Raw genomic sequence first — 121,896 nt, 5'->3', positions numbered from 1 at the left:
AAGCTGGACCATCCTGACTTTTTATGGTTGGTCCCCTGCCCAGTCGTAAGACAAAATGAAACGTGACTTTGTCTCTCATCACCAGCAGCGACCACCACCGCCACGACTCCGGCAGCTGCAGGGCAGCACACGCTCCCAAGCGGCGCCCTGCAGGGCCTCGCACGCGCCACCCCAGCGGTGGCACGCCCTTGCTGCTCCGGCGCTCCGCCCGCTCCCGTCCGGTCGCTTCTGTGGGTGACGCTGCCATCAACACCCAGGAGAGGCGGTTCAAATAATAAGAGCGAGAGCGAGATCCCCCGCGGCTCCCAGGCCCAGCTCATGGCTTCCAGCGGCCTGCAGGGGTGATTTGGTTATAAACCGTAAGGGGTCAGCACAGGGGAGGCCACAGCTCAGCCCCCGGCCAAGCCGGCCTCCTCTGCCGAGGGACTGGGGAGTGGAAGGAGTTCCCGTCCCCAGGCTGGCGGCCACAGCGAAGTCGAACCGGCCAACAGCTCGCCGACGGCCGTTGGGAGGGAATGACCCGCGCCCCTCCACAGCGCACCCCCCAGGGGCGGGGCTTGTTGCCGGGCGCGCTCGCGAGGCCGCGCGAGGCCCCCCAGGCCAAGCCGCCGCCATTTTGGCTGCTGTGCGGAGCAGCTTCCGCCGTCGTGAAATAAACAAGGGGGCGGAGGGAGCGAAAGGACGGAGCCGGAGTCGCCGCCGCGGGAAGCTTGTTTGGCTAGCCGGGGGCGGGACGCTGCTTGCCAGAGCTGCTGATGCGGCGGGAGCGGAGGCGCCAGTGTGGCCTGGGCCCGGGTTAGCGTGAAGCGCAGCAGGGAGCCGCCGCCAGGTGAGGGGCTGGGGCCTTGAGGGGAGAGGCTGACGGGCCGGCGATGGGAGGAGGGGTGATGGAGCTGTCTTTTCTCTCAACTGCCTAGACGCTGCCCGGCGCCGGGCAACGTGAGTCCGCACAGAGCGGAGACCCAGTGCGTGGCGCGGCGCAGCTCGGGCGGCCCGGCCCCCCGGGGCTCGCTGTCAGTCCGTCCGTGCTGCCTGCAGCCGGGGGGTTATCCGAGCCGGGGGGCGCTTGGCTGTACCTAACACGCGCATCCCGGTGATGCACACGGGCACCTGGGGGGCGGCCAGCCGGCTAGAAGCGCCGTTGGGGCGGTGGAGTATTTTCCAAGTAATAATTGTGGCGCCAGGTTAATTGTTGTAAGCGAGCTGGGGCAAGGCTGCTTATTTGCAAAGCATCCCGTGCACTGATGTTGCTTCCTCTTGAAGAACAGCAGTAAACTTCCCTAGCTGTAGTTGTAGGTGCTCTAATGACTGCTTGTCGCGGCCCCAGACGTTTCCACACCAGCCCTTGTTCTGTTTCTCTTCCACGCACTCTTAATGCTTCATCCCAAACGCAGGCACAACAAGCCCGCTCAGCATCTGTTCGGTTTGTTCATGTGAAGGAAGTAGGCTTGCATTAAAACGTTGACTATCATTGGTCGGCTTGTATTGTGTCTGTGCCTTTCTCAACACTCAAAACTTGAACGTTAAACAACATCTGCTTTATTTCTCATCTGAATTAATGACTGAACTGTCTAATTGCTTTCGAGTGTGATTTGCATTGCAAGCAAGTTATTGTAGCATATGCCCAGACTTGGCGTTTGGGAAAATCGTAGGTACCAAATAAACTAATCTGTATTGAGAAATCTCTTGAGAAAATATCTTGATGAATCAGATAAGCAGAAAAGTATTAAGTGAAGCTAAATCTCTTCTATAGTGGCACTTTGTTATGACTGGTTTTACACTGTATATCTTTTTCAGCCAAGTTCATTACAGGCTATGATTTGGAAAGAACTTGTCAGTAACATATTGTGTCCTAGGCAAGCTGGAGAGTATTATTAGTAGGGTTTGTTTGGTACTTTAAGCATATGGAAAATGTTCATCTGTTAATGTCTGATCAAATGATGACACCCATGTTGTGATTTTTTTTTTTCATCGTGAAAATGTTGTCTGCTGTGTCCAGTGTTGCCTTTCCCTGTTTGCTGTTGTTTGTAATTGTTTCAGGATTCAGTATGGTGAAATGTTTGGTATTTCAGAAACACAAGGCCAAGTTTGGTTAATTACCTGACTGAATTTATTTTTTTCTTAAATTTGGTCTGCAGGACGAATGGCCTTGTTTTCCTTAATGGCATCCACTTTGGATCTTTTCTGTGGACAAATGACACTTAAAAAAAACTTTTTTTTTTAAATTTATTGGTGGAACTGGTCTCAGTATTGCAGCCTACACTTTAAAAAAAAAAATCCTGATATCTTAATCATGTGTAAAATAAAAATTATATCTGTTCCTATGTTCTGTTGCAAAAAATATGCTTTTAATGAACTGTGTGCTCAAGTGCAAAAAATTCCATAATATAGTACTTTTGAAGTCTAATTAGGATTACTGTCTATGTTCAGTTCTGTGTGCACCATAGATTTCGGTAATTGAGGGTTTTCAGAATTTAATTTTGTTTCTTTTCGCCACTCCTGTCTGTGGCAAATAGATTCATAGATATTAAGGTCAGAAGGGATCATTATGATCATCTAGTCCGACCTCCTGCACAACGCAGGCCACGGAATCTCACCCAACCACTCCTGCGATAAACCTCTCACCTATGTCTGAGCTATTGAAGTTCTCAAATCGTGGTTTAAAGACTTCAAGGAGCAGAGAATCTTCCAGCAAGTGACCCATGCCCCATGCTTCAGGGGAAGGCGAAAAACCTCCAGGGCCTCTTCCAGTCTGCCCTGGAGGAAAATTCCTTCCCGACCCCAAATATGGCGATCAGCTAAACCCTGAGCATATGGGCAAGATTCACCTGCCAGATACTACAGAAAATTCTTTCCTGGGTAACTCAGATCCCACCCCATCTAACATCCCATCACAGGCCATTGGGCCTATTTACCATGAATATTTAAAGATCAATTAATTACCAACATCATGTTATCCCATCATAGCATCTCCTCCATAAACTTATCGAGTTTAATCTTAAAGCCAGATAGGTCTTTTGCCCCCACTGCTTCCCTTGGAAGGCTATTCCAAAACTTCAGTCCTCTGATGGTTAGAAACCTTTGTCTAATTTCAAGTCTAAACTTCCCAATGACCAGTTTATATCCATTTGTTTTTGTGTCTACATTGGTACTGAGCTTAAATAATTCCTCTCCCTCTCCGGTATTTATCCCTCTGATATATTTATAGAGAGCAATCATATCTCCCTGCAACCTTCTTTTAGTTAGGCTAAACAAGCCAAGCTCTTTGAGTCTCCTTTCATAAGACAGATTTTCCATTCCTCGGATCATCCTAGTAGCCCTTCTCTGTACCTGTTCCAGTTTGAATTCATCCTTCTTAAACATGGGAGACCAGAACTGCACACAGTATTCCAGGTGAGGTCTCACCAGTGCCTTGTATAACGGTACTAAAACCTCCTTATCCCTACTGGAAATACCTCGCCTGATGCATCCGAAGACCGCATTAGCTTTTTCACAGCCATATCACATTGGCAGCTCATAGTCATCCTATGATCAACCAATACTCCCAAGGCCCTTCTCCTCCTCCGTTACTTCTAATTGATGTGTCCCCAGCTTATAACTAAAATTCTTGTTATTAATCCCTAAATGCATGACCTCACACTTCTCACTATTAAATTTCATCCTATTCCTATTACTCCAGTTTACAAGGTCATCCAGATCCTCCTGTAGGGTATCCCTGTCCTTCTCTAAATTGGCAATACCTCCCAGCTTTGTACCATCAGCAAACTTTATTAGCACACTCCCACTTTTTGTGCCGAGGTCAGTAATAAAAAGATTAAATAAGATTGGACCCAAAACTAATCCCTGAGGAACTCCACTGGTAACCTCCCTCCAGCCTGAGAGTTCACCTTTCAGTAGGACCCACTGTAGTCTCCCTGTTAACCAATTCCTTATCCACCTTTCAATTTTCATATTGATCCCCATCTTTTCCAATTTAGCTAATAATTCCCCATGTGGCACGGTATCAAATGCCTTACTGAAATCTAGGTAAATTAGATCCACTGCGTTTCCTTTGTCTAAAAAATCTGTTACTTTCTCAAAGAAGGAGATCAGGTTGGTTTGGCACGATCTACCTTTTGTAAAACCATGTTGTATTTTGTCCCATTTACCATTGACTTCAATGTCCTTAACTACTTTCTCCTTCAAAATTTTTTCCAAGACTTCGCATACTACAGATGTCAAACTAACAGGCCTGTAGTTACCCGGATCTCTTTTTGTTTCCCTTTCTTAAAAATAGGAACTATGTTAGCAATTCTCCAATCATACGGTACAACCCCTGAGTTTACAGATTCATTAAAAATTCTTGCTAATGGGCTTGCAATTTCGGGTGCCAATTCCTTTAATATTCTTGGATGAAGATTTAGTCCCATGAAGCTGTTTGAGTTTCTCTTCTACCTCAGATATGGTAATATCTACCTCCATATCCTCATTCCCATTTGTCATGCTACCATTATCCCTAAGATCCTCTTTAGCCTTATTAAAGACTGAGGCAAAGTATTTGTTTAGATATTGGGCCATGCCTAGATTATCCTTGACCTCCACTCCATCCTCAGTGTTTAGCGGTCCTTCTTCTTATTTATATGGCTATAGAACCTTTTACTATTGGTTTTAATTCCCTTTGCAAGGTCCAACTCTACTTGACTTTTAGCCTGTCTCACTTTATCTCTACATGTTCTGACCTCAATAACGTAGCTTTTCTTGCTGATCTCTCCCATCTTCCACTCCCTGTATGCTTTCTGCTTTTTCTTAATCACCTGTCTGAGATGCTTGCTCATCCAGCTTGGTCTAAAACTCCTGCCTATGAATTTTTTCCCCTTTCTTGGGATGCAGGCTTCCAGTAGCTTCTGCAGCTTTGATTTAAAGTAATCCCAGGCTTCCTCTGCCTTTTAGATCCATAAGTTCTTCAGTCCAATCCACTTCCTTAACTAATTTCCTTAATTTTTGAAAGTCAGCCCTTTTGACATCAAAAACCGTAGTTGCAGATTTATATTTGTTAATCCTTCTGTTCAGTTTGAACTGAATTAGCTCATGATCACTCGAACCAAGATTGTCCCCTACAACCATTTCTTCTATGAGGTCCTCACTACTCACCAAAACCAAATCTAAAATGGCATCCCCTCTAGTCGGTTCAGCAACTACTTTGATGAAGGAATCCATCAGCTATCGCATCTAGGAAAATCTGAGCCCTATTATTACTAGCACTCGTCTTCCAGTCTGTATCTGGGAAGTTAAAGTCTCCCATGATCACACAGTTTCCATTAGTATTTACTTTATTAAAAAGATTAAAAAGGGCTCTATCTATATCCAAATTAGATCCCGGCGGTCTATAGCACACCCCAAGCACTATCCCAGTGGAGGCTCTAGTAGTTTTCTTCCCCATTGTAATTTTTGCCCAGACAGACTCTGTTTTATCCATTTCATCGCTTCTTATTTCTTTACATTCTACCTCATCATTGATATGCAATGCTACTCCACCTTTACCTTTATTTCGGTCTTTCCTAAACAGCACATACCCTTCAATACCTGTAGTCCAGTCATGACGACTATTCCACATGTTTCTGTTATCCTTATAAAATCTGGTTTCACTTCCTGCACCAGTAGCTCTAGTTCCTCCATTTTGTTACCTAGGCTCCTCGCATCGGTGTACAAACATCTTAATTTTTGCTGTTTTGGCCTCGCTCACATTCTGTACCCTATTGGCACGGTCATTCTACAGCCAGTATAACCTATTAGACTGGTATCCACACTGCCCTTCCTCCTTATAGGTTTCAGAGTAACAGCCGTGTTAGTGAGCTGTAGCTCACGAAAGCTTATGCTCAAATAAATTGGTTAGTCTCTAAGGTGCCACAAGTACTCCTTTTCTTCCTCCTTATATACATTCTCCTACCCACAGTTGTATCCTTTCTTAATTCATTTTCTTCCCTCTCTATGCTAAAATCCGGTGTGGAGATTACCTGGACATCTCCCAACCATCTCCCCCAGATTCCTAGTTTAAAGCTCTCTTAATCAGTTGTGCCAGCCTCTATCCTAGAAGTCTATTTCCTTCCCTACTCAGATGAAGTCCATCCGAGAGAACTGTCCTCTGTCCATGAATGCCTCCCAGTGGCCATACATCCCAAAGCCCTCCTTATAGCACCACTGCCTAAGCCATTTGTTGATAGTCATAATCTTGTCACACCTTTTGTTGCCCTTCTCTAGGAACAGGCAGAATCCCACTAAAGATCACCGTATAGATTCAAGGGTACACTTGTGACTGGAAAATAGAGAACCAAAGCACTATCGGCCCCTCTACTGAGCAGATTGGTAATCCATCACATTCTCTATATAGACACACTTCAGGCAATCTAGTAGAAATGCCCTGTTGACTGTGTGATGCTTCTGTGGCAGTTAATCTAACCTTGATTGGACCTGAATTTTAATTAACCTGCCTATACAGTTGCAGAATGCACCCAATCCATAGAGGAGCAAAAACTGGCAAATACATTATTCATTACTATGCTGGGCCCTTTGCTTCCTCTATACAAATAGAAAGCCATCTGCAGCTTGGTCAGAAGTTTCAGATGAATAGCCTATTGCAGCACAGTAGTAATGACTTTCTGCACGCTTATGTTCATGAGTTTATGGATCATTGTGGATAAATTAAATAAGTGTAAACACATTCTCATGCAGCAGTGCTTTATCAAAATAAGCTTGTGTTGTGAATGCTGCCAATTCTGGGATAGAACAGGGATATTGAAAGGATAAGGACATGGAAACGCAACTTGTCAGTATATGTTCAAATAGAGCGTCTGACCATGCTTTCTCTCTGTTACTTTGACTCATGCTCAAAAATAACTTTGTGAACAATACAGTTGTGATGGGGAGGGGAGAATAGCTAGGAAATGTAGTTAAGGGAGCAATGACTATTCCTTACCATATTTTACTTTATGCATCCTTTTGTGCTATCTAGCAACTATATCTGTGATAAATGTTTCACTTTTTTGTCAGCTATAATGCTTTTTTTATAATGCAGTTAGCTGAAACATTTAGCAAATGAAAGCTTGTTGGGAATTGCACAAGTAACTTTCCAAGCTTCAAACTGACAATATATTATTGACCTTAAATTAACCATAGTACCTGAATATTCATTTTCTGAATGAAGATGATATCTGTCTTTTTACAGAAAGTTTGGGGGTTTTTAGTTTATAAATACCAAGTTCTTCCTGTAGGACTGCCCCAGTATTTGGAGGACTGGGAATGAGATATTATACAGGCCATGTCAATTTATTGTGATCTCATGTTCCGAGTCTTTGAAAAACTGCTGAAGTCAGGACTTGACGTTTGTGACAAATTCTTGGTTTTTTCTTTCTTTTTTAATTTCATTATGCTATCTTAATACATCAGAGCACTAAAGTAAAAGTAAAGGATTAATGGGCACAAACTGTTTTAATTTTGGTTTCGAAGCTGACATCTGTAACTCATAAAAACATCCTAAATATTATTTTCATTTTAAAATGGGTTTACAAAATCTGACCCTAAATTTTATCCCTGTCCATAACTTATTTTCTTAATTTATTATTTTTCCCCATAATAGGCAAAGCAAGGTAGAACTTGCAGAACACCATGTTTTAAAAGAAATGCATACTGTTGAGAATTGGGTACCTGTTTGCCATATCACATCTATTCAACTTAATAGAATAACATTTTGAATATCTAATTAGAATGTAAACTGTGGTGCTCATCCAGATGTTTAGCCCAAGAATTAAACTTCACTAATATTCATGAAATGTAGCTGTTTAGAAGTTAGCACTAATTGGCACCTTCGGAGTCTCAGCAAAGAAGGTGCCAATTGAATGGACCTGGAACCAAAACTTTTTTTCACCCTAAAATGTGATGGTCAAGTCAGGATTGAGACTCATTGATGTGGGAGGGGATGTGCAATAGCAAGAGCAATAGCTCTTGCTGATAAAGTGTCTCTTATAGGGTCTGAGGAAGAGTGCACACATAATGTCTTCGTGCTAATAGTGAGACAGGAAGTGCAACTGGCTATTCACAAAATAGTGAAATTGGCTATCAAACCCAGAATTAAACAATCTGAAAAGAGTTTTTTCTCTAATCTTTTGGTTACATTAATCTTAAATTTTACTTGTAACAGTGGAAGGTACAATGCTTTCATATGTTAAGATAATATCCAAGATGACTTCTCTTCCAGACTTACGAAAGAAACACCGTTAGGTAGCATAGAAATAAGCTGTCACAGGGTTGATAGCTCCTATTTTGAAAAAAATTCAGTTTCACCTTAGCATTTTCCACATTTTTCAGTTTTGACTTGACGTTGATGTAGCAAGAGGAAACTTCTCTTGTGAAAATTCTATCCTGTGATGTGTATTTTCATGGTGCCTGGGACCAGGACCCCTTTGTGCTGTAAGTACTTAGTGTCTCTCTATTCTGTGGATGTATGGAGAGTAATACATTTTTTTTATTTTGATAGAATGAAACGAGGAAGGAAAAATAGTGAGGCCAACAATAGTTCATCTGAGGAGGAGATTGAAGGAGAATCTAAGAAACAGAAGATTACAGATGAAGAATCCACTGAGATCTCTCTGAGTCCTGATTGGGGTAACCTCCTTCCAGACATTATTCTGCAGGTGTTTCAGTACTTGCCTCTTCTTGATCGTGCTCATGCATCCCAAGTCTGCCGAAGATGGAATCAGGTGTTTCATATGCCTGATCTCTGGAGATGTTTTGAGTTTGAACTGAATCAACCAGCTACATCTTATTTGAGGGCTACGCATCCTGAGCTTATCAATCAAATTATTAAAAAGCATTCCAATCATCTACAGTATGTTAGCTTCAAGGTAACATCTTTTACATTCTTATGTTTGAAAATGAGTAATTTTAAAAATTGATTTGCATTTCAAATAAGGTTTGAAATTGAACAAGTTTACTGCAGTTCTATTAAATTTAAACAATTCTTAAAACTCTTTTTTATTTGTATATGACATGGCTGAAGATAACGAAATAGTATTTCTTGAATACTCCAAGATAGCTTTCACAGTCTTGATAGCTCTCCTAGTTATCTGGATAAATTTCATAGTATGAGTTGTAAGAGATTTCACTTATCCAAGGAGCAATAATTGAAAAAAAGTAGCATTATTGATTAAGTGAACAATGACTATACATAATGACATGTTTCCTAATTCACTTAGAAAAACAACTTCCATTTTAAAAGCCTGTAAGTGCAAAGTTAAAAGACCATCCTAATCATGAGTATTGTCAGTATAAAGTGATATGAGTAGTTGTGATTTTTATGTATCTCCTTTCTTCAGAATGTTTCCTTGTAGAACAAAGGAACTGAATGAGTGGAAAGGGATTAATAACAAAGTACATACTGACTTTTCAAATGAAAGGTGTAGTGGTATTACAGGGAGGAGGTTATTTGGTGTGGAGAATTGGCAAGGTGTGGTTAGTGGATTTTTCAGAATATGTATCTTTTTCTCATTTTCCCCCTTATTGTTTGGCCTGCAGCCACAGAAAATCCACACTTGGGTTCCTGCACATAGTGTTTCTTCTGGGACCTATCCGAAGCAGGAAGTGCTGTGAACAGTAGCAGAGATATTGACCTGTTGAGGTGGATGACTAGATGAACAGGGAAAGGAAGAAGCGTATGACAGAGCGTGAAAAGGAGGGTGGCTGAAACAGAAAGAAAAATGTATACAGAAGGGAAAATGAGAATGGAAAAAGGAAGAGACTGAAATAGGTGATGTGGTGGTAAAATGCAAAAATGAGTGGGAAAGACTGGCAGAAAAGGTGTCAAGAATGAAATATAAAAAGAAGGGGAAGATCTAGAAATGGGAGAGGTGAATCAAAAACAGAGGAATTACTTAGAGCTAGTTGACACTGAAACCTTATATTATCATGGCTAAGTCTGAGAGGTGTGCAAAGTCCACCTCCCTGAGCCATAGCAATGCTGACCAAAACTCCACTGGGTCAATGGAAGAACTCTTCCATCAGACTAGCTTCCGTTCTCGGGGAGGTGGATTAACTACAGCTATGGGAGAATCCCCTGCTGTTGCTGTAGTCAGTGTATACGCGGCAGCATTACAGCAGTGCCACTGTAGGTTATGTCTACACTATGACTTTTGTTGGTGTAACTTATGTTTTTCAGGGTGTGAAAAAACACCCTGGTGAGCACCATAAGTTACACCAACAGAAGTGCTGGTGTGAACAGTGCTATGTTGACGGGAGAGCTTCTCCCGCCAACATACCTCCCTGAGCAGCGTTAGCTGTTTTTATTATGTCGATGGGAGAGCTCTCTCCTGTTGGCATAGAGCAGCTAAATGAGCGATCTGACAGTGGCGCAGCTGCAGCAGTACAGCTGTGCTGCTGTAAGCTTGCTAGTGGAGATGTGGCCTAAGAGTGCAGCCTTTAGTCTTAGGATGGACATACTATCTACCCAGAAGACTAGCTGGATTGGTAGCCACAAGAAACTCAAATCTTTTGCCTAAAATTTTGGCATATTTCTCTTCCCCAATCCTATTCAAAAGGACATCTGGATGTGTTTGTGTGTAGTTTGCTCCCCCTCCTTTCCTTCTGTCCACACAAATTAAATTAAAAACTTGGCACTGAGTAAATTTTGATTTAGGTTGGGGTAGTAACCAAAACATCCAAACACCCAACTCGGCTCAGTTCAATATTTACAGTTTCTGCTGTGGTATATGAATTGCAACGTAGCACAGTTCCAAGTCAAAATTGTGATGTATTGGCAGAGTACCAGGAGGAAACTTGCTCATTCTTTGGCTATGTATCCCTGTTCTAGCCTGTATAACAAATTTATCACTACATATTTGCTCTGTAGTTCATCACCAAAATGGCAATTAATAGCCACTTGAATTTGAGTTTAATGTAAATGTGGAAAAGCAAAGGCCAGTGTTTTAACTTGCGCCACTAATGTATTCCCAGATTATAATGATTTTACCTCTTGAGAGCCCAAGCTCTGAATCCTTGGGAGATGCTGTTTTTCTTGCCTGCCTGCATTCCTTCTAAATAAGGCTAAGGAGACTTAAGGAAGACTAGTTAGCCACACACACTGTACCTGTTGGACTGTGTGTGTGGCTGTGCCTGAGGTAAAAACCACTAATAGTCAAACAGTGAATGCAGAAGGGTCATCTAAGTGATATTCCAAAAAACAAAAATGTGAGATTAGTTGGAAAACTAGACAACTGGTGATTGGAGTAGTTGCATTTTCAACAGACTTAAGAAAAAAAATTAATAATAATTAAAAAAGTAGGCAATTCCTGCTTAATTTTCTGTTGTGTATCAATCTTGTCTGGCAAGCCCTGGCTATATCTATTCTAGGCGTTTCCGATTTAGAGGTCGCCAAGCAGTCATTCTGAGTTAAAGGGACATTGGCTCAAATTTCTTGAAACTGACTAATTTTTAAAAAGTACTGTATGTGATATACAACCTTTAAATAGCACATGCTCATTTTATTAAAATATTCCGATAAAAATCTAATAGGAGCTTTTTTTGCTTCTCTAGCTATTTTTACAAGGTTATTGTATTGAACTGAATAACACTACCAAAAAATATTCAGGTCTCTCTCTTCTTCCCCCTTCCCTCTGTTTACATGCTGCTGTGCTATCTGGTTTTATGGTTACTTTCCCAGACCGTATACAGGAGTTCTTCTGAGAGTTGTGTATTGGGCATTAGCATCCTCCCAGGAAGTGCAGTTAACTATCAGCAAAAATAAAGTAGTTATTTTTCTCTCTAACTTTAACTTTAGAAGGTACAAAATCTTCAGACAAAAACGTGGGGTTTCAAATGGACTGTATCCATTTAAGCTAAACGGTGGAGATGGTTGTTAATGTTTAGAAATACAGATTAAGATCTCAACTCTTTTTCACTACTGTCTTAAACCAGATTTGCTGTTAGTATTCTTTTCACCTTCAAATATCTGAACTAATAGTGAACTAATCTGCATTCAACTCACTTGGGTTTCCAATTTTGTTTTGATGAACTACTGAATGTATTATAAAAATACCCATAAATTTAACAAGAAATGATCACCTAGTTGGACCTGTCAACCCGTATCCCTGCCTTCACTTCATAAGTCTATTTTAAGGGTAATTTAAACAGGGGAACCGGGAAAAGCACAACATGGCCTGGAGTCCCTTCACTTTCCCCCTTCTAAATTGATTTCTTTCTGCTTAGAACCCTTCTACCAACTAATTTTTTTTTTTTTTAATCTAAACTTCTACTGTGGCAATTGGCAGGTGATTTGTGTCCAGCTGTATGGCTGGAAGCTACCTGGGCCAGTGAGAAGTACCTGCTTCTCTTTATCCAAGACCATAGTCTCTGTGTAGAAGTACCTTATTCCATTTCCCTCTCACTCTGCCTTTTGGATGCACCATGTCTCACATCACTCTTCATGGAGCAGCTGCGTCCCATACAGGACAGACTTGCAATAACCAGTACATCCCCATGTCGATATGCAAGCAAGTTACATACAGTAACTTTAAGTGTAGTGCTAGTCCAAAAAGTGACATGATAAAAATAGTACCTTCTTCTCAACAGAACTGCTTCTGTGTGTACTTGCTCATTTTTCGTTGACTAAAAATGGGTTGGGCAATAATTTAGTCAATTGGTCAATCAAACATTCTGATCAGATATTTTAAAGCACTACCTTATCTGAACAGTAACAAAAAGGAGTAAGATTTTGTGGTCTCCAATGGATGTAGCCTTAAATATTTAAGCCTAATTACCAAAAAAAAGTTACTTAATTGAGTTATTTTAAATCAGAAAAATGCAAAACAGTGAAATCAAGCTCTAAAAAAATTCAAGAATAATTACCTGTTGCAATATTGCATTAGCATTTTCCTGTGAATATTAGTCTTACTGAACAGTTACAAAAGAGGAAAAATGAAATGAAACAAATAAAACAAAGACAGCAACTATAAAATTTTTTAAATGTACTTATGCTAGGTAAGGAGCAGGCCAACTCTTCAAGCATCTTGCTTCTATTTTCTTTATTGGCTCCCACTGCTTCATCTGTATTCCTGTCGTCATTATCAAATTCATCAGTCTCCTTCCTCTTCATCTGATGAATATTGAGTTGAGTCCACATGTGCCATTTTCTTCTTGTGATACAGTCACCAGTTTCCCCGCAGTGGAGGACTTTTGTCTGCTTCTGGGTTTTGAATGGATGATTCTCCAAACTAACCGCTCTTGTTGTTATGCACATGCAGTAGTACGTGGAAGTGTTAAAATTTTCTCCCATTGTAGCTAGAGTACAGGGAGGACTCAGCCCTTTCTACTATGATGAGGCAAATTGTTTTGATTCAACTGCTGGGATTGTACTCCATATTGTTCTACAACTGAATAGGCTTCTTGTTTTATAACTTTCTAGATCCATCAAAGTTATTTGTTTGTATGTTTAAAATTTGCAACAGCCACTCTGAGGTTACAAGCTGGATCAGATTCATCATCAGAAAGGTCTTGGCCCTGGAAGCATCAAGAAGGTAGGCAGCAACATATGCAGGACTGATCACTTGATTTCCCCCTCCCCCATGATATTATTTTGTCTGTCTATTTTTCTTCCACTTTTGTAAGCGGACAGCATTCAGAATTTTTGCAGATATATTTTTTTTTTTAACGTTCAGGAACTTGTTCTTGGTATCAAAACAGAGTACAACTATCATTTTCCATATTCTGAAACGACTGAGCTACAGGTTCAAGCAGTGAAATGAATTTTGTTTTCAAAAAACATTTGTCATGAAGAATGTCAGTGCAAATTACTTTTGGACAACACTGAGCCGCTCCTTCAACAGCAACTGCGTGAAGAGCCTTCTTGAATATTTGGAGGCCTTTGAAACATTTAATTAAGATGTCCATTGAGTCGGCCAGGCTTACTTAGTGTGGACAAAAATGAGTGCAGTATTAAATGATGCTGAAAAATGGCTGCTGATACCAGTTTTTGAAAAACTTGAAAATGCCGTTCACTTTTACACAAGTGATAAGAAACTTGTTACATCTCAACAATCGCCTGTGAAGAGCTGCATTGTATGGGCAGCACATCCGTAACACAAGTAGATATTGAGTTATCAAAAATGCTCAAGCACATTTCTTAGCCATGTTGTCTGTCACAACCAAAATAACTTTCCATTGACTCAGTTAATTGGTTATATTTTTAAACTGGTCAGCAATACGCTGGGCTGAGTCATGTGGTGATGCTCAGTTGTGCACTGGAATCAGGTTGTGGAGTTGTTACCAGGAAGTTAGTGACACCTTTTATCATGAATATTTCTCCATCCAGTAAACAATAGACACATGAGGAATTTGTGCAATAACAACACCAACTCTTTTTTTCATTTCATCCACTTCAGCATTCAGAAGACTTCCTTGTTTCCAACGTGATACTTCGTAAATTGGATGCAACTTATGAAAAAATGCAAGCATTTAATGGTGAATGAAATGGTGTATTGTTGGCATAAATACCTCTAACAAACTTAGCTGTGTTTGGTTTTTTTCCTAGGCCTGGGACATTCAATCGAAAAACCTCTTAAATTAATACCTTAAATTAATACCAATTTAATGTGCATCTGAAGACTTTTCAGGAGTAGGAGTTTTCAGTGCTGAAGCAGCAAGGGTAGCTATCTACTAGCTATAAACTCTTGTTAGAAGATGAAGAAATAGAATTAGTTTCACTTTCATTAGAGATACAAAGTGGGTGAGGCAATATTGTTTATTGGACCAACTTCTGTTGGTGAAAGATACAAGCTTTCAAGTTTACACAGAGCTCTTCTTCAGGTCAGGGAAACATACTCAGGCCTGGTCTACACTACACCACTAGGTCAACATAAGGCAACTTATGTCAACTCAGTTATGTCAGTGTACACATTATAGCCTTGTCCCACTGATGTAAGTGCCTCACTACATTGATGTAATAACTCCACCTCCATGAGAGGCATAGGGCTTGTGTCGGTGTAGTGAAGGCGCAGTGTCTGTCTGTGTAGACACTGCATTACTTACATTAGCTGTAAGCTATCTTGCTCCATGCTGGAGCTGTGGAAATTGACCAGAAAGCTGGATAACTAGAGCCCGGGTGTCCCCTCCCTCTCCAGGCAGCTGCCCACCGCTCCTGGACTCTCAGCCCCCGCCGCCCCTCTTTAGTCGGTGGAAGCACTCCTAGTGAGGATGCGCATCACCAGCAGAAGGAGGGTAGTGTGGCCATCAGCCACCAACGTAATTACTGTATTGGCTGTAAGTCGACCTAACATAAGTCGTCGACTTAAGTTAGTAGTGTAGACATGCCCTCAGAGTGTCACAGCTAAATACTGTACAAGGTGGAACAGACAGGCCTGCCAACAGGGGTGGGGGGCAAAAGGGGCAATTTAAAAGGGCCCGGGGGCTCCCAGCAGCGCAGCAGAGCTAAGGCAGCTTTCCTGCCTGCCCTCACTCCGCGCCGCTCCTAGAAGCGGCCGGAACGGCCCTACGGCCCCAGGGGAGCAGGGGGTCTCTGAGCGCTGCCCCCACCCTGAGTGCTGACTCCGCAGCTCCCATTAGCCGGGAACTGCGGCCAATGGGAGCTGCAGGGGCGGTGCCTGCGGGCAGTGGCTCACGGAGACCCCCTGCGGCTGCTGCCAGAGGGGTGTGCTGGTCTCTTTTTTGGGAGCCACCCGAGGTAAGCATTGACCCTATAACCCCCTCATTCACCCCTTCCCACACACCCCTCCTAGAGTCTTCACCCGGCACCCTCTCCTGCATCTCAACCTCCAGCCTGGTGAAAGTGAGTGAAGGTATGGAAGACCAAGTGATGGAGGGAGGGGGGATGGAGTGAGAAGGGGCTCGAGGAAGGGGTGGGACAGGGGCGTGGTCTCAGGGAAAGGGCAGGGCAAGGGACTCTGGATTTGCGCAATTAGACAGTTGGCAACCCTAGCAGGCAGGCACGTGGAAGCCCTGGCCGTGCTGGAAGAGCGAGCCCAGCAGCTCAGCTGGCAGCTCATTAGGCACCAGCCAGCGCAAGCACAGCACTGCCCAAATGTCAGGCAGACTGCATCAGCTCTGGTGCAGCTTGTCCGTGTGTGGGGGCCCATTGAGTGTTCTGCCCTGGGGCCTGGAATTGCTAGGGCCTGGGAACAGATCGTTTAGCATAAGTAGTTAGCACACATTTCAAGGGACCATTTGACGTGAAGTGGCCTGTTAACACTCCTCCAGTCATAGGGAGGGGAAGGAAGACAGGTTAGGGGTTATTTAGTAGTTTATAGATGGGATTTATCGCTTACTACAACAATGCTAGACACTAAAGAATCAAGGACTGAATAGAGACAAAGTTATGAATTTAAGCTCCCAGGCTTGTCTTTTGAAGGTGTTGTGTAGCCTTTCTTTGAGAATGAGGACTAAGAGGTCAGATATAGAATGGTCTATGGGCATGTCTACACTACAGTTTTGTCAACAAAACTGAAGGTGTACTGCACTGCTTTTCCTGCCGAGTTAACTCTCCTGCTATGCTGACATTAAAAAAAACACCTGGATGCTTGTTCCCTGATTGTGCTGCAGGTGGAACACATCTTTGCTTGCCCCTCCCCCTGCATCCCATGTGGAACTGCCTTCCATGTCCTCCCCAAACTCACCACACACATTCCTTGCATGTTTCAGAGCTCTTGAAGTACCCCATGCATTCCACCGTTAGGGACACTTTTCAGAATTACAACTGGACACATATCCAGCTGTGAGAGCCTCATTTCAAAAAGTGCTCTTCATTTTCATGTCCCTTTTAGAAAATAAAAATATTTGTATATCTAGTTAATAAAAATGTAACCTATAAAAATAAAATGAATCTTTGTCTCTTACATATGTTGGTTGCTACTGAAATTCATATACAGTGGCAATTGGTGCATTTGCAGGTAAAATTAACGTACACATAGCAGTCACTACAAGGGTCATACTATAGTGCAAGAAAGCAATGCCTGGATTAATGCATTACAGAAAGACACATTACTGGGGCTCATTATCAACATGCTCCTTCAAAGCTTTCCTGACGTGAATAGCCCCCTGTTGAGGCCCACTAACAGCCCTGGTATCTGGCTGCTCAAAAGCAGCCAGATAGCTGATCCACCTTGACACTCCACCCCGTGAAACTTTTCCCCCTTAGCTTCACAAATGTTATGTAACAGGCTGCTGTGACCATAGGAATATGTTCCTCATTGAGATCTAACCTGTCAAAAAGGCAGCACCAGCAACCCTTTAATCTGCCAAAGGCCCATTCAATGGTCATTCTGTACCTGCTGAGCCTGTTGTTGAAGCACTGCTTGTTGCAGTCAAGGTTTCTGATGTAAGGCTTCCTGAGCCATGGTAGCAAGGGGTAGGCTGGGTCTCCCAGCATCACAGTTGGCATTTCCACTTTCCCAATTGGAATCTTCTGGTCTGGAAAGAAAGTTCCTGCTTGCAGCTTTCTATACGGGCTAGTGTTCCCTGACCGCTCCGCATTGATGGTTAAACGACCATGGTAATCCACCAGCGTTTGCAATATCATAGAAAACTAGCCCTTTCTGTTGATGTACTCTGTAGCACGGTGGTCTGGGGCCAAAATAGGGATTTGTGTGCCATCTATTGCACTCCTGCAGTTAGGGAATCCCATTGCCACAGAGCCATCCACTATTTCCTGTACATTGCTCAGAGTCACAGTCCTTCATAGCAGGAGGCAATTAATGGTCCTGACACTTGCATCACTGCAACCTCCACGGTGGACTTCATGCATGATCAGTAACAGTCTGGAGTTGGCAGCCTCCACACTGCGATCACTGCTTGCTTCTGCACAGTGAGGGCAGCTCTCATTTTGGTGTCCTTGTGCCAGAGGGCAGGGGTGAGCTCTGTACACAGTTCCAGGAAGGTAGTTTTGTGCATCTGAAAGTTCTGCAGCCACTGCTCGTCATCCCATACTTGTATTACAATGCAGTCCCACCACTCGGTGCTTATTTTCCAAGCTCCGTACCAATGGTCCACCATGTGCATCTGCTCCTTGAATGCCAACAGCAATCTTGAATTGTTTCTTTCCGTTGCTCGCAGCAAGGCAGACACCACTGTGTCGTCATCATCAGATTTGCAGCTCCTGAAATAATGCAGAATCAGTTGTGTTGTGTTCATGACGCTCATCACAAGATAGGAGAGCTGTGCAGGATCCATGCTTTCAGATAGCAGCATGCAATTTACTGGGGCTGTTGAAAAACAGTGCAAAACATAGTCGGAAACCCATGGAATGATGGGATGGAGAAAACTGCGTCATGGGATGGTGAGCCTGCCCCTATGAGACACTGTGATCCCGTCCCAGAGCACCCAGCGGCAGATGGTGGTGAATTGTACAATGAGATAGCTACCAACAGTGCGCTGCTCTCTCGATGCAAGAGCACCAATGGTGGATGCTCTCTGCCATCACAAGGAGCATTGTGTGGACATACAAAAGCTGTTTAATTACAGTGGTGGATGATCGTCAAGTTTAATTAAGTCGACTGAACTATGTAATGTAGACATAGCCTGTATCTGAAATCTTTGTTTATTAAGGGAGAGGGTTAATGGTTATGCATCTCTTCTCTTTGTATTGGTGGAGAGGCTTAATGAGTGGGAACCCTCCTCTTCTTTCTGTGTTTTTGTATGTTTTTCTAGTCAGTTTAAATTGCAAGCTCTTTAGGGCAAGGACTGTGTCTTTTAACTTGTTTTCATGCACTTTGTAAACTGCCATGTAGGTTGATGGCCCAGTATGCAAATAAAGATAGACATATGTGTTACATTTGTTGACCATCTTTGCTCAAAAATAAAACCTAATAAAGTGATAGGGAATAGCCAACATGGATTTGTCAAGAACAAATCATGCCAAAAAAACTAGTTTAATTCTGAGATGTATTAACAGGTGTTGTATGTAAGAGACAGGAGGCAATTGTTCCCACTCTGTTTGGCACTAGTGAGGATTCAGATGGAGTACTATGTCCAGTTTTCAATATCACACTGTAAGAAAAGTGAACAAACTGAAGAGTCCAAAAATAAGAAGTTAAGAAAACATCTGAAGACAAGTTGAGAGACCTGGACATTTTAAGGCAAGAGAAGGCTTAGGGTGGGAACATGGAAACAATCCTCAAATAATAAAAGGTAATTACATAAAGAGGGTGGTAATCAATTGTTTTCCCTATCCTCCAGGGGTAGAACAAGGAGTAATCAGTTTAGGGTGCAGTAAGGGAGGTTTAGGCTGGGTGTTAGGAAAAGCTTTCCAACTATAAGAATAGTAAAGCATTGCAACTGGTGACATGGGGTGAAATCTCTGGAGGTTTTTAAGAACAGTTTAGACAAACGTTTGTCTGGAACGATCTAGGTATATTTGATTCTGCCTCAGCTGAGGCGGGTAGACTAAATGAATTGTCCTTTCCAGCTGTATATTTCCATGATTCTCTATTCTCCTTGCTATAATGAACATATGTCTGCTGATGTAATTACTTCTTTGATAATGTTGCTTGGTGAGTGGAGTTGACTTAGCTCAGGCAACATACTGGGATGGATAGGTCAGCGCTTGTTTGGCTTGGTTCCTTCATGGCTGAGAGGTCCCAGGTAGCTGTCTTGGGTAAATGTATGAGGGTTGTCATAAATATAAAGGGAAGGGTAAACACCTTTTAAAATCCCTCTTGGCCAGAGGAAAAATCCTTTCACCTGTAAAGGGTTAAGAAGCTAGGATAACCTCTCTGGCACCTGATCAAAATGACCAATGAGGAGACAAGATGCTTTCAAAAGCTGGGAGGAGGGAGGAAAAACAAAGGGTCTGTGTCTGTCTGTGTGATGCTTTTGCCGGGGACAGAACAGGAATGGTGTCTTAGAACTTAGTAAGTAATCTAGCTAGGTATGCGTTAGATTATGATTTCTTTAAATGGCTGAGAAAATAAGCTGTGCTGAATAGAATGGATATTCCTGTCTGTGTGTCTTTTTGTAACTTAAGGTTTTGCCTAGAGGCATTCTCTATGTTTTGAATTTAACTACCCTGTAAGGTATTTACCATCCTGATTTTACAGAGGTGATTCTTTTTTACTTTTTACTTCTATTAAAATCCTTCTTTTCAGAAACTGAATGCTTTTTCATTGTTCTTAAGATCCAAGGGTTTGGGTCTGTGGTCACCTATGCAAATTGGTGAGGATTTTTACCAAACCTTCCCCAGGAAGTGGGGTGCAAGGGTTGGGAGGATTTTGGGGGGAAAGACGTTTCCAAACAATGCTTTCCTAATAAAAATAAACCCAGATAAACGTTTCGTGGTGGCAGTGGAAGTCCAAGGGCAAAGGGTAAAAATAGTTTGTACCTTGGGGAAGTTTTAACCTAAGCTGGTAAAAGTAAGCTTAGGAGGTTTTCATGCAGGTCCCCACATCTGTACCCTAGAGTTCAGAGTGGGGAAGGAACCTTGACAAGGGTCCTCTCACGAGAGGTGCCACAGTTTTATCTTGTTACCCCTTTTTTTAAATGGGGGGGGGCTGTTCAGAGGCTGAGGTATGGGTTAGTGTTTATACTCAACTTTGTCTCTATCTTGCTTGATCTCAGATGAAGGGGACTGAGTCCGATGGCGTACATAAGAACAAAATGGGACTAATCCAGACAAGATACTGATGTGGATAGGTTGGGGGAGAAAAATGGAACCTATAGCTAAAGTCTTATCAGCTTGCTTAATTTGAGGATGTGTGCCCATTGTTTTTTTTTTCAAGTTCTTAATTTAATAATTTGGTGAGAACAGCAGCTGCATTTAGATGATCAAGTAGCAGTTTTGGCCAGGAGAGCTTTTTTCCATCTACACTTGACCAGAGGAGCCACTCTTCTTTCACATGCTGTTCTTGATATTATGTCTGTCACTTGGAAGTAAGATTACTGTAGTGTTCTCTAGGTTGGTCTTACAATATAACAGCTTTTTTTTTTTTTTTTCAAAGTTCAGGTCGCGATCCAGTACTGGGTCGTGGCACGTAAGGCACTGAGTCACTCTGGTCAGCAATGCTAACCAGGATGTTAAAAGTCCCGTTGGCGGTGCTGCCCAGCTAAGGCAGGATAGTGCCTCCCTGTTCAGACACCGTGCTGTGCCACAGAAGCAGCTAGCAGCAGGTCTGGCTTCTAAGCAGGAGGACCACGGGGCTCCACATACTGCCCCCACCCCAAGCACACTCCCATTGGCCAGTGGTGCCTGTGGGCGAGAGCCGCATGGAGCCGCTTGCACGCCTCCACCTAGGAGCCAGACCTGCTGCTGGCCACTTCTGGCGCAGCGTGGTCCGAGGTGTCAGGACAGGCGGGAAGCCCCCTTCTGCGCTGCTGACTGGGAGCCGCCGGAGGTAAGTCTGCACCCCAACCCTGCACCTCAATCCACTGCACCCCAAACCCCTCATCCTCAGCCCAGAGCCCTGACCTCCTCCCGCACCCCAACCCCTCTGCCCCAGCTCCGTTGGGTCACAGGCATCGACAATTTTCTTCAACTGGGTCCCCAGAAAAAAAAATTTGAAACCACTGCAATATAAGCCACTTACTGAATGGTGGTGTTGGCAGGAGGATTTGACCCCACTGTTATCCACACTGCTTGCTAGCTGACTTTCAAGTAGAAATTTGGGTGTTTGGATTTCATCCTGCAAGGTCCTAACTGACCCTGATATCTGCCCAGTTGAAAGGAAGCCTTTCTCCCAAAGCAGCATTCCCACAGATGAGATCAGGAGAGGTGCTCAGACTGACTCTTCCCTTTTGTAATCATGGGAGAGAGCTACCATTGGGATATTCACAATGAGGCGCACCTTCAGATTTGTAATTCTTTTCCCTTTTTTGTGGCTCTGATCCCTGGATCTGAAATAGCCCAGATCTATTGGACTTTGTGACATGCTGTCAGGCACATCTGTTTTCTAGGACTTTCAGTGAGGAGGAGAATATAAAGGAAATGGGATAGGATTTGAGGCTGTATGGGTATTGGCTTGTTTATAACTTGATGCAGGTTGGATTTTTGTAAGAGGAATAGACTGGCTGAGGTGCTTTATTGTATTGACTAACTTCATATGTAATTTTTAAGTGATGATCAGTGGTTCACAGTCATGCTGGAAGGGCATAATGAGTGGGGTCCCACAGGGATCAGTTCTGAGCCCAGTTCTGTTCAATATCTTCATCAATGATTTAGATAATGGCATAGAGAATACACTTTTTTTATAAAGTTTGCAGATGCAACCCCTTCCAGCTTGGTATCAAGTGCTTCGGAGCATAGGATTATAATTCAAATTGATCTGGACAAACTGGAGGAATGATCTGAAGTAAATAGGATGAAATTCAATATGGACAAATGCAAAGTACTCCACTTAGGAAGGAACCATCAGTTGCGCGCACACACAAAATGGGAAGTGACTACCTGGGAAAGGGATCTGGGGGTCATAGTGGACCACAAACTAAATGAGTCAACAGTGTAACACTGTTACAAAAAAATAGAACATCATTCTGGGATGTATTAGCAGGAGTGTTGTAAGCAAGACACAAGAAGTAGTTCTTCCGCTCTACTCCATGCTGATTAGACCTCAGCTGGAGTATTGTGTCCAGTTCTGGGTGCCACATTTCAGGAAAGATGTGGACAAATTGGAGAAAGTCCAGAGAAGAGCAGCAAAAATGATTAAAAGTCTAGAAAACATGATCTCTGAGGGAAGATTGAAAAAAAAATTGGGGGTTTTTTTAGTTTGAAAAAGAGAAGACTGAGAGGGGACATAAGTTTTCAAGTACAAGTAACAAAAGGTTGTTACAAGGAGGAGGGCAAAAAATTGTTCCTCTTAACCTCTGAGGATAGGACAAGAAGCAATGGGTTTAACTTGCAGCAAGGGAGGCTTAGGTTGGGCATTAGGGAAAACTTACTAACTGTCAGGGTGGTTAAGCACTGGAATAAATTGCCTAGGGAGGTTGTGGAATCTCCATCATTGGAGATTTTTAAGAGCAGGTTAGACAAACACCTGTCAGGGATGGTCTAGATAATACTTAGTCCTGCAATGAGTGCAGGGGACTGGACTAGATGACCTCTCGAGGTCCCTTCCAGTCCTATGATTGTGACTGAACTTTTGATAAGCACCTTTTTTAAGAAATTGAGAAAGTTCAGTGTAGAATTAGTAAGACACACATGGGACCCTACGCTGAGATTTTTACACTTTTCAAAGTAGAACTGCAGTTAAAGGAAAGCTGTTCTTTTTGAACTCTTTATTGCAAAGTTCGTTGGCTTGATGTGTTGTTTTCCTGGACTAATAAATGGTTTGTTTCCATTTAAGGTGGACAGCAGCAAGGAATCAGCAGAAGCAGCTTGTGATATTTTATCACAACTTGTGAATTGCTCTTTAAAAACACTTGGACTAATTTCAACCGCTCGACCAAGCTTCATGGATTTACCTAAGGTAGCTTGTGCATGTTTTAATTTATTTATTGAAAGACTGTAGTGGTAAGTATGATACTGATATAACTTAAAGTATATAGATTTTAAAGCAGTAGGTTCTCTGTGGCTTCATCTGCTCCTGGGAGCTCCTAAAATGCAAGCACTGAGACTCAGTACTTAAATTTGACTAGAACTTTATTGATTGTATCTGCATCAAGTGGGTGTTTACAGTACTTGCTTAACTTCCCAAATATTTCCCCAACATACGTTGGCTTCAGTGTAAAAATCTGTGAAATATTCTCTAGTAACATAGTCCAAGTCAAGAATCTGGAGGGACTATGCTTAGGATATTGCATACGTGTGTGTGTGTGTGCGCACGCGAGAGAGAGCATGCACAGTCTGTATATAAAATAAATCTCTAAGACCAGCAAAGAGCATTCTGATCATCTAGTCTGACCACCTGCATAATACAGGACATAAAATTTCACCCAGTAATTCCTGCATCAAGCCAATAACTTTTCTGGTTGAGCTAGAACATAATTTTTAGAAATGTATCTGATTTTCATGTCATAACTTGAAGCAATGGAGAGTCCATTGCATCCCTAAGTAAGCTGTTCCAATGATTAATAGCCATCACTGTTAAAATTTTGCCTCTTATTTCTAGTGGGACTTGGTCTAGCTTCACTTTCCAGCTATTGGATTTTGTTGTGCCTCTGCTAGATTAAAGAGCTTCCACTACCGGAAATCTCCCCATCCATAAGGATGCTTATAGACCAGGGGAGGGCAAAGTACGGCCCGCAGGCCGGATCCAGCCCGTGGGATTGCCAGCCTTATGGTGCAGCGGGCCTAAGGCAAGCTCCCTGCCTGCTCTGGCCTCACGCCACTCCTGGAAGCAACTAGCACCACATACCTGCAGGCCCTGGGGGTGGGGAGGGCAGAGAGCTCTGTGCGCTGCCCTCGCTTCCAGGCACTGCCTGCCGCAGCTCCCATTGACCAGGAACGGGGAACCGCAGCCAATGGGAGCTTCGGGGGTGGTACTTACAGGCGAGGGCAACGTGTGGCGGAGCCGGCTGCCCCACCCCGCCCCCAGAAGCCACTGCTGGACATGCTGGCCACTAAGGGAGTCTGCCTTAGCCGCACTGCGCGCCGCTGCCACCCCAGAGCCACTCAAGGTAAGCTGCACTGGGCCAGAGTCCACCTCCCTATCCTTCCTCAGTGTCTGGTAGGTCTTCCTCTTCAGTGAACAGCATTACTGTCTGGTTGTGGTGTTGCAGCAGCATACTAAAAGTGATCTGAATCTTGTTTTTCTTCACAGCTGCTCACAGGGTTCTCAATAGCAGCAGTGAAAACTGAGAAGACTAGTCAGTTTTCATTCTCCTGCTTGAGAAGCAAAGGTACTGGAGCTGTCTGTCTGCAGATTTAGGAATACAGCACTCTTTGAATTATACTTCGTTCTTCAAGTGATTGCACTTGTCCATTACACTTCAAGTCTGTGTGCATATGGTGCACTGGAGCTAGAGATGTTTTTCACATAGCTGTACCTGTCAGAGCAGCATATGTGCCCTCAACACTATTGTGCTACCAGCTGCAGTATAATGGCGTGTAGCCACCCCAAACTCCCTCAGTTCCTTTTAACTGCCCGTGATCGTTAATTGGACTGCCTGTGCTTGTGTGCACCAGTTTCTCTTTGAGAATAGCTAATTTATATTTGTTAGTATAGTAGTACTCATAGCTTATTGTATAGTTTTTGTTTCCTGTCTTTGGACTTAGTGTCAGATCTCTTCTTACGAGATAAGGTGCAAACACTTGGTACTGGGGTATGCCTCAGTCCCCAGGTTTTAAGCCCTGTGCTGAAAGCAGGAAGTCCAAAGTTGGTTAGTGATACTCATTCTCTGTGCCTGAAGTGTCTGGGTGAGGGCCATGTTCGTGATCGGTGCCAACTTTGTAGAGATTTCAAGCCCCATACTAAAAAGGACAGAGGTAAGCCTTTACCACATCCTAATGGAGGCTGTCTTGCATCTTTCCTCTGAGCCCCGCCATTGATACACTCACTACCCCATCTACGAGTGCTCCTGAAGATCATGCCCTCTCTTCTCCTAGAAAAATTTCTGAGAGGGAGACACTGTTCCCATTCTTTGGTGCCCATAAGAAATTAGATGACCGCTGATCTTTAAAAGCTGGAAGGTCTCCTCCTCTTAGGAGCTCTAGGGTCTCAGGTGGCATCCTTGAGCAGGAGGGAGGGTACTGGGGGTACAGTTCCAGCCTTGGCTTGGCACTCCCCAACACCACATACCACTGCCTTCTGTCAGCCATAGTCGCTGACTCCAGCAACTACCTTGGTGCCATCAAGATTGGCTCCTATGAATGTTCATGCTTCTTCAGTACAGGGGTATCAAACCAAGGATGCCTCTCAATACCACAACTCCAGAGACTCTCTGCCTCGCAATACTGGACTCTGATTGTCCAGGTTGTAAATTTATCGGTACTAGTCACCTCACAAGCTTTGGTCCAGCCTGTGTCAATTGGGGCATCCCATTCCACTCTGGCTATTGAGCGTTTGCCCTCAGGACTGATAGCAGTCAAGGCTTTAACAGACATCCCCTGGCCATGCAGTGCCATCACAAATTAAACAGTGTATTGACTACATCAAATCAGAGATCCTAATTACCAGCACTAAGCAGTATCGCACAGCCTTGGCCATCAGACTACTCCATGTTTTCCTGGGAGTACCTAAGTCTGCAACAAGAGGCCTTACATTCCTTTGCCCTCATCAGGAAAATCGAGGTTTCAGTACCCATATGGGTATGGAAGCAGATCTAGAGAGAAGGAACCATGGAACAGTCTTAATTGGGATCCTATGCCATATAAGTGGCCTTTCTGTAACCCATGAGTGATGCCACCCACATCGTGTTCTATGCCAGTTTCCTCAGCTGACAGCTTATGTCAGTGGCAACACTGGAGGTCACCAGACAAGATGAACCCTGGTCCTGGTACCAATCTCAATACCAGTTGAGATTCAGAGGTCCCTCACGAGGATTTTGTCCCATCAGCTTCGCATTCATATCCAAGAGGTCCAGATTCAGTCTTCCATGAACATGTCCTCCCTGCCTCCATATGAGGTGACAGTGTTGGAGGCATCCTCTTGTCCAAGATGATTATAAATCTTAAGACTTGTTAGAGTAGCTAGCTCTCTTGATATTCAAATCAAAATGATTCAGGGGAGTTTGCCTAGATCAGTGGACATCTTGAATACGGCAGGGCCATCTAAAGAGGCTCTTCTAATAAATGAGGAAATTCCACCCCTAATTGGGGCCAACTCTGCAGCTAGAGTTATGGCATTTGTGTTTCCTCCAGAGATGCAGCACAGAATTCAGGCCCTAAGTTGTTTTCAGGGAAAATGGCCACGGCTGTGCATCTATCTTAACCTGTTGGGAATCCCACTTCTTAGATGCTCAGACCCATATTACAACTGATCGCTGGATTCTAAGCACCGTGGAATTGGGATACACCCTGCAGTTTTTCTTTCCCTCCCTCCTACTTACCTTCCCCATCTCTCTTCAGGGTCCATTTTTATGAGGCTACTCTTATACAAGAGGTACAATCTCTTAAACAACTGGGAGTCACAGAAGAGTTTCCTCCTCCTTAAAGGGGGGAGGGTTTTTATTCCAATTATCTTCTGGTTCGAAGTCAAAGGCAGACTCAGACCTATTCTGGACCTGCAAAACCTAAACGAATACTTTAAAGAACAGAAAATATTTGTATGGTCATTCTGGCCTCCATCATTCCTTCCCTAGATCCTGGCAATTCGTACACTGCCCTCAACTGGAAAGCTGTTTACTTCCACATGGCTATCCATCAGAACCACAGGTAGTTTAAGACTTGTGGCCATAGACCCTTATCCATTTGCAGTCCTCCATTTGACCTGTCTGAACCCCAAGAAGTCTTCATAAAGTGCATGGTGGTAGTACATTTTTCTCAGAAAAGCAGATGTAGAAGTGTTCCTGTATCTGGATGACTGGTGGATCCATGGTCACTCCAAAAATGAGTGGAGATCAGTTTGGTCAGGGTTCAGTCTCTTTCATTCCTTGGGCCTGTTAATCAACAAGGACAAGTCAGTTCTTGATCCTGTTCAGAAAATAGAATTCCTAGGAGTTGTGCTCACTGTACAGTGTCAAGGGCACCTGTCTCAGCTCAGATTCCAAAAAAATTCTGGATCTCTGCATGGACCTCAAGGCCTATCCTTGCACAAAGGTAAGAAATTGATGAAGACTTTTAGGACACCTAGCATCGTGCATGTCCATGACTTAGCATGCCAGACTTCACCTCAGGAAGCTGCAGTGGTGGCTGAAGTTTGTTTATACTCTCTCATCATCCACTGCACATCCTGACTCATGTACCTGCAAGAATTTTATATGCTCCCCAGACTGGAGGATGGATCCTGCCAATGTATATACAGGAGTCCCCTTCTCCCCATCTCTACCCTCAGTGACTTTATTTACGGTTGCTTTATCTTGGTTGGGAAGCACATATGGAGGACCTCCACAGACTCAGGATCTGTGAGCAGACCAAAATCTTTCTCTACACATAAATGTCTGGGAATTGTGGGTAATTCACCTGGTGTTAGGCTTTCCTCTAGCACATCAAAAGAAGTGCAGTTTAAGTCCTCACAGACAATACAGCTGCAATATTCTGTTTGAACAGACAGCGTGGCGCCAGGTCAGATTGCCTTTGCCAAGAAGCTGTGGATCTGTGGGACTTTTGTATTGGCTATGCATTAACATTCAAAGCCTCCTACCTCCCAGGTGTTCAGATTTGCCAGACAATTCTCAGCTGATCTTTCTTTCAGCAAAAATCCCAAATGGCCTCAGACCGGATATCGTCAAATTCATCTTTCATACTGTTGGGATGAGGTTACCAGAGTTAGATCTCTTCACCACTTGACTGACCAGAAAGTGCCACCTGTTTGTGTCCCACTCTCAAACAAGTGTTAGCTCCATGACAGATGCTTTCCTTTTGTCTTGGAGGAGCAAGCTACTGTATGCCTACCCCCTGATTCCAAAGGTGCTATAGAAGCTCAGACAGGATCATGTCCACATGAGCTTCATAGTGCCAGGCTGCCTTTGTCAACATTAGTTCTCAGACGTATTGAACCCTTCTGTCAAGAAAATGATAATACCTCAGGAATCTGAATTAATATCTCAAAGTCAAAGTTGGATGTTGCATCCCAATCCATCCATTCCATACCTGAGAGCATGGATGCTCAGTGGTTAATATCTCAAGAAGCAGAGTTCTGTCTGGGTTCAAAACATCCTTTAAATAGCAGAAAACAGTCCACTAGATACTTAACTGATGAAGTGGAAGCATTTTTCAGTGTGGTCTCAGCATTTATTTAACTTTTGAATTCTTCCATCCAGGGTATTCTGGTCTGTTTACCTAAAAGGAGATGGCCTCTCTGTTCGTTGAAAGTTCACCTGGCAGCCATGCTTTCTGTCCTCTGGAGGAGGATGGTCTGGTCTGTTTTGTTTTGTTTTTTTCTAACTCTGTGATTATCTTTTTTTTTTTTTTAGGTTTGGAAAGGCTAATTCTCATGTCACAGAGCTCTTGCTTCTCTGGGATTTAATTTGATGCTGGCAACTCTAATGGGAGCCAGTGTTGTTGGTAGCTGTTTCCTCAGCTGGGAGGATAAAGGAGTTGAACGTGTTGGTTGCTGCCACCACCCCCAAATGCAGTATTTTTTATAAGGACAAGGACTATTTACACCCTCACTGTAAATTCCTGACTATACTTAGCTTAATTAAGGGGAAAGTCAGTTATCTATTTGCCTTCCTTTTTTCCAAAGCCACATTCCCATAAGGAGGAAGAGACACGGCATACTTTGGATGTTAAAGTGTTAGCTTTCTGTTTAGACAAAACCTACCTCTTTAGGAGACCTCCTTAGCTGTTTCCTTTGCTGACAGGATGAAGGGCCTTCCTTTAGGATTTCATCTTCTATTTGCATATGCTATGACATTGCCAAAGTCCCTATGCTGAGCAGCTTTAGTGCACTCTACAAGAGCTCAAGAGGCTTCAGCTGCATTTCTGAGTCATATCAATAGGGTAAATCTGTAAAGCTGCAACCTGGTGATGTATACATGCTCTCACAAAACATTATGCTGTCATCATTAAAGGGATGATGCCAAATTCAGACGTGTAGTCTCACAGTCGTTGTTCAGGTAGACTCTGAAACCCTTTTCTGGGCTGAATTGTTTAACTCAGTGGAAAATCCCTTTAAGAATCAAAAACAGTTACTAACCTGTTCTGTAACTATTGTACTTCAAGATGTGTTGCACACGTCCATTCCATGACCCACCCTCCTTTCCCTCTCTGTCAGTCTCTTATCCAATAAGAAGGAACTGACAAGGACCAAATCCACCCCTTTAGACCATTGGCTGGCAGCATAAGTGTGTCAAGGGTGCATGTGCCGCCTCAGTGGATACCTCTATGGGAAGAACATATCTGGCTCCAGTACACTGGGTGCACACACACCTGAAGTGGAATGGATTTGTGAAACACATTTCAAAGAACAGTTACAAAACAGGTTTACTCTTTTTTTACACATTTGGAAGACTGCCTTCACAATTATACGGGTGACCTGTGATGCACAGGAGGTCAGACTATATGACCTGGTGTTCCCTTCTGGTCTTAAACTCTGGTATCTTCTTCTTTTAATAATTCTGATTAAATTTCAGACTTGCATTTTTGCTAAACTTAGTCTTTGTATGTAAATAAAGTGTTTAGAACAGATTTTATATATTGCAGTTTTCCTTCATGTCTGAGTCTGGAGGATGTTGCCTTGGAAGTGCACTTTGCAAGTAATCTTCAGAGCTTACTTTTAGGTTTGTGCACTTGTGTAGGATATTTTGAATTTTACAGCACTGCATTTTTTGGTCCCAGTTCCTGTTAATGTTGAATATTATCAAGGACCATTCATAGTCAAGGATTTATAACAAAAAACTAAATACTTGATTTAAAAAAAAAAAAAAGCACACTTGGTCAAATGTTTTACTGTCTAGTTGAAATAAAATGGATGCAGTAATGTTAAATATTGCTATAGATGTTAGTCTACACCTTCCTTTAGGCTATCTATATGTGAAGATGTAAGGAAACATTGGTTTTGAAAATATATTTGGAATGTTTCACATCCCTGTTTTACTGTTTTTTTTCCCTTCTGCAGTCACATTTTATCTCTGCACTGACAGTGGTGTTTGTAAACTCCAAATCCCTCTCTTCACTTAAAATAGATGATACACCAGTAGATGATCCATCCCTCAAAGTACTAGTGGCTAACAACAGTGATACGCTTAAGCTGTTAAAAATGAGCAGTTGTCCTCATGTTTCTCCTGCAGGTGAGCTACTGTGTGTGTGTGTGTTAAAAACATTTTTTTTCTTTTCTTTTTCTTTTATTTTCTTTCTTTTTTTTGCGCAGTGTGAACTATCCAGAAATCTTCTGAAAAATTGGGGTTTTTAGCTAGTATTTACAGCCTCTGACATTTTAATACTTGTTCCACTGTCTTTGTTTCATAAGAACATCAAAACTGTATGCCTATGAAACATAGTATTTGACCATCATGGACAAATAACTTTGAGCTTTGGGCCGGGGGGGCAAGACGAATGAAAATTGATTTAAATTTTTTTAAAAAAAATAAGCAGTATCTGTTTGCTGCTAAAGTTTTAAAGAGTGTGTTGAAGTGCTAAACCAGCTTTTGACAGCAGTATCCTCTTCCACAAGTGCAGAACAAATATTTTGTTTACTCCAGTTTGTTCAGTTCAGTGACTAGTTCATTCAAAGTTAATAACCCTATTAGGAGCTGAAAAAACAAGAAAACTTCTTTTTCCAGTCTAAGAATAAAAATAAGGTGTGAGAAAATGAGATTGACTAATTCTAAAATCTTAAAGGACATGGTGACCAGAAACAATCAGTTCAGTTCATTCACTACAGATGATGCATCCTTTGTTTAATAAATGTTTATCAAAAATATTTTGCATTTAACTTTTTTCTTTGTGTATCAGTCACATAAAAAGTAGTTTCATTTAACCAATACAAATTTAAAATGCTGTTTTAGTGCATTTTTTAAATAAAATTCCAATTTCTATCCAAATAGAGCATGATACAAATAAAAAGTTAATCCTCTAGTAAGTGGATCATTCACCATTTTCTAACATAAGTAAAAAATTAAGAATCTATATATGCCATATAATTGCTGAAATAAATGTGCATAGCTATAGTGATCCTCCTGATTACAATAAATTTGGTACTTTTTTTATTAAGTTTTTTATATAGTTGCAAATCAGCATGTTTTAATGGCTACCAACTAATGAGAATAAACTTTTATTTAGGAAAATAACAAGTATAAATACACAATAAAATTAAAACCAGTGATTTAAATCAAGGTTTTCTACTTGTTGATTTAAATCAGCTCCACTCTGGAGGGTGATTGATGTGGGGGGGACATGGAGGAATCTTTTAGAAGTCTGAATCCAATTTGATGACTTAAAATGGGTTGACAACTCTCTTGTGCTTCACCGGAAGTAGAATACATTCTCAGGTATTTCAGAATGTGAGTTTCTCCAGAGCAGTTCATTATGACTATGACTTGAATTATGGAGTGCCATGGATAATGGAGTGTCTGATTTCCTTGTTCTGAAAGAGCAATTTTATCCTTTACAGTAACTCTTCACTTAAAGTCGTCCTGGTTAACGTTGTTTTGTTGTTACATTGCTGATCAATTGGAGAACATGCTTGTTTAAAGTTGCGTAATGCTCCCTTATAATGTTGTTTGGCAGCCGCCTGCTTTGTCCGCTGCTTGCAGAAAGAGCAGCCTGTTGGAGCTAGCTGGTCGGGGCTTGGAACTAGGGTGGACCGGCAGCCCCCCTATCCATAGGCACTGACTCTGTGGGTGCTCCAGGGCTGGAGCATCCACGGGGAAAAATTAGTGGGTGCTCTGCACCCACCGGCAGCCAAGCTCCTCTCACCCCCACTTCACCTCCCAGCACTTCCGGCCACCAAACAGCTGTTTGGCGGTGCTTAGGACTTTCCAGGAGGGACGGGGGAGGGGCGGGGACGTGGTGTGCTCAGGGGAGGAAGTGAAGAAGGGGCGGGGACTTGAGGGAAGGGGTGGAATGGTGGTGGGGCAAGGGCAGAGCCAGGGGTGAGGATGGGGTTGAGCACCTACTGGGAACAGTGGAATTTGGTGCCTATGCCCCTAAGTTCCCTGGGTGGCAGCTGCCCAGCAGGCTGTCAATTGCCGGGCAGCTCACCTGTCCCTCCCCCCACTGCTGTGTGCTGCTCCTGCCCTCTGCCTTGGAGCTGCTCCCTGGAGCCTCCTGCTTGCTGTGCAGAGGCGATGGGAACAGGGATGCTAATGTCAAGGTGTCCTGCTCCTGTACCCCATCTCCTGACCCTTATCTCCACAGGGGGGATGACACTACAGGGCTAAGGACTGAGGAAACTTGCTGGCAGCAGTTGCTGTCTCAACTTGCTAATCTACTTAAAAAGGCAGTGTACCTTTTGAGTGGAGTCAGCTTAATCAAAGGGGCAATGCACGTCTCTCTCACAGGGTGTATGTCTCTGTCTCTCTCTCTCTGCCATGCTGTCTCCCCTCCCTCCATTCGTGCTGCCTTGTAGAGTGTGAGGCTACATTAACAACAATGGGATAACCCTTGAGGGCTCAGCCGAGTGCTAGTTCATCATTTTGCAGTAAGGCATTCCCTGGGAAATATCCCACCCTCTGACTTCACCACCTCAACCAAGCTTCACAATCACTGTTGCTGAGTACAGTATTAAATTGACTGTTTTAAAACTTATTGTGTGTGTGTGTGTGTGTGTGTGTGTATGTATGTGTGTATGTATGTGTGTGTGTGTGTGTATGTATGTATGTATGGTCTTCTGTCTGGTGAAAAACATTTCCCTGGAACCTATTTACATTGATTCTTATGGGGAAATTGGATTCACTTAACATTGGTTCGCTTAAAGTAGCATTTTTCAGGAACATAACTACAACGTTAAACGAGGAGTTACTGTACTTGAATTGAAAACAAGAAAATAGACACCCAACATCAAAGGGGTGAAGGACCTGGGCTGTACAACACATCTTCTGTCACTGACAGTTCTACTTCTCTAACACAGAAGGGTCTGCTGCAAGGGTGAAGCTAGTTTGTGTAGTAGAGCATTCTCAAGCTGCTTCAAGACCGTAGAACTTTCTCCTGCAGGAACTAAGAACTACGTTAAATTTCACTACTTTCTGTTCCAAAAACAATGCATGATTTGAGCTTGCTTTCACAAATAACAGCACATCTGCTTAAAAATGACAGATACATTTTCCCAGAGGAAAAGAAAATAGCAGGAACCAAACATGACATGCTGTTCATTTTCTTTAATTTATCTTTGGACGGTAGTTGGACACTAGGGTGATACATGTAATGTAAAAGCCTGAATAAAACAGTAATTTTAATAATTACATATAAAATTTAGCAGCACAATGCTGACTAAAGATGTAAGGAAAACAGGATAGTCCACCCAGAATGACCAGAAGTCACAATCTAATAAATTTACTTGGTGGTATTTGGATGTGTAGCTTTGCACAAATAAGGGTATATATTGTTTTACATGGAGAAATCTGTGGAGTGCTAGTATCTTTAAAATTTTTTAATCACAATTACTTTCAAGAAGACCTTGACTTGTACACTATATCATAGCACTAAAATAACTCAGTTTTTCTTCCCTTTCCTCCCCTCCCCCTGGTTTACTGCTTAAGCATGGTAAAGTTTGTAATAGTTGGTATTTGACAATACTTTTCTTTCATGAACATAGAAAATCATCTTCTGTTTGTTTATATTCTAATGGCCTGGTTTAAATGTAAAGATTTTTAGGTGGAAAATGGCATTTTTAAGAAATAGAGCAAAACTACTGTTGCCCTTTTGTGAGGTGGTAGAATGGAGCAGAATGAAATAGTGACAAAACAATGGACTATGCTAAGCAACTGGGAAAAGCACTCAGCTGAGGTCTGGTGTGCCTGGCTAGAGAGAACAGAGAGTGGAACAGACTGGAAATAAGCTAGCATGTAAACAGTTGGCTTCATGTTATGTTTGAGCTCCTAAGCAAGGAAACTACAATAGAAGAAAGAGTATCTGGAAGAAAATAAGGACATTTTGAGTACTCCAGCTTACCACTTTTTTGTGTGATTGGTTGGGGTGTTTGGGGGTTTTTTGGTTTTTTTGCCTGGAAGTGTTCCACTTACCAGATTGCTATAAACTGTTGAAAAACTTGAATTCATAGAATCATAGAATATCAGGATTGGAAGGGACCTCAGGAGGTCATCTAGTCCAACCCCCTGCTCAAAGCAGGACCAATCCCCAACTAAATCATCCCAGCCAGGGCTTTGTCAAGCCTGACCTTAAAAACCTCTAAGGAAGGAGAATCCACCACCTCCCTAGGTAACCCCTTCCAGTGCTTCACCACCTCCTAGTGAAAAAGCTTTTCCTAATATCCAACCTAAACCTCCCCCACTGCAATTTGAGACCATTACTCCTTGTTCTGTCATCTGCTACCACTGAGAACAGTCTAGATTCATCCTCTTTGGACCCTCTTTCAGGTAGTTGAAAGCAGCTATCAAATCCCCCCTCATTCTTCTCTTCCGCAGACTAAACAATCCTAGTTCCCTCAGGCTCTCCTCATAAGTCATGTGCTGTTGCCCTCTGCTGGACTCTTTCCAATTTTTCCACAGCCTTCTTATAGTGTGGGGCCCAAAACTGGACACTGTACTCCAAATGAGGCCTCACCAATGCTGAATAGAGGGGAATGATCACGTCCCTCGATCTGCTGGCAATGATCCTACTTGTACAGCCCCAAATGCCGTTATTCTTTTTGGCAACAAGAGCGTTGTTCACAATTCACAGTGCCTAAATCCTTTTGAGCATTCAATCCTAAGTGACTTGCCTAGAGTCATATAGGATGTTTGTGGAGGAATAGGAATCTCCTACATTGCAGGCTAGTGCTCTAGCCACTGGACATTCCTTCCTCTCTGATTTATTATGGAGGCACCAGTCACAGCTCTTTGGTTGAGTTCTGCAGTTTATATTGTTTGAATTACAGTGAGTCACCTGACCATCATAGTTACCAGTCATCTGAGTTTTTATTATGATCTTCATATTTTCCTTTCAAAAATAATACTTCAGAAAGGATTACATTTCACTGAGTGCTGTTTTAGGAAACAGTTTCCTTTTTAACAAAAATATGAACATTTGTAATGTTACTATGAACAATTCTTACTCCCAAGTCTTGCAGTATCTCTGTATCACTTTACATGTATCACTTTAGTTTTTCCATAGGGTTACTGGGGAAGAGGGCATCTCTGACCCCTCTATTTCAGTGTGTAAATTACTGAATCCAAGATTATGATGTAATTTAAGCTTTTGGGTTTCTTTACTTTGTACTCCAGTCCTTATGAAGTTGAAGAATTTCACTCAAGTTTAATCTTAAAATTAATTTTGAGAATAAAGACAATGTTCATATTTGCATTATTTTTTACAAGAAATTAAATAGAAAAAACACTTTAGTTATGCAACAAAGAATTCAATGGTAAGACATTGAAATGACTTTAACGGGTATACACTAAATGCAGCATTAAAGTGACAGATTAGAGAATATTATTGATATAATGAAAACTGGTTTACATTTAATATTTCTGATCCTGAGGTAGAAAACACTTAAGTGTTTGTAGTTTTGTTGAAGAAATCATTACATTTTTAAGATCAATGTTTTGAGTAAGTAGAGCTTAAGTGAAAATTCTTTAGAGGTTTGACAGAGATATATATATATATATTTTCAATTATTTCAAAGTTGTAGCTTAATTTTTCAGCTAAAATTTTCAGTTCTGAATCAAATGTTTGTTTTCTGTAGATAAACAAAATTGGACCATACCCAGCCTAAATTTTAGGCTGAATTCTGCAGCATGCAAAACCCAGAAGGCTGTATATAGTAGGAGTTTAAAAAAACCCAACCCTTTCCAACTGTAGTAGTTTTAAATTTACCATAGAATGGGACTGCAAATACAAAATATAGGGAATATCTCATATATCATGGGGTGGTGGTAAAGATGTTGTGTGTTTTTTGTTTGGTTTTTTTATTGGCACTGTCTGCATGCTACTTAACCACTAGGCAACGTGGCTGCTTTACAGGAAGAAGTGAGCACTCTGCAGGGCCAAAAAAACCCCACCAAAAAACTCCACAGTAAAACAGCCACTCTGGAAGTTGCTGGCTCCAATTTTCAGTTCCCTCCTTTCTACACTGCTACACTTATTCAGGCTTGGAAGGGCTGTAGTAATGTCCTTAGTGGACAGAGTGTGAAACAGGTTGTTAGGTGATTTTTTTTTTTTTTTTTCCCTTCCAGTGTAAGACACCTAACTCTTCACTAGGAACTTGATACTCTCACCCCAAATCTTGCAGAAAGCAGACTTCGTGTCTCCCAATTGTTTTTCTAAAGCTGGTTGTGAGCTCCATATTTCCATTGTTTTTGTTTAGGAAACTATCCCAAAACACTCCGGTGATTGCTGGAGGTGAAAGGAAAGCCCTGGCTGGGATGATTTAATTGGGGATCGGTCCTGCTTTGAGCAAGGGGTTAGACTAGATGACCTCCTGAGGTCCCTTCCAACCCTGATATTCTACGATTCTATGATTCTTCAGCTAACAAGCTCCCGTTACCTGGCTGACAACTGTAAACTAATAGGGAGAATTGTTTTTCTACTGTCATGTTGATGTCTTTAAAATTCTTTCCTGGTTAACATCTGTCTACCTGGAAAGATTCTTTCTTTTCCCCCCACCTCCACTGAGGGCATTAGGGGCGAGTACATTGACCTCAGTGCTTCCTCCACCCTCCTTCCCACTAACAACATACAGCAATTTGGCAGGACAAAGTCAAACTCCATGTAGAAATGTGTTACTACTTGAAATGTCAGAGGCCAGGGAGAAGTGCAGTAGTCACTTCAGAGCACATGTTATGCAGCCGTGGATGACCTTTATTCTTGATAATCCATCTGTTCTCACTGTACCTTTTTCTTATACTTGAAATTTTGACACTTCATAGAACAAACATCAGTGCATAATATGAATACTTTGGACACTGAAATTGCATGCTACAACAAAACATACAGCTTGGTGTAGTAAAGAATGCTTTGCAAGTGTAAAAGAAAACAAATGTTCAGTCATTAGTGCGTATATGCCTTACTGTGTATGTACAGAGAATACATTATAGTACATTCATGAAAAGGTCTTAAGGCAGGAGTTTGAGATTAATGAATTATTGACAAGGATGCTTATCAGCATCCTATCGAAGATAATTTTATTTCAGTGTCTGTAACTCATAATATAGATATTCTAGGTTACTCTGGATTTTGCACTTCAGAACTCCTTCTTCTGTTTGACATGCAAAAGCTAATTTTTGTTTGAGATTCAATTCAAGAAAACTCGCTTTGATTTATAAGATATTTTCCATGAAAACAAATTAACACTTCAATGTTCTTTTCAAGGTATCCTTTGTGTGGCTGACCACTGTCATGGTTTACGTGAGTTGGCATTGAACTACCATCTCTTGAGTGATGAGCTTCTGCTTGCTTTGTCTTCTGAGAAACACGTCAGATTAGAACATTTGCGCATTGATGTAGTCAGTGAGAATCCTGGACAGACTCACTTCCACACAATTCAGAAGAGCAGCTGGGATGCTTTCATCAAGCATTCTCCCAAAGTAAACTTAGTCATGTACTTTTTCTTATATGAAGAGGAGTTTGACCCATTCTTTCGTTATGAAACCCCTGTCACCCACCTTTACTTTGGGAGGTCAGTAAGCAAAGATGTACTTGGTCGTGTTGGAATGACATGTCCTCGATTAGTTGAACTGGTTGTGTGTGCCAATGGATTACGGCCACTAGATGAAGAGCTCATTTGTATTGCAGAACACTGTAAGAATCTGTCAGCTATTGGCCTAGGGGAATGCGAAGTCTCGTGCAGTGCCTTTGTGGAGTTCGTGAAGATGTGTGGTGGCCGCCTCTCTCAGCTGTCTATAATGGAGGAAGTCTTGATTCCTGATCAGAAGTACAGCTTGGAGCAGATTCATTGGGAAGTGTCAAAGCATCTTGGAAGAGTCTGGTTCCCAGACATGATGCCCACATGGTAAAGTCCTTAAAGACTTCAGGGCATGTGAAATAGCACCTTAAATTTGAGAATACCATATTGCAACTTATCACAGGCTTATTTAATATTATTTTTATTGTAATGTCACTACTTTGATTAGTAAATGGATGTCATATTTAGCACTAATTTCTGAAATCCACATTTTCTATGCTTAAATCTGGATATTCCAGAAACCTTTCTTCCTAATAAAATTAGTCTGTTTTAGGTTTTCTCACTTTGCCATTGACAGTGACCCTAAATTTATGTAAATAATAAAATTTGAAAAGATAGACATATTTAAAAGTTGTGGTTGCAAAATATTAGCTATGAATTACAATATTTTATCCCCGTTACTTTGATATAAATATTAATAGTGAACATGACTGATTTGTATTGACTTACAAAGGGAGATGAGATTGAATGCTTTTACTGCAGACTATAGCAGTTACCTAGTGTTTAAATGAAATGAACTGCCTGAACTACAGAATTTTAAGATTACATGGAGCATTTAGTAGGCTATGAAACTCATACATTACATAGTAGTAAATTAAGAGGTAAGACAACAGAAATGTTGTTTAGACACTTTATTAAATTTGCTACTCATTTAATTTCTGATTAGTAATTTGCACAGGATATATTTTATAGATTTAATAATGAGGGTTACCAAAAGCTTTTTTTCCTCTATGCATTTTTTTAATGTAAACTTGACATTTTAGGGTCTTCAGGGTCATTTCTAAACTTGTTTTAAAATATTAATTATAGCTCAGAAAGCTGAAGCATTCTGGAAGAAATTGTAGATATACTATATTTTGACTGGTTGGAATTGACAGGCTTTTCTCAAAAGTTAATCAAATGCTGCAAGACTGGTTTTATCTGGAATACTGCATGTATTTCTAGGTAAGTGGAAGCTAAAAATATGCAGAGAAATGTTGAATGTAATCATGGCTGTTTAAGTAAAGATAATAGAGCAGAGTGAACACTGAATTTTAAAAGGAGTCTAACGAGCCATTTGACCAAAAAAACCATCTTGGAAGACCCATTAACTGCTTACAAATTTAAGAGAAAAATGGCTTTGTAACTAAACTGCCTAAACTATATAAATTGCTATTCAGAAATGTTTATCTATGAAGTGATGTTTGATAGCTATCCATTTTTTGTATTCCTTTATTTCAGCTAGTTTCAGATCATTTCATATTTAAAACTCAGAGAATCAAACCTGTGTGAAATAGAGCAATATGCAGAAATTAGATGTACAATTTCACAAAAGTATGGTTTATAAATTGTTTTGATCAAAGAAAATGTTAGCCTACAGTGAACTTTGCTGGTGGCATGCTTTCCATTTTTGGGTTCTACAGTTCTTGTAATAAATTAAGTAGATTTTGTTTACTTCTAATGTTCATTGTGCTCCAAATGTATAGTTTGAGGATAAACTGTAAAATTTATAATATGGGCATATTTAACTTTATAATGTTTTTGAGCAAGCATTACTCAGTGGACTGACATCTTAACAGTAAAGCTATATGTTTTTGTAGAGGTTTGTCATTAAGAATCATACTATTGAGTAGGCTATTTTTTTTGTATTAGAATTTGTTAAAATATAGCACTAAAATTGCTTTTATCTGTACAAAAGTGTCAATATACTTGGTCTTTGTAAAAGAAAAATGTTAAGTTTGGTGTTTTAATACATGATATTTCTTTGCCTTTATTTTTTTAAATGGTCTTTGACACTGGTACTTCAAATGGTCACAGGCTGAGTGGTGATACTATAATGCCATTACAAGATTTTTCTAGGGAATAATTACTAGTGATTACTTCAAGCATGCATGTGGCAGAATCTCTTCTAGTAATGTGACTAAAGCCTTGTTTGGAGAGGTGAGCAATGCAGGAGTAGGGCCAAATCCTGCTGATATTGTATGACTATGGTAAGCAGTATTGGCCACTACTTATTGCATTGGCTGAGAATACCTGTGTGCGGGAAAATTGGCTGAGAATACCTGTGTGCGGAAAGTAAAGCAGTTAACTTACACCCCCGTCACCTCAAATTGTTGCTCATCACTAGGAATTTCATCCATTTGAGTGCCATCATTCTGCTTCATATATGCTGTTGACTATTGGATCCCGAGGAGAAAAGATGCAAGTAAAGGGAGGCGCCATAAGTATAATTAAAAGTTAATTGCCCCCAAGCTGAGCTAATTTTTCATCCTATGCAATTATAAAGAGAAGTGTGAAATACAGGTGGTTTTTGTTTTTTTGTTTTTTTGTTTTTAAATGAAAATGGGTAAAACAATACATACAAAAACTACTCCAGGTGGTGTCCATCTCAATCAAAATCAAACAGTATTGATTAAAAATGATGAATAGTATTGTAATAGTATCAACCTTTAAAGCAATGTTGGTCAGAAAAGGGAAACATTTTGAAGTAGACAAGGCCTTCCACCTTCGATGGAAAATGTTCAGCCCCCAGTCAAAGTGGTGACAAAGCATTCTCAGTTTCAGGGAGCCAGATGTGGCTCAGATGTTTAGAGAGGATCAGGCACATCAGTCTGGTTGTCTTCACTAAAACTTTCATTTTCAAAATGGTCTCTCCCCCATCCCCCTTAAGAATGAAACTCACATATTTACCTACACTTCTACCCCAAAAACACACCCAGCCAAAACAAACCTGAAACATCCACTCATTTAAAAACAAAAAACACCCTCCCTCAAAGAGAATAGGGCTTGTCTCCCATGAAGTCCACTGGGAATGTCACTTGATTTTATATAGAAGATGTTTATAATCTGGTTTAAGCAATATTGAGGCTCATTTTCTGCTACTCTCAAAGAGTATGTGAATACTTTTACATTTTATAGGAGTTGACTTAAATGCTTCAAACATTTGTTAAATTTACAAACAAGTTGAATATAACTTCAAACTGAACTTTCAGCATATACTCAAATGCTAGCATATTAAGTAATCTAGGTTAATTTGTAGTAACACTAAAATGTCTCTTTAAATTGTCATATCAATATTATCTGTAACTCCTGCTGAGAAAACGGCATACTTGAATGTTTTGGACATGTTAGCTAAATCCATCAACTCCATTTACTTCACTGGAATTAACAGCATTAAATTTGCCCTCTTTGTATTTTCGATAGGTCTAGTTAATGAAGCAAAGTTTTGGTCATTTTTGGACTGTATCTCAGTAAACCAATCCGAGTCTCTCAATGCTCTAGATGACCAAGAGTGTTACTAATGCTACTGTCTTCTAAAATTAGAGTGCTTTTGCTAACAAAAGTTTTTGGAAAACCTGAAGTAGTTCAAGCAGTAATTTAGGTAAACTAGTAAATAGAACAGACTAACTTTCATTCTCATAGTATAGCAAAAATTCTAATATGCTGTTTGTCTACTGCAGAAGCTGATGATGCTTGCCTCTTGATTACTGGGGACAGGAAGTCAAAGACTTTTGTATCTCCTTTTCCTGTACCCTTGTTATATTCTAGGATCCTTTGATGGAATTTCGTTTGACAAGCTCCATTTTCTTTCCTTGTGGCTTTTAGTAGAAAAACAATTACTTTTCACTTCTGCTTGACTCTGCTTTATGGGGGAGGAATAGTGGACAGCAACACTGTCTCTATCATGTAATGGAAGCAGCTAGGCTTCTACGTGACGCTACCAACTAGCCTGAGGAGAATTTGTGGTCTAAAATCTTCAATTTGTGAGCAGGCTGATACTGTACTTTGTCTGTCTTATTTTTTTTGTCCCCTTCCATTCAGAGGCAAATCAGATGTCAGTCTTTGGCAATCTCTGAGAGTTCTGAGTAAGTCACAGGATAGTTCCTTATTTAATGAGGTTCATTGGGTTCCTGCTTTACATAGCTTTGGAGATAGACCACACATGTGAGTCCATGACAGGGGAGGTGTAGTCTACTTCCATGCTCCAGGAATGCAGGTCAACTCATAGTCATGGAGTGCAGCATGGGGGAGAAGGCTGTGAAGAAAGAGGTAGACAAACTGTCTTGCACCTGCCTACTGGATGAGTACCTGTTTTGTGAGAGGCCTAGCCTCAGATCCTGCTGGCTGATGTGGAGCAGGGCTTTGAACCCACATCACCACCCCCCTAACTTCTAGGCTATGAAACCATTCTACTTCTATATAAATAGTCATTAGGCCAGAAAGAGCTCAAGGGTTAGGGTTCTGATGTGGGAGACATATGCTAGAATTTCCCATAGTCCAGGGCTTGGGGCACTTCCCTGAGAAGTGGGAGATGCAGGTTCAAATTCCTGCTCCATGTCTTCCAGAGGGGGATTTGAACCACATTAGGTAGGTGCTCTCACTGCTGACCTAAAGGCTATAAGGGAGCAGCGCTTTTTTGTGAGAAGAAAGGCCTTTGGTGCTTAGAGAGGGTTTACAGCTGTGCATCCTGAGCAGAGCTAGCACTGAAGTGTGCCTTTTGAGGGAGTGTGGGTTGGCCAGTGTTCTCAATGACTGGCCTGAGGAACAGAGCTGGTCCCTGAGATTTCCCTGATGCAGTTTAGGAAGGTAGGAAGCTGGTCCCTGGTATCAAAAAGGTTGAGAAATACTGGGTTAGGCCACACACCTCTCCTTAACATTTCCAGGCTAGTTTAGGTGAATATATTTACTGCATAGCATGGAAAGATCAAAGCGTTCATCATCTGGTATTGAACAGAGAAGCCTTCGAGCTTCCATTTGTAGTAGTTATCTCAGAGATATACAAGTCAAAAAACACACTTCCATCTTTCAGAGTAAGAGCTCACCCGCTCAGTTATTGTAATGTCATGGGCAGAAAAAACTCTCTCATACAAAGTAGTCACCTGCTCAGCCAATCATTTTCTAATGCTGCCTTTGGTAGATGGGTGCTCCCCAGTACAGCGTCCTGCTAACTACCCTATTTCACCATTGTACATAGCAGTGTCCCCCTTGGGGAACATACTAGTATGAAAATCCCAATGGCATGGAATTCTGGCCCTCATGAAAATTTTATATATTTCTTATTAAAAATTTAGGTTCTTGAAATACAGATCTACAGATCCACCCTATGCTGAATAGGCTATTCTGTGGGGGAAAGATATGAGATGAGTTACTGGCACTCAAAGTTTGTTCATTATATTCCATGCTCTTTAGTCTTAATGTTCACTTTCATTACTGAGGCTTGGTTTACACAACAAAGTAGGTCAATGTAAGTCACCTTGTGTAGCCCTATTGGTACATGTTTCGAGACATAAATTTGTCTCCTGCTGACATAAGGCTCCTGTTACGGCGATGCAGTAACACCACCTTTCTGAACAGCATGCTGCTGTGGTTGACCTATGCAAGTCAACACACTGTGAATGTATATACTGCACAACCTGTATTGACTCTAACAGTAGTTGATGCACACTGGCCCATTCCCTGTAACACTGCTTGCTCACATCGCGGTTGTAAACTCCATGGGTCACAGAGACCCAAAATGACCCCATTGCCCCTCTTTTAAAACCCAGTATTTTTGAAGTGCCTTTTCCTGATTGCCCGCTTTGGCAAGTACACCCATCAGTTCTCCCTTTAGTGCAACTCTCTCACCAACCACACCAGCTTGACACATTCCTGCCTGGAGTAGACAGGCGCTATCAGCTTTCCTGGACCTGTAGGGAGAAAAGTCTGCCAGGCCAGCCATAGAAATGTGGACATCTGCAAAAAGATTGCATAGGGGATGCAGGAAAAGGCGTACTAGAGAGCAGCAGCAGTGCCACATGAAAACAAAGGAACTGTGGCAGGCATGTGGCAAGGGCAGGAAGTCCACCAAGCACTCTGGTGCTGAGCTGCAGACTTTGTGTCTACAAAGAGCTGCACACTAGAGACCCTAAAAGCACCCCACAAAACACTATGGACATCTTGCAGGAGCCCAAGCCAGAGATCCTTGCCATGGTCAGTGAGCGGGAAACACACCTGGGCGAGGGGGGGTGGTCCAGCCATATTAGGAGCCATGATCAGTTCAAGTCCCACGGCAGTCTAGCTCGTCTGACTAGCTGAACACCGCTGAGCCTGCTGAAGGGGAAGTGTGTACATATATTTTCCCATACAATGTTTAAATTTAAAGATGGTGCCCAGCTCATCCCCAAGCTGCCATGACACACAAATTGACTTTTCAGTGTTTTACTTGTTCAACAAACAGGGGTAGAGTTATCTGCGTTTCACTTCCCCTGTCACATTTGGTGAGGGTGGCCATGTGAAGTACTTTATTTATGCACAGCGGGACAAGTATTCTCCTGAGAGCTCTTGATGAAACTTTCACAGAGCTACTTTGCAATTCTTTCTCAAAAATGTATAGGGATGGCTTCCTTGTTTCTTCCTCCATGGTAGGCCATGCCCCTATGTGAAAAGTTTGAGTGGAACCATTGCAGTAAACCTATTTTTTGCAATTTGTTTTTATCAAATCGATACATTTGTAGTTTTTAAAAATAAAATATCCGTTCACAACACATTGTATAATGCATAGTACTAGTCAAAGCACCCACTACTTGTAACGGCAGAGCACCACAGAGCCCATAGGTTAAAAAAAAAACATATTTATAAATGTACAGCAAGCCCTACACAATTCCTAGCAGTAGCAAAAGCTTCAGACACAGAGAACAATTCCGCACAGAACACTACTGTGGCTGCCCACTGAAGTGTTCTTTCAAAGCTTTCCTCAACTACTTTGTTGAGCTCTTGTAATGACCCTTGTGTCTGGCGGCTCAAACTCAGTGGACAGTCACTGTGTGTCTGCTGCCCACACCAGTGGCAGCTTCTGTCCCTTTGGGGCTACACAGCAGCAACACACCTGGGGCTGGCCTGCGCTAGCCAACTCAGGCTCACAGGGCTCAGGCTGTGGAGCTGTTTCTGTGCTGCGTAGAGTTCGGCAGCTGAGCTGGGGCCCAGACTACGACCCTACAGCAATGAAACAGCCCTGCAGTCCCAATGCGAGTCGGCTGGCACAGGCCAGCCACGGTTTTTCTTTGCTGCTTAGTCATACCCTTTGTCTCACAGCTATTATGCAAGCAACAAGAGGCAGCTCTAACCATTGGGATATTTTTCTCACTGAGATCCAATCTAGTGAGTAAACACTGCCAGGGTCCCTTCAGTCTACCAAAAGCCCAGTCAGACTGCACCCACTGAGGCAGTAGTTGACTCTTTCTTTGGTGCTGTCATGGTGGCCGTGAGCCAGGAGCGCAAAGGGTAGGGTGGGGCTCCCAGAGTTATTGGCATTTCATTATCACCAACAGTAATCTGCCAGTTGGGAAAGAATGTCTGAACAGTTCTGTGTTCTTAAAGATGTGAGCATCATGCACCTTCCATGACCAGTCCACATTGATATCACTGAAGCATCCCCCGTGATCCATAAATGTTTGCATAACCACAGAAAAGTAGTCCTTTCTGTTGATGTACTCTGTTGCAAGAAGGGTTGGAGCCAAAATAGGGTTGTCCACGCCATCTATCAACCCACTGCAGTTCAGGAACCACCTTGCTGTGTAACAGGAGATGATTGATGGCCCTACAGATGTGCATTGGATTTTCCAATTCAAAATGATAGCCCCACTCATGGGTAGCAAGCCAGTGTTAAAAGCTTCCAGAGTGCGATCGCCCTGCACCTCTCAACTACCAGAGTGCAGTTCTGATTTGAATGTCCCTTCGCTGCAGGACTTGGGATTGCTCAGGCCACAGCGGCAGGAACATCTGCAGCCACTGCTCATTGTCCCAAACCTGCATTATGATACAATCCCACAAGTCAGTGCTCATTTCTTGGGTCCAGATGCAGTGCTCCATCATCCACAACTACTACATCTATGCCAACAACCACCTTGAATTGTTTTTCACTATGTCCCTTAGCAATCTTTCCTTGAAGAAATTGTTATATCCCCGTTATGGTCCTTTCTGCAGGTCTGCCAGTACAGGAGGGTTGTGCAGCCTGTATTTGCAACACACTTGCGACTAGTGCAGAGCTCTGGGGCGTGCTGTTGTGGATGGCTGCCAGAAAGGTGCTCCTCAGGTTTGTGGAATTTTTTAAAATGGCATGAAAATTATGGGTTATGGATAACATTATGGGATGCTGAAAGCTGCATTCTGGAAACTTGACCACCAGCTCCCAGAGATCTAACCCCACCAGATGTGAAAATTTCCCACAAGGCATTTTGCCAAATGGTGGCATGTGACACACAGGGCTACCTACCCATGGTGCATCACACTTTGCATCAACACAAGCATTCCTGGTAAGTACATGCTGTGCTGACCCAAGCATGCACACCAACAAGCGCTATACTAACTTTGGCAGCTGTACACCAATGTAACTTGTATCAATCAAGTTTGTAGTGCAGACATGGCCTGATACAGAGTGGTTAGATATTGTCTAGGCTGTGGAAACGTCTCAGCTGGCAGATTTTGCCCTGCCAGTGACTGAACGGTAAAATGTTCCTCCAAAGCTGCATAAAGCAGAGATCCTCAACATCATGGATCTGTGGCCCTCATTACTCCAAGGGAAATTTTCAGGTAAGGCACTGCAATTTTCATGTTGCCAGCCTAACCTGCTCAAACCATACTTAATGAAAGGCAGGAAGGCAAGAGTAGAGTTTCAAACTGGTGAATTCTTGGCGTTTGTCTACAAAAAAAAGAAAGTATTCTCTAAAGATTCACTTCACTAAACATTAGTAAGGTCTTATCTAGCCCTAATTTCAATAACTGGTGTTGCTACTACTCCTTACTAGAACAAACCCGTGATCTTCACTGGCAGAGTTTACCCCACATTTCAAGCTTTCCTTGGCCAAGTATATTGTTGGCTTTTGTTTAATTGATGTGCAGGGGAGGAACACTTTGCTTAGTCTGGCTGAAAACCATATTTGTTGTTTAGAAGCCTATGTTTAGGCTCCCAATTTTTTTTAAATCTTAGCCTTTATCCACAATAGGGTTTTGCATTGATGCAACACTGCTTGTTGGACACAGGATTTCAGTGAGCCCAAGAGCCTCAGTGGATCAAAGGGTCAGGATTTATGTGGCTCACAGGAATATGCAGAGTAGTTAGTTGCAGTAAATGCAACTGTTTTGTCAAGGATATTAAACCCTCACGATTTAGGCCTCTCAGGGGTGAGAACGAATTTTCCAGGAAGCTGCTTATTCTATAGGTGCCTGCTGCAGGGTGTCTCTGAAGCATTTGGGACTAGCCTTTAAAGTGACAGAATACTGGATGAGGTGGACCACTAGTCTGACAACTATATTGTTATACTCTGTTCCTATATTGCTGAAATTAGTGCTAATCACCCCTAAGGCCTAAACAAAGGAGACAAATTTAAAGTGAGACTGAAAGATCAAAGGAGACGAAAGGCAGGGGTGGATAACGTGGGATTCATCTATAACTGGTTGTTGGTTCTCAATCTCTCCCGGGAAGCTCCATACAGAAGGAAGCCATCCTTTGCTAGAAGCTCCCTTAAGCTCAGGCAGGGCCAGTCAAGCTGTCCTCCTTGAGGCTCTATAGGCTGGTAAGCAATGCAGCAGCCAGAGCTGCTGCTCCAGGGGAAGTGAGGAGAGATGTCCACTGTTCCTCCCCATGGTAACAGTCCCTGCTCCCCGGACCCCCCCGCCAACTGCCCCCCCATCCAATCCCCCCCTCATTCCTGACTGCCCCCCTGCGACCTCTGCCCCATCCAACCCCCCTGTTCCCTGCCCTCTGACCACCCCAACCCCTATCCACACCCCCAACCACACCCCTGAACTCCCCTGCCATCTATCCAACCCGCCCTGTCCCCTGACCGCGCTGCCTGGGGTGCCGGTGGCTGGCGGCACTACAGCCACACCGCCCAGAGTACCGGGTCAGGCTGCAGCTCTGCAACTGCACTGCCTGGCCGCCCAGAGCATTGCGCCCACGGCTTGGGGCATGGCTGCGGGGGAGGGGGAACAGTATGAGAGGGACCGGGCCTAGCCTCCCGGGCCAGGAGCTCAGGGGCTGGGCTGGAGGGTCCCACGGGCTGGATGTGGCCCGAAGGACATAGTTTGCCCACTTCTGCTTTAGACAATAGCTCTAAAATGAAATTGCTCCTATCCATGCTAGAATCTATTGAACATAATTGGCAACACTAATTTTTATTTGCTAGTCTTTAGAGCAGAATCATCAAGATAACTGTACTATTGTTGGAGGCAGTGGCAGATACTGAGTGAAGCAGCTACTTTGGAATCAACATGCCCAAAAATAAGAAGAAAAGATGCAGGGCTTCCATGTACCAAACATCAACTACCTGAGGCTTGCAACCTCCTCCTTTGGCCAAAAGTTCTAGCTATTAATCTCTAGTTTGTATTTGGCAAGTTTGGTAATGCATTTCACTGATTGATGCCTTAAATTTGCTAGGTCTTCTACAGTGTAAACTATACTGAATGTTAGGGGAAAGTGTAGTAATTGTAGCAGACAGAGAGGGGAGCTGTCAGAGGGAGAAGGGGCTGTATAAAACAGGTCTAACATGGGCCCTTATAATCGTACCCTGGCAGCTCTACCACCATTGCTATGTTAGCATATTCCAGAGTAGAGTGTTCATTTACATGAAAGGAATAATGCTCCCCACTGTTATTAGACCAAATATTTTAATATTTATTAACAAATTTACAAGTTTTGATGTTGCTTCTGTAACCAGTCACTAGTTCCAAATGTCATGCTTATAAGAAACACACAGGATCTTTTTCAGGGGAAAATGCAATATGCCACGCTTATTGGCGATACAACAATTAGCATATGCATTCAATCACACGCACAAGTCGACATTATAGTTACCAGTTCAGAGTCCGGAGCAACCTAGTGGCCAGCTAGGCTGATCACAGGTACAGAGGAGCCGGGTTCTGTTGGTCGCAACACGATCCTCCGGGGAAGTCTTGGCAGGACGAACCCAAAGTTTCATGGCAAAGCACCCTGTTTATATAGTGATCTTTCTTCATTGGGACCAATGAATTTTGCACTGTCATGCTGTAATCAATCGCCATTTGACGAGTGCTTGTTTTCTTAAATTGTTCTTCTCATCCTTTATCTTGTTCCTTCATCAGTCTCTCAGGAAGTTACCCCATGCTGATTTTGATCACAGCTATCTTGTCCTGATTGATAGGTGCCTGCTTCATCTTTAGAGTCGTCAATCTGCTCTCCTCTGACATCTCAATAGGGACATGTTGCAATCTCCTGGCGCCTTTACCTCTGTTCTTGGTTCTTCCCTATAACATCTGGTCTGATGATGGCCTTCATACTTATCTTCTAAAACACACATTCCTCATTCACACACAAAACCGGAATGATTTACACAGAACATTTGAACAGGAACATCAAATTGCAATGCAGCAGAAAACAATCATTGCATTATTTTACTTATTTCAAAATGCTAATTTTAAACCTACAACAAAGTGGTGACCCTAAAGGTCTATTACTGCCTTGAAATCAGCTTCAGACACAAGATTGTGGCTGATGCATCTTTACCAATGGCACACGAGGCCATTCCTTTCTGCTTTCAGAAAGGGTGGCTGGCAGAATATGGTCAAATCATATCAGACATCAATACATTTAATACACACTTTATCCTTCATTCTAAATTATACAAAATACAACCATAAAATCCTACACATAAAGTACTACACAAACAGACTGCAAGCTCAAATTAGATGTGATTATTCCTCTTTCATCAATACCCATCACCTCAGCAGGTTACCAACAGCAAAGTGTTCAGACGCTAACTCCCTAGAACCAGAGTCAGATTTTGCACATCACCACCACCACCTTCTAACAAAGGAGTCACCAGCATGACAGCTGTAATCTACTAACAGCTCTCAACCCATTTCCATGTCTGCTGACTTCATCATGTTCCAGGACAACTGGTCCCAGTTCCATCCTTTCAAATATGAAATATACACTGTTCCAATGGGTATAAGGTACATTTTTGATGGAGTCAAGCTAGCAAGCCCCTGTGTCTGCTGGTAACCAGCTCCTGCAGATTCCCCTCCTTAAGAAGAAGCAGATGATTGGCAATCATGTGGCCAATGACAGGTCCAAACCCCTTGAGAATTCCGGGGCTGTAATGCAGCTAGCAAGCAGGGGTCTCTTTCTTCACCCAAGGAAGGGCAGAACAGTCAATGAATATACGTAGAACCTACATTCAAAAAAGCCTTCTCACTGCAGATACAGTATAAGGAGCTGCCATCTCTGCAGTAATTGTACCAATATAACATCAACATCCTTAGGAACACCTTGGAGAAAGGGCATTTTTCGTACTAATGAAATAATTACAAACCAACCTACATATAGTCTTCATTAGGTAAAGGGATCTCTTCATAAGTTATTTTGATGTAAGGGGACTTCATAGGTAAAAGCCAGTATTCTAAGTTGTAAAAGAGGTAAAACTTGTGGTTCAAGACAACCTGATCTACTATTTTTAAGACATTCAAGAAGAACTCTTCAACAGACTGATGAGGTTTGAATAGATAGTAGAAATCTCTTATGGCTGCAGCCACCGTCTTGTTTCCTAGAGGTCCAAAAATAGATGTTTCATTCCCCAAATAAATGGGTTCTCCAGTAAACAAAGTAATGCTGGTGTAATTTGTTTGTATCTTATTAAATACAGCCCCTAAATCGGCCAACTTCTGGTATGCTCTTAATATAAATTTCGAGCATTCATAAGATTCAAACCACACTACCGCATGCTTGTCAGGACTTGCTCGAACTGTCCAGGTCTCATAGTATATGCCAGTTTCGTTGTCACATTGTACCCATTTTGCCATTTGGTTAAACATTGTTCCTGTAAAAAATAAAAAACAGGATATGTCCATAAGCATTATGGAAAACAATACTGACAAATCCATACAATTAATAGATTACAAAGCTAGAAGGGACCATTATGAACTTCCCCAAAATTCTTCACAATGAGCATGCCTTTTAGAAAAACATCCAAACGTCATTTAAAAATGGTCAGTGCTGGAGAATCCACCACAACCCTTTGTAAATTGTTCCAATGGTTAATTATTAAGGCTATGATTTCGTCATGGAGGTCGCAGAATTCACGGAATCCGTGACTTCCAAAGACCTCTGTGACTTCAGCCCCGGCAGCTGGGAGCTGAAGGGTCCTGCCACCTCCCCCAGCGGCGGGGAGCCGTGAGGTACCCCTGCCGCCTGAGGCAGCGGGTCCCCAAGCTTTGAGCCGCCATGGGCGGTGGGGGTACCCCGCAGCTCCTGGCCGCCGCAGACTGGGGCGGTACCTCGCAGGTCCCAGCTGCTGAGGGTGACAGGGGGACCCCGCAGTTCCCCGCTGCTGGGGAGGGGGCAGGGAGACCCTGTAGCTCTCTGCCCCACAGGTGGTGGGGTCCCAGAGCTCCCAGCCACCCTGCAGCTGCCCAGCCTGTGCCCATTTTATCATGGAATATTTTTAGTAACAGTCAGGGACAGATCATGGGCTTCCGTGAATTTTAATTTATTGCCCCCGACCGGTCTGTGAGTTTTACTAAAAATATCCGTAACAAAATCTTAGCCTAATTAATTACTCTCACTGTTAAAAATTTACACCTTATTTCCAGTCTGAATTTGTCTAGCTTAAACTTCCAGCCATTGGATTATGTTATACCTTTCTCTGCTAGACTGAAGAGCCCTTTATTAAATATTTATTCCCTCTGTAGATATTAATAGGCTGTACTCGAGTCATCCCTTAACCTTCTCTTTGTTAAGCTAAATGATTGACCTTTTTGAGTCTATTACTATCAGGCATGTGTTCTAATCCTTTAATCATTCTCATGTCTCTTCTCTGAACTCTCCAATTTGCTGACATCCTTGAATTGTGGGTGCCAGACCTGGATACAATATTCCAATAGTGATCACACCAGTGCCAAATACAGAGATAGAATACAGGGCTATTGACAGAGGTAAAATATAGGGTTATAAACCAGAGGTTCCACTGTTTATGCATTTCAGGATTGCATTAGCTCTTTTGGCTACAGCATCACAATGAGAGCTCACATTCAGCCGTTTATCCACCATGACCCCAAAAGCTTTTTCAGTGTCACCGCTTCCTAGGGTATAGTCCCCCATCATGTACATATGGCCTACATTCTTTGTTCCTAGATGTATACATTTACATTTAGCCATTTTAAAACACTTTGCTTGCACACACTTTACTAAGCAATTCAGATCAGTCTGAATCAGTGACCTGTCTTCATTATTTATCACTCCCACTATTTCTGTGTCATCTACAAACTTTATCAGTGATGATTTTATGTTTTCTTCCAGGTCATTGACAAAAATATTAAATAGTGTAGGGCCATGAATCGATCCCTGTGGGATCCCACTGGAAACACACCCACTCAATGACAATTTTCTATTTACAATTACATTTTGAGACCTATCAACTAGACAGTTTTTAACCAATTTAATGTGTGCCACGTTAATTTTAGATCATTCTAGTTTTTAATCAAAATGTCATGTGGTACAAAGCCACATGCCTTGCACAACTCTAAGGGCTTGTCTTCACTACTGTGCTAAATCGGCTGCCGCTGCAGTCTTGCCCTTCTCATATCCATTCAGAATGCTCTTGCAAATACCCTTTTCCTAGCCTGTTGCTTTGACCACATCACCTCTCTCTTCCATCCCTCCACTGCATCCCCTTTTGCTATTGCATCAAATCTAAGCTGCCTATCTTCACTTGTAAAGCCTTTAACTGTCTATCCCTACTCTGCCTGTCCATCTCTCATTCACTAGCCTCCGACTGGCCCATGATGCCAGCATCCATCACTCACTTGTTAAATTTTCAAATAAGCACCTGTGCTTTCTCCCATGCTGCCCCTCACTGCTTCAGAGGGGCTCCCCATACACATCCGAAAAGCCACTTCATTGTTCTCCTTCAAATCTCTCCTTTAAAAAAAACCACTTTTGCCCCAAAGCCGACAAAACACTTGGCAACTGTTTGCTGAGACCACTGCCTAATATACTGACCAATTTTGTCTCATTGTTTCCTTGTACTCCCCTGTCTGTCTGTCTCCACCTGTTTTGTACTTAGATTGGAAGCTCTTTGGGGCAGGAACTGTCTTTTTTTCCTGTGTTTGTACAGCACCTAGCGCAAGGGGGTCCTGGGCCATAACTGCAATACAAACAACAATAGCAACAACAATCCTATTCTTTTATCACTGTTGGTTGAATTTTTGGAACTTCCTATGATTCAGGTTCATAATACAGCAAGTCATAAATCCTGTATTAACAGCCACCCTGCCGCTGTATGCCGCACAGAGAAGAATTTTAATTACACTTCGCATTCTTGGGGTGTACCGCAGTGTATATCGTGGGATGGCGTTTCCCTCTCTTCACAAGACTGGGATTTTTATTGTTAAATAAAAAGCGCTGGCCACAAACAAACAAAAGATTATTCACGAACTGGGCATGCAATTTAAATTATAAAATTATCTTCTTTACTTTTTTAATGTTTCAAAACATATGCCCTTACTAACAACTCTGTGATCCTTTAAAGTGATTTTCAATTATTACAAAATGTAAATCACCAAAACTGGCACAAGCTACCCAAAAAACGTTCAAACCTACCCACTGAAGAAATTCAACCCACACACATTTCTTACGAAGTTAAGGTCTGAGGGAGTAAAAGTGCCATGCCGTATTTTCTGAAGGTCAACACACTCCATCTTCAGAGCAATGAAGAAAGTGATTTCCAGAGCATTCTCCTATCACAGTGAGAATGCCAGTAAACCACAATTGCACAAGAAATGCTGTGGTATTAGGAGCCCAAAACTGCAGACTCTTAGTAGTGCTGATTTGCTTAGTTTTTCCAGCATTGGGTCCCAAGGTAGTAGGTCCAAAACCTATAAAGGGGTCCTACAAGGGTCTGTCCTGGGTCTGAAACTGTTCAATATTTTCATTAATGATTTGGATGATGGACTGGAGATTATGCTTATAAAAAATTGTGGCTGGCATCAAGGGGAAGGGGTTGCAAACACTTTGGAGGACTGGATTAGAATTCAAAAACAATACTGATAAATTGCAGAATTGGTCCAAAATCAGTAAGATGGAATTATCTAAAAGACAAGTGCAAAGTACTAAACTTCACAACTCAAATTAACAAATACAAAAATGGGGAATAACTGGGTAGGCAACAATATGGCAGATAAGGATCTGGAGATTATACTATATCATAATTGAATATAAATCAGCAATGGAGCAATTGCAAAAAAGGTTATGTCATTTTGGGACACATTAACAAGGGTGTCATATATAAGATCCGGAAGGTAATTGTTCCAATCTACTCAGCTCTGGTGGGGCCTCAGCTGGAGTACTGCTTCCAGCTTTGCACAGCACACTTTAGACAGATATGTACAAACTGGAGAAAGTCCAAAGAGACAACAAAAACAATAAAAGGTTTAGAAAACCTGATCTGTGAGGAAAGGTTGAAAGAACTGGTACTCCAGGGGAAGTTCTGTGCGACTGCAGCGCAGCAGAAAAATCCCCACAGATTCCCTTTGCTTCCTTGCAGAAAATGGTTTCTGAGGGGAAGTAAAGAGAAGCTGCATCAGTACTCACTCACCCTTCCTGGCAGCTTGACAGCTCAGATGCTTCTGTTCGGGCAGCCAGAGAGAGAGGTAAATCACTGGGGGAAGCGGGATCTGGTGATACGCTGGCCGCCCAGGGATGTTACCTAGGCCAGGGAGATGGTGGAATCTCTATCCTTAAAAACCTCTAAGGCCTGGCTTGACAAAGCCCTGGCTGGGATGATTTAGTTGGTGTTGGTCCTGCTTTGAGCAGGGGATTGGACTAGATGACCTCCTGAGATCTCTTCCAACCCTAATATTCTAGTCTCAGCTGGGCGGGGTGGGGGAGGAAGAGGAGGATGGAGACGGAGATCCCCCTTCCCTGCACAGAGCAGCCGGGGCTGGGTCAGATCAAGCCCCAGAAACTTCCCCTGGCTATAGGAAGTTCTGCACCATGGGGGTGCGTGGGGGTGTCTCTGTGCAGGGGTGTGTGTGTGGGGGGGTCATCTAGATGCACGGGGATTGGGCAGACAGGGAGCACAGCTCCCTGTACAGTGACACCCCCACCACCACCAAGCCCCCTCTGCATCAGGAACCCCCTGCACCCGGAACCCCCGACTGAGACCCTCAAATCCCTAGCCGGCCAAGCCTTACTCCCTGCATCAGGATCCCCCACACCCGGACCCCCATCCCACTGAACAGCTGCACCCTGACCCCCACACATCCTCCCCCCCGCGCACACACACACACTGAGCCCTAATCACCTTCATCTGGACTCCCCTGCAGAGTCCCATTCCCCTGCATTCAGAACCCCACACCGAGCTGCCTGCACCCAGACTGCGCCACACAGACCCCTAGTGCTCCAGGGAATTCTGCACCAAAAATTTAAAAATCTGCAAAGTTCTGCATATTTTAATTGTCAAAATAACACAGAAACGCAACAACAATATATCCACATCATTTTCAATTATTTGCCCACAAGTATTTTAAAATAAATTACCAAAATAATTGAAAATGGTGTGATTATATTGTTGTTGTGTTTCTGTGTTATTTTGACAATTAAAATATACTCCCAGAAGTGGCCAGCATGTCCAGCAGTGGCTCCTGGGGGTGGGGTGGGGCAGCCAGCTCCGCCACACGCTGCCCTCGCCTGTAGGTACTACCCCCGAAGCTCCCATTGGCCACAGTTCCCCATTCCTGGCCAATGAGAGCTGCAGGGCTGCATGGGGGGCAGTGCCTGCAGACGAGGGCAGAGCACAGAGCCCTCTGCTCCACTAGGGGTCACAGGGACGTGATGTCGGCTGCTTCCGGGAGCGGCAAGGGAGCCTGCCTTAGCCGTGGTGCAGCGAGGGGCTGGCAATCCCACAGGCCAGATTTAAAGCCTGACGAGCTGGATCCGTCCCATGGGCCGTAGTTTGCCCTCCCCTGCACTAAGTAGTAATGACCACAAGACAATTAGATTCAACATCCTATGGGGAAGTGAGGTACCAAAAAACAACATAAATTACACTAAACTTTAGAAAGGAATGTTTCAATAAAAAGGAGACTAGTCAAAAGTAAAGGCAGTTAAATCCTTAGATGTGGCATAAGGAAATAATAGTAGAGTCTCAGAAGGCACGTATACCTCTGAACAAAAAGGAATAAGGAAAGCAAAAAGGCAACCAGTCTGGCTAAATGGCCAGGTTAGAGAGGTTATTTGAACCAAACAGATCTTTCCAGATTTGGAAATATAATCCCAATGAAACCAATAAACACACATAAATTACAGCAAGCAATATGTAAAATGGAAATTAGGGAGGGTAACATGGATTTTGAAAAGCAAACAGCTAAAAAGGTATAAAAACAAACTATGAAATGTTGTAAGTCTATTAGAAATCAGAAGCCTGCAAAAGAACTAGTGGTCTGTTGCATCAGAGGAGTGAAAGGGAGCAATTAAGGAGGATAATAAGGATACTGCTGAGAGAACAAATGATTCCTTTGCCTCAGTCATCACCACAGAGGATGTCAGAGAGATAGTTACCTCAGATCTGCTCTCTTCTGGTAATACACATGAGGTACCACCAGACATTGAGGTGTCAGAACACAAGTTGATGGAGCAAACTGATAATTTAAAAAGCATCTAGTCACCAGGCCTAGTGTACGTCCAAGAGTGCTGAAGAAACTTAAGTATGAAGTGGCACACTGGCTACCAAAAACACACAATCATTAAAAACAGCCGGTATACTTTGGACAGAAAGGTGATATCTATGTTATAAGAAGGCTACAAGGCTGATCCAGGGAATTACACACCAGTAAACCTAACAGCTGTACTTGACTGAAACGATAATTAAAACCCAAATAATAAAATACCTGGAAGATCATGATATGATGAGGCCTAACCACAAGGTTTCTGCAGAGGGAAGTTGTCTCAATAATCTCTTAAAATTCTTTGAATAGGTCAATAAAGTACGGGCAACAGAGAAACAACCTTCAACAAGGTCCCTAACAAGAAGCTACTAAAGAAGCTAAGTAGCCCTGTGGTGAGAAACAAATTAGTGTCATGGATCAAAACTGGTTAGCATACAGAAACAAGAAGTACAAATGGTCAATTTTCATCATGGCACAAGGTTAACAGTGGGGTGCCTCAAGATTCTGTGCTAGGTCCAGTGATGTTTAATACATTAACAATCTGGAAAGGATGTGAGGTAGCAAAATTTGGAGATATTATAGAGTTATTTAGGATAGTCACATCCAGAGATGACTGTGATGGACCAAGCTAAATAAATGGACAGCACATCTGCAGATGAAGTTCAGTGTTGGTATATCCAAAGTAATGCATGTTGGAGGGGGGGGGAAATTGAACTGCCTGTACACTTTATATGATTCTAAGTTAACTGTGTCAACTCAGGAAAGAAACCTTGGCATCAACGTAGACAGATTAATGAAAAACCACTGCTCAATATACAGCCAAATTCACAACTGATGAAAGGAGATATTTTTTCATACAATGAATAATTAGACTGTGGAACTCATTGCCACAGGATGTCACCAAGAGGGAGCATTTAACAAGAATTAAAAGAGGGATTAGGTATTTACAAGAATAACAAGAATATCCAGTGTTATAACAATCAACGTTAAACATTTTTGGAACGGATATAAAACCTCATGCTTCGGGGCTTAAGCCAATCTCTAATTAAGAAGTAGGAGGCCATTGCGGGGGGGGGGGGGGGAGGGTGGAGGAGGAAGAGATTATCCCACATCTGCCTACTGTAGGTTTTTTGCACCTGCGTCTGAAGCACCTGTTGCTGACCATTGTTAGAGATAGGAAACTGGAGTAGATGGACCATGGACCTGATCCTGATCCTGTCTGGCAATTCCTATGTACACATGATTATACAAGACACATAGGAATAGAGATTCAGGTAAAAGATGTACAAGTGTCATCAACGTGCTGCAGCACTACAACCCAAACCATCTGACTTTCTCCCCAAGCAGATTCACGTATGTGCCAGAGAACAGGGAAAATGGAATGGAGTCAAGGATTACCCTTCACAAAAGTCCCTTGGAAAAATGAGCAACCTGCCGAAACTACACATAGCGTCTCCCCAAAAGGAAAGTACCTCACAAGTAATATTCTAACCACTCCCGCTAGGACCCACAGGAAAGCTCAAAAATACATTATGATCAACAGTACCAGAGGCTACCAACAAATCTGAAAGAACCGGTGTGGATGTATGAATAATATGGAGGAGACCCATGTAGTTAGTTAGTTAAGGCTCTGTCACTTTATATGGGCTGCTTTTTATTTCTTAGCAGCATCAGTCAAATGGAATCTGCAGACTCAAAGGTTGAGATGCCAAGCTGATGAAAATGGAAGGGAACTTAGGTAAATAATACATTACGTTAGCATTTGAAGCATATAAGTCCATAGTTTTAATCGGATTTTTGCTGCTTAGAAAGAAAAGCAGCCTGTAGAGCAGGGGCGGGCAAACATTTTGGCCTGAGGACCGCATCGGGTTTCAGAAATTGTATGGAGGGCCGGTTTGGGGAGGCTGTGCCTCCCCAAACAGCCAGGCGTGGCCTGGCTCCAGCCCCCTATCTGACGCCCCCCGCTTCTCGCCCCCTGATGGCCCCCCAAGAATCCTGCCCCATCCAACCCCCGCATTCCCTGACAACCCCTGCCCCATCCACCCACCCTGCTCTCTGTCCCCTGACCGCCCCCAGACCCCCCGCCCCTAACTGCCCCCCCCCACCCCATCCAATCCCCCCTCCTTCCTGACTGCTCCCCCCAGGACCCCTGCCCCATCCAACCACCCCTTCTCCCTGACTGCCCCCGGAACCTCTGCCCCCATTCTAACCCCGTTCCCTGCCCTCTGACAGCCCCGACCCCTATCCACACCCCTGGCCCCTGACCTCCCCTGCCCTCTATTCAAACCCCCCGCCGCCTCCTTACCGCGCTGCCTGGAGCACCACTGGCTGGCGGTTGAGCTGCACCAGGACAGGCAGCCACGCCGCTCAGCTGGAGCAAGCCACGCACCGCGCAGCACAGAGCACAGGGTCTGGACGGGCTCTGCAGCCCTGCTGCCCAGAACATTGTGCTGGCAGTGCAGTGAGCCGAGGCTGCAGGGGAGGGGGGACAGCGGAAGATGGGCCGGGGGCGAGCCTCCCGGGCCAGGAGCTCAGGGGCTGGGCAGAATGGTCCTGTGGCCGGATGTGGCCCGCGGGCTTTAGTTTGCCCACCTCTGCTGTAGAGTGTGCCAGAGGCTTAGCAGGCTAGGTGAACATACGGAACACTTCTATACATTTTATTTAAAAGGCAGCAGATTCTTGTATGAGCTTTTCATGCAATTTGTTCAGTATCTGTTAAGGAGAGTATTATTTTATTCTAGCATTTCAGTTTCACATTAAGGGGCCATGATGAGCCCATAATGTAGACTGAACCAAGAAGCTATTTTGATAAGCTATACAAAAAGACTAAGTATAATAAATACACCACTTGTCCTGCAATATGTGATAGATAATCAAAGTAGCAGGAATAGGCCTATTTGCAGCTTTATGATACAGCAGTTGGAAAAAAGAGACGAGTGACTGTAGCTGTTCTTGAGAGCATTTCCTGTTGTGCTCTCGAACCGATAAATAGTACACAACACAATTCTCTCAATTTTTCCCTTTTAAAATTCATCTGCCACTTGACAGCAGGAGGTTGTGTTCCAACACAAGTGTATGAAAAGAGGCCAGAATGGTTCCGCTGTTTTGCTATTTTTACACTCAAAAGACTGCATTATTCTTGCAGAGGTGCTCATGTGACATAGCAAGTAATTCTCAATTAACAGCATCTTTTTAGCATGGGTTGTTCAAAGGACAGTATTACCATATCACTTCCTATATTCAGAAAATTAGAAAACTAATATTTCAATTTCAAATTAACAACTTCAGTCACTCTGCATTGCAAATGACTCACAAAAAGTGAGTGGAAAGATATTGTCTGACATGATATTATGATATTAGTGTCACCACAGGATTCCAAAATCTACCTGATATAGTAGTCACCAGAACCAAGGTCCCATTTTCCTTCCAGTGTACATCATCTATTCCTTCATAAAAGCAAGCAGCTCCCTGATTACACCAGAATGGTGCATCCCTGTCAGGCCGGAGATGCGGAAAAGTGCAATTTCCAAGCTGGAAGAGTTCATACCATTCCATTGTGTAGTTTTTGCCAGTTAGAGAGCTCTTGAAGCCAACAGCATCATGCATAATATTCTGAGGAAAGATCATGAACACAAAGAAAAATGGTCTTGTAGTGCCAACTTCACTTTGCATTACTTACCTACTGTACAGTAGTTTAGAAAACAGGGTTCTGTAATGGGATGTACCACACTAAATTACACAAACATTGATTCACATCATACTTGTCTGTATCCTGCACCTACTTCCATTTGCAGCCTGTAGTAGTGGTAATTATGAGTTAGATATTCAATCGTAGTTAGGCATCAAACTCCCTCTTACCTTTGCATATCCCCTCTCCTCTCCCCCCCCATATTGTGGGCCAAGGATCAACAAACGAAGCTCCTTTTGTGGACCCAATCCTGTACAAAGTAATGTAAAGCATTTGAAAACCTCAGTGTTGCCAACTACAAGCATTCAAAAATCATGAGTCAGGCCCCCAAAATCATGGAATTACCTTAAAATTCATGCTGTTAACAATAAGTGTTGGATTCAGTTTATTTGCCTTCTCATTTTTTACTCTCTAGAGTGCGCCTATTTAAGCATCCCTCTGCAACCATGAGGGCTAGAAACTTATTTTTAAAAAAAGCAGCTGAGATTCTGTTGCATTCACATGATTCCAGGAGCTGTGTCTTTAAGAGAAACACCATATATTGTAAGAGTTGTTATAAAAGTCAAAAGAGTTGGCAACACTGTCAGTGAGTGATCCACAGGGAAGACTGCAGTCTGGTTTTCCAGATCAGACAGATATCCGTGTTCATACAAAATTTAATTCAAATCAGACTTTGTTTACTGTGAGATCTTACTTCTTCATTTAAAAAAAAACAAAACAAAGCTGTAGATGTATAAGATTAACAAGATCTTTCCTACACACTAGCCAGACATTTTGTCATAAAGGACCAATTCAAAGGTGTTCTTTGTAAGTGATGTTAAAGTCAATGTAAAAATGCAAATAAATACAAGTTAATGCACACACAATACATTTCCAATGCTTGATATGTAAGGGCAAAAGTACCACATCATGTTCTTTTCCTAATCTCTCTTGAATTACTCCCATAACTCGTTTCAAGGTTAGTGGCTTTCTAGCCCATAGCCTCCAATACTCCACACAACTGTGCTGATAGTATAATGAATGAAGTCCTATTGTTGACATTTGCTGCTGAATTTAACTGATTTGCAACTAATAATTTTTGTTAAATGAAAACATCTCCTTACCAAATGTCCAAGCAGATCCCCATATTTGAATTCCCACACTGGAGCCTGTAATCGATAGACTTCAATGACATCCTCATCCTTCATTACTGGAATGGGACAGCCAGTAGGACAGAAAGTGTAACGAGCTTGACAATAGGGATCTGTTTTCGGACGGTAATCAAAACGCCTATGTTTAAAAACAAAAGCATGGAAAACTCTCAGTGTAGCTTCAGAGGAAAGGTAGGATGCCATAAAGACACTTATTTTAAGAGCCACTTTCCAGAACAGCCTCTAATGGCCTAATTTTTAGAAGTTCTGAGTACCTGGGGCTCCTCTTAAAGTCAATGGGAGCTATGGGTGTGCAGCACCTTTAAAAGTCATAATACCTCAATCCTGAAAACACGTACACAAATGAGTTCATAGGATTACTCAGGTGCATGTTTGTAGGACTGAGGCTTAAAATAGCATCTTCAATATGTGCAAATAATAAAATTTAGATGTCTAATGTGGGAAACAATGTTAATTGCACTGTAATGTACTTGCACTTGCAAGTAACTTGCACACACTACACTGTGGTCACAAGATTAGATGTTGGTTTAAGATGTGTCTCAAAATTTGGTCCTAAGGGCTTTTCTACACAGGAAATAGCTATTCTGGAATAGGTATTCCAGAATAGCACCCCGTAGACACTATTCTGGAATAAAAATTAACTTTACTCCAAAATAATTATTCTCCTCACAACGTGGAGTAATTATTCAGAAATGAGACCAGTTTTTTATTCTGAAACAGTGTCGACAAAAGAGAGTTATTTGGGAACAGCTAAATTATACCACAACAGCTATTCTGGAATACTGATACCAGTTAATTTCCCCCATATAAAGAAGGCCTAAGAATATGAAATCCACTCATATCCTCAGCTCTCCCATTAAACCTCATTCTAGGTAATCATACCTTGTTTTCACGATAACTGAAAAACAGACTCTACTTGTATAGTACTATCAATATAGAACATAAAACCATGATTTCTCCACTGCAAAAGTTCTCCAATAAAGATATGAGATGATCAGGCTCCTATATGCTTTATAAGGGTTGGTTTTGTTTCAACAAGTTTGAAGTCATAGGGCCTAATTCTGCGCCCATGGAAGTCAATGGCAACCCCACCACGGACTTCAGTGGATGGAGGAACAATCCCTCAGGTACTATGTGTTTTGTTTCCTTTCTAGCATTCAGTAATCAGTCTTTGATACTGGGCAGCGAGTTCTATGGGCCAGTGCACCAGGAATTAGAGAGAGAGAGAGAGAGAGTGCATGTGTGTGAAAATATTTAACATATTTGGTTCACCAAAAAGGGCTGCAGATGCTCAAAGGCCTACCTAGGAAAAACAAAAAGTGGCTATGCAAAAATATCACCTTCAACAGATCAGCTCCCTGTGTGTATTCAGGATCTTATCTTCTCACTTTATAACACTGAATATTTAATTTTAATTTAAATTAAAGAAAAAAATCCTATGGCACAATTAACTTCTGTTAGCACTGAAGATTCCATACAGCCATAGAACAGTGAGCAGGAATCTATATTGGTTCATGCATCAATAACAATTTTTAACTAAATTCCAATTACAAAATATTTTGACCTGATTTTCTGAGGCCTCAGGCACCTGCAGCTCCTACTTACTACAATGAGAATTAAATTATAAGTATCACTGAAAATTGGGGCACTTATTACTGTTTGTGGCCAAGATCCACCAGCTAGAAAGAACACAGGTTGATTTTCAGATTCCAGGTCAAGTCTACAGGACCTATCATCTTACTCGTAAATTGAGAATTTGATATGATGCTACTGACAAACAAGGAATTACTCTGAATGACCTAAAAAAGAAGTAAGTCCCAAACTTTAATTTTTTTTTTTAAAGGAGCCAGGAGGGAATTGTTAGTACAGATTTATAGTCTCTCTGGAAATCTGAGTTTTAAATGGAAAGCATGCCAGGTGCTTTAACTATATCACTATTAACACCTCATTATGTACAATAATGAAATGGGAGGATGGAGTCTACCAAACTAAAACAGGTATCAGAAAAAAGCAGAGGTCTCACTTAAAGAGTCCTTTGGCAAACTAGATTTACTAATGTACTAGAACTAGAAAAAAATGACTAAAATGGTTCAAGTCCTGACACAGAAGTTCTAATTTTTAGGGCACTTAAAAAACACCCTTAGAAAAAAGAAAATCATTGCAGAAAAGAAATCAATGGTGACCTCAACATTTTTCAGCACTCTGCAATTTTCAGGCTTGCTCTTGACCCATTACACACTTCCTCAATCTGGACTGGAATTTTGAAAAGCAAAAACCAAAAAAGCCATCTTAATTAGTTACACAATATTTCACAAAACTTTTTGCTAAGTCAAACCAGTGAAGCACAATGACTCCCTGGAGTTATGAAACCTGTTTTCAGAGACTGTCCCTGTTTTTTGTATCGGTTTAAGACTCTATCTTTTGCAGGCAGAAGAAGGGAAGTAAGTAGTTGCAGTTTCTATGCTTAAACAGGTCAGAGATGGCTTGATGTATAATGTGCTGTACATAAGAATAGCCACACTGGATCAGACCAATGATACATTTCCTCTGAAGCAGCTGACACCACTATCAGAGCCACTGTCAGAGCACAGGATACTGGGCTACATGGTCCATTGGTCTGACCCAGTATGGCCATTCTTACAGGTTTTAAGGCTTTGACCAAAACTGCAACTTGCAAACTGTTACTCACTTGGATAGTCCCTACTGATACAAATCAGCCCTTTCATTTCAAAAAGAGCTACCTGGACGAACAGAGACTCTTCCTGGGTTTGTACCTATGATTAGCCACTTCTGCAATCAAATCCAGGGGTCATTTCCAACTAAATGGGAAGCGTGCCTGTAGCGCTGCAGGCGGACCCTCAATGTAGGCCTTTTTAACCCTGTGAGTCCCTGAACAAGGAAGCTTTACAATGATGTCTGGTTTACAGACACTCACCCAAAGAGGAGAGGGAAAGAGGCTCTGAATTAAGCGTCTAAAACAATCCCCAAAGTGGGAGTGATTTCGGCTGCCTGACTGTGTGTGTGTGTGTGTGTGTATACACACATAGTGAGTCAGCCTTGCTTCTTGAGCAGCCTACCAACTCACCTGTAAGGCACAGGCCACTTGCGCTGCTGCTGGGGCTGGGATCCCGCAAAGCGGGCAGGCATCCCAGCCACGAGCAGCAGCAACAGCAGCTCCCGGTGGCCATCAGCCCTCATCTCTCGGCGCAGCCCCTTCCCGCAGGCCGCGGCCGCTGGTCCGGACGCCTGAAGCTGCCCCGGGTGGGGACGAGGCAGCTGACTCGAGTCCGCCCGTCACATGGGCTCCGTGACTCAGCCCTGGCAAGGGCGGGGGAATTATGCGGCCTCCGTTTTCCTTTCGCTTTCGGCTTCCTTTCCTTCCCCCGGCTGCCCGCCGCCCTCTGCTCGCCTCCGCCCCGGGGCTGGCTCACCAAGCAAGGGGGTGGGGAGGGAGCAGACTGCGCGCCGGTCGCCGCTGCCAGCCTGCGAGGCCTTCGCCCCGGGCCCTTGCAGCGGGGGTGGCACCGTGCCCACGGCCAACTTCTTGGTCCGTCTTTGGGCATCCAGTCTGGTGGGGTGGCGCACCCGCCGGCGGGGGGCTGGTTGTACTGTGGCTGCAGCCCGCGCCGGCCGGGCGCCGCTTTTCTTATTTATTTTATTAAAAGCTCAGCTCTGCCTGGGTCCCTCTTTCTTCCCCACCTCCCAGCCTGGAGTCCCCTCCTGCGCCCCAAACCCCTCATCCCTGGCTCCGCCCCAGAACCTGCACCTCAAGATGGAGCCTTCACCCTCCCCAGCCCAGAGCCCCCCCAACACCCTGAACCCCTCCTTTGTGGCCCCACCCTGGAGCCTGCACCCTCAGTGAGAGCCCTCCCCCACCTTAACCTCCTGCCCCAGCCCAGTGAAAGTGAGCGAGGATGGGGGAGAGCAAGCCACCCAGGGAGGGGGAATGTAGTGAGCAAGGGGGGAGGGACAGGGTCTCGGAGAAGGCGGGGCATAGGGCGTGGCCTTATGGAAGGGGCGGGTCTAGGGTGTTCAGTTTTGTGCCATTAGAATGTTGGCAACCCTAGTAGATGCATGTGGAGATCTGGGGTCAGTTGGGGGTGCATGGGGCCCTGCCTGGGGCAGTGGAGTGGAGGCGCTTGGGGCCCTGGCAGGGGCAGTTGGGGTGGAGGCGCATGGTGGGGTCTGTAGCTGGGGCAGTTGGGAGGAGGCACATGAGGGTCTGGCAGGGACAGTTGTGGGGCCCTTGCAGGGTCAGTTGGAGGGGCTCGTGTCTTTTGGTTTTGGCTTTTTATTTTTTATTTTTTTTTCCACACCATCAATGCTGGTTCATACAGCGCCCCACCACCGACCAGCACTTAACTCACACTTGCCTGCCTGGCTTGGACTGGGGCGGTAGGCCAGGGGCGGCGCCGACCAGGGTCAGCAAGCTGTTTGCATGTGATCTGCGCCAGGTGCAGCATCGCCTCATCTCCGCGGGTGGCTCTTCCAAGCCTGCTGGCTCTTGCGCGCACGCCCATTCAGAGCCTGCCTCCTGTGAGCGGCCCTGGGCGAGTTAGGAGCCTGAGACAAGCAGCTGGAGCTGGAAATACTGGGGCAGAGCAAGCCTGCAGGTGCGTTTGGGCTCCTGGCCTCTTCCAACCAGGAAACCATCCTCACTGTCGCTTTGCAGCCTCACCTTGGCTCTGTGCCACTGCTGCGGCTTTGCTGATATGCACCCTTCAATGTGAATCCCTGCTGAGACTGCTTGCATTTTTAGCTATTTAATGGAGGGAAAATCTGGTACCAGCCAACCCTGGTCCCTGCTATTCTGCACTGCTTGCTATTTTGGATTCACCCCCACTTCCCCCCTTTTCCCCCAGATGAGATGGGGTGGGATGGGCTAGACACTTCGTTTACTATCGAACCACTTGGAAGATACAGGAATCTTTGATTTATCATTTGCAAGTGCCAAGATCAGGGCTGATGGAGAGACTCTGTAGGATGTAATTGGGAAAAGTGCCTATACCAGGTGCACTGCTGGGACTGAAAGAAAAAATTGAACGTCTTTGCCTATTCCATCCACTTAATGGGAAAATGCTTCACCTTTAGAGTGCACCTTAACTAACTGGGTGTGAAATCTGACTCTCCACCTAGTGTAGATAAGGAAGAGCAATTGTATTTAAAACCCCTAAGGTTTCAGAGTAACAGCCGTGTTAGTCTGTATTCGCAAAAAGAAAAGGAGTACTTGTGGCAATTTCTTTTTGCGAAAACACCTAAGGTTAACCACAACAAGGTAACATGTTTTTAAAAGTGACTTGGCCTGGTCTACACCAGGTACAAAATCATGTTTATGATAAGGATAATTAAGACATTTTCTAACTGCACAGTCACCATTGAGACAGTCCCCAAAGCGGCATTAGAAACAATTGAAATAAATAATCAACCGGATAATTTTCCCCCTCTAATGGTAACTTGTCTGAATAACCTGGAAAAAATATCACTTGTCCAGATTAGGTTTTTGGTTGTGTCGGTCTGCTGGATAATGATGTATTCTCTAGTCTCGTTTAAGCACGGCTCTTTAATATGCCAGATCTATCATTGAAAATGCCGCTTCTGTGCTGTTAGAGAATGTGTCTGCCCAGCACACCCATCTTCTCACGCTTCGGGAATTCCACTGAGAGGCCAAATAGTCTGAACCAGCCCAGCAATAGGACTTTCCTGTGGTGGCAGGGATGTCTTGGCAAACCTACTCAGACTGCAGCAGGTTTTTGCTGAAATAAACCACACAGCCTCATCCCCTCTCCCTGCAGGGAAAATGCCTTGCATGAAGGGGAACCCAGTGCATACACCAATGGCCAGGTTTCAGAGTAGCAACCATGTTAGTCTGTATTCTCAAAAAGAAAAGGAGTACTTGTGGCACCTTAGAGACTAACCAATTTATTTGAGCATAAGCTTTCGTGAGCTACAGCTCACTTCATCGGATTCATAAGATGAAGCGAGCTGTAGCTCACAAAAGCTTATGCTCAAATAAATTGGTTAGTCTCTAAGGTGCCACAAGTACTCCTTTTCTTTTTACCAATGGCCAGTCTTTGGAACAGAACTCAGTGGCAAGGTTTCTCCCTAGTAGCAAGATCTGCCTGATGCAGAGGTGACAGTAGTATATTTTCTCCTCTCTTCACAGGTAGAGGGGGAGCAAGGTTAATTCTTAGAAGAGAGGTTCAGGCTAAACATTACAATGAGAGCTGGTCTTCCAGAGGCCTCCTCACAGTGACCATAGCTTTGCCCACACTAGAGTCTGCAGAAATGGCTGGGTGAACTGCAGGCCTCATGAGCCTGAATTCAATAGCCAGGCCCATTTAAGTCTTTGGCTTCTTTAGTAAAACTGCCAATTGATGCTGCTTGCAGTGGTGATGTAAAATGGACCCTTGTCCATGAGGACCTACAGGGACACCATCAAATCTTCACATAGACCACAAAAGAGCCATCAGATGGTGACAGTTTAGAGAGGCTACTAATTTGGGCTAAATTTAAATCAGCAAATTAGAGGTGAAATGGTCTGAATCCTATTACTGGTCCCCAGATCAATCCTGTGCCTCTGTAAAATGTTCAGATTTCAGAAGACCGTCAGCATGGCACATGGATTTTATTTATAGTTTTATACTGATATATTTAGGTTGATACCCAATTTTACTGTTAGTGTGTTAATCTTTCTTTGTATCTGTATGCGTTTTATTGTGGAGCTCCTGTTTTTGTAGATAGATTCTATAACTAAACTGTTCTTTTATTCAGATTTGTTTCCTACCTTGCATTTAGTATTGTAATATTGAATGTTACCTGCTTTGTCCAGAAAGGCATGTATTTTTATTGCATGTACTAATTTCGAGCTTTTGTATAGCACTTTTCATCTGTAGCTCTCAAAGTGCTTTACAAAGGAAGGTGTAGGCAACATCATCCCCATTTTGCAGACAGCGAAACTGAGGCACAGAAGTGCAATGACATGTTCAAGCTCATACAATGGGTCATTGGCAGAGCTAGAAAAAAAAAACTAGTCTCCTGATTGAGTCTCAGTCCATTGCTTTATCTACTAGGCCATACTGCCCTACAGTAAGTGAGCATGGATTGTCTACAAATCCAAATAATAAACAAGTGTAACATTAAAATTAAGTAAAGACAGGGCTGCTGAGGGTGTTCTTAAAAGACACCTGTAAGATGGCAAGACTACTGAAAGTCTTACCCAGCAGAATGCATTGAAGTCAGGTCCAAGACAACACTGACACGGTTACATGCTCTGCCTTTTCATGTATGTACTTTACATAATATTTTAATCCAGGAACTACAACGTTAATGAATTCTGGAATAAATGCCCATGGCTATTTCTGAGTCTGCAGTTGAGTCTAGTTAATTAGTCTGACTAACTGAGGGCCCCGTGCAACTCCTCTTGACTTAAATGGAGTGGAATCAGGTCCTCTATCAGCAGACAAACAATGCAGAAGAGCTGAGAGCAGATATAGAGATCAGCTTCTGGGAGCTAGTTAGATTGCTCTTTTGATCTCAGTCTCCGGAAGTGTCTTAATAAAATTAAAAAATTTTGTTGAAGAAATTTGAATTGATGCTCTGTGACTTATCAATACAAACCAGCACCTTTCCCATTTCTGGATGACAGAGGGCCAGAGGCTATAAGGAATAAAAAGAAAGAAAGAGGCAAGAGAGAACTTCTGCAGCAACAGAATCCTTAGGTGAGGTGTGACTGTATAAAGCTGCAGGGGAAAAAATGCATTAATAGTCGCAGAGAAGAGACTCTTGATAAGGAAGCAATAGCTGCTATGTTATTAAAACTGCCTTTGCAAAAACATCTCTGCATGGTACTTATGTTCAAGCACACATCTGTCAGCATATAAACAGACTATGCCATCCAATCAGAAAGTTGTAAGTGTAGCTGGATCACAGCTGATGAATCTGATATATAGAGATTGTTCCATCGGATTCAAAGCTCAGTTGGATTCATTTTGGAAAATACACAACAGCTTCTACAGCTATATAAAAGCAGATCTAAGGCTCCATGAACCACGCAGATTACAACTCATTTTCACTTATAATACTGAAGTAATATAGGAGAGGAAATAAGATGTGCCTGTTTGCATTTGGTGCTTGTTATTACTATTCCCAAATGAATGATTTAATGAAGGACTGAGACTTCAAGTAGCTAGATAGAAGAAATAAGAAAGCTCATGACAGGCTCTCATTGGAAATAAATAGTCCAAAACTAGAAGAATGGTTCCAAAGCATATGTGAGGTGGTTGTTGTAGAAAAACTATTGCAGTGGTTACATACCCAGCAAAATAGACAGAGGACAAATAGATGCTTATATATGTGTTTACCATTTATTCAGTACACTTTCACATGCAAAACCCATTTGTTTTGTAGCAGGTCAGGCAGTCAGGTACCTGATTTTTAACTTGAAAGACCAAGTTTTGCACATATACCATAATCCTGTAAAGTTTCCTGTACATGCTTAATTTTAAGCACAGTTTAGTCCCTCTGAAATCAGTGTGAGCACAAATCTCTGCAGGATCAGGGCCATAATATGAACATGGATTGTGTGTGCAGGAAAACTGGAAGCCCCTTGAAAAATTGGTTTATGCATATTTACTGAGCGTCAACTGCAGCGGGATACTCATAATTTGTCTCAGGAAACCAGTTTGTGTAGCGTGAGAGCCAGAGACCTTACAGCGCCCATAACACTGTTAAGGGCCAGCTGTTGAGCACTGCATGACATGTAGATGATGGGGACGAGCTTCTTGGCTACTTCTCTGCGCAGCACCTGGCACGATGGGGCTCTGCTCTTTGGCGTTGCTAGGTGCTTCAGGAATACAGACGAGAGTGTGATTATTAATCAGAAGCGGCTGAAGCACTTTCCAGGCATATTCCCTTTAGGGACATTATGGTTGGTCCGTTCCTATTGTCTTGACTCCAAATCAACAAATCCCCACTCCCTGCCCGTCCCCGAGGCTCCGATTGGAGGAGGCCCCTGTCGTGCTTAATACAAAGGCCGCTGGGCAGCAGCGCGGGGTGTGTAGTCTCAAACTTCCGGTGCCCGCAGTTCCCGACGCATCCTGCAGCGGGTGCCTGGCCGAGCCGAGCCGGCAGCTCTGAGCGAACGCGACATGGGGAAGCGGGTGGCCCTGGTGCTGGCCGGCTGCGGGGTGTTCGATGGCAGCGAGGTGCACGAGGCCTCGGCCGCCCTGGTTCACCTCAGCAGGGGCGGAGCGCAGGTGAGAGCGGAGCCGCGCTGCACGGGGCGGGTCCCCGGCTCGGGAGCAGCCCTGGAGCGGGGGAGGCCGTGCTGCAGGCCGCTACGCCGGAACGGCCGCCGCCCCTTGGCGGGGCCTGGGCGCCGCGGGAGCCCTGGGGCAGCTGCTGCTGCAGCGGGGGTGGGACCCGTCGTGTCTCAGTCCAGAGTAACCGCTGGCCGGGGTCTTTGGCACGGGGACCCTTCTCCGCAGGCCGCAGACGCTGCGCTGTGGTGAGCTAGGTGACTGCACCGACAGGTTTCAGAGTAGCAGCCGTGTTAGTGCGCTGTAGCTCACGAAAGCTTATGCTCAAATACATTGGTTAGTCTCTAAGGTGCCACTAGTACTCCTTTTCTTTTTGCAGCGAAAGGGGGTCTCTCTTCTTCCCCCTGCCCCCTCCTCTCATGGCCCTCTCCCCAGCCCAGGGTCAGAAAGAGCATGAAAAGTAGAGGTGGGCCTGGGTTTAAAAACTCTGATCCAAATACCTCCCCTCTTCTCTCTCCCCCTCTGCCCCCCCCCCCCAAACTTTGGATCTAGATCCAGATCCAAATTTTGCTGCTAGCCTGTGTCTTGGGCTAAATCAGTTTTACTGGGAGACGTTTGAACCTGGATCCAAATTTTGTGCTTGGGCCCCACCTCTGTATTCAGACAACAGAGACTGGCCCCGTCTCAGTTGTGCATAACAGATAATGAGGTGCTGGGCCTAGGAAACAGCGGTGGGAGTCCATCACAATCAGGGACCTGGGTACAGATTTGAGATTTATTAATGGATAAAAATTAGATATTTCCTGTGCTTGTACAAAATGCAATAAATGCAACCAACGAAAGGTGTAAATAGAAGTGTGAAAAGCATGTTCCATAGTACTTATGCAAAAATATCAACCATACCACTTTTTTTTGAGGCTTCATGGTTTTTCATGCTGACTTCTAAAGGCTTGGTGAAGAAATGTGTTCTTCTTTTAAAACCATTTTGTTCTTCTTTAATCTTTCAACAAAAGGATAGGTTGCTGGATGAAAATGCAGTTCCCATGGCAGTGAGCTATGACTGATTGTGAGGTAGAAAGCACACTTTCAGAAATAGAAAAGCAGAAAAAATCAGCCAACAAAATTGCTCTTTCTAGAAACATTTTTTTTTTTAAAGCTTGCTCTAATACAGGGGTTGGCAACCTTTGGCACGCACCCATCGGGGTAATCTACTGGTGGCTGCAAGATGTTTTGTTTACGTTGACCATCCACAGGTACTCGGCTATAGAGCCATTCTCTGTGGCCCAATGACAGGTGACTGCTCTAACCACTGGGTTAAAAGTTATAAATTGGGCACCACGACCACTTCTCCTCTGCCTCCTGCCATTTGGTGTGGAGTGAGGCAGGCACCTAAGCTCTGGGAAAGGGTTCCCAACTGTGGATTGCAAACAGAGAGAGCCTGCTCCCTGAAGCCCAGAGTTAGGTACCTAACTCTCTGTGAAAGGGTTGGGGCTTTGGACACAAGGTCCAAAGCTCCTGTCCTTGGCATCACCCATTGGCTATTTCAGGTGTTTCCCCACCTAGCATGCTGGTTTTTGTGGTCCGATTCTCAGACACGTCTATTTCCCAATCCAATGTTCTTGGGTAAGTGTCTCTAGTTTTAGTGAAGTTGTTGAACTGATATGATCCCTGGAGCTCTGCAGTTACAATGTGTTTTCCTAGTCTTAATTTGTTTCTATGTACAACCTGTTTTGTTCTGTATCTGTATTTTAGGTAAGGATATTTGCACCCAACATAGAGCAGATGCATGTAGTAGATCATTTCAGAGGAAGTCCAACAGAAGAGAAGAGAAATGTGTTAGTTGAAAGTGCCAGGCTAGCAAGAGGCAACATTGAAGATCTGGCTGAACTGAAAGTTGGTGAATTTGATGCAGTCATTTTTCCAGGTGAGTTTTGTTTTAAAAATAAACAGAAAATGCCCCACCCCCATAACTTGTAATTACAAGTAACTATTTTAACTTTCTGTAGCTAATTTTTTACAAATCCCTTTAAATAAAGGACATTCTGGACCAGTCCAACTTGAGAATCTTTCTTATAAACATGGATTTTGTAGAGGGTCTCAAAATATTTCTAAATAAAAATTACTCCATATAGCTCTCCTTGTTAGGTGAGTATTGTTATCCCAATGTATAGGTGTCAGGATGCTGGATTTAATGTTAGCATACATGTCACATTGTTCCTTCTCCCTAAAAGTCTTGTAAACTCCCAGTTCTCTACCTATGGACAAGAACAGAGCGCAGAGGAAGAGCAGAACAATGACAGAACTTGCCATTATACAACACTTGCTGTAATTTAGTGACTCTACAATGGTTGCCAGAGTGTGATTCCCAGCTGGATAACATTCCCTGTCTGACATTTTGTTGAAATTATAGCTCCACTTTGCTGCTGACATAGCAACACTTAGCACTTCTATAACTTCTTTCATTCATAATCTTAAGATGCTTTACAAATATGGGTAATTATTATTTCCATTTACAGGTGGGGAAACTAAGCCCAGCAACCTCTGTGACTTGCTCAAGGTCGCTTTCCAGAATCACGTATACAAAACTTAAAGTACTAGCACCTCAGGTGGCCATTAGCAGCATTCATTTTTAAATCATGATAGCGTTTTCTGCGGTAGAGCTGGTAGAGGGAGCACCAGTATAATACAGTACAGTAAAAGCGGTTTTATCTGGCACTTCACCAAGCAGAAAGCTCTATAAACCAGCATTTCTGATCCTCATTGAAATTCCAGTTTATAGTCCGGTTGGGGCAGGGCCAGCAGGGGGTTGAGGCACGGGAGGGGGTGTGGAGTGCGGGCTCCAGGAGGAAGTTTGAGTGCAGGAGGGGTCTTGGGGCAGCAGGTTGGGGCATGGGAGGGGGTGCTGGATCCAGGGGGCATTCACCTCTGGGTGGCTCCCTGCAAGCAGTGCCCTGTCCCAGCTGCTCCTAGCTGGAGACACTGCAGGCAGCTCTGCATGCTGCTCCCGCCCCGCCTCAAGTGCTAGCACTGCAGCTCCTATTGGCTGGGAGCCATGGCCAATAGGAGCTGCGGGGGCAGCGCCTGTGGGCAGAGGCAGCGCACCAAGCTGTCTGCCACACCTCTGCATAGGTGAATGCCCCATGGATCCTGCACACACCCCCGCACCCCAACCTGTTCCCCTGAACCCGCTCCCAGAGCTTGCACCCCAGCCTCGCACTCCCTCCTGCACCCAAACTCGCTCCCTCTTAGTTAACCAGCATTTTTCACTTACTAGCAGCCCCCATTCCCTCAACATGCAGGATAAAACAGCTTCTACTGTATTAATAAACCCATTTCCCAGGGCTGTGGTGAGTTGGTAACATCAGTGCTGCAGGTGCATAGGCAAGTTAACAAATTCCATATGAAGTTATTACTCCATTAGAAACCTGGTGGAGGGGGCTGGGAAGAATGAGCATCAAAGGGAAACAGTGTAAACTTTAAGATTAAAATCTTATTTTGGAACTTCCAAGATAACATTCAAAACAGTGAGTAATGGGAATAGGCTGAAAGCAAGAAATTAAAATATTGTCCCTTTAAAATAGTTCTTTCAACACTATCATCATTTATTGTAGGAAAGCCAATGGTTGTGTGCATTACACAAGGAATCGGATATTATTGGATGATTACACTTAGTAATTTTTTATTACTTTTGATCATTTAAACTAGTGTAAATCCAGCAAATGAAATTGCAGTAAAATTTAATCTGTTTCTATCGAGAAATGAGGATTAAGTACAGACAGAGTTGCTTATTATAGCGCATCTCCAAAGATGCTATTAAAAAAAACCAAAACACACTGCAACTTGCTTTATAATTCACAAGAGATACAGCCCAAAGCTCCTAGTACTGCAGTGTCCTTAAAGTGAGACATCTCAATAACTGTAAAGGCCAAACAGAGTTAAAAGAAAAACATATTTTTAATTGTTTATATCTTGAACTAAAGCTTGCAAACTAAATTACTCTAGAGGATAAAATATTTGCTTTATCAATCTCCATTTTCTTCATCTGGAGTGTCTAGAAGACTCATGCTGCTAGTACCAAAGAAAACCAACAGGGATTGGGACAGAAAATTCCTGCCTCATAAAATAGCCTAGCCCACAACAAGAATGCTTAATCATATTTATCAACTGAATGCAGGCTTGATTTCCCCCAACACTCATGAACTACACAAGTATTGTCCAATTCTCAGTTAAATGTATCATCATTCTTGTTTTTTAGCTCCTCCTTGTGTGTTGGTAGGTGCAGATCAAGTGGTAAAACCTAGTGGGGAGAGGCCTCTGCTGGGTGGGTTTGAAGGTTAAATTCTTCTCTCACCTCCTGAAGAGGGTTGAGCCTCCTTGCTGGGACGTGTGGGAATGCTTGCACATCTGCTGCCTAGGCAATCCAGGATTTCAATTGTTAATGTTGTAAATCCATCCTGGGTTGCATGCTGAATGGTTAGTGGGCTGAACTTGAACAAATGTAGATGGGCTATGGTTAAACTCTGCTTTGGCTTAAAAAAAAAAAAGGGTACAGTGTCCTTCTAGTGCTGTAGCAGATAACTAATTGCTCTTCAGACTGCCTTAAATGTGAAGGTATTCAATTTTTTTCCCCCCCCAGGTGGATTTGGTGTAGCAAAGAATCTGTGTTCCTGGGCAGTGGATGGAAAGAACTGTACTGTCAATGAGCTTGTGAAGTCCACTCTTCAGGCTTTCCATAGTGCTAAGAAACCCATTGGTTTGTGCTGTATATCCCCAGTGCTGGCAGCTAAAGTCTTCCCAGGTTGTGAAGTCACAGTTGGCCATGATAAAAATGTAGATGAAAGGTAAGATGGGGTTACAGACGCTTTATTTTATGTGCACAAAATATCATAGGCTTATGATGTCAGCATTTCCCAGAGAATGCACTAGTCACATCCTTTCTTATTTTACAATGTGCATTTCATAATAGCAAAGAAATCCTCTTTTGGAGGCAGAGGGCTCAATGTGTGAGGCTGGTTGGTTTGTTATGCACTTGAGGGGGAATCATAATTTACCCCAACCAAGAAATACACTGGTCCAGTACTTGTGTGCTAACAACATCCATAGTTGTTACACTGGTTTTTTTAATTCTGTCTCAGTAATATATGCTTCAGAGCACAATCAGGTTACTAGGTGCCTATGGTAAGACAGCAGCTTCCCATCTTAGCATGGCATTCCAGAATTGTCCAGTTTCTATTGTCCTTGTGTCTTCCCTAAAGCATCTGCTACTGGGCCACTGCTGAATTAGATGGACCATTGGTCTGATTCGGTATGGTGGTTCTGTGTTTCAGGATGTTAAACTTGGCTGCTGGCAGGTGTCCAAATGATAACACTAAATAATCTTAACAGAATCTTAGGCCCATGTCATGCCTTTGCCATTCTCCTTGCTCTCATTGTTTTAATGGAATTGTCCTTTCTGGTGGGATGGTTTTGAAGGCGAGGGCATGGGCAGGTAGCAGATGAGAAGGAAACCTAGCAGGAGTTAATGCTGCTTCATGTAATGGTAACTATGGATAGGATATCTGAATGGAGTTCTATAAACTCAGCCAAGAGTGATGATGGGCAAACCAGCTGTTTCACCCCTCTCCTTAGAACAAAATCAGTTCACTGCAGATGTGGTGGAAGGTCTTCTAGACTAGAAGAACCCAGAAGACAATTTAAAGTTGCTGAGAGGCTAACCTTGCCTCCAGGCCCCTCAGGAGAATGTATTTCTGAGTTCCAAACATTGATTGGCATCTCCTCATAAATTCATCAAAAGATTTAGAGTTTTGCAGTTATCCAGGTCATGGATTTGTACTGTAGATGGCAAAACATCTTGATTTGGCAAGATATCAGATCAGTGATAAATAGGGTGTGGGGAGGGAGTACTTTTCTTTGCTGAAGTCTCTGTAAATCTCAAATCTGGCTGTCTGAGATCCCTTCATGTCATCACTAAGGCTAAGATTTTTGTCATGGATATTTTAGTAAAAGTCAGACAGGTCATGGGCAATAAAGAAAAATTCATGGAAGCAGTGACCTGTCTGTGACTTTTATTAAAAATATCTGTGACAAAATGGACTGCAGGGTATGCCTGCAGCTCCAGGGGTGCCCTTGCAGCCCTGGGTTCCTGCAGCAGCTGGGAGCTGCAGGGCACTCCCAACACCTGCAGTGGCTTGGAGCTCTGGGGGCTGCCAGAGGCAGCAGGGGTACCCTGCAGCTCCCTGTGCCCCCCACTCCCACCCAGGCAGTGCAAGACCTGCAGCTTCCAACTGCTGCAGGCTGAAGTCACAGAGGTTGCTGGAAGTCAGATTCCATGACTTCTGCAACCTCCGTGACTAAACCCTAGCCTTAGTCAAACCACTTCTAGCAGTGATGACTATTTCTGTAACTCTCTCTCTGAAGTGGATTGCCAAAATCTTATGGCTACAATGTTTCTGTTTAATGTTAACAGGTTTCCTGATGCTGAAACCGCATCTGCTATAGTAGAACTTGGATGCAAGCACATTTGTAAAGATGTAACTGAATCGCACGTGGATGCCACCAACAAAATAGTCACTACTTGTGCTTTCATGTGCAAAGCTCCTTTGCATGAAATCTTTGATGGAATAGGAACAATGGTGGCAGAAGTCCTGAAACTCAGCTGAGGGAACTCTGATGTCCGCTATCCCCTGCAATGAAATGACTACCAGTAAATATAAAACATTTACCTGTACTTAACTATATTAATAAAATAATGCAGTTAGTGAGCTTTTTTCTCCCTTTATTTGAAATATAGGTAGCATCTCTTTAGTTTTCAGAGACTTGGGTAGGAATCCTTGTTGCCTAAATGGTTTTTTGTAATACCCAAGTGTAATAAAATGTGACAGCAGAAGAATTAAATCAATACAGCAAAACCACAGAAATAATCTGGAATTTATGTTCCTGTGACTCTTTAAACAAGCCTAACACTAATATTTCTTACACCAGTTAGACCAGTGGTTCTCAAACTGTGGGCTGGGATTCCAAAGTGGGTCACGACCCCATTTTAATGGGGTCACCAAGGCTGGCATTAGACTAGCTGGGGCCCAGGGCCCAAGCCCCACCTCCCAAGGCTGGGGCCAAAGCCAGTGGGCTTCAGCTGTGGGTGGCGGGACTCAGATTACAGGCCTCCTGTCTGGGGCTAAAGCCCTTTGGCTTTGGCCCCCCCGCTCCAGGGAGGAGGGGCTTTGGGCCCCCCACCCAGGACAGGGGGCTCAGGCAGGCTCAGGTCTCGGTCCCTCCTCCTGGAGTCATATAGTAATTTTTGTTGGAGGTGGGTGGCATGCAATGAAGTTTGAGAACCCCTGAGCTAGACAAACCAGTTTCATGTGTCGATAGTATGTTTGGAATTTAACACTTTATTTCATTTAAAAACAGCAAAGATAATGTAATTTGACTATAAAAAGATGATTTTCAACAAAATAATGAAGGATTCAGTTAGGAGGAATTAGTTCAGTTACAGATATTTGCACACACAAATTGCAATGGCAAGACTTACTCAACCAAGTGGATTATAAAAACTCGAAACCATCTGTTTTCATTGAAGATGTCAGGGCAGAAGTCAGCATTTCTTATAGGCACAATCCTTCAAGAGCTATTAACTTCAATAGGAGTCAGTACTTAAAAACTTGACAGGATTGGGTTCCATGGCCCCAATCCACAAAGATATTTAAGTGCCTCAGTCTCCTGTTTAGGCTCTGCTGCAATCCACAAAACTGCTGTCAAACCCTGTCGGTGCCTAAACTCCTCTAGCACCTAAGTTTCAGTTTCTGAGTATGCACACTGACCCTAGGTGTCTGGACACCTATTTCCACAGGCGCCAACACTGGTGGGTGCTCACACCCTGCCCTGACTCTGCCCCCTCCCTGCCACAGCCCCACCTCTTCCCCGAGTGTGCTGTGTTCCTCCCTCCCAGCACTTGCTGTGGGGAAATGGCTGTTTTGCGGCACAAGCGCTGGGAGGGAGGGGGAGAAGCAGGCTGTGGCGGCATGCTCGGGGAGGAGGCAGAGGTGAGCTGGGGCAGGTTGGGGAGCTGCCAGAGCACTCATGGAGTCCGTGCCTATGCCTATCTCTAGCCTAAGCCCTAGAGTCTTCCACTAATTGGGGAAGATAGGCATGTGATGGCCATCTCATGGGCAGGGCCAAGCCAGCAGGTGTGCTGGGAGGCCACCTACCAGATCAGCACCTTTCACAGGAGGAGATGGTAGTGCCCACCTTACAAGTTTAACCCAGTGGTTAAAATGCTTGCCTGGGATATGGGAGACAAAGGTTCAATTTCCCCTGTGCCTGATGGGAAGAAAGTATTTGAACGGGAGTCTCCTCTCAAAGAGGAGAGTGCTCTAATCACTGAGCTATTCTGATGTGGATCTCCCTCAATCTCATGTTAAAGCTGTTTTGGATAAATATTGAAAGAGTGATTGGACAAGAGGGACTGGACTCTAGGTTGCCCACCTCCCATGTGGGTTCCCTAACCACCCCTCTCTGCTCCAATGACCTTTTCCCCTGTGTGAATAAATACTTTACTTATTTATCCAGTGGCAAAGTCACTGGGCCATAGAAGAAGCGACAGAATAACTCTGTAGCCCAGAGGTAGGGGTATGCAGCTGGGCCATGGGAGAGCCAAGATCTATTCCCCCTGCTGCAATTACTCATTCATTATTTATCCACAGAGAGATGGAAGGAGCCCTGTGACAGGTGTTGCAACTACATGCAGTATCTTTGGGAGGAACGGGGGTGTATATTTAGTACAGTGGGCCAGGGATTATTTGTGTTTTACTCTCTGGGAGGAGAGTCACTGCAGCTCCCTCAGGGACAGAGAGAGAGAGTGTGTGTTGGAGGGGGAGATTAAGGTGAATCACTCACATTATAGACACTCCAGAAGGTAGTACCTCCTGGTAGAGGTTCACCGATACTTGTTCAAGCTGGGCTCCCAGAGTCCAGGAAATTGAAGAAAGGGCTTTTTCCTTAAAAAGGCCGTGCTTAGGCAGACTCAGAACCTTTTTGCTGATCCAGGAAATGGACAGGACCTTCTGTCTAAGGGCCCCAACCTTTGCAGAAGGGTTGGAAGGCTTTTGGCCTTCTAAGCACCCATAAAACAGATTGGTAACCTCTAGTAAGCTTTTAGCATGTGTATAGAAACTTCTTTTGTTTAATAATTTTCTCTGTAATCCTTTTCCCTTAAGGACAAAGGTACTTGCTTAGAAGGAGCAGTGTGGTCACTTGTAACCTGTTCATAGCCCTCAGAGAGAAAGCAACACACACGCACTGGCCCTTAAGCAGAGTGGCTTGCTAGGGACATCATGGTATGAGATAGGGAGCTGTGTAGCTTTAAAACCATGACCAGGGTGGAGAGAGGTGGGAGCTAGAAATCTTATGTGGGTCCCTTCCAGAGACAGAGGGGTCACACAGGTGCAGTTACCCTGAAGCTGTAACAGTAGCCCCCCAGCAGAATATCCTACACCTCAGATGCTTAGAGCGCTCTATTGGAAAGTAGGATTTGAACGCAGGTATCCTTTCTCCCCATGGCAGAGAGGGGGCAATTGAACCAGGTAAGCACTCTAACCACTGAGTTACAAGGTGGGAGATGCTTCTGCAGCCTCCTCCAGCAAAGCAGGCACCTCTCTCATTCCTTCAAGAAACTGCTTGGGCACCAAAGCCACCCTGTTCCAGGAGACATGTTCCTGTGTGTGGGTTACTAAGCAGAGATAGAGGCTTCCGTCAGAGAGAGGAGGGGCTTAGGTCATACCTCTAGTTGCCATCTTGCCTAGCTTAGCCTAGTGTGCTGGCTTTTAAGGCTTGCATTCTAAGGTTCTTCTCTCCCTCGATTCATTGTATGGGGAGCCCAGGTGCCCACCTTAGGCTTTGTGGATCACAGGGTTGTTCCTGTGATTTTTCTAGGTGCCTAAAAGGTGCCACAACACTCACTGTTGCAGTACCTAAGTCCCTTTATGGATCCAGGCTTATGTAACTAGTGATGCGCACTCTAACAACCATTTGTATGCTGCCCTGCAGAAGTCACTCATCTAGCTGAGCTGACTGTAGATACAGAAGCTGATCATTCTTTCAGTATCATAAGTGATTGGATTCCAGTGTGGCAGTGGTTATACTGAAGGGCCTCTGTCTACCATAACAAAATGTACTTAAACACAGGCTTTTATTAATCCCAAAAGGCATAACATTGTGAGTGATCCATGCAGCCTGGATATGAAAGTGGCTGAGGGGTGGAAGAGATCTGCCCCTATGAACAAATAGCTCATGTACAAAATTGAAACATCACAGAAAGTCTTATTATATTTAGTAAAATTATACAAATAGTTACAGCTTTTTAAAAGTTGTATCACTCCAGACATATTAACATCCACAACTTTTGAAGATGTAACAGTAATGGGAACAGCATATCAAACACTCCTCCTAAACTAGCCTGATTTTAAAACATAGGCACCTAAATAAGCAATCTAGGCCCAAATGCTATTACAGGTGCCTAAATATGGCTCTAAATGCCTATTTTTTAGATCCTCAAATAGGAAAATTAGTCCCTTAAAGCAGAAGACAAATGGTGCATGTGGCTTCCACAGTAAAGCACATGAACCAAGATATTATCCGTCTGCCTGCAATGTCACAATTACTGACTTAAAATATATCTTTCTGTACTGGAGAAAGACAAATCTGATTTGATAGACTTCAGTGTAAAATGTGCAAGGATGTGTTAGCAGCAGTGTTATGTTAATTTAAAAATATTATTTAAATCTTGATTGAGTTCTTTTAAAAGTGAAAACCCCCTCTAAAACTTTCCTGGAACGACAGGTTAGACAGTCCATGTCAACAATGCAAGTCCTATGTACTGACAGTGAATAACAAGGGAAGCATCCTAAGGCTACATTCCTTAACATGTTGGGTCAGCTACATTGTGGCTGGAGGAATGTGACTTGACTGATGTTAGGGAAGATACAGTGAAGGCAACCTCAGAGTTACAAAGAGCCAGTGCCACACAACTGGAACAAGTGTAATTTTCAGCTACGGTAGGAAACAGATTGTCAAGAGTGAGTCCTTATGTTTTTAGAGCAGCCAACTGTGGAAACAAAAAGGATCGTATTGTTTACCATTGGTGTGATTGTCAACCCAGCTTATACAAGACCAAGTTTGATGGGGAAGTTGGGATGTTTCTTGGAGAATACCAAGCACTACAACTTTGGTGCCTTGGGTTTTTCTTTTAGCGTAGATAGCATTTTTACATATATTAGCTATAAATTGCTTATTCTCTACCTGACCTTTCAACTGCTTCCCTCCCAGACGCAGTGACTGCCGTATCCCTCCAAAATTCAGGTCTGCACTACCCAATCCTCTAATATAAGCAGGATATTTAGGAAGAGGCTTTTGTTTCTGGCACCAGCATAGCAGAGAAGTTGGTAGCAGGAATCCCACAGCAGCAGTGGTACTTGGTGGAGCCTGCAGACAACACTCTTGTAGTAATGGTATAAGGATGATCAAGGGGGACACTGCCAGCACAGGATCTTCCTTCCAGGCAGTGGCACGGCACAGCTACAGCAGAACACAATCTTTGTAACTAGAGCCACAATACTGGACTTAAAATGCTGCTCGTGTTACAGGAGTGCAATATGATAGGAGTTTTCGATTCCTGATTCATTTTAAGCGCAAAGAAGTAGCTATGAGAATGTAAGTCAATAAATGTCAATTATTTTTCAAGGTAAGCACATTTTTGAAAGTACTTTGGTTGACGGTGTCCCTTTTAGAAATGCACTTAACACAGAACAGTCTTCTACTTTTTCTAAATTCTCCACAGTCTCTATAATGCCTTCTGTAGCTTCCACTGAGAGCACACTGGAAGCATTGGAGTGAAACTTTTTCTTCAGATCATCTGTACTCAAAGGTTTCCTCCAATGTCCATAGAATGTATCGCAGTGTTCACGAAACTCCTTGCCATCTTGAAGAGTGACATTCACCTCACAATAAAGGTTCTCAAAGCTAGGCTTGTTATCGGCAGGATGCTCTAGCTTGGTTTTGCTGAGCAGTTCCTTTAACTCTGGCCTAGAAATGTTCTGATCACTGAATGACTGAACAGAGATGCTGCCATCCAGCAGAGCAGTGCATGCAGCAAACTGGAAAGAATGCCGGGCTTCGTGTTCAGAGTTAGGGAAAGGTCTGTTCACGTATCTAACATCTGGGACTTGGACAACAATTTTCTTAATTCTACTAATGGGGACTGACTCATCACTCTCCACAAGGTGCTTCCTCAGTGAAGAGACTGCATCTGCCACCCAGTGTGTTCCGAGATGAGCGGGAAAGCGCTTGATGGCCACGTCTTGTTGATCCAAGAGCCAGGAATAAGATTGTAAAGTTGGCAGAAACCGGGGGGTATAGTCTGTATAAAAGGCACCCAACCCTGACTCCATGTCCAAGATCTGTTTGTTTCCTTGAAGACCCAGTGACGCTAAGCAAGCTGCTTCCAGGCCATGCCTAGCTGCATTGCCAATGTGGAGGGGTTTGGTTTGTGTTGCTGCATTAGCCATTGGGGCACCTGCATAAGAAGCAGCAACAGCCAAAGCTGCTTTACATTTAAACTGATCAAGTGCTAACAATTTAGCAGTAGCTGCTGCACTCCCCATGGTACCAACCACAGTTGGTGGATGAAACCTGAGAAAACAAAAAAAAAAATGCTCTTCATTACCAGATTTCAGAGAGAGAGACATGAATTTTAGGAAAGAACTCACTGTAAGCGCCTCATCCAACTCTTTTTGACGTTAGTGGGAATTGGATCAGACCATAAATCAGCATATATTTAAAAGCTCAGGGTCCAGTCTGGTAGTCCTAACTCTAGAAAAGCTCCCGTTTTGCCTAGATGTTGACCCAAAATGCTGTATATTATTATAATTAATGCAGAGACAAAGCTCTTCAGAACCTCCAAACATGGTGGAAGGAGTGCAGTTCTGTTGTGGGGCGGAAGAGCACAAAGTCTTTAGGGCAGGCTTAATGGCTTTAGACTAGATTCACAAAGGTACTGAGGTGGCTAGCTGCCTCTTTAAGCATATAACCAAAATTAAGGACCACTGGCATTCTCAAAAAAACTCTGCTCTAATGCCAACTTACCTTGCAGGCATCTGAATTTCCACTGGCAGGCATGTGAAAAGCCAGCTAACACCACCAACAGCTAATTAGCTGCATGGAGCCCTACGGCAAGCAGAGGCCCCAGGGCCCTGAAGCAGACTTCTCAAACCAGGTCTGTCCTTCTATCCAATCTTGCCAATGAGGTCCAATCCTGTAGGCATTCTCAGAACATGCCTACAGGCTCGGATCTCTCACGAAAAAGTGTGTCCACCGATGTCCAGAATACCAATAGCCCAGTGCATAGGGCCAACACCTAAGTACCTGTGTGAATGTGGCCCTTTGTGATACATCACTAACTCCCCTACTCCATATGTAGTAAGCAGCAAGAGAACTCTAAGGCTGTGGTAGCAACAGCAAAGCGTACATCCTGGTGGAGGGGATTTTTTGTTCCTGAACTGCTTTGAGGCTATCTTCAGTCTATAGCCTGTTTGCTCTGGGATTATACTGAGCCCAAGGTTTGTGCTTGGGAGAGGTGAATCTTCATTTGTGGGAGCAACCGATGGTCTTCTGTTTGCATATTAAGATCTGATCAGATGCATTCCCATGTCCGATTAAAACTGGCAGTCTGAGATTTTTCCCCTTAGGGCATTGTTCTCTTTTCACTATTTTGAATCAATATAAAGGCTAATAGAGTCTTTTTAAATGTCCCACTGACTGCACAGCAAACAGTGCCCCCACACTAAAAAGACAATGCCATTTATTGTGCTAAAAGGCAAAAATTACAATGGAATGGTTTTTTTGTTTTGTTTTTAAAGATTGGCTTCAATTCTTGTTTTTGAATTTCTGGATGGAACCACATAGAAAATGAGATTAGCTGTACAACTTTCATGACTTTGAATCCTGAAGTGGAACAGATGATAGTGACCAATTGTCTCTAACTATGAAAGAAATTAATTTATTCAGACTTTGAAAAAAGTGTCACAAAAAGGCAGTTCTGGAGAGGTTTCTGACAGAGTAATTGGAGATTGGAAATGAGCATTCCTTTTACCTCTTAATCTTAATTATATTAAAAAATGAATAAATATAGCACCTCCATTCAACCCAAATACTATATTTCAAATATCCTTTACATACCTTTTTGGAACATTGCTGGCTTCGCTGGAAAAGCGCATCAATCTTCCTTGTACTTCAATCCCTACATTGAAAGCTAAGAGCATGTCAAGGCCAGAGAATTTTTGCTTTTGAGGCAGGACTTCTGATAGAGCAAACAGAGCAGGAAGCACAGCCCCAGATGGGTGTGTGGCTGGATGCCATGTATCATCAAAATCCATTGAGTGAACCTTGTGGGAAAGAGAAAGGCCTCGATTTGTAATCAGAGATTCATTGTCTGCCTTGACAAGATCAACTAATCCCAAATGAAAAGATTTTAACTACATATAAATAAACGTTGAAGAATTTAATTTTCATTCAGGATAATCTTTATTTTTACTTATGCTTTCTTTTTATTGAGGTATGCACAAAAATGATAATGAAAAATTAGAATATTATATACTTTGCAGAGAGGGGGCTTGATTCAGATCTCAGTTTCACCAGCTTTAAAGCAGTGTAACTCTAAAAGCTTGTCTACTCTAGAAAGCTTTGCCGTTTTAAATATATGGATATTATTTAAGCAGAAAAAAAAATCCTTGTGAGGGCACAGTTATACTGGTATAAAATTACTTATACTGGCATAGCTTATTTTGGTTCAGGAAGTGAAATTAGCTATATTCGTAAAGCAAGGGCTCTACATATAACTGCCTGCACACTACAGCTTATACTGGTATACCTATAAAAACTCACAACCCTAACTGACATAGCTATGCTGGTAAAATGTTTCTAGTGTAGACCAGCCCTAAGTGACAACAGAAGTAGGCTTATGAATGCAGACATTATTTATGTAATATTTATATTACATACCAAAAGAATGTTTTCAGTTTCAAAACACTTGAAAGTTAGGAAATGTCAGATTTACAGTTGCCTGTCCAATCGTATTTCTGCCCCTTTGCGCATCCATTCTGTGCTCCAAAGGAGGCAGAGTTGTTGTAGGAGAATAGTATGTGACCATGCAATAAAAGACTGTGTCATGTTTATGAACAAGGGCTAGAATTAAAATGGCATGGGCAACTGTAAACTGGCATCTCCTAGCTCACGAGTGCTTGGCTTTGCATTCTAAACAATGTAGCTTTTTCTATGTAATCGCTTAGTTTCTGGGAAAAGGAAAAGGTGAAAAAAACCTGTTATGTGTAACCGTAGCCACCTCCCCAACTTGTATCATCAGTGGGGTTTCAGCCCCTCACAACAGATTTCTACCTCTTGAGCAACAGCTGGTACCAGGAGAAGGCTGTTATCCCAGAGTTAGGATGGCCACTGGTCCCGTGGGGTCATGTGCTGCATCCATGGAGCATTTGGGGTGGGGGGGGAGGGGTCCAATGCAGTCTGGGCTGGTTCCTCAACCCCACTCCAGCTGCCCTGGAAGCTCACAGGTGTTTCCAGGTACAGTTTCTCCTGCTTTAGCGGCATCATGAGTCCTGTACTTTAGAATGTTTGTGTCTTCAGTTGTTATTCTGGCAGGCTGCCAAATTTTTCCCTTCGGAACTTGAGCCCCACAGGGAAGGGATGTTTTTAACAGTTTATATCTCTGCAAAACCTGGATGGAATTAAAGGGACAAAAGACACTTTTCTTGCTTAAAGACTATTACCTTGCCACATTCCAAAGGCCTGCTGCACACAAAGTATGTGTTAGCCCATCTCAAGAAAGGTGGCAAGAATCTTTTATAATGGAATATATCAGACAATCTAAATATAGGGCTCACTAGCAATGTCACCTATCATTATGGTAACGCAGAGAGCCTGTCAGGTCCTTGTTGTGTTTCATGCTGTACAAACAGAAGTAGACACTGTTCCTACCTTGAATAGTTTTGAGGTCAGCTATGAAAACATCCTGTCCTAATGGGAGCTGAAGGTTATGCCTTATGCTAGTGGTAAAGCAATTTTCCTTTGATGTTCAGCGCGGTCTTGTGTTTGACCTATGACCGTGATGAATGAAGGAATTATCATATATAGGATTTGGACATTCTGAATGTATTAACTGTCATACTTGAATACCTTCTAGACCATTAGGGGTGCTAAGTGTCATGTCAAAAATAATTTTTCCTCCATTTGAAATGAGAGGTCTGATTTGACTTATGACCTCATTGTCACACTAGTTTGGGCATTCCTAATATACCATTTCCCCAGATTGGCACCTTCACTAGCTTTGCATAATTCAAAATAGGTCTAATTCAAATCTGGTGTAAGTGGGTGGAATGCCATTGACTTCAGATTGGGTCTGAATTTGGGCTAAATTTCTGAGGAGCCAATCATGACTTTATTGATAAAACGGAGCAAGTACAAAATGTATGGTTTTTCTCAACATGTGTGACTAAAGATTAGAATATATTCTTGCATATATTTGTGATTGCTATGATACTGTGTGTGTGTATGTCTTTCTATATTATTGCCTGCTGTGTGTGAAATCTGGGTCACATTGAAATCAGTGGGAGCTAGATTTTTTTGTGAGACATGTAAGTACAGTGCCTAGCACAATGGGGCCCTCACCTTTGATTATGGCCCCTACATACTACTGCAATACAAGTGTCATAAGATGGACAATGAACTATCCTATTTCACCCTTAAAAATTGGTCCCCGGAATAAAGTTGAGGCACATTGGTAGGACAGTCTAGGGGAGTTTTATATGGCTGTAAATCTGGCATCAGTCCTAACTCCAGAAAAGCTCCTGTTTTGCCTAGATGTTGATCCAAAATGCTGTATATTATTATTATTATTAATAAAGGATGAAGTAAATTAACAAATGTAGTGAAAATAAATATAAAATATCACTGCATATAGCATATAAAAGCAGATGTAGAATAGAGAGAGAAGATGTTTCTTACAGCTACTCCGTTCACAAAAGCTGCATACAGAGGAGGAAGTCTGAAATCCGAGTGACCCCAAACCGTGCTGGATGCATCTGAATGGTAGATCTGGGAGTAATTTGATATCATTTAATGTAAAATACTGAACTCAAGCATAAGACAATACATTGTGCCTCACTCTTACTGTTTTCATTATTTACAAGGCAATTATCTTTACCAGCTGTTGAGATTAAATCAGTGGAGTAATCAGAATAACCAAAGGGTGCAGAAACACAGGGCCAGATTCTGATCACACTAACACCAGTGTACATGCAGAGTAATTTCCTTGAAGGTAACAGAGTATTTTGGTAATGGAGTTAGTTTTAGTAATGTAGTTAATCTGCATCCATGCTGCTGTAACTAACATCAGAATCTGACTTTTTGGGACTGAATTTGAACCCTCTCATGGGAGAGGAAAGCCCCAAGAACGTCACCTCATTGTGACTCCACTACCGTGTTCAGTCAGGTGGTGTGGTGAGAAAGTTTGCTGTTCTGCAAACTAAACCATGGGACCCACCCCTCTACCCTGTAGATCTCAGGGGATCAGCAGAAGGGCAAGGCCATCAGTATGTAAGTTTTGTGCCTCCATGGCATCTCTAGTCATTGGTATCTCCTCCATCAAGGTCCACCAGCCACAACTCCCAGGGTCTTTCCCCATCCCCTTGAAAGACATTCCCCCCTTGCAGAGAGTCTCTGGAAAAAATGAGAGATTCAGGCTTTTCCTTGCAATCTTCCCTGGATGCTGGGGTGAACAATGTATGGCCTCCTGCTTCTGGACAACCCACACCACTCTTGGCCCATCATGTCCCTGACCCTCCCCCTACATGGATCCCTGAACCACCAGAAAGGCCACCATGGGATTCAAGGAAAGGACAAAGTGCCAGAGAGGCAGCTAAGTCCCAGTCAGCTTGGGAGGATCCTCTCTGCACACAGACTTCTGGAACACAATCCCAACCCACCGTGGTTTTCTAAAATAAAACAATGGGCCCAAACAACCTCTCATTTATTCCAGGAACGATACCACTTGTTAGGGGGCTTATTCTTCACCCACTTACTTCCCTGGTCCTTCTCGCATGAACAGAGAGCAACAATACCCAAAGTCCAAAGACGCAAACAATTCGAAGTTTATTGGGGAGAACTTCCAGCAAGCATGATTCCAGTTTCCTTCCTTAGTGTCCCCCTTCCCAGCTCTGATACCACAGAGCCTTACCTGTGGCCCTGTTCCCATTCCTGCCCTTAGTTAAACATGATTCCAATTTCCCCACCCCCATTCCCTGTTCCCATTTCCCCCTTTAGCAAAACATGATTCCAATTCACTCCCCCCATTCCCTGTTCCCATTTCCCCCTTTAGCAAAACATGATTCCAATTTCCCCACCCCCATTCTCTGTTCCCATTCCACCCCCCACACACACACCCACTTCCTGACTGACTGCAGACTATATAGTAAAACTTGAGTTCTGCTTAGCTATACCTTAACCAATCATTTTCCTGAAATTTAACTAACCAATCCTAACATATTGTAACATGATTAGGTAACCAATTATATCCCACCACCTTAATTAGTTTACACCCAGCAAAATTAATTATACAGCAGACAGGAACAATCACAGAACCAGACAGAGATTATACAGACAAACAATAGCAAAGTGGGAACTATAATGACAAAACAATACAGAAGTGAGGATTTCACATCCCAGCTATTGATAAGTGAGTTCTTGCCAGACAGGATGCTATCAAACTAAGTTTCCTTTTACATTTTCTAGGCACTTCCCTTTCTCTGGAGGTGATAGGCACTATCAGGACAGGATTGTATTACTAACAGCCCAATAGCACCTTATTTCAATGTGACTAGTTTGGAATGTGAGGAGGTGACCGGTGGCTTCCCAGCTTATGGCTGCCTCTGTCGCTTAGCCAAAGGCCTTAGCCTAAGAACAGGGCCTCAGACTGTCACAGTAAGAGAAGGCCCTTACACTGGCAGACAGTGATTTTGATTCTTTCTTTTATACCTCTAACTAGCCAAGTGATAAGAATACACCTAAATTATTAGAGTATAGGCCGTTACAGACAGGCTTGAATATCTATATCCTAACACCACTGAAGTGCAAAGAGTTTCCCTTGTGTAAAGGACAGGAGATTGGAGGGGAACCAGAGCCAAAGTTTCTATATAGCAGTATATTATATAGTAGAAATGACTTTAACAATGTTGTGTATTTAATATTCCTGTATCCTGTGCATTATAACATTGTAGAACTCTCTTCTTAATATTGTTTGTTTTGCTAATATCTTTCCTAGAATCTCAGATGTGAGAGAAAGGACCTGGTAGGTTAGCTAGTCTATGCTCTGCTTGCTCTGCAGGGATATACCGTACAGCATACTTTCTAGTGCTTTGCCCAGCGTAAGTTTAAGTAACTCAAGCAATGGAGCTTCTCTACCTCCAAGGGAACTATTCCACCATCTAATGGAGCTCTGGGAATTTTTCCTTCATATCTTAAATTTACTTTTTCCTCAATTTTCTTTTAGCTACAACTTTTCTATAATGTGAAGTTCAAGCATCTTACTTTACTGTATTGTGTAACTTTGTGGAAGACATCCGTGCTGGTACCCAGCAACCCCACTCCCAGAGTATCCAGGATCATCCGTTTGCTTCTCTGAATGACTAGATCTGTCAGGTGGCTCGCATTCAAACCATGGATAACATTAGCAAAATTTTCAGTGACGGTCTGGGGAAAAAATAGAGGTCTTAATTTAAAAGAAAACATTAAAAATGTGCAACATTTTATTTCTACTAAATTGTTTTGCTTTTATTCTTTCAAGTCTAAAATATGGGACTTTTAATGTTCTGGCTTTACTCACCAATAATTTATATTGCCTCCATCACTCTGTAGATGACTGATTTACACAAATTACATAAAGTCAACCGAAGGTTTAAGTTAGTTGAGTTTTGATTCACTTCCCCTCTTTTCCAGTAAGCATATGGGAATATGTTTATTTCTCTTTCTCCATCTCCTTTCAACACCCACTCTTGCTTCCTTCTCTCATTGTCATACTTCAATGTATTTTTGCAGTGTTGTTGTAAGTATGTATGTCCCAGGACGGAAGCGAAAAGGTCGGGGGAGGTATTAGACCAACTTCTGTTTGTGAAAGTTTTGCAGAGCTCTGTGGAGTTCAAAAGCTTGTCTCTTCCACCAACAGAAGTTGGTCAAATAAAAGATATTACCTCATCCACCTTGTGCTTTTCATATCCTTTAATTAGTTATTTTTATTGGGTGGTGGGTTTTATTGTGGGGAAGTTATGGAGAAGAAATAGAAATGTAATCCTTCAAGTAATGAGGCCCCTGCTTTCATTCTCAGTGCACCACAGTGGTTAAGAGTACCAGTTGTGATTGCATAGATCACTGTGGTCAAGTCTGCATCTGTCAAACTGGGACATAATTTCTTGGCTAGTTTTAGATGGAAGGAGGAATTTCTACTATTTGTTGGTCTTTGTGCATCTAATAACAGAGAGTCCGTAGGGCTGCGTACCATCTTGCCATCTTTAGTGCAGACTTTTCAATTGAGGGTGAGATTATGATGTTGGCTGGCTCTTCAAAATATCCTCTCCTCCCCATCCCAGCAATGGGTTCAGTTCTCCCCTGTGTCCAAGTAAAGCTCAGGTGCAGGATAGACTGTGAGAGCTGACAGTGATCTGATGTCAGCTCCCTGAATTTGCTCTGTCCAACCCTGGCATAACTTAAGGCTGCAGGGGGAGTAACAGAGAATCAGATACAATAGCACCTCACTCCAGCATACCTCCTCACCTGACCCCTTCGTCCCCTTTGACCTACACCTTACCAGCCCTCACCCAATACACCCTCTCCTTGCCCACAACATGGCCCCTCCTCCATTTACGCCAGACAATGCAGCTTTGATGGAGGAACTGTCATTAATGGATGGTGGAACCTGTGCAGGAGACAGCAAAGCCCCCTCTGCCTGCTTTATACCAGATGGAGATTCTCCCTACACCTCGAGAATTCTCCATAGGGTTTCTCTGGGCTGTCTGAGTTCACTTTGCACTGCATAAGCAGAATGGAGCTTCCAGCCCATCACCTCTATGTTGCCCAGGTTTAGTTTCAGTCTTAATTCGGGAGTTAATCTGGTTCTAGCACTGGGAGAAGTGGGAGTTGTTTGCATTTCCTTCAATGTGCCAAGCAGAGATTGGCTTCATCCAACTATTGCTGGCACTGAAATCAGTGACACCTCACAATCTCCCCACAATGTTAACTTGGATTGGGGTGAAGATAGAACCTTGGGTGATACAAGAGGTCTTGGCATGGAGGTGCAGCTGGTCATCATGAGCCACTGGGTCAATAGCATCTCAATGCTATTACAGTACTTCAGACAGAAATTCTCACATTACGATATATACTTTTCATAGTGGTATCAATAGTTCTGAAATTATGCACTTTATTGGAGGGACAGATGCTCTCCATGGTTCCTCCTATACCTGGGTGTCCACACGGCCACAGATAGACTGCTATTTTTAGTGTGCTGGCTTGGTGGAAGCTAGTGCACACATGGCTGCCTGAATTAGGGTATGTCTATACTGCAGCCAGGGTTGTAAATTCTAAGTCACTTAGACCTGGTAATGCCAAGCAGAGCAACAGCTCAATACCTTTAAAAAATTGGGCCTTAGTCTCTCTGTGCTTCAGTTTCCCATCTGTAAAATAGGGATGAATAGCACTTCCTTACCTCACAAGGGTGTTGTAAGGATAAATGCATTAAAGACAGCAAGGTGCTCAAATACTATGGCAATGGGGGCTATAACTACCAGATAGATGTGAAACTAGTTTTATATTATCAGTCCAGATCTTGGAGGCCAATTGTCTGTATCACAGAAACCACCATGACAGCTGGTAGGAATTGAGACCCTGTTGGTCAGTCTGAGTAGAAAAGGCCAGTGATAAAATGCACAGAGACTTTTCAGCCCTTGAGGTGTTCTTTCCAGAACAGGACTGATATTGTGAGGGTGTTGTGGATGGGCTTCCATTGCTGCTGTCTGTGGGGACCAGATGTTTTGAGAATAAATACCATACTTCATTCACCAGACTGTCAACCTGGTACCTTCCCCAAGAATTAAAGTCACTAAAAATACTTTAAAAAGGAAAGGTAAAATATAATGCTGCAAAAAATAGTTCTGATTTGGGTTCCTTGTTTTCCAAGATGGGTCTAATTTATAGCACAATGATTAAATCATTCCGTTGAGCAGAATTCCCCAATACACCAACAGAGCAAAATCCCCCAACAGCCACAGCTCCCTGATTACTCCCCTTACCCACTGTCTTCTCAGAAATCCATGTCTCCGAATAACAGGATTCACTCTGGCTAATATATTGATGGAACAAAGAAGGAATACACTTTTGTGTATCAAATCTGTGTGATTTTCTCCCTCTTTTCTTTTCTTTTCTTTTCTTTGTTGAAGAACATATGTAACCTAAAGCAGATGAACTACAGGCCCCAAAGGAGCCTACTGAAGAATGTACAGCAAAGATACAAAAGGTTAAAATGAAGACACAAACTTAAAATGCAGAAAAAGAAAGCAATACCTTTGCCCACATGTTGCAATGGATGACAACTGGTCCCTGGAGTGAAGATATGAAAGGAACAGCAATGGGTAAGCTAGTAGGAAGCTTCCTCTATATATAAGCAGCTCTGGGCTTCTGTACTTGTCACCCTGACCCACCCCTTCCTTCTCTACCCAGAAATTTCCCCCTTTCATAACCTCCAGTCTTCCTTGACTAACTTCCTCCACACCACAAATTGCTGAGACTCCTGGTTACAGCACTGTGTGGGGCAAGTTCATACGTCATGTGCAAATTGGCATATGTTACGTTGTTTTATGGCCATAAGAGTATAAATTGGGGTAATTTACACCTGGAGCCCATGGAAGATGTCAGTTAATGTGTGTTGGTCTTATCCAGATCTCACTTCCACCAGCATAAATCATGAGTAACTCAACTTGAAAGTAGTGCAGTTACATTACTGTCAAACATGTGAGAGGAGAATCAGGTCCTGTGTGTGGCACAGTCATAACTTACATAATCCTGTTATGTTTTGTCCTGCTATATTCCTCTGTCTTTGTACCTTATGTAACTTGGTACTCTGAGTTTTGTGCAATTAGAAGCTCCACCAGAATGTTGTATTAAAACAGCTGTGTGCATTTAAACTACCCTTTTCCAGACTGAGTTGTCACAGTGAATGCAGTGGGGATAGGCGTCACCCCCTTGCACCTAAGTGGGCTGTTGCACCCTCGACAAGGATTCCTCCCCCAGGTAAGGGCAGGAATTGTTCATTCCATAGAATCATAGAGGTATACGACTGGAAGGGACCTCAGTAGGTCCGTTAGTCCAGTCCCCTGCATTTAAGGCAGGACTAAGTATTAGCTAGACCATTCCTGACATCACTCCCTTAAGAGGTTCAACCTGGGTACGGGGCTCCAAGATTCTACAGGAGTCCTTGCTAATCAAGGCTGTTCAGAAGATGACTTGAATAAAGACATCTCTTGGCTGCCCTGGCCAAACCTACCAGTCTTGCTGACTTTCTAGGCTGTACTAGCTGGTTCAATACCAGTGAAAGATGATGGCTGCTGGCACCATACCCTCCTGCAAATCTTGTCCAGTGACTTCCAGCCATTGGTGATCCACCACTTGATTGTGCAGCATTTATTTACTGCAGTATTTGTTATAATGTCCAGTGTTATTACAGTTTACGAAGCAGAAGTTTTCAGACATCCTTGCTTCAAGTGCAGTCAGAAAATCTGAACCACAATGGAATAAAATTTTCTTTATATGGGGTACTTGATATGATGTGTCATTGCAAGTTAACAAGGATTTCTAAAATAATTAAGGTGAATACCCCAAGAAACATTTTATTACATTATAAATGTACCATGCTGAGCTATAACAAAGTATTATAAATATTTTTGGATGTTTTTCTATATTTTCAAATGTATTCATTTCAATTACAACACAGAATACAAAGTGTAGAGTGCTCACTTTATATTATTGTTGATTACAAATATTTCCACTGTAAAAAAAGATAAACAAAATATAGTGCAATCTACAAGTCGAAGCATGAAGGGGCATATGAAGGTTTAGCATATCTGGCATATAAATACCTTGCAACGCCGGCTACAAAGGTGCCATGCGAACACCTGTTTTCACTTTCAGGTGACATTGTAAATAAGAAGCAGGCAGCATTATCTCCTGTAAAGGTAAACAACTTGTTTGTCTTAGCAATTGGCTGAACAAGAAGTAGGACTGAGTGGACTTGTAGGCTCTAAAGTTTTACATTGTTTTGTTTTTGAGTGCAGTTATATATATAAAAAAATCTACATTTGTATGTTTCACTTTCATGATAAAGAGATTGCATTACAGTACTTGTATTAGGTGAATTAAAATACTATTTCTTTTGTTTATCTTTATTACAGTGTTTATCTTTATTACATTATTTTTGTAATCAAAAATAATAATATGAAGTGAGCACTGTTCCCTTTGTATTGTGTATTGTAATTGAAATCGGTATATTTGAAAAAGTAGAAAAACATCCAAAAATATTTATAATAAATTTTAATTGATATTCTAGTATGGTTTAACAGTGCGATTAAAACTGCGATTAATCATGATTAATTTTTTGAGTTAATTTGTTTTATGTTAATTGTTTGAGATTACTGCGATTAATTGACAGCCTTTTTTTCCCCGTATACAAAGAACAACATGACTTTCTTTTGGCTAAAGGGGAAACAACAAAACAAAAGAATGAATCCATGTAAAGTCACAACAATGTATGTCCCCTCTGTAATGCAGTGCATCACTTCTGCCTTACAAAATGACAGTTGCCTCTGTAGACTAAAAAAAAGTCAGAACAGTTACCAGCTAAACACACCAGTGTACACCACAGTCATCCATACCCTCCCATGGGCCACTGAATGTGGTGAGGGTTCCTTACAGTCCTAACATTGGACCTTGAAAATCACATCATCCTACCTCATCTAACTGGACCATCCTCATTTTCAAAAATTGACAAAAATTATCGAGCCAAATGGCAACAGAAATTCTGTCAGCTATTCATGATGGCAGAAGACTGAAGAAGGGGATGTTATGAAGGCTAAATTGATAAAATCCACACTTTTCTTCTTCTTTCAATTCCCACTTTCCTGCCAGGAAGATACAATAAAATGTAAGAGCTTGAATTAAATAAAAAGTTATTTAACCTTAAATGTGTGTCATTCGTTTATTTCTTTTCCTTTTGACATTTTTAATCCCCACGCTCTTATCCCATTTTCATTCTTTCCATCTGGGATAGTCTCTGATCTAAGTGAAATTCTAGCTTCCACTATGGCTCCTCTATGCCCCAGTGTCAACACAAAGCGTGTTGACTAACAATAAAAGCCACACAGCCACATGGGGGAGAATTTCCCCAATGCAGTCACTGTGCAGTTCCCCTCATGACTCCAGTGCAAGGGCATGCCATGGTCATGAGGGGAATTTTTCATACTGAACTCAGATGACTAGTCCTGGGAGGAGAAGACCATAAAGTAGAGCCACTCCTGACTGTTCTCATTTATGCTAGGGCAGTGGTGTGCAAACTTTTCCAGTCATGCCCCCCTTATCATTCATGGAATTTGTCATGTCCGTCTTCTCTGGGACTGGGATCCCACAGGACCTGCTGCCATAATAGTGAGAGCGCGATAAAAATTTCAACAAACAATGTGGGAGCAGGTATTGTGGGACAGGATGGGAGGAGAATTAAAAAATATGATCTTCCTGCACCGCAAACAACATGAATGCTCTGGCCAGCAGCCACTGTTCTCCAGCTGCCCAGTTCTGAAGGCAGCAGCACAGAAGTAAGGGTGGCAAGGGGCACTAGTAAGTGCTGTGAAACATACAAATATCACTCTTGTATTTTAAAAGGGCCAAAGTCTGAAATTTCTTCATGACCCTCCTCCAAGAGACTCTTGTCCCCCAATCCCCGAAAGGCATGCCCCCGTTTGCGCACCACTGTGCTAGGGAACAAAGCCCCAAACTGGGATGGTGCAAGAGTGTCAGCCACCATTGCCCCCCTTCCTGGTGAGCTGCATCTTCTGTGCTGTGTCTCCAGGCAGCACAGCACAGAATCCTACCCTATGGGTATATACTAAGTGTAACTCTATGGAGTCTCAGAAGGATTTTATTAAGGAAGGTAAGTATCATAATCTGCAGCCTATAAGGCAATATTAGTGCATAATACTTTCAAACACCTGTGATTTCAGGCAAAAGGTGAAATTTTCCCCTGTGCAAGTGGCTCGTACGAGGCCTACTCACCACTTAAGCTCTCAAAATAGGGTTTAAATGGGACTTAAGTGGAGCATAAGCCTCGTCCTGGCCCTCTGGCACAGGGTAAACTTTTTCACTGGTCTCCAGTCACTCTGATTTCGGATATAACTTACCTTCCTTCTGTAAGATCACTTGTAGGATACATTATTCAGCACTTTGAGAAAATGACTTCAGAGGAGTTATACCAGGAACAGATTTAGCCATTTATGTGAAATGGACTTTTAAACCTTAAGTGGAACTGTGTTCTATAAAAGTAAATTGCTTGCAGACTGACAAAGGCTCACCTCTTTGACATAAGGGAATCCTCTTCTCTGACATAAAGGAAACAGTTCTGCAGTTTTGGTTGAAAATTGCTACCAAGTGAACATACTGGAAAGGCAAAAATGCACTAGTTTCATTTCAACTTTCAACAGCAGAGACAGCTATATATATGAGCATGCTAATTATAGACAGAGGCTTTGGGTTGTCAATGTCCCATTGTTTCTTGTCTCCTGCAGACATATATTTTTCTTAAGCTCCTTACTTTTCATTTTACCACTGCTGACTTAGGGCTGAACTCTGCTCACAGTTACAAAACATACAGTCAGTGGGAAGGTTTCAGAGTAACAGCCGTGTTAGTCTGTATTCGCAAAAAGAAAAGGAGTACTTGTGGCACCTTAGAGACTAACCAATGTATTTCAGCATAAGCTTTTGTGAGCTACAGCTCACTTCATCAGATGCATACTGTGGAAAATACAGAAGATGTTTTTATACACACAAACCATGAAAAAATGGGTGTTTATCACTACAAAAGGTTTTCTCTCCCCCCCACCCTACTCTCATGCTGGTAATAGCTTATCTAAAGTGATCCCTCTCCTTACAATGTGTATGATAATCAAGGTGGGCCATTTCCAGCACAAATCCAGGTTTTATTTCCCCCCCCCCTTTTCCACACACACAAACCCACTCTCCTGTTGGTAACAGCTTATCTAAAGTGATCACTCTCCTTACAATGTGTATGATAATCAAGGTGGGCCATTTCCAGCACAAATCCAGGGTCTAACAAGAACGTCTGAGGAACAGTGGGGAGGGAGGGGGTGAAGGAATAAACAAGGGGAAATAGGTTACTTTTTATAATGACTCAACCATTCCCAGTCTCTATTCTAGGCTAAGTTAATTGTATCCAATTTGCAAATTAATTCCAATTCTGCAGTCTCTCGTTGGAGTTTGTTTTCGAAGTTTTTTTGTTGAAGGATAGTCACTTTGAGATCAGAAATCGAGTGACCAGAAAGATTGAAGTGTTCTCCGACTGGTTTTTGAATGTTATAATTCTTGACATCTGATTTGTGTCCATTTATTCTTTTACGTAGAGACTGTCCAGTTTGCCCAATGTACATGGCAGAGGGGCATTGCTGGCACATGATGGCATATATCACATTGGTGGATGTGCAGGTGAACGAGCCTTTGATAGTGTGGCTGATGTTATTAGGCCCTGTGATGGTGTTCCCTGAATAGATATGTGGGCACAGTTGGCAACGGGCTTTGTTGCAAGGATAGGTTCCTGGGTTAGTGGTTCTGTTGTGTGGTATGTGGTTGCTGGTGAGTATTCGCTTCAGGTTGGGAGGCTGTCTGTAGGCAAGGACTGGCCTGTCTCCCAAGATTTGTGAGAGTGTTGGGTCATCCTTCAGGATAGGTTGTAGATCCTTGATAATGCGTTGGAGGGGTTTTAGTTGGGGGCTGAAGGTGACGGCTAGTGGCGTTCTGTTATTTTCTTTTGTTAGGCCTGTGCTGTAGTAGGTGACTTCTGGGAACTCTTCTGGCTCTATCAATTTGTTTCTTCACTTCCGCAGGTGGGTATTGTAGTTGTAAGAATGCTTGATAGAGATCTTGTTGGTGTTTGTCTCTGTCTGAGGGGTTGGAGCAAATGCGGTTGTATCGCAGAGCTTGGCTGTAGACAATGTATCGTGTGGTGTGGTCAGGGTGAAAGCTGGAGGCATGTAGGTAGGCATAGCGGTCAGTAGGTTTCCGGTATAGGGTGGTGTTTATGTGACCATCGTTTATTAGCACTGTAGTGTCCAGGAAGTGGATCTCTTGTGTGGACTGGACCAGGCTGAGGTTGATGGTAGGATGGAAATTGTTGAAATCATGGTGGAATTCCTCAAGGGCTTCTTTTCCATGGGTCCAGATGATGAAGATGTCATCAATATAGCGCAAGTAGAGTAGGGGCGTTAGGGGACGAGAACTGAGGAAGCGTTGTTCTAAGTCAGCCATAAAAATGTTGGCATACTGTGGGGCCATGCGGGTACCCATAGCAGTGTCGCTGATTTGAAGGTATACATTGTCCCCAAATGTAAAATAGTTATGGGTAAGGACAAAGTCACAAAGTGCAGCCACCCAGGTTAGCCGTGACATTATCGGGGATAGTGTTCTTGACGGCTTGTAGTCCATCTTTGTGTGGAATGTTGGTGTAGAGGGCTTCTACGTCCATAGTGGCCAGGATGGTGTCATCAGGAAGATCACCAATGGATTGTAGTTTCCTCAGGAAGTCAGTGGTGTCTCGAAGGTAGCTGGGAGTGCTGGTAGCGTAGGGCCTGAGGAGGGAGTCTACATAGCCAGACAATCCTGCTGTCAGGGTCCCAATGCCTGAGATGGTGGGGCGCCCAGGATTTCCAGGTTTATGGATCTTGGGTAGTAGATAGAATATCCCAGGTCGGGGTTGCACGTAGATAATAGAGGGCAGAATCTGGCCCCTGAATCTTATGCTTTTGACATAAAATCCACAAGTTGATTTTGCTTTGCCCCAGGCACCTACGTACTTGTCTCTGCTCACTGGTTGTGACAACAGGAGTACATGGAAGCGAATGCATATATGCTCTGTTGCTACATGTTGGTATGTTTAATGGCTTTGCTAGGACATTTTAGCCATGGTGTAGGGGTAGGAATGTTGCCACACTTTGGCCTTCTCCTCATGTAGAGTCTCTGTTAATGATCTGAATTAGTTGTATTAGTCTATAGTTAACAAACTTACAGCTATAAAATCCTTTGATTCTTTAATTCATATCACAAACAGGCCTCCCATTTTCACAGTAGCACCAGGGAGAAACTGATGAGTTAGCCTACTCAAGCAGAAACCGCAGAAGGGAATAGCAAAAGAGGCACCCGCACTGATTACACCACAAAGGACAGCCTGATATGTTTAACTTTTGAAATGTAAAATGCTGAAGGGAAAATTCCCCTACTTGTAGCTCTGTTACTCACTCAGTTGCGAAACTGAAGACAACTGAAACAAAATATACAAGTTACTTGCAACATCTGAGGTTCCCATTTCCAACTTCTTCAAAACAGATATCAGAATCACTATGCCCTATACCAGTAAGTGTTTATCCAGGTCAGTGCAGTAAGTCCAGGATATGTTCTTCTCCTTCCTCTTTTGATATAGTACATATAAAGAGATGAACTTTCAAAAAGGATTTAAATTTACAACTAGCACTAACTATGATATAGCCAGTGCTAATTTACAGACGGGAACTAGATGTGGCTGTAACATTCTGTGCATAGCATCTTGCCCAAAGGGGACTGAGCAATAATCTCAGCAGATTTAAGATGGGATATCGTGAACTGGACACCTGGTTCTCACTTAGGAACAGAGGTGTGTTTGAGGTGAGCCAAGGAGTGCATTGTTGGACTAACAAAAGAACCCATTGAATAGTGTTTATGGAACAGTATGACTGACAACAAAAGGTGACACCACAATTCCATGAAATTCCAACCCAACCCTGTGAAAATCTTACTCACTGAGTTAAACTGTTGCACCTGATCATAATAAATTACTTCCCCAATTTCAGCTATGTATATGGCCTTTTCTTGATCTTCTCTAAAGAAGGTGCAGATACTTAATACTAATTAGGCCTAACTCTCTTTGAATCAAGCCCTAACTCCTTGTTAGTCTTAAGAAATACACTAACTAGTATCAATAGTAGGTACATTGCTGAAGTCAGTCTTTTTACCTGTGCTCTAGGTTCTGGTACACTGAGGACAACAATATTTATTGAACATAAACATTTTCTCAATGAGACGCCAGAAGCAGCTCCATGTACAATATACAGCCTAACACCATAAAAGTGTTGCAGGCACTGTACATTGTGGTCTGTCTAGGGACATTCAAGTAATTTGAGAAAAAGAAAATTTGTTGCTGTAACCGTGTCTGTGTGGGTCACAACTGAGAATACCAAACAGGACAAACCACTGAGAAATAGGGCAGCTACACCCCAAAACTAGCAGTTATTTTTCCATAAGATATACCAAGCCAGCAACAAAAGTAAACTTCTGTCTCACCACACTGGCTAACAAGAAGTCATAAAAGCAGTTTCCGAGGTATTCCAGTCCTCGTATTACCCCCCCAAAACACTGGATTTAAAGGTGAGTGGTTCTTTACAACCAGTCTCATCAAATAAAAGGTTCTCCTGATCCCAAAGGACCAGCCACACACCCAGGTCAATATACAACTCAGATCTTACCCCAAAATCATGCTGTTGCCAATCCTTTAGTATCTAAAATCTAAAGGTTTGTTCAAAAAAAAGAAGAAAGAGAGGTGAGAGTTAGAATTGGTTAAAGGAATCAAATACATACAGTAACTGCAAAGTTCTTGGTTCAGGCTTGTAGCAGTGATAGAATAAACGGCTGGCTTAAATCAAGTCTTTGGCTGCTTCCAAAACATTGGAAGGTCCTCAGTTCCTTGGTTAGAATGCTCCCATTAGTATAAGTTCATAGTCCAGAGGCTTGATCAGGAAAAAGGCTGGAGCAGGATAGAGGCAAAATGGAGGAGTTTCCATGGCGTTTTATCTCTTTTGCCACGTGGAGGGAAACCTATTGTTCTGACTGTGGAAAAGGAGAGTAACAAGATGGTGGTTGGAGTCAAATGGACGAGTCACATATCTATGCATTTCGCCTAGTCACAGCAGGAAAGTCCATTATGTGTAGCAGGTATCTCCCGTGGTTCATTGTCAGTTAAATGTTTTTTTTTATGGGCCACTCAATTTGATTAGTCCCTCCAAGATGTGCTGGCTAACCATCTTGGGGGCATTACGCCAGGAGCAAACATTTGAAATCCAGGTATAGAGCCAATACGTATAACTTCAAATACAAAAATGATACAAGCATACAAATAGCAGAATTATATTCAGCGAGTCATAACCTTTCCACAGACACCTCACTTGACAACCTTTGTACAAGATTTGTGGCAAATATAGAACAGTGGTTATATCATATAGCGGATGTCTTGGGTTTTGTGTATTGCCTTGTGTGCTCTACTCTACTAGCAATGTCCTGGCATATATCAGGTAGAGCAGTACCTACAAAGATGTAGAGGCTGTTGACTTGAGTTGACTTAAGGCAGCCTGTAATATACCAGTGGGCTGTGTTAAGTACAGTGTCAGGCTTCTGGAACCTATATACTTCAAGTGTCTTAAAGCTTCATTCCTGTAGCTGGTTGCATAGTAATACTTGTGTTACACTGTCAGCCTGGAAGGAGTTCAGTCTAGGTCAGGGGTTCCCAAACTTGGTTCTCAGCTTGTTCAGGGTAAGCCCCTGTCAGGCCGCGAGATGCTTTGTTTACCTGAGCGTCCTCAGATACAGCCACTCGCAGCTTCCATTGGCCAGGAACTTAGTTTTTTCATTCAGTAAGTGCCGTTGTCAATGTTTCTTTATATGCACTCTGTGGATCAACCACCACTATCTTCTTAAAGAACCAAACTTTTTTTTAAAAACCACTCTATAGAATTCTCCGATGAAGTGAGCTTTAGCTCACGAAAGCTTATGCTCAAATAAATTGGTTAGTCTCTAAGGTGCCACAAGTACTCCTTTTCTTTTTGCAAATACAGACTAACACGGCTGTTACTCTGAAACAGCAGGGATAAACTTCCTTATTTAATTCTGTTGCTTTTGAATCTGATGCTGTGATTCAATCTATGCTGATAAATGTGTTGTAACAGATGTGTGTTGGACTGATTCCTGAATGAATTGCTACCTCCCCAAAGGCTCCAGGAGGTATCTTCACCTTAAGGCAAGGGATGCGAGTTTAGAACTAACTGCCAGAGAGGGGAACCAGCATGATTAATGCTGTTCAAGGTCCTCATTTTTTAAGTAAAGGAAAGCACAATTAAAAATAAAATTAATAAGAGCATTATAATATTTTCCATTTTTAAAAGTTGAAGGATCCCTCTCGTCCAAATAATAAAAACACTACATAGTGGAGCAAAAACATACCACAGGTATCGCTGGTTAAAAGCATTTATATAGTTTCACTCCGAATTTGGAGGGTATGTTGACAGCTACTCCAGAGAAGCTTGCAAGAATCTTTCCACTGCTTGTGGGCAGAAGCACCTATGATTGCTGGAACTTTAGCCATCTAGCATATTTCATGAAATGGCTTCTCTGAGCTGTGATACTTCAGTGCTTTGACACTTGGGAACAGAGACAACACTGCCACCTACTGTCCTCAAAAAGCATTGGTCTCCCTCTTGCCAGGAGAATCGCAAGTTAAACAATCTCCAGCACAGACAGTAGGAGTCCCTTATCAGACTTTAATGATTAAAAATAAATATCAACTATGCCCTTTGCCAAACATCCTGGGACAAATTCTGCATCAGGACAGTCCCTTATCACATTTCAAAAAGTAAAATGGGCAAACTCCCTGTCTCTTATTTTGTTACTTAGAAATGCACCTAGACATTCACATTTTTTATTGGTGCACTGTGTACAATCTTTAAGGAACTGTGCACTCTCAACCCCATCAATGGGATTTGAGTATTCTCGGCACCTCCCAGGACTGAGGTTCATGGTTTATACTGCTAAAACTATTCCCAAAGGAAGATTTGATGGACAGGGCCAGAAGAATGTAATTTTTCCAGCAACGAAGAAGAGTAGAGAAGAAAATCAAGATCATGTTACAGTAGGTGAACTAGCAGTGAGAATCTGTTTAAGATTTTTCTATAGCATCTGTCACCAGAATATATCTAAGAGCTGAACAACAAGTTTAAATCTGTAAAGCATTGCCCATGGCAGACATCACAGTAGATTCAACCATTACCAGAAAAATTCCTGAAGAGTGTTTACACTCTAAGATCATATGACAGGTTTCAGAGTAGCAGCCGTGTTCGTCTGTATTCGCAAAAAGAAAAGGAGTACCTGTGGCACCTTAGAGACTAACAAATTTATTTGAGCATAAGCTTTCGTAAGCTACAGCTCACTTCATCAGATGCATAAAAGTGGAAAATGCAAAGAGGATGTTTTTATATACACAGATCATGAAAAAATGGGTGTTTATCACTTCAAAAGGTTTTCTCTCCCGCCACCCCACTCTCCTGCTGGTAATAGCTTATCTAAAGTGATCACTCTCCTTACAATGTGTATGATAATCAAGTTGGGCCACTTCCAGCACAAATCCAGGGTTTAACAAGAATGTCTGAGGAACAGGGGGGAGGGGGAGGGGGGGGTTGCGTAGGAAAAAACAAGGGGAAATAGGTTACCTTGCATAATGACTTAGCCACTCCCAGTCTCTATTCAAGCCTAAGTTAATTGTATCCAATTTGCAAATGAATTCCAATTCAGCAGTCTCTCCTTCACTCTCCTTACAATGTGTATGATAATCAAGGTGGGCCATTTCCAGCACACATCCAGGTTCTCTCCCCCCACCCCACTCTCCTGCTGGTAATAGCTTATCTAAAGAATGGACACAAATCAGATGTCAAGCATTATAACATTCATAAACCAGTTGGAGAACACTTCAATCTCTCTGGTCATGCGATTACAGACATGAAAGTTGTGATATTACAACAGAAAAACTTCAAAACCAGACTCCAGTGAGAGACTGCTGAATTGGAATTCATTTGCAAATTGCACACAATTAACTTAGGCTTGAATAGAGACTAGAATCTGAGCTCACGCAGCCTGGCAAGGCAGTTAGTCTAATTTTTTGCATCTGATGAAGTGGACTGTAGCCCACAAAAGCTTATGCTCAAATAAATTTGTTAGTCTCTAAGGTGCCACAAGTACTCCTGTTCTTTTTGTTGATACAGATTAACATGGCTGCTACTCTGAAGTCTAATTTTTGATGCTCAGGCTGAAAACCCTCTCTGCTCTTATGTCCATCAAGGAGTTGATAGGGGAACCCAGGCCCACGCACTCCACTGGGTTCCAGCTCAGGGCCCTCAAGCTAGATAAGGGTTCATTGACTCCAGCTATGCCCAGAGCTCCTTCCTACCCTCCCCTGGGTTTCTGAAGGCTCTTCAGCCTGTTGGTCTTGTCATCTCATTTTAGGGTGTTGTCCCTGAGTGGCTCTTCAGCAGCTTGCTGGCAGGCGTTCCTTCTCCAGCCTTCTCACTCCTCTGGTAGCTGCCCCACCCCTCCACTTCCCAGCCCTTTTATCCTCTGAGCTGCTGTGAGGCTGCCAATCAGCCAGCGCTGGCAGTGCCTGTGTTAACCTTTTGGTTGCTGGGCCAGAATGGGGTATGTGACACTACACCCCATATTCGTCATAGTAATATTAATATGATATGATTATGGTATAATTCTGAAGCATTTTGTACAAGATGGGTCATGTAAGGTGTCATTGGAAAAGTTATGATTTGCTGAATATGATTATCCTATTTGTATGCATGTATCATTTTTGTATCTGAAATTATAAATATTGACTATGGATCTGTATTTCAAATGGGCTTTCTCTGGAAAACACCAGTGTCGGCTTTCAGGTACAATAATGAAGAAGCCAGACAGTGCTAATGGCTCATCAACAAAGACAATGGGCTGTGGAATAGCTTAGCCTTCCTGTAAACGTTTCAGATGGCCTGTAAGTAATGGCAGCTATGACTCTGCAAGGGCATGTGACCAGGCCATATGACTCTGAACTCCAGTTTGGGTACCTGTATTTTTCCACAGACTGGTCTGGGAACCAAGTTTGGAACAAAGGTCTCCTGCCAGAGGAAAAAAGTTATATAAGGCAGGGAGTGACCTCATCTGTTCTTCACTCCCCCACAACTCAACACCTGAGAGAAGCTCTGAAAGAAAAGGACTTGGAATGGGGGTGAGGAGCCCAAGCTGCAAAGCAAGTGCAGCTTGTGCCTTAAGAATCTGCAAGCCTGCTTGTATCATCAGTCAGGGTGAGAAATTGCTAATTCATATCCAATCTTTCTAGTATTTTAGGCTTAGTTTGAGTTTTTGTTTATTTACTAGGTAATCTGCTTTGACCTGTTTGCTATAACTTATAATCACTTAAAATCTATCTTTTTGTAGTTAATAAACTTCTTTTTGCTTTATCTAAACCAGTGTGCCTTTGAGTGAAGTGTATGGGGAAAAATCTCAGCTTGGTTAACACAAGCGTATTGTGCATATCCTTCCCACATCGAGGGGAGGGTGAACTTTATGAGCTTATACTGTACAGATCCCTGTGCAGTGCAAGATGGTACAATTTTGGGTTTATACTCCAGCAAGGGTGCAGGGTGGAGGAGCTCGGAAATTGGTCATTGTCTCCTGCCTGTCTTTGAGTAAGGCACTCAGGTAGTTCAGTTTGGGTGTGTGGTGCCACCTGCTGTCGTGTTGGGTGACCACAGGGCCCGAAAAGGCTGTGAGTCACCAACAGAGCAGTGTAGGAAAGGCTAGCCCAACTGGAAGGTTAAAGGGGAGCAGTGGTTCCCATGGCTCCCAAACTGCACCCCAGGGGTGACAACATGTCACAGGGTACATATACCCCATGATCGGGTGACACTAGTAACTCTTCATGCTAGTCAAAGCTACAATAAAAAACCTAACAATGTGACTCTCTTAATATAGCTAAAACTACTAGGCCTTGCCCATCTCTCAAAATGCACATGAAAAAAAACCCAACCTCCACAAAAAACCCAGAAACCACTGAATATGTGATGAAGTGGTAATAGGAAATGCGACTATGAAATTCAGACTTGCAGCATGGAGATGGAGGGATGGAAGTTAACACACCAGTTATGCTGGTTAAATTACTGAACATGTGTGTGCAGCACTAGTAGGGAGAATGTATCAAGCTCTCTCATGTGTTTAGGAATATGTTTTTCTCTCACTCTCCAGTAGAATATCTTGAGGGAGCACATGACCACTAACAGACTAACAAGCAGAAGACCATCCTTTAGCTCAAGTGACAGAAGCATATGCTTTAGGAGTAGAAATTCATTAATTATACTCTCATGCTCTGCATGAGTTTTCTAAGTAACTATGGCATCTCTGCATTACACAATCAAAGGTTCAGATTTTCAAAGCTGATTAGTGGATTTAGCTACACAGCTCCCATTAATTTAAGAGGAAGTTGTATGGCCAAATCCCCTAGTTACTTTGAAAATTTCAACTCAGGTTCATTACAGTGGCATGCCACTATCTGTAGCATCAAGTGTTGGTGTCTGGGGACAACAGAAAGGCTGAATACTGAACGGTACAATAAAAGTTTAAATCCTGCAGGAAAACCCAAGACAGGAACACAAACAGAAGTGCCTGAAAGGAACTAAATAGGAGTGTTAATTTAAGTTGGTGTGATCTATATGGTTTAAATATTAAATATGCTTATTGCCAGTACCCAGCTTTGGGTAAGTGAGCCAAAATGTTATTCTGTAGAAGTGCAATGCTGGCAAACCTGTGGCTTTGCTCAGTGGATGGTAAAAGGGTTACACAGAGAGAAACAATCCTGTTCAGCTTAGGGAAACTGGCCATATAGTGCTCTTTTTGCTACCAAATGTGGCTTATAGAATCAGTCACAATAGTTTCTATATATGATACCACACTGAAGGATCTCAAATTGCTTTGCAAACGTATTACTGACATACAAGTTATACATCACTGAAACACAGCCAACCCATTGGGGAACTCACTTTTAAAAGTTCAAGACTCTTCCTATTAATAACATATTAAAATATATTTTTTCTTTGAATAGCTGTCTAAAGGACTTCCCCTTCACATCTAACTCTAGGGAGCCCTCAATTCCTGTTTCTGTGGCCGTTCTTGCTCCTTACTACTCTGGATGCCTGAGGCACACCTTATTCAGCACTACTACAGACAAGGTCAGTAGGCCTAAGAATTGACCTAGTGCAGCAGTCTCAGGATCCCAAAGTGGGTCTTGACCCTGTTTTAATGGGGTTGCGAGGGCTGGCTTAGACTTGCTGGGCCCCGGGCCAAAGCCAAAGCTGGAGCCTGAGGGGTTCAGCCCTGGGTGCCGGGGCTCAGGCTACAAGCCCCCTGCCAGCGGCTGAAGCCCTTGGGCTTTGTCTTTGACGCCCCCACTCAGGGCAGTGGGGCGTGGGCTTCGGTCCCCCCTCCTGGGGCCATATCGTAATTTTTATTGTCAGAAGGGAGGTTGCGGTGCAATGAAGTTTGAGAACCCCTTACTTAGTGTACTTTAACAACTGATAACCATTACACAGCATTCCTCTTCCCCCTCCATCATCCCTTCTACGGGAATTCTTATTATCACTTATTATATCACTTATTCTTAAGTGATAAATAAATAGGTTAGTGCATATGCTTACTCTAAATGACGGAAAGCTATTAGCACTCTAAAAGCAATGAGGTATTGTGTCTAACAGTGTCTGACAAAAGTGAACAGTAAGTTCTAACAAACACTACCAGTTACTTCTATCCAAAGACCGTGAGCCAAATTCTACCCTCACATACATATTCACTTCCTATTGAAATCAAGGGAAGTTTCATATGCATATATAAGGGCAGCAGTTGATCCTTAAAGAGGAACAGGGGGAGGGATAGCTCAGTGGTTTGAGCTTTGGCCTGCTAAACCCAGGGTTGTGAGCTCAATCCTTGAGGGGGCCATTTAGGGACATGGGGCAAAAATTGGGGATTGGTCCTGCTTTGAGCAGGGGGTTGAACTAGATGACCTGCTGAGGTCCCTTCTAACCCTGATAATCTATGATTCTATGAACAGTGAAGGAGAGAGGTCATGTGTTTGTGTTATTTTTGTGTGTCTTGCTCTTATACAACAAAAGTAATATGAAGCAGCCATAAGAGCACAATGAGATTGAAATAACTATCTTTGCTAACTATATACAGTATGTAAGACCCGTCTACATACATATACTGTTGTTCTGGCAGGATTCTGGTGGCTTTTGAAACATAGAAGATGATGAGAGCCACTAGAGGGCTTGCTAACTATTTAAAGAGTGTGTAGCCTACACGCTACAGTTATGCTGATGTTTCTAGTTTATATGTTTTGTTTCTTTTCTTCCCTTCTCCTCCCTCCACCCCAACAAGATTTGTTCTCAGCTGTTTTGTTTTTAACTTTTCTTTTTCTGGCTCTGACAAGAAGCTCTTTTCTTATCCCTTGAGCGTTTTGTCACTTGCCTTGCAGGCTTCATTTTCAGCCTCTGCCCTTTAGATAATCTTCCTTTTTACCAGAAGCCATCCTGCAATCTCATCCTGTCTCTGTCTGACTTAATAATGTCCCTAGTCTGTTTCAAGGCTTAAGAAGAATGGATTTCTCTTTTTGCTTTATTTGTGCTTGTAGCATAATTTCTTTAAAATGACATTAAATAAAAGATTCCATTCTCCAGGGCTGTTAGTCCAGCATTTACATAAAAATCTTAAAGTTAAAATAAAACAGAGCCTTTCCCTTAACAGAACACCCTCAAGCTAACAATAAGCTGTAGCAGTGACATACAATGAAACATCATTTTGTGGCACATATCACAGGCATGCGTATGTGCACGTACATATAGGCATGAAGAGTCCGGGGCCATGTCTACACATACAGCGCTGCAGCTGTACTGAGGCAGCTGTGCTGCTGCCGTGCATCTGGTGAAGACGCTCTATGCTGACCTCCTCTGTGAATGGCAGCTCTGTGAATGACAGAAGCTATGTTGTTGGGAGAAGCTCTCCCACTGACGTAGCACTGTGCACACGAGCACTTACGTTGGTGTAACTTATGTCACTCAGAGGGCTGGTTTATTCATAACCCTGAGCGACATAAGTTATCATAAGATGTAGTGTAGACATAGCTTGATTTTCAGACCAGCTTCAAACTGGCCTCCCTTTTTGCACCTGCAACTATTTACAGGTGCAGCTAAGACAGTTTATGTGCCTGAGTGAACCACATATCAGATAATTATATGTCCAAATGCTCTTAATTTTGTCATCAACTGCAGGTGCTAGCTAGCCAATGGAAATGAGAGGTATTGGGGCCTAACTCTGTTTGGGATTTGTAATCTGTACCCTCTCCTGGAGTTATGAATCTAAGGTCTGGTCTACACTGGGGAGAGGGGGGATCAATCTAAGATACGCAACTTCAGCTACAAGAATAGCGTAGCTGAAGTCGACGTATCTTACATTGACTTAGAATCACTTACTTCGCGTCCTCACGGCACGGGATCGACGGCCGCCGCTCCCCCATTGACTCCGCTTCCGCCTCTTGCCCTGGTGGAGTTCCGGAGTCCACAGCAGAGCGATCGGGGATCGATTTATCGCGTCTACACTAGACGCGATAAATCGATCCCCGATAGATCGATCACTACCCGCCAATCTGGCGGGTAGTCTAGACATGGCCTAAGATGTTCTTTTGTAAGAAATGCCATAGCAGCAGCAACAACTGTAGCCCAGTGTTTACAGCACTGTAAATATAGAAGACTTGGGTTTAGTTCCCCCCCTCAGCCTGCAGTGGAAAAGGGATGTGAATGCCCTCACTGGTGGGATATCCCGGTTTGGGTTTCTCAGTCTGTCCTGTTGAAACTGTTCACCTGTGCATAAATAAATATGCATTGCGCTAGCAAGAGTACGAGTGACTCTGTAGTCCGGTGGTTAGCGCACTCGCATAAGCAGTGGGAGATCCCTGTTCAAATCCCTTCCTTGCCTCAGGTGGAGGAATGAATTAAACTGGAATTTGTTAGAGTGTATCTACACTGCTGCTGGAAGTGAGCCTCTCAGCAGACAGATGTGTGCTACAAACACCAAGGTGGATGTTCTGACTCTGGCTCTCAAGCCCACTTGAGAGCCTGAACTTCAGGGCTGGAACACGTGGACTGCTATTTTAGTACGCTAACTCAAGCCCTTCTAGCGCAAGTCTGTCTGCCCAGGGATGGAGGCAGGCTTGCTCCCAACTGAACTGTAGACATCTCCCCCACATCCAGGGTGAGTGTGGTGTAACCACTGGGCTAACGGTTATAAGGGGGCCTCCTCACCACTCATCTGCTAGATTGGGCCCAAAAAGCAAGATAGATGAGGGAATGCCTAGTTTGCAAATCTCACTGGGGCCTGGAAACTGAGTGCCCATTCTGTCTGGTGGTCACTGAGAGTACTCAGAGGGAGTTAATACAACTCTGAACTGTGTTAACTGCTGACTAGAGATTCACACACAAAATGTGGTGGGTCTGTATGGGACAGTGATTCAGAGAGGGGCTGGATGTGCTCTGTGCTACCCTGCAGATGACTGATTTCCCTCTCCCCCCCTTCATCGGGTTCTGAGAGAAGCTGATGTTCCAGAGGTAACATCTCCTCTCCCACACTGGCAGTGGGAGCTCTACCTACGGAGGGTAGAGCTCCAGACCACTATTAAGTTCTAGGTGATTGTCAATTGTGATAAAATATTTGGGGTCTGTTCAATGCATGACTTATGTAAAATATTTTTTCATAATGTCTGGCCTTTTAACAACATGCCATCAGATAAAAACAAATACTCTCAGAATAGTCTTTATTGATGCACAAGGGATAAATTTGCAGATAACTTCCACTACTACTCCTGTAAAATAAACACTCTCATGTTAGCTGTGGAGCCATATAAAGCAGTTTAGGAGGGGTTTCATAGGAAGTGATCTAATTTATTTTTTTCTGGTTCAGATAACTTATACTTCAATTTTTTTGCCACCACATACCCAACACTTGGGTCCCATATGAGAGATTTTATGAACAGTCTACTTAATGGCCATCTGTGAATACTACCAATGATGTTAATGTGCTATTCAACTGAAGATAATGGGTGTTTTTGACTGTAAAAGTCAAACCTACAGAACTTCAAATATTTCAAGAGCACAGATACGGTCAGAACCATCAAAATACAAAACTCTAACAATCCCCAAGCTTTAGCAATTAAACTGTGCATGTTTTCAGTTACTGAATGAACTGCAGGAGATAAGGGAATCCTTACTGTCACCCCCACCACTTCATTCTTTAACCATGCATTGTCAAGCTTAAATAGTGACACTTGATAAGCCTTCAGTTCAATAAACAGTCCTATTCATCTAGTGGCATTTTCTGTAGTTAGTAAAAGTTAAATATTTTGCTTCAGAAGCAATTTAAGCATATTGAAAGGTGCCATCTGCTAATTAAAGTAATATAAATCAGTAAAATCATAAGCAACACGTCTTTATTTGTGAAACATTAGACTCTAATATCCATATTGGTATAGGAGCAGAGGGTCAAGTTTATTTTTTTGTCAATTCTAATGGGGAAAACTCTGGATGTAGTTACACTAGCTAATTCACAGCTATTCTTATGATAAAAAGGTTATAATTTTCTCTTTACTGTAGATGTTCTGTTGTCAACAGTTTCGAGCCTTTGAGCCAACTTCTATTCTGGCTGCAACTTAAATCTCATACCACTAGGTGTTACCCTTTCTCTATCATAGGTGAAACTGCTTTATGAAGAAGACTGTTTTGAGTGAAAAGGAGTACTTGTGGCATCTTAGAGATCATGTTTTGAGTGAAAAACTAATCTTGATTCCCAGTTTCCTCTGTGCTATCTGAATATAATTAGACTTCTGATTTTTATTAATGATTACTGTTGGTGGGGAACATGATTGAAACATCCTTCTAAGCTCTGATACAAGGATTAAAAAACCCCAGCTAATCAATATCACTTGACATAGTGTTACAGCTTTCCTATAATGTAATCAGTAAAATTATTAGAACACAGATTAAAATAGCATGAATTCATGCACAGACAGTCCTGATACGATGCTAACAATAACAAACAAAAATACTTGCCTGTCTTCTTTCAAGTCACTGTTACTCATTTGGAAATGACAGGTCACTATATAACTAAAGAAGTTCACAGACTTGTTCATCTTTACAGAACCCAAGCTGTCCACTACTCCATATTTAGCTGTTTTAAATGATGATGTATATTTCCTAATAAGACATTTTGTTCCAAATGTAGCATTTTGAGTGTTATAGCTACTAATACTCTAATTGTGTCTCCTATGTAAAAATTAAATGAGTGTAAAATACTGAGATTACAATAGTGTTGTACAACCAAGTGACTGAATATTTATCTGCCATATCAATGTGATGTATTTGTTATCCATTTTAAAATAGCTTATTTGAAGTGGAATCCAATTCCATTTCATGGAAATGTATCAAAGTGGGAGAGAAGAGATGAAAAATGATGATACTCCATTCCTACCCAAGATTCACCAGCTTGAACTAGTGAAGAGAATCTTGAAATGGCTACTGTCCCTTTCTTTTCAGGATATATTAAAACAAGTGAAAGCAATCCCACTTGGAAAATACACAGAGAGTACAATATTTTTGAACAGACATTGCTTTACAATTGTGTTTATAGTTCTAGATATCATGATGCGAGGCACATTTATCATATAAAACGATCGCTATTTCACCGAGACAGGCTTCAAACACTACTTGTGTCATGGGCCAGTATTTTGTGATACAGTCTGTACTAGCAGAGGCTTCCCCTTAGAAGACTCTTTCTTCACTTTATAGATACCACACCACACTCTGCATATGTCCTGGTTTATAGTACATTTTACTGTAATTTACCCAGAGATACCCAGAGATAGTTAGCCTTCTGTGGCAGGGATCTGGATAAATTTGTTTGGCACAACTCCTGTCCCTTAGTGTGCAGTGCCATGTACTCAAAACAGTGCTAAATAATGATACAGTGAACCAGTCAAATGTTGCTTCCCAGCAGATGCTAGGTTTGGAAACAATGAACATTTATAAGGGGTTGCATGTGAGGGAGCAATACAACTTATTAATTTGTGCAACTGCTAAATTAGTTATGCTCTAGACCTATTAACCTAATAAATAGGTTGCAATATGCTTTTGTTAACATATTTTAAAGCCCACTTGAACACGGAGAAAGCCACAGTTTATTGAAAGGTAAACTGAGCACCCATTTATGCTGATTCAAATATTTGAAAATCTATATATTTTATTGTAAGCTCTGTTATAAATAATAGACCTTGCCAGCATTATGTATTCTCACTTTCTGGATGCACAGCTCAAACACAAGGCTCTCAGTACATTGCCTACATTGGGGAAGATTAGTTTGAAATATGAATTAGTGGGAATCTGTAGAAAGCCACCTCAAAACACTGAGGGTGCAGTTGTAGGAAGTTACTAGTTTAAGAGAAGGAGAGCCAATATCAACCATCCCCTAAAATGGTTGCCAGTTAACTATAATCTGAAAATCCAGTGTACATATATACTCAGGGTCAAATGGTTCTAATATAATTCAAGAAAAACCCCTTTCTAACCAGCAAACAGGTACAATAAATAATACAAATCATCTTTTTTCCTCATAAAAAACAATGCCAAAACCATTTTACAGTTACATGGGTAGCAGATCAGTTCAATTCAAGGTTCTTTTCCTGCTCTTGCCATGACAGTGCTATCAGACCAAAAACCAACAGCAAATTCTTTATTTTAAAATAAAATGAGTTTAACATTTTGCATTGTTACCCACAACAATGCAAAGTTATTGGTGGCTTAACAACCCTTTGGCAGCCAACTTTTTACCAAATAAAAAGTAATAGACTGCCTTTAAAAAAAGTTTTCTTGGTTCAACTTTTTCTTTCCTCAACATTTCCTGTCTCAGTTTTCTTCAGACTAGATTTGCTACAATGTTCACTTCAAGTAATGGTTTTGCCAAGCTAGTCTTGATTTCTTTCTTAGTCCAAAATACCTTTTCTGATTCTCTGTCATTTCAGCATTTTCCTTGCCAGCCAGTTTTTCCATTAATCCTTCTTTCTATATATACCCACCTGTTTCTTAACTGTTTTTCTTTTCCTTTGTAAAATGCCTTCCTTTTGAGCTAACCTTCCCCTAAACATTCTGTTCTCTTAAACCTTTCTAAAGTCTCTTCTTTCTCCATGCCCACCCCCGTCCCCCGCCCTGGACCTCCAAACCTATGATTGCCCAAAACAAGTTTACATCTGTAGATACCTACAGAGTGTATTGCCTGCTGCTATAACTCTCCTCAAACTTTCATGCCTATTCAGTTGTTCTCTGCTGGAAGTCAGAAAGAGCACTTTCACTCTCAGAGGAGAAAAGCTGAGAAGCTGGAAGCAGTGACTATCTCTGCTGTTGCTTACAATGCCCATGCCATATACCAATATGTATGAAATTCAATGGAGGTAATTTACAAACAAAAGAAAAACAAAAACATAAACTTCAACCAATGCATTTAAAATATATATGCATGTTTTGTACAAAAGCCTAATCAAATGAATCAACATTAAATCAGAGCTATAACATCACCTGATTAAACACATACATTCACACAGCCCTACATGTGTCATCTTGTAATTAAAGTACTGGTTTATTTGTTCTACCTCTGTAGGATGGAATATATCAGACCTACACAAATGTTTTATCATTTTGATATTGTCTCTCTATTGACTGAATCAAGGACTGACATGAGGATTACCCCCCTCCCCATCATAACTATCAGCCAAGGGAAATTCTTCATTCATTCAAGTGGCAGAGTTCTATGTATTAGAGAAGAAGATTGTAAATTCTGTTCCCTGTGTGGTAAGACTGGCAACTTTGGTATCTGTATGTACGTGACTACCATTCATGAATAGAACAAACATGCTGCAGTACTGAAATTCAGTATTGGCTTTCTTGGAACTTGTGTGTGTGACATTAAGGATCAATGTGACAAAATACAGAAACTATCAACGAATTTATTTGTTGAACAACGTGGTGAACTACTTGTGGACTACATCCTACTTCAGCACTGATGGTAAACTTGTAAGTGTTTTCACAGATGCCACCATTTTAAAGAGCAATAGACATTTATTATGCAAATGACAACAAGTCTTTTAACTCCAGGGAAATGCATTGGACTAGAGAAAAATACATTAAGATAGAGATAAACATGTCCATGTTGGAAATAAATTTTCTTAAAAAAAAAAAAAAAAGGTGCGTGGGTGAGGAACATACTTCTCATCTTGTCAGGGCCCAAGGGAGAGATACAAGTTTGGACAAAAGCTTAAAAAAGACTAGTGCAGCAAACTCCCTGAACAATGCGGGACTGATTTCTTTACCATCATTAACACTTTTAATTTTATTTTCACGATTCTGCATTTGTGATGTAAATCAATTAAAACAATGAAAATGAGAGAACACCAACTGTGTGAAAAGGAGATAAATTGGACTCTGAGGGATGTCCTTCATCAAGAGCAGATGAGAGGCATTGGGTATATGGGTGTATGGAAACAGCTTTGACTGGTGGCAATCATTATTTGCAGTACCAATCCAAAATAAATGCTTGAAGTTTATTCATAAAATTTAGAAACTTTGCATTACATTGTGCTATACATATCCAAAGCACTGTCCAGCCATTAAATCCTGATTCCTGCCTGCGCTGTGTAAGGTAAGCGGCTAACTACTCTGATGATGTTTAGATGGATGAGCAAATGATCCGAAGTACAGACATTCCCCCAGTGAATCTCAGAGGCCGGAGCCACATTTGGAAAAGGAACCCGGCTTTGCAGTGGATTAGGAAAGGGACACAAGGGCTCTGGAGTCTCCTTTGTAATTGGGGAAGGGAGGGTACGTCAGTGTAAATCCACCCCCTTTCGCTCCGTCTGAGTGAGAGTCTCTGCGCTCAGCTCTGCCTCCCAGCCACCCTCCCACGCGGTGCAGCAGCTCTACATAAACACAGCCCGCTGCTCGCGCAGGGCACTCGCCTCTCAGCCTGACCCAGGAGGCTCGCCCAGCGGGCAGGGGGGACGTAAGCGGGACATAAGCGAGGCGAGGCGGCGGCTCCTTCAGCGCTTGGCGTGAGGCGCGGCGGCAGCTCAGCCCGCGCCCGCAGAGAGGGAGGCCGGAGGAGACGCTGCCCGCGCCCGCAGCGAGAGGCTCTGCCAGCGCGGAGCAGAGGACGGCGAAAGGGGCCGAGCGGCGGCGGCTCTTCCCAGGGCCGGCGGGAGGAGAGGCGGCTGCACCGCCGCCACCCGCCGGCGTAAGGGCAGGAGGCGGCCGCGGGCTCGCTCCGGGATGGCCCTGGCGGACAGCGCCCGGGGGCTGCCGAACGGGGGCGGCGTGTCCCCGGCGGCGGGGCCGGGCTCGGGGGCCGCGGGCTCGTCCGCCTTCCCGGAGATCGTGGAGCTGAACGTGGGCGGGCAGGTGTATGTGACGCGGCGCGGCACGGTGGTGTCGGTGCGGGACTCGCTGCTCTGGCGCATGTTCTCGCAGCAGCAGCCCGGCGAGCTGCCCCGGGACAGCAAAGGCCGCTTCTTCCTCGACCGCGACGGCTTCCTCTTCCGCTACATCCTGGACTACCTGCGGGACCTGCAGCTGGTGCTGCCCGAGCACTTCCCCGAGCGCAGCCGCCTGCAGCGGGAGGCCGAGTACTTCCAGTTGCCCGAGCTGGCGCGCCGCCTGGCGCAGGGCCGGGGGGCGGCCGGCGGGGGGACGCGCCCCGCCGCCCTGCACCGCGACGGCTCCCTCTGCCCCGACGAGCCCCCGCCCCCGCTGGGCTCCCTGGAGGCGGAGCCGCCCGAGGGTGGGGGCGCCGCCTCGGCCCCGTCGCCCACCTCCAGCCGCAGCCCCTCGGGCGGCCCGCTGCTCACCCCGTCGCAGTCCCTGGACGGCGGGGCGGGGCGGCGCTCGGGCTACATCACCATCGGCTACCGCGGCTCCTACACCATCGGGCGGGAGGCGCAGGCCGACGCCAAGTTCCGGCGGGTGGCGCGCATCACCGTGTGCGGCAAGACGGCGCTGGCCAAGGAGGTGTTCGGCGAGACGCTGAACGAGAGCCGCGACCCCGACCGGCCCCCCGAGCGCTACACCGCCCGCTACTACCTCAAGTTCAACTTCCTGGAGCAGGCCTTCGACCGCCTCTCCGAGGCCGGCTTCCGCATGGCCGCCTGCTCCTCCACCGGCACCTGCGCCTTCGCCCCCGAGCAGGGCGGCCCCGCCGACGACAAGATCTGGACCAGCTACACCGAGTACGTGTTCTGCAGGGACTGAGCCGGCAGACGCGGCGGGGCTGGGCGTCCCCAGCCCCTCGCACACAGCGCCCCCCTTCCCCCCCATCAACCTCTGCCCTGCACCCCCGCCATGCCCCCAGCTGTGTGCCCGCCCCTCCTCCCCCACCAGATAGCAAGTGTGGAAAAAATTGGAACAGAGGGGGGTGGGGGGCTAATTCGAGCCTATATAAGAAAAAGCCCCAAATATTGGGACTGTCTCTATACAATCGGACATCTCCTCACCTATACAATCGGACATCTCCTCACCCTTCACACAGGAGATGTTCAAAACTCTGGCTGTCCGCTCTCCACCCCTCAGACCCAGCGGGTGAGGGGAACTCCCTCTGCCTTACTCCCAGGGACTCTCTTTCCATAAACTGGGCACTCTACCACACTGAGAATGAGGGGGCGGAGGTAGATCCTATCCTCATGTTTTAACTTCTCCTCCCATCCCATCGTTTTAACTTCTCCTTCTTGCCCCTGTTTGGCAATCTGGCAGATTTACAACTGCCCACCCAACTATGATATGGTGAGTGGGACAGCTATCTGTGATGATGGGTTACCCCTCTTGCTCATGATTTTCCTCCAAGAAGAGTGCATGATTGGTGGGGGTGGGAATGACTAATCCTCCAGGACCAATTACTTCCTTATCCCTTCTTACTCCATCTCCTCTATCCTTCCCCAAAGCCCTGAACTTAGAAACTCTTGAACTGGATCAAGTGTGGCTGGCTGGTGAAGAAGGCTGATGGCCAAGGACAACTATCAAACCAAGTACTCTGGATTATATAAAGCAACAATTTTTCTTGAAACCTTACAGTGCTTGTGAATCATAACTTTCATAGGTGGTGTAAAATCCTTAGTGTCACAAAGTTACCATATACGGTTGAACTACATAAAAATCCATTGCACGTTCCTTAAACTCCTTTAAAGTGGATTGGTGTGACATAAACCGGGCTGGTCAGAGAGGAGACAGAGTGCCTGTTTCCTATGAAAGTGAGATTTTTAGATGTTGAAGTGATACAAGTTTACAAATCCAAGTAAAAACAAGTGAATCCTGCTTGCTACTTTCAGTGTTGTCACTTTAGCACTATATAATTGTTGAAGCTGACTGAAATGCTTCCTCAAATGGCTTTCTTAACAAAATAAATACTGATTTTTAGTTTTTTGTAGCAGTATTATCAGAGAAATCACACTGCTAAGTTCTAAGTAACATTTCCTAGGCATAATAAGTACTTTCTCAAAATAAGGTACAGAACTAAACGCAGACCCAGCAAAAACAGGAGCAACATATCTTCCTTCAATGGGAGTTACCCCTCCTTACAGTAGTGCTGAACTTGGTCTATATAAGCTAACAAGTTTAGAACTGCTTCTCTTCCAGAGGAAGCAGCCATGGCTTTCCGTGGAAGAACAACATACTATATAAGCACAAGCTTTTGTAATGAATGAAGGTTTAGCCTCCCTTTCTAATAAGCAGCTAAGGATCTGAGAATAAAAGCACTTTATACTTCTTGAATTTTAAAACATGAGTTATCTATTCAAGCTTCAACAAAAAAAATTACACCTTTTTAACCATCCTAAACATTCAAGGACTTTAATGGTGCATATTAAAGTTTGAAGTTACAAAGATAAAACTGCAGTTTAATTGGTTGTTCTGACTCTTGTATTTAGAGATCGTACTAGCACTTACAATCTAACCAAAGAGTTTCACATTGGGATTTCAATTTTAAACCTTATTTCCTTTTTCCAAAGCTATAGCTTCAGCTAATATGAAAACTTTTTATTTAAGCAATGTTAATCAGTTTGAGTTTCAGTGCTTTCTCTCTTTTCACCACCTAGTCTCTCAACTAAAGGCATGCATGAAAGTAATACTGAAAATAATTTGCAGTTTTAGTTTTTTATACATTAAGGTAGAGTTTATCCATGTGATTAAGCTGAAAATATACATGAGAGCACCAGGTATTGTCCAGTTGTAGATAATTGTAAAATGAAATATTTTTAAAAGTGAAATATACATTTCAAATTAGATGAGCAATAATAAGATAGTAGTGGGAGGCCAGTGCACCAGAAAACAGAGTGAAAGCTGGTTGTCCTATGCCTTATTCTAAGATGATTTATTTGTGCTTATTTTATCTATACCACAAGTGAAAGGATATTGATCACAGCTAGTAAGTATTTAAAATGTCATTCTTAAGTCAATGACTGTCTTTTTCTAGTTTCTGTTAAGTAACTTTATCTGAAGTATGTTTTTTAAAACTTTGTATAAAATGGGTTTTCAGTAAGTGTTTAAATTAGCTCCAGCTAGTTTTTTTTTAAGAACCTTATACTATGGCTTAATAAATTCATCATAGGAGTTATGAATGGAGGACCATTAAATTGAATTTGAGATTTAGTGTATATACACTATATAAACATTTTACACGAATCATTTAGTTTTTTATTCATTTTAGTGCTACAAAATTTCATAAAGTATATCTAGCCTGAACACTTGCGTATTACTCTGTATATAATATGGTAATGTTTTGATCCATTTCTTATTCCTGCTTCTATGGAGAAAAACTAAGTATGAATATCAACATAATTGTAGAACTAAGTTTGTCTACACTTATTTGCTTGAATGTGAATTATAACTAAACCTCCTGTTGGCTAGATGCCCCCTTAAAATGAAGATACCTGTATTTTGATCAGTGTCTGTTTAATTGCTAGCAGATGACCCAAAAGCTCATATGATTATTTTAAAAAAGAATGGGTGTAAATAAAATCAACTCAAATGAATCATTTTTTCTAATCTTTGTGTTTGTGATATTAAAGACTAACCAGTGACTGGTAGTGAGTTATGGAGCCTTTCACTTATAGGTCTCTGGTTCTAATTTGGACTCAGATTGGTGATGACCTAAAGTAATTAGCTATTTGATAGCTATCATACTTATTTGTAGTCTATGTAAAA

At 42.9% G+C, this 121,896-nt stretch overlaps 5 protein-coding genes across 7 annotated transcripts in view; 3 read left to right on the top strand and 2 right to left on the bottom strand.

Moving 5' to 3' along the window:
* Positions 1-240: 240 nt before the first annotated feature.
* On the top strand, positions 241-40,170 carry FBXL3 (F-box and leucine rich repeat protein 3). Of its 2 annotated transcripts, none has more exons than XM_074962170.1 (5): positions 241-829; positions 8,510-8,876; positions 23,301-23,426; positions 30,615-30,786; positions 37,964-40,170. In XM_074962170.1, the coding sequence occupies exons 2-5, from the start codon at positions 8,511-8,513 to the stop codon at positions 38,605-38,607; spliced, it is 1,308 nt and encodes a 435-aa protein (XP_074818271.1). In that variant the 5' UTR covers positions 241-829; position 8,510; the 3' UTR covers positions 38,608-40,170. The 2 variants fall into 2 exon arrangements, with proteins under 2 accessions (XP_074818271.1, XP_074818278.1); XM_074962177.1 differs by having other exon boundaries at positions 254-829; positions 23,301-23,423; positions 37,964-40,169.
* A 9,453-nt stretch (positions 40,171-49,623) lies between these two features.
* On the bottom strand, positions 49,624-65,700 carry CLN5 (CLN5 lysosomal BMP synthase). The gene is made up of 4 exons (XM_074944234.1): positions 65,134-65,700; positions 62,001-62,166; positions 60,596-60,821; positions 49,624-51,364 (listed from the first exon to the last, which is right to left on the bottom strand). The coding sequence occupies exons 1-4, from the start codon at positions 65,244-65,246 to the stop codon at positions 50,865-50,867; spliced, it is 1,005 nt and encodes a 334-aa protein (XP_074800335.1). The 5' UTR covers positions 65,247-65,700; the 3' UTR covers positions 49,624-50,864.
* Positions 65,701-71,053: 5,353 nt separating this feature from the next.
* LOC141992801 (glutamine amidotransferase-like class 1 domain-containing protein 3, mitochondrial) lies at positions 71,054-93,986 on the top strand. Of its 2 annotated transcripts, XM_074962147.1 has the most exons (5): positions 71,054-71,302; positions 73,058-73,229; positions 75,942-76,146; positions 77,772-78,008; positions 93,853-93,986. In XM_074962147.1, the coding sequence occupies exons 1-4, from the start codon at positions 71,195-71,197 to the stop codon at positions 77,962-77,964; spliced, it is 678 nt and encodes a 225-aa protein (XP_074818248.1). In that variant the 5' UTR covers positions 71,054-71,194; the 3' UTR covers positions 77,965-78,008; positions 93,853-93,986. The 2 variants fall into 2 exon arrangements, with proteins under 2 accessions (XP_074818248.1, XP_074818246.1); XM_074962145.1 differs by lacking the exon at positions 93,853-93,986 and having other exon boundaries at positions 77,772-78,215.
* Positions 82,979-96,510, bottom strand: ACOD1 (aconitate decarboxylase 1). The gene is made up of 5 exons (XM_074962159.1): positions 96,416-96,510; positions 90,953-91,114; positions 88,373-88,462; positions 85,535-85,740; positions 82,979-83,989 (listed from the first exon to the last, which is right to left on the bottom strand). Exons 1-5 carry the CDS (start codon positions 96,437-96,439, stop codon positions 83,038-83,040), a joined length of 1,434 nt encoding a protein of 477 aa, XP_074818260.1. The 5' UTR covers positions 96,440-96,510; the 3' UTR covers positions 82,979-83,037.
* A 21,453-nt stretch (positions 96,511-117,963) lies between these two features.
* Positions 117,964-121,896, top strand: part of KCTD12 (potassium channel tetramerization domain containing 12) — a 4,206-nt gene continuing 273 nt past the window's right edge. The window contains exon 1 of the mRNA XM_074962133.1: positions 117,964-121,896. This exon is cut by the window's right edge and continues 273 nt beyond it. Within this exon, the coding sequence (XP_074818234.1) occupies positions 117,979-118,953 (975 nt within the window). The 5' untranslated portion in view covers positions 117,964-117,978 and the 3' untranslated portion in view covers positions 118,954-121,896.

Source organism: Natator depressus, chromosome 1 (assembly GCF_965152275.1).
Source record: "Natator depressus isolate rNatDep1 chromosome 1, rNatDep2.hap1, whole genome shotgun sequence".
Taxonomy (NCBI): Eukaryota; Metazoa; Chordata; order Testudines; family Cheloniidae; genus Natator; species Natator depressus.
The sequence above is the reverse complement of the archived record's forward strand: the minus strand, read 5'-3'. Positions and strand labels throughout refer to the sequence as shown.

Bases quoted from the DNA above. Each gene is read 5' to 3' on its own strand.
- ACOD1 (XM_074962159.1), bottom strand. From the start codon at position 96,439: ATGAGGATGGTCCAGTTAGATGAG. The intron at 91,115-96,415 runs GTAGGATGATGT...TTTTTTCCCCAG, and splicing joins GGATGGTCCAGTTAGATGAG to ACCGTCACTGAAAATTTTGC. The intron at 88,463-90,952 runs GTAAGATGCTTG...AATTACTCCCAG, and splicing joins AAGTTACACAATACAGTAAA to ATCTACCATTCAGATGCATC.
- FBXL3 (XM_074962170.1), top strand. From the start codon at position 8,511: ATGAAACGAGGAAGGAAAAATAGTGAGGCCAACAATAGTTCATCTGAG. The intron at 8,877-23,300 runs GTAACATCTTTT...TTTCCATTTAAG, and splicing joins TACAGTATGTTAGCTTCAAG to GTGGACAGCAGCAAGGAATC. The intron at 30,787-37,963 runs GTGAGCTACTGT...GTTCTTTTCAAG, and splicing joins TCCTCATGTTTCTCCTGCAG to GTATCCTTTGTGTGGCTGAC.
- CLN5 (XM_074944234.1), bottom strand. From the start codon at position 65,246: ATGAGGGCTGATGGCCACCGGGAGCTGCTGTTGCTGCTGCTCGTGGCT. The intron at 60,822-62,000 runs GTAAGGAGATGT...ATCTTTCCTCAG, and splicing joins GGGATCTGCTTGGACATTTG to AATATTATGCATGATGCTGT. The intron at 51,365-60,595 runs GTAGATTTTGGA...TATTTTTTACAG, and splicing joins TCTGGTGACTACTATATCAG to GAACAATGTTTAACCAAATG.
- LOC141992801 (XM_074962147.1), top strand. From the start codon at position 71,195: ATGGGGAAGCGGGTGGCCCTGGTGCTGGCCGGCTGCGGGGTGTTCGAT. The intron at 73,230-75,941 runs GTGAGTTTTGTT...TTCCCCCCCCAG, and splicing joins TGATGCAGTCATTTTTCCAG to GTGGATTTGGTGTAGCAAAG. The intron at 76,147-77,771 runs GTAAGATGGGGT...TAATGTTAACAG, and splicing joins GATAAAAATGTAGATGAAAG to GTTTCCTGATGCTGAAACCG.